Genomic DNA, 134,770 nt, shown 5'->3' with positions numbered 1-134,770 from the left:
CAAAATTAGCAGACCCAAAGTTGGTGAATTATTATTATTATTATTATTTTCAGAAAAATCCTGGGCTGCCTCAGAATTTCACAACCATTTGCAGTTTTAGGCCCAGCCTTCAGACCAGTACGGCTAGACCAGGAATCGGAGCGCCGTCCCAGTTTTTCTTCAGAGATAGCCTTGCCAATTTTTGATCTTTAATCAATCGATTCCATGGCTTGTACACACATTTGCAGGAAAGGATCAATCCTATTTGCAGAAGACAGCAGACAACAACTCTCCAATGAAATTGGCGATATTGGCAATTCTTGAACGAGGTTGCTCCGTTGGAATACCAGAACAGGGCGCATCTTTGAGTTAATTGGGATGTATTCAGAACTTGAATTGCGAACTTGAATCTTTCGAGTTTTGTTTTTTTATGCCTACAAGATTTCAGAACTTTAGTTTTTCTTTTGTATTTATATATATTTGTATATAATTTATAGTCCAAAGGTAGAACCTTTTTAATTTCTTTATATATTTGGTTTCTTGAAATTTTTTATGGGCATTCTTATAAATTTATTTTGAGGTGAAACTTTCTCGTTATTATAATATTAGCTAATAGATCACAAATAGGCGTTTCGACGACTAGATGAAAATCATCATATACCATACTCTGCTGTCTGCACTGATATTTTTCTTGTAATATTACGGCTAGGCTGATATTTATATCCTGCATTGTCATATTTTCTTTATTTTTCAGTTACTGGGAAAATGCTTTTCACTAACAAAAATAAATTCCAAATAAATTCACGTAATTCATGGAGTAAGTATCTAACTGCACCTACTGAAAAAAAAAGTATCTAAGAGCAGGTTGTCAACATTCCATTTATATGCGTATGCATATAATTAGCATGAATGTTATAATACGATACAACATGGTAAGGGTAATTTCAACATATACTAGACCCACAAGCCTTCCAACATAACCCAAAAAAGGATAATTTCAATATGATTTGAGTAATTTAAGATTCCATACTATTGGGGATATAATGCAGCAGCGCACGCTCTCACCTGGTGTCTAAGATGTCCCAGTTTGGATACTTAGATATGACTACTTGTGTTCATTTATTAAACATTTAGGATTTTCATTTTATTGTACTAGGTCCATTAGCCTCTTTGTAACCGAAAAGAAAAAAAATTCCATATTATTTTTGTAAATCCTGCCTTGAGCACACGCGGAATTGATAGGACTAATCCAACTATAAATAGGCGTTCCCTCTAAGTCGTATGTGGAACCACAATCGATAAAAATGCATTTTTCGATTATAAATAAAGTCTAGTACAATGAAAAAGAAATCTTAAATAACTAATATTCCACCGGAAAAAAAAATTAATAAAGGGCACGAATAGTCTTATTAGATATCGAACCTACGACCTCTAAATCAACAGATGAAGACGTGAGTTACTGCTCTACACCCTCATAAAAATGCATTTTTTGTATCATATCTTTCTGAAACGTGCGAAGTCACTTGTAAATTTCAACTATCGCTTACTGTGCTGGACCCGTCCACGAGGCCTAGCACCAATTATCTGGCTTTTTCACACATTTGTCTTTCTATTTTTTCCTTCTTTTCTCTAGCTACAGGAACATAAATTCTTTCCTCTATTTTCTTGCGCATGGCAAAAATAATTGAAGGGAGACTCAAATTCAAAATTGTTATCTTTTTATAGAATTCGTAAATTTGCAGGAAAAAAGGGACATAATAAATTTTTTAAAAAACATTTTTTTTCCTTCCACTGCCCTTTTGGAGAAACTAAGCTGGGCCTAAAAAAACAAATGGTTATGAAACTCTTAGGCAGTCCGGGAATTTTTCAGTAAGAATAATTCCCCAATTTTGGGTTCGCCAGTTTTAGGAAAAATTGGATGAACTGTTCTCTCTTATTCGAGCTATCACCATAGCAGTGACCACCACTCTTGGAATTGAGGCCGCCAGCAAATCCAGAAGTCGGCGGTGGTTGTCAGCGAGGCCTCCACCGTCAATGTCAGATGGAGATTGGATCCTCAATTTTCATGTGATTTTGATAGTGGTGGCCTTGCCGATGAACTTTTTTTTAGGGGTGGTAGCTGTCAGCGAGGTCAAGACTCCTAATATAGGACAGGTCGATCAACCAAAGAAGTCCAAAGTTACCCAAATGCTTATGCGGCGGATTTTCATAAAATGAACGGAGGCCTCCCATCAAATGATACCGTAGAGCCTACCTTGAATACTTATAATAGAATAGAATAGATAGATTAATGTAATTTAAAATTATTTTTTGGTTACATAATGCAATTTAAAACTTAGTTGAAATAATTATGGATTGTTCACCGCAATATTTTGAAACCCGGCATGGAACCAGCCTCTTAGCCTGTTTGTGGTTAACCAGCTCAACTATTTTTTTTATTAGTTATTTTCAATAAATCATAAAGAAATAAAAAAATAAATGAGAAGTGCAAATATTCCATAAGTATGCTAAAGTATAATACTCCCTAATTGTGTAAAGGTTACAAACAATATATTACAAGCAATAATAAGATTGAGAACCAATAACCTGAGATATTCCGGATTTTAATTTGAAAAAGTTACGATTAATAGACATGTGCAATTAACCTAAAATTTGAAAAAGAATCTTGTATATTTCCTAATTTGTATACCTAACATTTCTAATACAAAATATCTTCTAGCAAAAATTGAGGAAAGAAATTATATTTCTTGGAATAAACGATTTGTTTTGTAGTAAGAAATGGGTTTATCAGGCTAATGGGTCGACCAGATTTGCCGAACGGGCTTATGTCATCTCGAGTTTCTTCATCTGGTTAGCCATAACAACACAGATACTTCAAGAATGAATCTGTCCACCCTTATCAATTCTAACTTCATGCTTCAAGCACGGAAATTATCATAAAGAAAAATCTAAGAAATCTGCTTGTTTTGTACCCTAAAAAACCAAGGAAAAGGAGAACTATTACCCGTGCAAAGAGTACCTAAACTGAGCTTTGAAATAGATTCGGAAAACCCAATTGCTTCTATTGATCCAAGATTCAGTTACCTGAACAGAGGAACAAACTCCCAAGTTAATTAAGACTTACTGCAGGGAGAGGGGGGGTGGGGAACTAAAAAGGGTAGGATAGCCTCAGTCAGTTTAAGGTGGAAGCGGAATCGAATGAACCCAGTCTCAATCTCCTCTGCAGAAATCTTCGGACCTTTTCCCATGATCAACTCGAAAACATACGATGAATCACAACCGAAAATGTAGAGCACATAACAATCCTTCCACAGATGAAAAATTTCCTGATACACTGACGTGCTGAATTTTTGCAGCATTAGGAATGTAAGAAATGAAGCCTCAAAAGCTATTATGCGTGTTTCTTATACACATACTTAAAGGCAAATAATAGGAACAGGCTACGCATGTAGAAGCAATTTTGATAGAAAAATGATAAAAGACTGAATAAGAAGCTTGTAAGCTTACTTTGATTGATCACTAGTAACCGATACATATAGTGGAATGTCAAGAAAGAAAAATAGGAAAGACTGCTAAGATTTCTAATTGCCTATTATACATGAATCTAAATAGGCTAGCTACGATAATGTACAAAATGATTCCGCTAATCTTGGAGTATGACGATCCTATAATCATTCCCATAATCATTCCTGCAATAAATTTGGAACAAATCTGATGCAGAGAATAATCCACGTTTTCGGTTCTCCAGGAGAGTCGACTATCAGTTAGAGAGCAAGAAGAAGCTAGAAGAGTCACAGGGACAGGCAGAGGCGTGAAAGAGAGGATTGAAATTAGGAAATGTAAGTTAATTAATGCAATTTAGGACTCAGCTGAAGCTAAGGATTGATGTAGGAAATTTAAAAGGACAATCAACCAGGATCTAGGAAAATGCTTGAAATGCCTACAACGAAAGCTCTCGTGAAATGGACGGAGGCTTCCGTTGCATGAGGTTCAAGGACCTACTTTAAATACCTATATATAGATATAGATTTCTATTTTACTAAAATTGTCAACATAAAAAACAAAAAATAAATTTTATGTTAAATTATCACAGATAGTACGGTTAGTTTTCTAAAAGTAAAATTCTGCACATAGCACGAGTCCATCTTCTAGTGTGTGTATATATATATATGTTTTGCATGGATATAGGTTTCGTCTTCCATAATTTTATAATTAAAATGAAGAATAACATTTAATATTGCATAATTTAATAATTAGCAGGTCCAGGAACATGAAGAGGCCATACTAAATGGCAAGTGTAATTTGAATAATTTAAGATTCCATACCATTTTTGTCCATCCTGCGCTGAGCATGCGCGGAAGTGACAGAATCCGGCGGATTATAAATAGGCTTTCCCTCTGAGTCGTAAGTGCACCCGCAATCAAGAAAATGTTACTCAGATAATTTCTTTACGTTTGTGTGCCAAAGCTCTACTTAATTTCAACTATTGCTTCATCGTGTTCGATTCGTCCACAAGGCTCCCTGCCGGGCTTTTTTATTTCTTTTACATATTTGTCTTATTATTTTCTTCTTCTAACATAAATTCTTTCTTCTTTTTTCCTGGGTATAGCAAAAACAATTGAAGGGAGATTCATGTCTGAATTTTTTTAATCTTTTATTTAATTCAATTTTCCAAGGAATAACAAGAGAAAATAAAACACAGCATTTTTCCTTCCATTTCCCTCTAGGAGAAATTAAGCTTGGCCAAAAACTGCAAACGGTTGTGAAATTCTAAGGCAGCCTAGGATTTTTCAGAATAGAATAATTCGCCAATTTTGGGTTAGTCAATTTTGGGAAATATTGGGTGAAATGTTCTCTCTTGTTCGAGCTCTATCCGTTGCAGGCTGTAAACAGCTTTCCTTGTCCTTTGATTGATCGGTAACATTTTAGTAGTGATTTTTGCTCCATGAGATATGCGTGTCGCAGCCTGCTAGGAAGCTCACTTTATATTGCCCACTCTTGCCTCCTTTCATCTTATATAAATATATATTCTCATCTTCTCGTTCTCATATTTGACTAGGATTAAGGATCGTATTAGAATGACCATCTCAAAGACCACATTTTTTGGCGCACTAATCTTTTGGAATTTCTCACTACCGAAATTATATGCCAAGATTTATGGTCGGATATTGGCCCACCCTGCGGCTTGACATTCCAATGGGTTGCTCCTTATAGAACACTGGATTCGACACTCTACACGTCCCCAAGTTCTCATACAGCATCTTTATATTTTTCTAGACTCCATTTTCCACAATCATCGACTTGAATGATCTGATTCCATCCGCAATATAACTGCATAACACCTTTTACTTATGTACTGAGGAGCTGAACTGCAGTGCTTATAAGTACAAAGCGTTTCTGACTTATATTGAGGAGGAAATCAAATCATTCGAGTTGATCATTGTGGGAAATGGAGTCTGGAAAAAGATAGAGGTGCCGCATGAGAACTTGAGGAGGTGCAACGTCACGGATGCAATGTCTTAAAAAGGAGCAATTTCACTGGAAGGTCAAGCCGCAGAGTAGGCCCAATGATTGATCATGGATCTTGGCATATATTTTCAGCAATGAGAAATTATATATGACTTGTGTACCAAAAAAGATGGACTTCTAGATGGTCTTCCCGGGACAGTCCTTAGCCCTAGTAGAGCATGAGAACGAGAAAATGAAAATATGTAAGGTGAAAGGAGGCAAGATTGGGCAATTCAAGGTGGATTTCCTAGAGAGGGACGACATGCATGTTTTATGAAACAGATATCACAACAGTGACGTTATCGATCGATCAGGGGACAATGAAAGCTATTTGTTTCAAATAAATAGCGGGCTACTGCAAAGAGAGCTCGAGCAAGAGAGAACATTTGACCAATTTTTTTTCCAAAAATAGCAGACCCAAAGTTGGTGAATTATTATTATTATTATTTTCAGAAAAATCCTGGGCTGCCTCAGAATTTCACAACCATTTGCAGTTTTAGGCCCAGCCTTCAGACCAGTACGGCTAGACCAGGAATCGGAGCGCCATCCCAGTTTTTCTTCAGAGATAGCCTTGCCAATTTTTGATCTTTAATCAATCGATTCCATGGCTTGTACACACATTTGCAGGAAAGGATCAATCCTATTTGCAGAAGACAGCAGACAACAACTCTCCAATGGAATTGGCGATATTGGCAATTCTTGAACGAGGTTGCTCCGTTGGAATACCAGAACAGGGCGCATCTTTGAGTTAATTGGGATGTATTCAGAACTTGAATTGCGAACTTGAATCTTTCGAGTTTTGTTTTTTTATGCCTACAAGATTTCAGAACTTTAGTTTTTCTTTTGTATTTATATATATTTGTATATAATTTATAGTCCAAAGGTAGAACCTTTTTAATTTCTTTATATATTTGGTTTCTTGAAATTTTTTATGGGCATTCTTATAAATTTATTTTGAGGTGAAACTTTCTCGTTATTATAATATTAGCTAATAGATCACAAATAGGCGTTTCGACGACTAGATGAAAATCATCATATACCATACTCTGCTGTCTGCACTGATATTTTTCTTGTAATATTACGGCTAGGCTGATATTTATATCCTGCATTGTCATATTTTCTTTATTTTTCAGTTACTGGGAAAATGCTTTTCACTAACAAAAATAAATTCCAAATAAATTCACGTAATTCATGGAGTAAGTATCTAACTGCACCTACTGAAAAAAAAAGTATCTAAGAGCAGGTTGTCAACATTCCATTTATATGCGTATGCATATAATTAGCATGAATGTTATAATACGATACAACATGGTAAGGGTAATTTCAACATATACTAGACCCACAAGCCTTCCAACATAACCCAAAAAAGGATAATTTCAATATGATTTGAGTAATTTAAGATTCCATACTATTGGGGATATAATGCAGCAGCGCACGCTCTCACCTGGTGTCTAAGATGTCCCAGTTTGGATACTTAGATATGACTACTTGTGTTCATTTATTAAACATTTAGGATTTTCATTTTATTGTACTAGGTCCATTAGCCTCTTTGTAACCGAAAAGAAAAAAAATTCCATATTATTTTTGTAAATCCTGCCTTGAGCACACGCGGAATTGATAGGACTAATCCAACTATAAATAGGCGTTCCCTCTAAGTCGTATGTGGAACCACAATCGATAAAAATGCATTTTTCGATTATAAATAAAGTCTAGTACAATGAAAAAGAAATCTTAAATAACTAATATTCCACCGGAAAAAAAAATTAATAAAGGGCACGAATAGTCTTATTAGATATCGAACCTACGACCTCTAAATCAACAGATGAAGACGTGAGTTACTGCTCTACACCCTCATAAAAATGCATTTTTTGTATCATATCTTTCTGAAACGTGCGAAGTCACTTGTAAATTTCAACTATCGCTTACTGTGCTGGACCCGTCCACGAGGCCTAGCACCAATTATCTGGCTTTTTCACACATTTGTCTTTCTATTTTTTCCTTCTTTTCTCTAGCTACAGGAACATAAATTCTTTCCTCTATTTTCTTGCGCATGGCAAAAATAATTGAAGGGAGACTCAAATTCAAAATTGTTATCTTTTTATAGAATTCGTAAATTTGCAGGAAAAAAGGGACATAATAAATTTTTTAAAAAACATTTTTTTTCCTTCCACTGCCCTTTTGGAGAAACTAAGCTGGGCCTAAAAAAACAAATGGTTATGAAACTCTTAGGCAGTCCGGGAATTTTTCAGTAAGAATAATTCCCCAATTTTGGGTTCGCCAGTTTTAGGAAAAATTGGATGAACTGTTCTCTCTTATTCGAGCTATCACCATAGCAGTGACCACCACTCTTGGAATTGAGGCCGCCAGCAAATCCAGAAGTCGGCGGTGGTTGTCAGCGAGGCCTCCACCGTCAATGTCAGATGGAGATTGGATCCTCAATTTTCATGTGATTTTGATAGTGGTGGCCTTGCCGATGAACTTTTTTTTAGGGGTGGTAGCTGTCAGCGAGGTCAAGACTCCTAATATAGGACAGGTCGATCAACCAAAGAAGTCCAAAGTTACCCAAATGCTTATGCGGCGGATTTTCATAAAATGAACGGAGGCCTCCCATCAAATGATACCGTAGAGCCTACCTTGAATACTTATAATAGAATAGAATAGATAGATTAATGTAATTTAAAATTATTTTTTGGTTACATAATGCAATTTAAAACTTAGTTGAAATAATTATGGATTGTTCACCGCAATATTTTGAAACCCGGCATGGAACCAGCCTCTTAGCCTGTTTGTGGTTAACCAGCTCAACTATTTTTTTTATTAGTTATTTTCAATAAATCATAAAGAAATAAAAAAATAAATGAGAAGTGCAAATATTCCATAAGTATGCTAAAGTATAATACTCCCTAATTGTGTAAAGGTTACAAACAATATATTACAAGCAATAATAAGATTGAGAACCAATAACCTGAGATATTCCGGATTTTAATTTGAAAAAGTTACGATTAATAGACATGTGCAATTAACCTAAAATTTGAAAAAGAATCTTGTATATTTCCTAATTTGTATACCTAACATTTCTAATACAAAATATCTTCTAGCAAAAATTGAGGAAAGAAATTATATTTCTTGGAATAAACGATTTGTTTTGTAGTAAGAAATGGGTTTATCAGGCTAATGGGTCGACCAGATTTGCCGAACGGGCTTATGTCATCTCGAGTTTCTTCATCTGGTTAGCCATAACAACACAGATACTTCAAGAATGAATCTGTCCACCCTTATCAATTCTAACTTCATGCTTCAAGCACGGAAATTATCATAAAGAAAAATCTAAGAAATCTGCTTGTTTTGTACCCTAAAAAACCAAGGAAAAGGAGAACTATTACCCGTGCAAAGAGTACCTAAACTGAGCTTTGAAATAGATTCGGAAAACCCAATTGCTTCTATTGATCCAAGATTCAGTTACCTGAACAGAGGAACAAACTCCCAAGTTAATTAAGACTTACTGCAGGGAGAGGGGGGGTGGGGAACTAAAAAGGGTAGGATAGCCTCAGTCAGTTTAAGGTGGAAGCGGAATCGAATGAACCCAGTCTCAATCTCCTCTGCAGAAATCTTCGGACCTTTTCCCATGATCAACTCGAAAACCTACGATGAATCACAACCGAAAATGTAGAGCACATAACAATCCTTCCACAGATGAAAAATTTCCTGATACACTGACGTGCTGAATTTTTGCAGCATTAGGAATGTAAGAAATGAAGCCTCAAAAGCTATTATGCGTGTTTCTTATACACATACTTAAAGGCAAATAATAGGAACAGGCTACGCATGTAGAAGCAATTTTGATAGAAAAATGATAAAAGACTGAATAAGAAGCTTGTAAGCTTACTTTGATTGATCACTAGTAACCGATACATATAGTGGAATGTCAAGAAAGAAAAATAGGAAAGACTGCTAAGATTTCTAATTGCCTATTATACATGAATCTAAATAGGCTAGCTACGATAATGTACAAAATGATTCCGCTAATCTTGGAGTATGACGATCCTATAATCATTCCCATAATCATTCCTGCAATAAATTTGGAACAAATCTGATGCAGAGAATAATCCACGTTTTCGGTTCTCCAGGAGAGTCGACTATCAGTTAGAGAGCAAGAAGAAGCTAGAAGAGTCACAGGGACAGGCAGAGGCGTGAAAGAGAGGATTGAAATTAGGAAATGTAAGTTAATTAATGCAATTTAGGACTCAGCTGAAGCTAAGGATTGATGTAGGAAATTTAAAAGGACAATCAACCAGGATCTAGGAAAATGCTTGAAATGCCTACAACGAAAGCTCTCGTGAAATGGACGGAGGCTTCCGTTGCATGAGGTTCAAGGACCTACTTTAAATACCTATATATAGATATAGATTTCTATTTTACTAAAATTGTCAACATAAAAAACAAAAAATAAATTTTATGTTAAATTATCACAGATAGTACGGTTAGTTTTCTAAAAGTAAAATTCTGCACATAGCACGAGTCCATCTTCTAGTGTGTGTATATATATATATGTTTTGCATGGATATAGGTTTCGTCTTCCATAATTTTATAATTAAAATGAAGAATAACATTTAATATTGCATAATTTAATAATTAGCAGGTCCAGGAACATGAAGAGGCCATACTAAATGGCAAGTGTAATTTGAATAATTTAAGATTCCATACCATTTTTGTCCATCCTGCGCTGAGCATGCGCGGAAGTGACAGAATCCGGCGGATTATAAATAGGCTTTCCCTCTGAGTCGTAAGTGCACCCGCAATCAAGAAAATGTTACTCAGATAATTTCTTTACGTTTGTGTGCCAAAGCTCTACTTAATTTCAACTATTGCTTCATCGTGTTCGATTCGTCCACAAGGCTCCCTGCCGGGCTTTTTTATTTCTTTTACATATTTGTCTTATTATTTTCTTCTTCTAACATAAATTCTTTCTTCTTTTTTCCTGGGTATAGCAAAAACAATTGAAGGGAGATTCATGTCTGAATTTTTTTAATCTTTTATTTAATTCAATTTTCCAAGGAATAACAAGAGAAAATAAAACACAGCATTTTTCCTTCCATTTCCCTCTAGGAGAAATTAAGCTTGGCCAAAAACTGCAAACGGTTGTGAAATTCTAAGGCAGCCTAGGATTTTTCAGAATAGAATAATTCGCCAATTTTGGGTTAGTCAATTTTGGGAAATATTGGGTGAAATGTTCTCTCTTGTTCGAGCTCTATCCGTTGCAGGCTGTAAACAGCTTTCCTTGTCCTTTGATTGATCGGTAACATTTTAGTAGTGATTTTTGCTCCATGAGATATGCGTGTCGCAGCCTGCTAGGAAGCTCACTTTATATTGCCCACTCTTGCCTCCTTTCATCTTATATAAATATATATTCTCATCTTCTCGTTCTCATATTTGACTAGGATTAAGGATCGTATTAGAATGACCATCTCAAAGACCACATTTTTTGGCGCACTAATCTTTTGGAATTTCTCACTACCGAAATTATATGCCAAGATTTATGGTCGGATATTGGCCCACCCTGCGGCTTGACATTCCAATGGGTTGCTCCTTATAGAACACTGGATTCGACACTCTACACGTCCCCAAGTTCTCATACAGCATCTTTATATTTTTCTAGACTCCATTTTCCACAATCATCGACTTGAATGATCTGATTCCATCCGCAATATAACTGCATAACACCTTTTACTTATGTACTGAGGAGCTGAACTGCAGTGCTTATAAGTACAAAGCGTTTCTGACTTATATTGAGGAGGAAATCAAATCATTCGAGTTGATCATTGTGGGAAATGGAGTCTGGAAAAAGATAGAGGTGCCGCATGAGAACTTGAGGAGGTGCAACGTCACGGATGCAATGTCTTAAAAAGGAGCAATTTCACTGGAAGGTCAAGCCGCAGAGTAGGCCCAATGATTGATCATGGATCTTGGCATATATTTTCAGCAATGAGAAATTATATATGACTTGTGTACCAAAAAAGATGGACTTCTAGATGGTCTTCCCGGGACAGTCCTTAGCCCTAGTAGAGCATGAGAACGAGAAAATGAAAATATGTAAGGTGAAAGGAGGCAAGATTGGGCAATTCAAGGTGGATTTCCTAGAGAGGGACGACATGCATGTTTTATGAAACAGATATCACAACAGTGACGTTATCGATCGATCAGGGGACAATGAAAGCTATTTGTTTCAAATAAATAGCGGGCTACTGCAAAGAGAGCTCGAGCAAGAGAGACCATTTGACCAATTTTTTTCCAAAATTAGCAGACCCAAAGTTGGTGAATTATTATTATTATTATTATTTTCAGAAAAATCCTGGGCTGCCTCAGAATTTCACAACCATTTGCAGTTTTAGGCCCAGCCTTCAGACCAGTACGGCTAGACCAGGAATCGGAGCGCCGTCCCAGTTTTTCTTCAGAGATAGCCTTGCCAATTTTTGATCTTTAATCAATCGATTCCATGGCTTGTACACACATTTGCAGGAAAGGATCAATCCTATTTGCAGAAGACAGCAGACAACAACTCTCCAATGAAATTGGCGATATTGGCAATTCTTGAACGAGGTTGCTCCGTTGGAATACCAGAACAGGGCGCATCTTTGAGTTAATTGGGATGTATTCAGAACTTGAATTGCGAACTTGAATCTTTCGAGTTTTGTTTTTTTATGCCTACAAGATTTCAGAACTTTAGTTTTTCTTTTGTATTTATATATATTTGTATATAATTTATAGTCCAAAGGTAGAACCTTTTTAATTTCTTTATATATTTGGTTTCTTGAAATTTTTTATGGGCATTCTTATAAATTTATTTTGAGGTGAAACTTTCTCGTTATTATAATATTAGCTAATAGATCACAAATAGGCGTTTCGACGACTAGATGAAAATCATCATATACCATACTCTGCTGTCTGCACTGATATTTTTCTTGTAATATTACGGCTAGGCTGATATTTATATCCTGCATTGTCATATTTTCTTTATTTTTCAGTTACTGGGAAAATGCTTTTCACTAACAAAAATAAATTCCAAATAAATTCACGTAATTCATGGAGTAAGTATCTAACTGCACCTACTGAAAAAAAAAGTATCTAAGAGCAGGTTGTCAACATTCCATTTATATGCGTATGCATATAATTAGCATGAATGTTATAATACGATACAACATGGTAAGGGTAATTTCAACATATACTAGACCCACAAGCCTTCCAACATAACCCAAAAAAGGATAATTTCAATATGATTTGAGTAATTTAAGATTCCATACTATTGGGGATATAATGCAGCAGCGCACGCTCTCACCTGGTGTCTAAGATGTCCCAGTTTGGATACTTAGATATGACTACTTGTGTTCATTTATTAAACATTTAGGATTTTCATTTTATTGTACTAGGTCCATTAGCCTCTTTGTAACCGAAAAGAAAAAAAATTCCATATTATTTTTGTAAATCCTGCCTTGAGCACACGCGGAATTGATAGGACTAATCCAACTATAAATAGGCGTTCCCTCTAAGTCGTATGTGGAACCACAATCGATAAAAATGCATTTTTCGATTATAAATAAAGTCTAGTACAATGAAAAAGAAATCTTAAATAACTAATATTCCACCGGAAAAAAAAATTAATAAAGGGCACGAATAGTCTTATTAGATATCGAACCTACGACCTCTAAATCAACAGATGAAGACGTGAGTTACTGCTCTACACCCTCATAAAAATGCATTTTTTGTATCATTTCTTTCCGAAACGTGCGAAGTCACTTGTAAATTTCAACTATCGCTTACTGTGCTGGACCCGTCCACGAGGCTCAGCACCAATTATCTGGCTTTTTCACACATTTGTCTTTCTATTTTTTCCTTCTTTTCTCTAGCTACAGGAACATAAATTCTTTCCTCTATTCTCTTGCGCATGGCAAAAATAATTGAAGGGAGACTCAAATTCAAAATTTTTATCTTTTTATAGAATTCGTAAATTTGCAGGAAAAAAAGGGACATAATAAAATTTTTTTTAAAAAGCATTTTTTTTCCTTCCACTTGCCCTTTCGGAGATACTAAGCTGGGCCTAAAAAAACAAATGGTTATGAAACTCTTAGGCAGTCCGGGAATTTTTCAGTAAGAATAATTCCCCAATTTTGGGTTCGCCAGTTTTAGGAAAAATTGGATGAACTGTTCTCTCTTATTCGAGCTATCACCATAGCAGTGACCACCACTCTTGAGATTGAGGCCGCCAGCAAATCCAGAAGTCGGCAGTGGTTGTCAGCGAGGCCTCCACCGTCAAAGTCAGATGGAGATTGGATCCTCAATTTTCATGTGATTTTGATAGTGGTGGCCTTGCCGATGAACTTTTTTTTAGGGGTGGTAGTTGCCAGCGAGGTCACGACTCCTAATATAGGACAGGTCGATCAACCAAAGAAGTCCAAAGTTACCCAAATGCTTATGCAGCGGATTTTCATAAAATGAACGGAGGCCTCCCATCAAATGATACCGCAAAGCCTACCTTAAATACTTATAATAGAATAGAATAGATAGATTAATGTAAGTTAAAACTTTTTTTTCGGCTACATAATGCAATTTAAAACTTAGTTGAAATAATCATGGATTGTTCACCGCAATGTTTTGAAACCCGGTATGGAACCGGCCTCTTAGCCTGTTTGTGGTTAACCGGCTTATTAGTTATTTTCAATAAATCATAAAGAACTAAAAAAATAAATGAGAAGTGCAAATATTCCATAAGTATGCTAAAGTATAATACTCCCTAATTGTGTAAAGGTTACAAACAATATATTACAACAAATAATAAGATTGAGAACCAATAACCTGAGATATTCCGGATTTTAATTTGAAGAAGTTACGATTAATAGACATGCGCAATTAACCTAAAATTTGAAAAAGAATTTTGTATATTTCCTAATTTGTATACCTCATTTCTAATACAAAATATCTTCTAGCAAATATTGAGGAAAGAAATTATTTTTCTTGGAGTAAGCGATTTGTTTTGTAGTAAGAAATGGGTTTATCAGGCTAATGGGTCGACCAGATTTGCCGAACGGGCTATGTCATCTCGAGTTTCTTCATCTGGTTGGCCATAACAACACAGATACTCCAAGAATGAATCTGTCCACACTTATCAATTCTAACTTCATGCTTCAAGCATGGAAATTATCATAGAGAAAAATCTGAGAAATGTTAATTTGACTAATGTGCTTGTTTTCTACCCTAAAAAACCTAGGACACGGAGAACTATTACCCGTGCAAAGAGTACCTGCACAGAGGAACAAACTCCCAAGTTAATTAAGACTTACTGCAGGGAGAGGGGGGGTGGGGAACAAAAAAGGGTAGGATAGCCTCAGTCAGTTTAAGGCGGAAGCGGAGTCGAATGAACCCAGTCTCAATCTCCTCTGCAGAAATCTTCGGACCTTTTCCCATGATCAACTCGAAAACCTACGATGAATCACAACCGAAAATGTAGAGCACATAAGAATCCCTCCAAAGATGAAAATTTTCCAGATACACTGACGTGCTGAATTTTTGCAGCATTAGGAATGTAAGAAATGAAGCCTCAAAAGCTATTATGCGTGTTTCTTATACACATACTTAAAGGCAAATAATAGGAACAGGCTACGCATGTAGAAGCAATTTGGAACAAATCTGATGCAGAGAATAATCCACGTTTTCGGTTCTCCAGGAGAGTCGACTACCAGTTAGAGAGCAAGAAGAAGCTAGAAGAAGTCACAGGGACAGGCAGAGGCGTGAAAGAGAGGATTGAAATTAGGAAATATAAGTTAATTAATGCAATATAAGACTCAGCTGAAGCTAAGGATTGAGGTAGGAAATTTAAAGTACAATCAACCAGGATCTAGGAAAATGCTTGAAATGCCTACAAGGAGAGCTCTCGTGAAACGGAAAGCTCTCGTGAAACGGACGGAGGCTTCCGTTGCATGAGGTTCAAGGACCTACTTTAAATACCTATATATAGATATAGATTTCTATTTTACTAAAATTGTCAACATAAAAAATAAAAAATAAATTTTATGTTAAATTATCACAGATAGTACGGTTAGTTTTCTAAAAATAAAATTCTGCACATAGCACTAGTCCATCTTCTAGTGTGTGTATATATATATATGTTTTGCATGGATATAGGTTTCGTCTTCCATAATTTTATAATTAAAATGAAGAATAACATTTAATATTGCATAATTTAATAATTAGCAGGTCCAGGAACATGAAGAGGCCATACTAAATGGCAAGTGTAATTTGAATAATTTAAGATTCCATACCATTTTTGTCCATCCTGCGCTGAGCATGCGCGGAAGTGACAGAATCCGGCGGATTATAAATAGGCTTTCCCTCTGAGTCGTAAGTGCACCCGCAATCAAGAAAATGTTACTCAGATAATTTCTTTACGTTTGCGTGCCAAAGCTCTACTTAATTTCAACTATCGCTTCATCGTGTTCGATTCGTCCACAAGGCTCCCTGCCGGGCTTTTTTATTTCTTTTACATATTTGTCTTATTATTTTCTTCTTCTAACATAAATTCTTTCTTCTTTTTTCCTGGGTATAGCAAAAACAATTGACGGGAGATTCATGTCTGAATTTTTTTAATCTTTTATTTAATTCAATTTTCCAAGGAATAACAAGAGAAAATAAAACACAGCATTTTTCCTTCCATTTCCCTTTAGGAGAAATTAAGCTTGGCCAAAAACTGCTAGGAAGCTCATCTTATACTGCCCACTCTTGCCTCCTTTCATCTTATATATATATTCTCATCTTCTTGTTCTCATACTTGAGTAGGATTAAGGATCGTATTAGAATGACCATCTCAAAGACCACGTTTTTGGCGCACTAATCTTTTGGAATTTCTCACTACTGAAATTATATGCCAAGATTTATGGTCGGTTATTGGCCCACCCTGCGGCTTGACATTCCAATGGGTTGCTCCTTTATAGAACACTGGATTCGACACTCTACAAGTCCCCAAGTTCTCATACAGCATCTTTATATTTTTCTAGACTCTATTTTCCACAATCATCGACATGAATGATCTGATTCCGTCCGCAATATAACTGCATAACACCTTGTACTTATGTACTGAAGAGTTGAACTGCAGTGCTTATAAGTACAAAGTGTTTCTGACTTATATTGAGGAGGAACTCAAATCATTCGAGTCGATCATTGTGGGAAATGGAGTCTGGAAAAAGATAGAGGTGCCGCATGAGAACTTGAGGAGGTGCAATGTCACGGATGCAATGTTTTAAAAAGGAGCGATGCCACTGGAAGGTTGAGCCGCAGAGTAGGCCCAATGATCGACCATGGATCTTGGCATATATTTTCAGCAATGAGAAATTATATATGACTTGTGTACCAAAAAAGATGGACTTCTAGATGGTCTTCCCGGGACAGTCCTTAGCCCTAGTAGAGCATAAGAACGAGAAAATGAAAATATTGGGCAATTCGAGGTGAATTTCCAGGAGAGGGACGACAGACATGTTTTATGAAAGGGATATCGCAACAATGACGTTATTGATCGATCAGAGGACAAGGAAAGCTATTTGTTTCAAATAAATAACGGGCTACTGCAAAGAGAGCTCGAGCAAGAGAGAACATTTGACCAATTTTTTTCCAAAATTGGCAGACCCAAAGTTGGTGAATTATTATTATTTCTTTCAGAAAAATCCTGGGCTGCCTCAGAATTTCACAACCATTTGCAGTTTTAGGCCCAGCCTTCGGACCAGTACGGCTAGACCAGGAATCGGGGCGCCGTCCCAGTCTTTCTCCAGAGATAGCCTTGCGAATTTTTTATCTTTAAATAATCGATTCCATGGCTTGCACACACATTTGCAGGAAAGGATCAATCCTATTTGCAGAAGACAGCAGACAACAACTCTCTAGGGAAATTGGCGATGTTGGCAATTCTTGAACGAGGTTGCTCCGTTGGACAGGCACATCTTTGAGTTAATTGGGATGTATTGAGAACTTGAATCTTTCGAGTTTTAATTTTTTAAGCCTACAAGATTTCAGAACTTAAGTTTTTCTTATATATTTTGTCTCTTGAAATTTTTTGTGGGCGTTCTTATAAATTTATTTTGAGGTGAAACTTTCTCGTTATTATAATAGCAGATAATAGATCACAAATAGGCGTTTCGACGACTAGATGAAAATCATCATATACCATACTCTGCACTGATATTTTTCTTGTAATATTATGGCTACTCTGATATTTATATCCTGCATTGTCATATTTTCTTTATTTTTCAGTAATTGGGAAAATGCTTTTCACTATAAAAATGAAATTCCAAATAAAATTCACGTTATTCATGGAGTAACTATCTAACTGCACCTACTGAAAAAAAAAAAAGGTATCTAAGAGCAGGTTGTCAACATTCCATTTATATATGAATATAGTTAGTATGAATGTTAAAATGCGATACAACATGGTAAGCGTAATTTCAACATATATTAAACCCATGTGCCTCCCGATGTAACCCAAAAAAGGATAATTTCAACATGATTTGAGTAATTTAAGATTCCATACCATTAGGGGTATAATGCACTAGTGCACGCCCGCATCTAGTGCCCAAGAAGTCCCAATTTCAATACTAAGATAAGATTACTTGCGTTCTTTGTTAGACATTTAGGATTTTCATTTTATTGTACTAGGTCCATGAACCTTTTTTGTAACTGGAAAAAAATATATTACATACCATTTTTGTAAATCCTGCCTCGAGCATAAGCGGAATTGATAGGACTAATCCAACTATATGTAGGCGTTCCCTCTAAGTGATAAGTGGAATCACAATCTGTAAAAATGCATTTTTCGGTTATAAACATGGCTTAGTACAATGAAAAAAAATTAAATAACTAATGAAGGACATGAGCAGTATCACTAGATATCGAACGTGCGACCTCTAAATTAACAAGTGAGGGTGTGCGCCCCTATACTACGCCCTCATAAAAATACATGTTTTATATCATTTCTTTCTGAAACTGTGCGCCCCTATACTACGCCCTCATAAAAATACATGTTTTATATCATTTCTTTCTGAAACGTGCCTAAGTCTCTCGTAAATTTTAACTATAGCTTACTGTGTCCACGAGGCTCAGCGCCAATTATGTGGCTTTTTCACACATTTGTCTTTGTATCTTTTTCCTTCTTTTCTCTCGCTACAGGAACATAAATTCTTTCCTCGACTTTCTTGCGCGTGGCAAAAATAATTGAAGGGAGACTCAAATTCAAAATTTTTATCTTTTTATATAATTCATAAATTTGCCGGAAAAAAGGGACATAATAAAATTAGAAAAAAAAAATCTCCATAGCAGTGACCACCACTTTTGGGATTGAGGCCACCAGCAAATCCCGAAGTCGGCGGTGGCTGTCTGCGAGGCCTCCACCGTCAAAGTCAGACGGAGATTGGATCCTCAATTTTCATGCGATTTTGATCGTGGTGGCCTTGCCGATGAACTTTTTTCTTGGGGTGGTAGCTGCCAGCGAGGTCACAACTCCCAATAATGGGCGGAGATTGGGATCTCAATTCAGCCAATTATCTGGGGTGTGCATGTGAAGGTATGTGCATGACATGAAATCAAGATAGAAGGCCCGATTTCAATAACCAAACATTTTCAGACAAGCACTAGGAAGTCGAATTCATGCACGTCCATCCCTACTATCCTAGCCGGATGCAAAAGGCATATAGTTTATTTAGATATAATCAAATTTGAAGCTTATATATCAAGTATAATTATGAGAATTTATTATTTTACTTGAGATGTATTTCCTATTAAGGTTAATATTTCTGACGCAAATTATAGCCAAAATCCATATGATTGTCAATAACAAGATTTCATGCGTAATATGTATAAAGAATTCTATAAAGAACGTACATATATATACATGCATATAGGGATGGACTGAGGGGAGAGATGAAAGTGACAATCGCTCCCCTAAAATTATGATGTTATAAACTTATATAGTAAATTGTAAGTTTTTATCCATTGTTTTGTGTAATTACTTATATTTGGACCCTAATTTGACAATGTTATTCTTTCTTTTGCACCCTAAGGACTCACCCCCTCCCCTGGCGGGGGGATTTTGACAACCTTGGTTATATAGTAAATTGTAAGTTTTAGTCCATTTTTTGTGTAATTACTTATATTTGACCCCCTAATTCGGCAAAGTTATTTTCTCTTTTGCCCCCTGAGGACTCATCGCCCGGGGAACAAGATCCTTGGTCCATCCCTGCATACATAAGGGGAAAACAATGATATATACTGTTGGTTGTATGATTATAGTTAAAATCCTTGAAGAGCAACTCCGAAGGACTATACCGTTTCCCTTTGCCTATGACCTTCACGGGTCAAGGTCGCAACTCCAAAGACTTCATCTGGAAAGGTAGTTATTTGGACATGGGCACATTGGACTTTTGAATACCATAGTGTATATTAAAAAAATTCAATAAAAAAAAGAAAATCTTTATAACGCAAGAAAATATAAAAGATGAAATCCACTCCACACACAAACTCCCTTCTCACTTACCTCATATCTCGCCTTGCTTCCATTCTTCTCCATCTTTTTAAAAAAATTTCCCCAAGTAAAAAGGGGCTAATGCCCAAAAACAAAGAAAATAAACTGCAAAATCAGAAAAAAGAAAAAAGAAAAAAAAGTGGGTATAGTATAATGGCATACACTTTCATCTATCAATTAAGAGATCATAAATTCGATTCTCGTGGTGAAACTATCAGTGACCTTTTATTATTAAAAGAAAAACTACAAAAGTCATGGAAAATACATTGATTAGCGAGAACTTGACATATCAATCGGCAGATCAAATTTCCTTCGCGGTATATATGTGTGTGGGTGTGTATGTGTGTGACCTTGACAATCAAATCTTGATGAAGTAAAAGATGAACGTCTTTCACCCATGAAGCTACACATGGAGCACAAGGGCCATGATCAATAACAATAAGGTGTCAAGCTATTCCTATTCAACTTCCAAGATCACACGTCCATAACTAAGAGGTCCAAGATTTCATATTTTCTCTAAGCTCGTGATGACCCCCAACAGTTCGGCTACCATGGCCCCAGAAAACCCAATACTTTGAGCAATGCAGAAACCATTGTTGGAAAGTTCCAGCCTATTCGAAATCTCTTATCAGCTATATTTAGTTATTTGTCGTAGAATTTTAAGGTTGTTGTAGAAGTACGTTTATAAGTGAAATAACCAGCATGGTGGTCTAGTGGTTAAGTATCAAGCGCTTCACTTGAACATTACGAGTTCGAACCTCACTAAGAACGTAAAGCTCGCAACTATGTGGGTGTATTGTGGGATGGCGGCAACCGGCCCATAATACTTGATCCAGTTGGCCTTAGACTTAATTCACTAGTATGTTGGTGGGGTTGCGATAACCAAGTTGGGCTAAAGTCTTAGCGAGCTATGGTGAAAGGAACATTCCGTAACAGTTAGGTTCCCTTAGTTGTGGCAGTCACAACAGACTAATAATTTGACCTAACCTTTTTATTCATAAAAAAAAGTAGTAATTTATAAGAAAAGTCTTCATGACCTTGGACTTTAACCCACAGGTGAAAGGGGAGCCCTCGTTGGAAGGCGCCTCATCTCTTCGGCAACTCCTGAGTTTTGAGTCGGTTGAATTTTGAGGACAGACCAAAGATCTGATCTCACTCTTTTGACGACTCTGTTGTATGGTGATTCCATTCCATTTCCTTTTCGAATCTCCCAGGACTCTTTTTTTATTTTTTTTGATGAGTGATCTAAAAAATTTCATGCATTATGCCAAAAAAAAGTTGTAGTCATCTTTATATTATCGTTGCTGTAGCTAAACGACATGGGCTTAAGAAAATTTGCACTCGCAGCAAGGACAAATTTTCAATTTATCATGTTTGAGAAAAAAAAAATTGAACACAAAAGTCAGTCTAGAGTTTATCCCTTAGTTATGTCATCACAATCAGTGATCAATTTTAAATTAACGACTACAACTTTGAAAGGGAAAAACTGCATGAAGAATCAGTAGCAAAAACACAAATTGTTAGTAAAATTCACTTTTGATAAGAAATGGCACCAACTAAGATTTTAATCTGAATCCACAAACATATCAGAAACCGTTTTCGCATAATCTTGAAAAACTTCTATTTTCCATTTAAGGAGTTGTTTAAATAGAAAGAAATTAGAAATTTGCTATATGGGATGATGAAGAAGATTTGAAGACTCACCTACAAACTTCCTTTCTTCACAATGGCTCCATCTCCCCTTCAAAGAAATCTCCTTTTAAGAACATGCGTCACCTTATGCCTGTGATCTGGATATGTTACGTCTCCTTTTGTTAGAAACGGAAGCTCAAGGTAATAGGCGTCATCGGTTATATTACAATTGATACATGCTCAAACCTGAAATCCCTCTTTTGAAGACACGCGACACCATGCACTTGTTCTTCGGATAAGTTACGTACGTTTCTCTTTAACTGAATAAGAAATTTCAAGGAAGAAAAAGGCCTTGTCATGGTTCTTCATCACATGAAATCCCAAGGACGAAAATGATATTCAAAATCTCTTAATTCCAGTGAATATGCACTGCGACCCATTTCTCTATGAAGGTTGAGAGTTTAAGATACACATCGTACGTACTTTTTTCATACAAGGAGGTGCTATATGGGTCGTGGATTGGGTCTTTATTTGGATTGGGCTACTGGGATTACATATAAGCCTACATCAAAAGTTGGAATGGGCTGCTTCGAGATACTTGCACAAAGTACGGGGGATAAAAAAAAAAAAAAGGGAGGTATATTGAAACCAGTGTTATCAGAACCGGACCGGACATCGAACCGGCCGAGGCATGGGGTCATGGGTTCATGGGTTCAACCGGGGGTTCGATGGGTCGGACCGCTTGTTTATTTTTAAAATAAATAAATATATATTATTTTAAGAAAATAATAGAAAATACAAAAAATAAAAATAAAAATGGTAATATATATTAGATAATAATTAATATGTGTCCAAAAAATATAAAGATAAGTCATAGTTCACCATCACAAGTTGATACATCAAACCAAACAAGGACTAACTAATTAGTCAATATCATCAACATGTAATTGATCCATGAGTTAAGTCAACTTTCTTCAATACCATTAATTTATGAGTAAAATTAGAGAAGCTCCATCTTAATTTTTTTCTTGTTGGAATGGAACGGACGAATAATTAATCAAGGAGAGGAGCAATTATATATATATATATATATATATATAATATGAGATATATGCATATGTTAATTCATCAAGGCTTTCATCTTTTGGATATCGAAGAGATTTGTGAAGTAAAATTAATGGAGCACTGACATGCAAGCTATATTGGACTTTTGGCTCCGAACATGCAAGCAAAGGTAGTCGACATGAAAACTGGTTCCTTCTCGCCTCCAGGGATTAGTAGAGAGCTTTTATAGCGTGGACCAGCAATTATGAAAGGTAAACCTTGTTGAGTTTCTTCAATTATATTGCATGCTTCTATTTCAGGTTGTCTGTGAAGAAACAAGATCATAAGTTGCTGTGTGTTTTAGGCTACTTAAATAAGGCTGAAGCGACCGAGTTGACAATTGATAAAGATGGCTGGTTACATACTGGAGACATTGTGTATTTCAATCATTATGGGTTCATACATATACTCATCAAGTACAGGGGCTTTCAGGTATGGACAAGCTTCACATAGCGTACTTATCAGATAAATTTGGAACAATGAAAACTTAACTACAGTGCTGTTTTGGGTGGAAGGTTGCTTCTACTGGATTAATGGAGCACTGACGTTTAAATTGGGCAGCTCGAGAGTTTAAATTCAATCCATGTCAAGTGTAAATTAGCTATCTGACAAGACAGATAGAGGCCCCCTCCTCCCCTCTTCTCAACTACACAGAAACAACTCTCAGACAGGAAGGCATCTATGGAATTGGAAATGGAAGCCACAGCTCATCCCTACCCAACTTATCCACACCATAAAGAAAGAGTGACACAGAGAGAAATCAACCAACCAAAACCAATGCCTCAATTTGTCACCGCAACCACAAGTAAAGGAGAAGAGGGAGGGGAAGATCGAACCAAAATGGGTCGACTGACTCGACTATGCGGCTTGATGAGTTGATGAAGCCGAATCGGAAGAGCGACTGGTCGCAAAGTGGCTGAGCTGTCCGGATGAAGATCGAATGAGGATGAAGAAGAGCAGCAGAACAGAAGGAAGAGTCGACTCTGTGTCGATGAAGAAGATTCTGCTGAAGCCGATGAAGAAGACTAGCAAAAGGAGAAGTTAGGGTTTCCAATTTTTCCCAAATTTCAAGTCTGTGTGTGTGTCGTCGTTGTCTGACTGAAGTGAAGATTGAAGAATTTCTGATTTCTTCAATTCTCGGGTCGGGCTCAAAGAGTTCGGATCGGATTTCACTTTAAATTTCTGAACCCATGAACCGGCCGGTTCGAATGGGTTCGATGGAGTCATGTAAAAACCGGCCGGTTTTTTGGAGTCACCGGTTTTTTTAGGCATTTCCGGTTTTTTAACGAACCGGACCGGCCATATGTCCAGTTTCCGGTCCGACCGGTCGAACCGACCGGGCCAGTCCGGTTCTGATAACAATGATTGAAACTTAATTATCCCTATCTTCCCCAACACCCGAGAAATCTAACATGGTGGGTGCATGGATCGAAAACTAGACTTGACTAAACGCACTCCAAGGGGGCAAATCCATTGTCACCGGTGAGGACTGAAACGAGCCCAAAACAAAGACTTGACAATTAGTCGTAGCAGGTATAAGCAAGGCAAGCAAGTGGATCAGAACCGTACCACCGTAGAAATGTCCCTCGACGTGATTTTTACGGTTGCTGCTGTGCGCACCCGAATTTCGTCTCGTCGGGGCACGCAATGCGCGAAGCCTCATTGCAACGCGGCTTGGGAGTGTCCACCTTCCCGGGGACGCGCGACGAACGCACGTGAGAAGGAGTCGCCACTTACTGTTTACGACCCGTAGGTCGAGGGCCGTTGAGTCGCCCGGGTCTAGGGGTACGGGGTACACCTAAATGCTAAGGCAATGATCATGCGGAACCGAAAATTCCGAATTCGGGGGTTCTATTACGTGCGGGCCTACATCCCGCACGCCCTTTCGGTACTCTAGCTTGCTAGGCTTGCCGTTTTGTTTATTTACCGTGTGATTTAAGGTTGCACTTGACTCGCCCGTTTTGACACCGTAAATTCGTAAGCACTCTCAGGCCTTTTCTGCTTATCAATCGGGATCCTTACATTGACCGAATGAAAATACAGGTATGCTTGCATAAATGAAGATACAGACGCTTGTACTGTGTTTTGGACCCGGATGATTTGCATCAAGCCAAATATTCCTCTCGTGCATGCCGTGAGTCTTGAAGGACCGAAATAAAAAATAATGCAACGCGGGCTCATGGAGCCGGTGGTCGGGTTCGACCGGACCGACGGATAACTGAAGAATCGTTTGACTCTTGAGACAGCCGTGGGACAGGTCGAGCTCCCGGGTCATGTCCTGACCACGACTCATTCATCCTATCCGAGTTGTCTTTCCATTTAGACATCACTAAGATTGGGACGTTGAGTCGAGGCAAGACCCGATGCCGCACTCGGGTTGCGCGCTCTCAATGTGCATGGGCGTTGGACCCCGTGATATCGTTTCCTATGAGTTCAGGCTTGAACCGCGATGTATACAGCAAATAACAGAAAAGTACATGTTGCAAAGAGCACGTATTATCATGTTGCATACATATAATTATATAAACAAAATTATTTAAATGAGGCGTATGCGTTATCGGTGGGGAATCCAAGTAGGAAAAGCGATTGGATATCTTTGGAAAAATGTTCGCAGACGGATTTGGATAATTTTAAAGAACAGGGACGGATTTGAAAATTCGAAAAGTTCAGGGATTGGTTTGAAGATTCAGAAAAGAACAGTGACTGGTTTATAAATTCAGAAGAGTTCAGGGACTGATTTGCAAATTCAGAAAGGTTCAGGGACTGATCTGAAAATTCTAAAAGATGAGGACTGATTTGAAAATTCTAAAAATTGGGACTGTGTAAAAATTTACTGAAAATGTCCTAGGACTTATTTGAAATGAAATTGAAAATCAGGACTGATCTGAAAGATAAAAAAAGAGGCCCGAGGACTAAACTGAAACAACTCGGAAAGTTTCTTGGAATGCTAGAACAATTCTGGAAAATTCAAGGACTGATTGAAAAATGATAAAGTGACCGGGGCTTGATTGAAAATGATTTTGAAATTCGGGGCAAATCTTAAGAAAATAAAAATACTTCTTCTGGACTGAAATGTGACAAAACAGAAAGTTTGTAAAATCGAGTTCGGAGACAAAACGATCACCCACGCGACTCAAAAACATACACTGCACATTATATCCATCAAGAAAGCAATAATATTCAGGGAATGAGCCCTAATCAATGCCACTAAGTTGAGAATTTACCTAGTTCGGAAAGTTGAGGGGTGATTCTGTAAATAAAAAAACGTCAAAGATATGCTGGGCGAGTTTGACCGGGCCGGTCTGAACAGTATCGGGCCGGTCTGAGCTGGATTGGGCCGAACTCCGATGGAATGGACTGGGCCGAATGGAAGATTGGGCTTCGGAAGGATGGATGGGCCGAAGTTGGCGGACTGGGCCGGACCTGCAACAGAGAAATAATGGGCTAGTCCCGAGATGCGGGATAGGGCCTTCAAGAGTCGGGCTGGACCGTTGCCGAGTCGGGTTTGGGCTGTTTTGGCTTGCACAGACCCGAATGGTAGCAACAGACCCGACTGGAAGGGTGGACAGGCCCGACTGGCACAAGTCGGGTCGGACGTCGCCACGGAGGCTCCCGATGGAATTTTGAGGCAAAGTCGGCGGCATTGGACTCCTAACTGACTGAGGAGCACAGTGATAGATGGCCCGTAGCGAGATTCAACCCGAGCTGACCTGTGCGTCCCTTCAAAGTTCGGATCAGAAAAGACGACCAGAGGAACAGGCCCGACTGGCACAAGTCGGGTCGGACGTCGTCACGGAGGCTCCCGATGGAATTTTGAGGCAAGGTCGGCGGCATTGGAATCCTAACTGACTGAGGAGCACAGTGATAGGTGGCTCGTAGCGAGATTCAACCCGAACTGACCCGTGCGTCCCTTCAAAGTTCGGATCAGAAAAGACGACCAGAGGAACAGGCCCGACTGGCACAAGTCGGGTCGGACGTCGCCACGGAGGCTCCCGATGGAATTTTGAGGCAAGGTCGGCGGCATTGGAATCCTAACTGACTGAGGATCGTGCCTGCAGTGGTTTCATGAAGATTAGACATGTCTATTTGCCTGAGAGATGCAAAGAAAACCGGTAAAAACTGGAAAAATCTGTAAAAGGAGAAAAGAGAGAAATGGCGGTGGTGCGCGGTTGAGCGGCTCTCGGCACGTGACCACCTCGTCACGGGGGAGAGTGAGGGTCATGAGGAACCCTTAGGAAATGATGGCACGACTTGCCATAGTCGTGAGGTGGTGGAAATGTCGAGGAAGCCCGGGAAAACCGTGAATATGTCCTCTGGACAGGGCGATTTTGGCAAGCTGGAAGCTTCAAATCACAAAACTAACATCGGAAATGGACTCAGGAGGTCGAATGCATGTGGGATATGAAGTTTGGTCAAGTTTGGATCGGGTTGGGTGGCGGTCGCCGGAAAACGGGATTGGTTTGGCCTTGTTTGGCCTGGTTTCTGGGCTGAGGGGCTGAGAGATTTTTCGAAAAATCGTCGAGCTGTGGATTTCTCGGTCGTAGGCGAGCTGGAGGTTTCCGGGTCTTCTTTGTCTGTGAGCTCCGGGATCTTTTTTGTCTGTGAGCTCCCCCCCCCCCATTCCCCCGGACGAGCTGCGGGTTTTTGTCCGAAAAGAAAAACCGAGAGAGAGAGAGAGAGAGAGAGAGAGAGAGTGCGTTTGCGTGTTCGAGGAGTCGCGTGCGCATAGGGGTTGGCGTGCGGCAGGCAGGCTCGGGCGCAGCGGCAGCAGAGGTCCCGAGACCGGTCCGTCCCTGCCAGGAGGAAGAAGAAGAAGAAAAGAAAAGAAAAAGAAAAGAAGAAGAAGACAGGAAGAAGAAGAAACGATGAAGAAGAAGAACAGGAAAATGGGGGGAGGGGGGCCTGGTTAACGGTCAAAGTTGTCAGACTTTGACCGTTTGACCCTTTTTTTTTTTTTTGACGCGCGTATAAATTGAAAATTCCATCTTCTTGATCGGATGTCGAAAAAATAATTCGAGATTGCCATCGTGTTCAGAAAAATTCGCTGATCGATATTGTGCGATGAATTTATTTTCAATCTCGAATTTTGTCCCGAATTTTGAAAATTGACGTCGATGTACGCGAAATTCGAAAATGTCCCAAATAAAATTAGTGTTAAATTAGGCAAATTGCTATTTCCAAAAATGTCCTAAAAAGTCGTGAATACTCGAGTAATTAATCGGAAATATTTCCCTCACGAGTGGTAAAAACGGCGATTTTGCCCCTCTGGAGCCGGTGGACCAAAATTGGGTGCTGACAGCTTGCCCCTCTTTGGTTGCGTGCTCGGATAGAGGGTGCAGCCAAAGATTATGAGAAGCACCCGTTCGGTCTTGACGACCACCTGGCCATTCTCCCAGATGCGACAGACCTGTTTGTGGGAGGAAAAAGACAAAGGATTCATGGCAAGGAAATGATACGGTGTGAATTTGTAACTTGAAAAAGCAAATGCAAGGCTAAAGTTCGAAAAGCAATAAATGCGGACACGAAATCCGGGGATGCAGAGTCCCTAAAGCAGTAAATGCGGACACGGAGTCCCTAAAGCAGTAAATGCGAACACGGAGTCCGAGGACGCGGAGTCCCTAAAGCAGTAAAGATGGACACGGAGTCCTGGACGCGGAGTCCGGAAAGCAGTAAATGCGGACACGGAGTCCGGGGACGCGGAGTCCCTAAAGCAGTAAATGCGGACACGGAGTCCGGGGACGCGGAGTCCCTAAAGCTGTAAATGCGGACACGGAGTCCCTAAAGCAGTAAATGCGGACACGGAGTCCGGGGACGCGGAGTCCCTAAAGCAGTAAATGCGGACACGGAGTCCGGGGACGCGAAGTCCCTAAAGCAGTAAAGATGGACACGGAGTCCGGAAAGCAGTAAATGCGGACACGGAGTCCGGGGACGCGGAGTCCCTAAAGCAGTAAATGCGGACACGGAGTCTGGGGACGCGGAGTCCCTAAAGCAGTAAATGCGGACACGGAGTCCGGGGACGCGGAGTCCCTAAAGCAGTAAAGATGGACACGGAGTCCTAGACGCGGAGTCCGGAAAGCAGTAAATGCGGACAAGGAGTCCGGGGACGCGGAGTCCCTAAAACAGTAAATGCGGACACGGAGTCCGGGGACGCGGAGTCCCTAAAGCAGTAAAGATGGACACGGAGTCCTGGACGCGGAGTCCGGAAAGCAGTAAATGCGGACACGGAGTCCGGGGACGAAGAGTCCCTAAAGCAGTAAATGCGGACACGGAGTCCGGGGACGCGGAGTCCCTAAAGCAGTAAATGCGGACACGGAGTCCGGGGACGCGAAGTCCCTAAAGCAGTAAAGATGGACACGGAGTCCTGGACGCGGAGTCCGGAAAGCAGTAAATGCGGACACGGAGTCCGGGGACGCGGAGTCCCTAAAGCAGTAAATGCGGACACGGAGTCCGGGGACGCGGAGTCCCTAAAGCAGTAAAGATGGACACGGAGTCCTGGACGCGGAGTCCGGAAAGCAGTAAATGCGGACACGGAGTCCGGGGACGAAGAGTCCCTAAAGCAGTAAATGTGGACACGGAGTCCGGGGACGCGGAGTCCCTAAAGCTGTAAATGCGGACACGGAGTCCCTAAAGCAGTAAATGCGGACACGGAGTCCGGGGACGCGGAGTCCCTAAAGCAGTAAATGCGGACACGGAGTCCGGGGACGCGGAGTCCCTAAAGCAGTAAATGCGGACACGAAGTCGGGGGACGCGGAGTCCCTAAAGCAGTAAATGCGGACACGGAGTCCGGGGACGCGGAGTCCCTAAAGCAGTAAAGATGGACACGGAATCCTGGACGCGGAGTCCGAAAAGCAGTAAATGCGGACACGGAGTCCGGGGACGCGGAGTCCCTAAAGCAGTAAATGCGGACACGGAGTCCGGGGACGCGGAGTCCCTAAAGCAGTAAAGATGGACACGGAGTCCTGGACGCGGAGTCCGGAAAGCAGTAAATGCGGACACGGAGTCCGGGGACGCGGAGTCCCTAAAGCAGTAAATGCGGACACGGATTCCGGGGACGCGGAGTCCATAAAGCAGTAAAGATGGACACGGAGTCCTGGACGCGGAGTCCGGAAAGCAGTAAAGTGCGCGGAGTATAAGGGAAGGTAAGGGCGGGGATGGATGCTAGGCGGTATGTCGGGGACGTCGGCAGAGGCAGATTGTCCCATTCCAAGTCGATCTTGGTCGGGCGACGTAGGATGCCACTTGTTGCATCTTTGAGCCGTAGTCAAGTGGCCCCCCCCATAGGGCCCTCCACTCGGCTCGAGGTTGCGATCTGTTGCATGAGTCAATCGCATGTCCGTCAAGGAGGAGATGCCCCTTGGGGTTCCATGCGTATCTGCCACAATGAAGTTGCTTCGTCGGTACTCTGCCCCTGGGGTGGTGGTGTGTTTGATCTGTCGGAAGCCGGCTTTGCCGCTAGGGCGATGACTCGTTACTCTACCGGATGTCAGCTCTGTCGCAGTGGCGATTGTAGTTCGCTGGAGATGCCCTGGTCGTGCGATGAGGGACTCAAACTCTAGGGTAGAGTGCCTACGTATCCCGTGGAGTCGGGAATCAGAGTCTGCCGTAGTTCCCGCGTTTGTTGTACCTGTGATCTTGACATCATTAGTAAGTCATGAGATTACTAGCGATTTGTAAGCACAGGTAAAAGGAAGTGTTTGTGACGCATGCTCTTCGGTTTCGGGTCGCCTGGGCGACTCGTGAAGAGTTTTTGCTTTGGGGATGCAAATGGGGGTACAGCTTTCTGAGGCCCCGATGCGAGGCCTCCGGGGCTCCTGTTGGCCTTACATGGGCATATCGAGACGTTCTCAAAGGTGCCCAAGCGGCTCTATCGGTTGTTCGACGCGCCTGTGAACTTAGGACCCTTCTCGTCAAGATCTCGAAGGGCGGCTGCGCTTGTGACCCGCGTGGGGATTTTTTTGCCTAGATTTGATCAGGCTCGGTCTGACCATTTCCAGAATACTATGACTAGACCTCAGAAAGGAATGTCTGAGATTTCGGCTTTGTGGTAGCCTGTTGAAGGGTGGCTGTGACCCATTCTGGAGTAAAGCAAAGACAAACAGAAAAGAGAAAGCTTGGGGGGAACGCGTTGCCCCAGGCTAAAAGGATACACGAGTTCACGCTTGCCGTGAGATGTACCCCCTTCTCTTCCGTCCTTCGGTTAGTGTTGGCTGTCTTGAACTGTTTGGATTGCGTGCTTGGTCGCCCGCTTTGCTTGAAGAAGAATCCGCCTTGGATGGTTGAGTTCGGTAGGATAGCCGATCGGGGATCGTGTTGGAGTAGATAACCTGGCCATTTCCCTTGGGGAGCCCTGGTCCGCGCAGTGTGCGAAGGCCCAAGGTGACTATTTCGTTTATCTCTCGTTTTACTCTCCTTTTGCTACGGTCACCCACCTCGGGGCCGTACCTCTCAACCTAAAGGGGATGAACTCTCCTTTTGCCAAGACTGCCCGCCTCGGGATTTTCAGTCGTGCCTCTCTTTTGCCCTAACTTTTGCCTAGATCGCCCCGAGGGGTTTTCGACCTAGCAGGCTCGATTCTTTTTTCTCTCGAGTTTGCAAGGGCGAAGGGTTCGAATAATTCGACCTCCGAGTGCGTTGTGTTCTGTCTCCGTCGAGGAGTTTGCGTTTGCTGCTTCCCTTTTTGTCGGGGTTTGTTGATTCTTCTTTGAATTGGCGGTGCCGGAGTTTTATATCTCGACGGTACCTTGTTTTGTTCATTGACGGGTTTTTCCCGCGTCTTTTCTCTCTCTCTTCATTGGCGGGTTTTTCCCTCTTCTTTTCGCTCTGTGTCTTTTTCCCTTGCAGCTGGGTTTATTTTGTGCCCCGTGTATTTCTTGAAAACTCCTCGACTTTGCATTGCGTGGTTGCTTTAGTGTGCCTTGCCCCATTTTGTGAAGGTCGGCCTTTCATGGAGATTTGGCTTCAGGATATTCGGAAGCCGAACTTCGCGTTGCTCGTCCTTGCAAACTTTACAAATGATTTCCCCTATCGTCTAAGAAGAAGAATAAGATTTTCCCAGGGATGCAGGTGACCGAGGTTGCCCCGGCATGGGTGTTGAACGCGGATGCCGTTCCTGACCGTGGAGGATGCCCCTGGGAGGATAGGTGCTCTTGAAGTCGGCGTACGTGCTTTGCTTCGGGGCCATGCTTGCTATCGACTGAGATGGTTGGGTTGACAGCATGTGACTCACTTAGTCGTTTTTGTCTTAGGCTTCGTTAAAAGGGGGTACTTCCACATCAAGCCTCTTTCCTATCAAAGTATAGGGAGAGAGACCTGATAAGAGTTCTCGTGGAAGTGCGAACCCGTGTATCGCTCTTCGCCTGTAGCCGGCGTGCCCCTGTGAAGTATGACGAAGAAGATGATGTATTAGGTGATTATACGGTGAAGTATGTGGTAAGAAATGTAAGGTGGACCCATGGAAAGTTCCCTCATCCAGCGCGCGACCCATGGGGTGCCGCGCGTGGGGGACACTCAATTTCGAGATCTAGTCATCGCCACCCCAGAGTGGGCAGACCGTTGCTAGGGGCCACATAGGTGTACTTTCCCCAATTGCTGGTTGGCATGCGCAGCCGTCCTAGGGAAGGCTCGAGAAGCTGGATCCCATGAGGACAGACGAATCGAACAATTCCGACAGAACCAACAGGGCATCTTCAGGGCTATCCTAGTGCGCCCGTGAAGGGCTCGTTCATGTCGGGAGCTTGTTTGGGAATGCACATAAATGTAAAAGAGAGTTTAGGGAAGGGTGCATGTTGCCCCAGTGGCTAGTTGATGGCCATAGTGGATGGTGGGCAGGATTCATTCTCCGATCGGAGATGTGACCGTGCTAGTGACTTTCGCGGCGGGTGGGCAGGGCCATGCTCTGTTCGTCGGAGATGTTGCTTGTGATCTTTTGCGGTTGAAGGATTAGACTTGCTCCTCGGAGTATCGCTTGGATGAATTTGAATCCAAGTCGATTTTGGATTTCAGATGAGCCTGAAAACAGTAAACGCGAGGTGTCAAAACCTGAAAGTAGTAAATGCGGGGCCGGAACCCAAAAGCAGCAAATGCGGGACCGAGGCCCGACGAGGGCCGAAACCCAAAGTGGTGTCAAAGCCCAAAAGTGGGGCCGGAGCCTGATGAGGGCCGAAACCCAAAAGTAAATGCAAGGCTGGAGCCCGATGCAGGGCCAGAGCTCGATGCGGGGCCGAAGCCTAATGCAGTAAATGCGGGGCTGGAGCCCTTACATGGGCATATCGAGACGTTCTCAAAGGTGCCCAAGCGGCTCTATCGGTTGTTCGACGCGCCTGTGAACTTAGGACCCTTCTCGTCAAGATCTCGAAGGGCGGCTGCGCTTGTGACCCGCGTGGGGATTTTTTTGCCTAGATTTGATCAGGCTCGGTCTGACCATTTCCAGAATACTATGACTAGACCTCAGAAAGGAATGTCTGAGATTTCGGCTTTGTGGTAGCCTGTTGAAGGGTGGCTGTGACCCATTCTGGAGTAAAGCAAAGACAAACAGAAAAGAGAAAGCTTGGGGGGAACGCGTTGCCCCAGGCTAAAAGGATACACGAGTTCACGCTTGCCGTGAGATGTACCCCCTTCTCTTCCGTCCTTCGGTTAGTGTTGGCTGTCTTGAACTGTTTGGATTGCGTGCTTGGTCGCCCGCTTTGCTTGAAGAAGAATCCGCCTTGGATGGTTGAGTTCGGTAGGATAGCCGATCGGGGATCGTGTTGGAGTAGATAACCTGGCCATTTCCCTTGGGGAGCCCTGGTCCGCGCAGTGTGCGAAGGCCCAAGGTGACTATTTCGTTTATCTCTCGTTTTACTCTCCTTTTGCTACGGTCACCCACCTCGGGGCCGTACCTCTCAACCTAAAGGGGATGAACTCTCCTTTTGCCAAGACTGCCCGCCTCGGGATTTTCAGTCGTGCCTCTCTTTTGCCCTAACTTTTGCCTAGATCGCCCCGAGGGGTTTTCGACCTAGCAGGCTCGATTCTTTTTTCTCTCGAGTTTGCAAGGGCGAAGGGTTCGAATAATTCGACCTCCGAGTGCGTTGTGTTCTGTCTCCGTCGAGGAGTTTGCGTTTGCTGCTTCCCTTTTTGTCGGGGTTTGTTGATTCTTCTTTGAATTGGCGGTGCCGGAGTTTTATATCTCGACGGTACCTTGTTTTGTTCATTGACGGGTTTTTCCCGCGTCTTTTCTCTCTCTCTTCATTGGCGGGTTTTTCCCTCTTCTTTTCGCTCTGTGTCTTTTTCCCTTGCAGCTGGGTTTATTTTGTGCCCCGTGTATTTCTTGAAAACTCCTCGACTTTGCATTGCGTGGTTGCTTTAGTGTGCCTTGCCCCATTTTGTGAAGGTCGGCCTTTCATGGAGATTTGGCTTCAGGATATTCGGAAGCCGAACTTCGCGTTGCTCGTCCTTGCAAACTTTACAAATGATTTCCCCTATCGTCTAAGAAGAAGAATAAGATTTTCCCAGGGATGCAGGTGACCGAGGTTGCCCCGGCATGGGTGTTGAACGCGGATGCCGTTCCTGACCGTGGAGGATGCCCCTGGGAGGATAGGTGCTCTTGAAGTCGGCGTACGTGCTTTGCTTCGGGGCCATGCTTGCTATCGACTGAGATGGTTGGGTTGACAGCATGTGACTCACTTAGTCGTTTTTGTCTTAGGCTTCGTTAAAAGGGGGTACTTCCACATCAAGCCTCTTTCCTATCAAAGTATAGGGAGAGAGACCTGATAAGAGTTCTCGTGGAAGTGCGAACCCGTGTATCGCTCTTCGCCTGTAGCCGGCGTGCCCCTGTGAAGTATGACGAAGAAGATGATGTATTAGGTGATTATACGGTGAAGTATGTGGTAAGAAATGTAAGGTGGACCCATGGAAAGTTCCCTCATCCAGCGCGCGACCCATGGGGTGCCGCGCGTGGGGGACACTCAATTTCGAGATCTAGTCATCGCCACCCCAGAGTGGGCAGACCGTTGCTAGGGGCCACATAGGTGTACTTTCCCCAATTGCTGGTTGGCATGCGCAGCCGTCCTAGGGAAGGCTCGAGAAGCTGGATCCCATGAGGACAGACGAATCGAACAATTCCGACAGAACCAACAGGGCATCTTCAGGGCTATCCTAGTGCGCCCGTGAAGGGCTCGTTCATGTCGGGAGCTTGTTTGGGAATGCACATAAATGTAAAAGAGAGTTTAGGGAAGGGTGCATGTTGCCCCAGTGGCTAGTTGATGGCCATAGTGGATGGTGGGCAGGATTCATTCTCCGATCGGAGATGTGACCGTGCTAGTGACTTTCGCGGCGGGTGGGCAGGGCCATGCTCTGTTCGTCGGAGATGTTGCTTGTGATCTTTTGCGGTTGAAGGATTAGACTTGCTCCTCGGAGTATCGCTTGGATGAATTTGAATCCAAGTCGATTTTGGATTTCAGATGAGCCTGAAAACAGTAAACGCGAGGTGTCAAAACCTGAAAGTAGTAAATGCGGGGCCGGAACCCAAAAGCAGCAAATGCGGGACCGAGGCCCGACGAGGGCCGAAACCCAAAGTGGTGTCAAAGCCCAAAAGTGGGGCCGGAGCCTGATGAGGGCCGAAACCCAAAAGTAAATGCAAGGCTGGAGCCCGATGCAGGGCCAGAGCTCGATGCGGGGCCGAAGCCTAATGCAGTAAATGCGGGGCTGGAGCCCGATGCAGGCCCGGAACCCGATGCGATAAATGCGGGATTGATAGGAAAGTGCAAGAGATGCAAAAGTAAAGGTCAATGCTGAGGAACAGTGCAGGGCACTGCAAAGCGGTGACTCTGATTTTTCTTGCGGTCTTGCTTTGTGAAGCAAGGATGGGGACTTAGTGTTGAAATCCCAAGGAGCTGGATGAGAGACGTTTGTTGTCTCAATTGCGGTCGCCCAGTATTCAGGCTGTCTTCTTGTCGAGAATTTCCTGCAATGGGAAAAGAAAACAATGAAAGAGCATAAACTGTTCAAGATTTCAATGTATGAGTGTAGGGAAGCGAACTGGCCTGGTAGGTGACGCGCGAGCACACCAAGAGACATGCATTGATATGTTAAGCATGCGTGTATGAGTTGGTGTGAACGTGCTCGGACATGTGTGAGGCACGCTTAGTTGCTAGTAGATGCGCAAGGTCTTGCGGAGAGATGTGCACATGATCACGCGGTGATGCTCTTTGCGATGATTTGCACGACTTGTTGGTCATGCGAGATGAGTTGGACCCCTTCTTCGATTGGCAGCGTGATCGCGTTTAGAAGCTTCGTGGCGGGTGGGCTGGGACATGCCATGTTCGTTGGAGCTGTCGCTTGTGATCTTTCATGGAGGGAAGGTCGGTCTTGAGTGTTTGGAGTCCAAGGAGGTAGCAGAGAAGTGTTTCCAGTCTTGATTGTGGCCGTTTTGGATTCACGTTGCCTTCTTGTTGGTTATTTCCTGCAATGGGAAAAGAGGAACGATGAAAGAGCAAACTATGTTCGCAATTTTAACGCAAAAGCGTAGGGGATCGAACTAGCCTGGTAGGCGTCGTGCGAGCGTGTCGGGGTGTGTGCATGGGTAAGGTGGAGGCATGCTTGCACGACGCGGGAGGACGCACTCGGTTGTGCTTGTGGATGTGCTCAGTTGCGCGAAAAGACGTGTGCGCGATCACGCGATGACGCTTAGTTGTGTGAGATTAGTGAGAAGCTGGCTTTGCCAAGGAAGGTGCATTGGTCCTCAGGTCACGGCTTGCCTTGCCGTGAAAGTCGTGATTGGTCTACCTGCGAAGAAGGTCTTCACTCACTTGCATGGTGAGACGTTAGCTGTTATGCAAAACAGTAAATGAGTAGGATACATGCGATGCGTGAGTTTTTCAAAACTAATGCCGCCATTCACATTAACTCAAAACGATCGAAGTACAATGTAAATTTTATAAAATAAAGCCCTAAGCCAGTCTTCCACTACACTCGGAGTTTAAGCGAGCTCCTGATTGCATTTTTGTAGTTTGGCATGGGTCGGAGTAAGCTCCCATTGAGGTTATGGTTAGCCGACCAGTTCCACATCTTTCTCAGCAGCTTACTGACGAAGGTGATCGATCCTGTTGTTGGTGAGGTCGACTATTGTGGATGTGCCTGAAGTGGGGGGTGTCCTGACAGGTGTGCCGGTCTTGGTTTGTGGAGACTTGGTGGGAACCTGGTGCATTGACGGACTTTGTCGAGGCACGAACAAGAGACCGAGCAAGGCGTCTCTTACCAAGACGAAAGGAAGACTGCCTTAGGACTCATTCATATGAATGACACCCTAATTTTGTAAAACAGATGATGCGTGTGTGCGAAAAAAAATTAATGCCCACGGCTTAATACAAATTACAAGATACATCGCTCTTGAAATAGAAAAGATTCAAGTGGCACGCAGGCCGACTCAACGGACTGTTTGTCGAAACCGGGTTAGAGGATAGCATGGAGCTCCTGCAGAATGCATGGTTTTAGTGCTACAGGGACCGTGCTACGTAAGGATGGGGGCTCACGACTCAAGGGTGTCAATTCCTTGAAATCGAGCGGGGATCTTTGGGGGCCTAATCGACGGTCCAACCGTGCGACGTACCCTTACTCGGAACCCCTATTTAACCTATGCTCCTATTATCGGTCGTGGGACGCGACCCATAGGTACCTAGAAGCTAGTATGATATGCAATACATGTACGGGAAATAAAAGTGCGTTTAAGTAGATAAGCGGAAAATGCGGAAAACGATAAATAAACAAGCAAACAAAGCAAGCGGAAACGAGCCCGAACCCTCTAAGTGTCCCCAGTGGAGTCGCCAAGCTGTGCGCACCCGAATTTCGTCTCGTCGGGGCACGCAATGCGCGAAGCCTCATTGCAACGCGGCTTGGGAGTGTCCACCTTCCCGGGGACGCGCGACGAACGCACGTGAGAAGGAGTCGCCACTTACTGTTTACGACCCGTAGGTCGAGGGCCGTTGAGTCGCCCGGGTCTAGGGGTACGGGGTACACCTAAATGCTAAGGCAATGATCATGCGGAACCGAAAATTCCGAATTCGGGGGTTCTATTACGTGCGGGCCTACATCCCGCACGCCCTTTCGGTACTCTAGCTTGCTAGGCTTGCCGTTTTGTTTATTTACCGTGTGATTTAAGGTTGCACTTGACTCGCCCGTTTTGACACCGTAAATTCGTAAGCACTCTCAGGCCTTTTCTGCTTATCAATCGGGATCCTTACATTGACCGAATGAAAATACAGGTATGCTTGCATAAATGAAGATACAGACGCTTGTACTGTGTTTTGGACCCGGATGATTTGCATCAAGCCAAATATTCCTCTCGTGCATGCCGTGAGTCTTGAAGGACCGAAATAAAAAATAATGCAACGCGGGCTCATGGAGCCGGTGGTCGGGTTCGACCGGACCGACGGATAACTGAAGAATCGTTTGACTCTTGAGACAGCCGTGGGACAGGTCGAGCTCCCGGGTCATGTCCTGACCACGACTCATTCATCCTATCCGAGTTGTCTTTCCATTTAGACATCACTAAGATTGGGACGTTGAGTCGAGGCAAGACCCGATGCCGCACTCGGGTTGCGCGCTCTCAATGTGCATGGGCGTTGGACCCCGTGATATCGTTTCCTATGAGTTCAGGCTTGAACCGCGATGTATACAGCAAATAACAGAAAAGTACATGTTGCAAAGAGCACGTATTATCATGTTGCATACATATAATTATATAAACAAAATTATTTAAATGAGGCGTATGCGTTATCGGTGGGGAATCCAAGTAGGAAAAGCGATTGGATATCTTTGGAAAAATGTTCGCAGACGGATTTGGATAATTTTAAAGAACAGGGACGGATTTGAAAATTCGAAAAGTTCAGGGATTGGTTTGAAGATTCAGAAAAGAACAGTGACTGGTTTATAAATTCAGAAGAGTTCAGGGACTGATTTGCAAATTCAGAAAGGTTCAGGGACTGATCTGAAAATTCTAAAAGATGAGGACTGATTTGAAAATTCTAAAAATTGGGACTGTGTAAAAATTTACTGAAAATGTCCTAGGACTTATTTGAAATGAAATTGAAAATCAGGACTGATCTGAAAGATAAAAAAAGAGGCCCGAGGACTAAACTGAAACAACTCGGAAAGTTTCTTGGAATGCTAGAACAATTCTGGAAAATTCAAGGACTGATTGAAAAATGATAAAGTGACCGGGGCTTGATTGAAAATGATTTTGAAATTCGGGGCAAATCTTAAGAAAATAAAAATACTTCTTCTGGACTGAAATGTGACAAAACAGAAAGTTTGTAAAATCGAGTTCGGAGACAAAACGATCACCCACGCGACTCAAAAACATACACTGCACATTATATCCATCAAGAAAGCAATAATATTCAGGGAATGAGCCCTAATCAATGCCACTAAGTTGAGAATTTACCTAGTTCGGAAAGTTGAGGGGTGATTCTGTAAATAAAAAAAAGTCAAAGATATGCTGGGCGAGTTTGACCGGGCCGGTCTGAACAGTATCGGGCCGGTCTGAGCTGGATTGGGCCGAACTCCGATGGAATGGACTGGGCCGAATGGAAGATTGGGCTTCGGAAGGATGGATGGGCCGAAGTTGGCGGACTGGGCCGGACCTGCAACAGAGAAATAATGGGCTAGTCCCGAGATGCGGGATAGGGCCTTCAAGAGTCGGGCTGGACCGTTGCCGAGTCGGGTTTGGGCTGTTTTGGCTTGCACAGACCCGAATGGTAGCAACAGACCCGACTGGAAGGGTGGACAGGCCCGACTGGCACAAGTCGGGTCGGACGTCGCCACGGAGGCTCCCGATGGAATTTTGAGGCAAAGTCGGCGGCATTGGACTCCTAACTGACTGAGGAGCACAGTGATAGATGGCCCGTAGCGAGATTCAACCCGAGCTGACCTGTGCGTCCCTTCAAAGTTCGGATCAGAAAAGACGACCAGAGGAACAGGCCCGACTGGCACAAGTCGGGTCGGACGTCGTCACGGAGGCTCCCGATGGAATTTTGAGGCAAGGTCGGCGGCATTGGAATCCTAACTGACTGAGGAGCACAGTGATAGGTGGCTCGTAGCGAGATTCAACCCGAACTGACCCGTGCGTCCCTTCAAAGTTCGGATCAGAAAAGACGACCAGAGGAACAGGCCCGACTGGCACAAGTCGGGTCGGACGTCGCCACGGAGGCTCCCGATGGAATTTTGAGGCAAGGTCGGCGGCATTGGAATCCTAACTGACTGAGGATCGTGCCTGCAGTGGTTTCATGAAGATTAGACATGTCTATTTGCCTGAGAGATGCAAAGAAAACCGGTAAAAACTGGAAAAATCTGTAAAAGGAGAAAAGAGAGAAATGGCGGTGGTGCGCGGTTGAGCGGCTCTCGGCACGTGACCACCTCGTCACGGGGGAGAGTGAGGGTCATGAGGAACCCTTAGGAAATGATGGCACGACTTGCCATAGTCGTGAGGTGGTGGAAATGTCGAGGAAGCCCGGGAAAACCGTGAATATGTCCTCTGGACAGGGCGATTTTGGCAAGCTGGAAGCTTCAAATCACAAAACTAACATCGGAAATGGACTCAGGAGGTCGAATGCATGTGGGATATGAAGTTTGGTCAAGTTTGGATCGGGTTGGGTGGCGGTCGCCGGAAAACGGGATTGGTTTGGCCTTGTTTGGCCTGGTTTCTGGGCTGAGGGGCTGAGAGATTTTTCGAAAAATCGTCGAGCTGTGGATTTCTCGGTCGTAGGCGAGCTGGAGGTTTCCGGGTCTTCTTTGTCTGTGAGCTCCGGGATCTTTTTTGTCTGTGAGCTCCCCCCCCCATTCCCCCGGACGAGCTGCGGGTTTTTGTCCGAAAAGAAAAACCGAGAGAGAGAGAGAGAGAGAGAGAGAGAGAGAGTGCGTTTGCGTGTTCGAGGAGTCGCGTGCGCATAGGGGTTGGCGTGCGGCAGGCAGGCTCGGGCGCAACGGCAGCAGAGGTCCCGAGACCGGTCCGTCCCTGCCAGGAGGAAGAAGAAGAAGAAAAGAAAAGAAAAAGAAAAGAAGAAGAAGACAGGAAGAAGAAGAAACGATGAAGAAGAAGAACAGGAAAATGGGGGGAGGGGGGCCTGGTTAACGGTCAAAGTTGTCAGACTTTGACCGTTTGACCCTTTTTTTTTTTTTTGACGCGCGTATAAATTGAAAATTCCATCTTCTTGATCGGACGTCGAAAAAATAATTCGAGATTGCCATCGTGTTCAGAAAAATTCGCTGATCGATATTGTGCGATGAATTTATTTTCAATCTCGAATTTTGTCCCGAATTTTGAAAATTGACGTCGATGTACGCGAAATTCGAAAATGTCCCAAATAAAATTAGTGTTAAATTAGGCAAATTGCTATTTCCAAAAATGTCCTAAAAAGTCGTGAATACTCGAGTAATTAATCGGAAATATTTCCCTCACGAGTGGTAAAAACGGCGATTTTGCCCCTCTGGAGCCGGTGGACCAAAATTGGGTGCTGACAACTGCTAGCCTAGGCAAGACCACCGGAGGACCGATCCGTCCTCTCTTCGTCCTTTTTATTTATTTTATTTAAATTTTTTTATTAATTCTAGATTTTTTGTAATTGTTTTTTTATTTTTTAAAAATAACAATAGTAATTGTAAGATGCCCACTGGACCTATAAGTAATTGGATTCATCTCCAATTTAAAAGTTCGAGCTGACAGGTTGTAGTACTCAATCTCTTATAAAGTTATGGAATTCCCTCTTATATTTTCAATATAAGACTTAACTCATTCTTAACTCTCAACACCTACCCACAGGAGGTAACGCGTGGTTTTGCCGTTTCACCTAAATGTGTCACGTGTACTTGAACACCTACCCGCAAAAACTGACTACGAGCCGGGACTGGGCTTCCGTACTCGGGATTTAACCAGGAGGAGGACTTTTTCTTGCACCTAAGGTGAGAGGAGGGGGGTTAATTGATAATGAGGCCACAATTGGGCTGGACTAAGATGAGATGCAATTTGGCTGCTTCGAAACTAGACTTAGCGTGGTGTGAGCCCACATGAGCAGGCATAAGCATAACTCGCTCTGATACCATTACCCACTTAGACCTATACAGACTTGAGCCGATCTGTAATTCAAAAGCTTAAGTTGTTAAATTACTAGACCCAAACTTCATATAAGCTTGTGATTTTTTTCTTAATTTTTCCGTGAGAAAAGGTAACCCACTTTGATGTCACGTAAAATTCTCATATGGACCTATACGGACTTGAGTTCATTTGCAACCCAAAAACTTAAACTAATAGATTGTTAAGAGTTAAAAATGATTTAAGTCACACATCGAAAATATATGAGCTAATAGGTTACTGAACTCAAATCTCATATAACATACATCATCTTTAGTGCTCAAGCGATGGGGACTAACACGAAGCGCTCTTCTGGTTGCTCTCGAACATATTGAGCTTGGCGTGATCTTGGTGCGTATACGCGTGTGGGCACGCATATACGTAAACTGGACTCTAATATCATCTTGAATTTTCATTGGACTTATACAGGTTCGGACTCATTTTCACTTAAAAGCTCAAACTGATAAGTGATGATGCCCAAGTCTCATATAAATCAATAAATATACGTTCATCTTTTTCATGTCAATAATAATATTATGGGGGCATACACGGTGCTGCTGACTGCCCCGCCAGTATAAATACAATAAAAAAAGGGAGATGTCACGTCTTTTTACGAAATTATAGTGGATGTGTGTGAAATTTACATCGTATTATGTAAACGAGTGGAGAAAATACGGAATTAATGAAGTAAGACAATTTGTGACTTTGTGCAGTGACAAAAATAGTCGACTTGAAATCGGGAGATCGTGTTCGATCAGACTTTGGTGCCTAGAAAAGAAAATACAGTATTCACTAAAAAAAAAAAATACAGTCAACGAAACGACGACGCGGAGTCCAGGTCCCCTCTTACAAAGTCGTTTTCTATTTGTTTGCTTCCTGGAAAACTGTTTCTCGCTATCCTTCTCGTCCTCCTCCCTTCCCTCCTTCAGAGCGAAGGGACGCAAAGCGTCAAGCGATTGTGTAGATTCTTCTGCAAGTTCTGAATCACTCGATCGACGCTGCTCAGTTTCAGCTTGTTCCGGAGGGCCGATTCTCTCCGAAAGTCCTGATCTTTCATCGCCGACCCAGTAGCTTCTGTTGATCAATCGCCGCCCTCTGCCGCGGAAGGGTGCAAATTAGGGCAGAACCGCAGCGATGGCGTCCTCATCAGTGATTACGCCGGAGGATGTGTTAGAGTCCCTCATGAACGACGGCACGATGGACGCCCTCCGTTCGAAGATCATCAATCAGCTCAAAGCCAATGTAAGCTCCCTCGGAAAAACTTTGATTTGCCGAATGTTCAACGCTAGGGTTTATCTGATTATTCATTCTTTTTTTCATGATCCTCGGTGGTAGTTTGCTTGGAATCATGATTTTGATGTAGATACTGATTTGTGGTGACGTTGTAGGAGGAGCTGAAGAGCACCGCCATTGGAATGGCTGAAGAGAGCAAAGTCCTGAAGGCTCCGGGGGCTGAGAAGCAGAGCAAGAGGGAGTTATTTGACGCCCTGCGGCAGGAACTCGAGTAAGTCTCGAAGCTTTTGATGCAGCATTTCTCTGTGCTGGCCATTTATCATGGAATCAGATCACCTAGTTAATATATTCCCGACTTAACATCGCATTCCCGTTGCCTCATTATGATTCGCAAGAGTTAATAAGTGTATTTATTCCTGATTCCCGGCAATACTCTCAGCTAATATTCCCATAAGGGCCTTAACTGCTGAAGTAGAACATGAACACGCAAACTGAGTCGAGAGTATTATGATTGAATCGCGTGTTTAATCATAATGATGTGCTGCAGGGCCCCTGTGCTTGAGAAAGCCTCTAAATCGGTGTGGGACATAATTCTGGACAATGACGGGCTGGGGAAGGAAATAAATGAGACGGTTGAGAGGGTATTCTGTCGGTTAAGCGGAAGAGAGCCACCACTCCAGCCTTCTGATTTTGAAGGTCTTCAGGATAAGGCGATTGAGAATGACAAGGGCAAAGGGAAAGAAAAGGATAGAAGTAGGGATCATGGAAAAAAGGACATGCTCTTGGCACCTAAGAAGAGGAGCTATGTCGAGATGAGTTCTGATGGAGTAACTGAAGCAGTAAAGGAAGGATATCAGACATCGGTACCGGAAAGTTCTACGATCACCACTACATAGATCAAGGACATAGTCCAGGGAGCCAACAGTGGCATTTGGTTGGCTGAGGTCGGTATGTTGTGAATTTAGTCTGGGTTCTTGTTATTCATCTTTGATTGATGAGCAGACTGGTAGTAAACATGATGGGTACTCCCAAAAATACAGGATTTTGCCACCTGAACTAGGTTGATGCAAATGACTTAGGTGTGTTGCAATGTTCTTCAAGATGTTAGGTTTAATGGCTATTTTGAGACTTCCCATGGGGCTGATTTTTGATAGCCTTTTATCATGTTGTGCTGGTAACTGGGTTTTCATATGAACTTGCTTGCACTTGTTGCCCGAAATGTAAACCAGAGATCTCCTGTTTCCGGGTTTGCCCTAGTAGGATCAGTCTGTGAATAGCTTTTCCTGTCATCTCATTTTCCTACTCGATCTGGGTGTGTGTTTCCATGTTAAGGTGGAATACTCTCTTTGCAGTTTGATTCCCTAGAATCCCGGACTAGTTGCATTTGAAATGAGACAATGATTTTTCGGACTTTCATATGTTTGAATGTAATGCCACCATTATATGGAAGTCTTAGCCTCGTGCATGGGGATCATCCCCAAATACGATGATCTCACTTGCCCACAGTGCTGCCACCGCCAGTGCCGCTGCTAGTGCAAGTTGCTTCGAACTAACTTTTCCACGAAACAATGGGTCAAGGCAGGAAGGATCCCCACAAGTTGCTCCAATATGTTCAGTCATTGAAAAACCCCATAGCCTCAGCCTCTCCCGGCATAAAATAGCGGGAGACAACTTGCACGAAACAAAGATCAAATGCCAGAAAATCAGAAACCAGAACTCATTGGAAGACTCGTGCCAATAAATGTCGGCTTGAAAAATTTTCTTATTGCTTGATGTAAGTAATCAATTGTACATTAACTACAAACCAAGCAAATGGTTATGATCGATGGTCACTGCTGGCATTTTGTCCAGAGTGACCAGGTAAAGAACAATCACATTGTACAAAACTTGCCCTTGTCCCAGGATGTGTAGTTTTCTCTGCTAAAAACAGCCAGAATTCAATAAATCATATTGGTTTGGAAGCCCAAAAGGGAAAGAAAACCTAGTCTTCTCGCTTTGGGTCTTCACCAAGCGCGATATTAAATATCTGATTGTAATCGTCAACGAAGTGCACATCAAGGCCTTCCTTCACATTGGGAGCGAGCTCGTCGAAATCTCTCCTGTTAGCTGAAGGGAATATTATAGTTTTCACTTCGCTCCTCCTTGCAGCTATAGTTTTCTCTTTTACCTGACTCAATCAATCAGACAAAGCAAGGATTACAATCAGCACTTCAAGATGCAATATTATCATCGAAAAGCTTTGAAAATAATTGGAACACATGAAAAATGGGTCAATTCAAGCATCTTCTGGCTTAGCAAAATATTGATAAGAACTATACCGGAACTTGTTGAAAGTACAAGTCTCAATACATACCCCTCCAATTGGAAGAATTTTGCCCGTGAGTGTTAATTCACCTGTCATCGCAAGATCCTTCTTGACAGACCTCTTCATTGCCAGTGACAGCATTGAAGTAATCATAGTACAACCCGCACTGGGCCCGTCTTTTGGGGTGGCCCCAGCCGGAACATGGAGATGAAGTTTGGAATTGGCGAAGAATTGATTATCAGGTTCCTTCTCTAGCAATATGGTTCTAGCAACAGTGTGCGCGATCTGGGCACTCTCCTTCATAACATCCCCGAGCTGTCCAGTAACATGCAGGGCTCCCTTCCCTTCCCCTTGTTCAACCAGAATGGTCTCTATGTACAGAGTGGACCCACCCATAGCAGTCCAAGCAAGGCCCATCACCACCCCAACAGGTGTTTGCTCGTAAATTCGTTCTGCATGGAAGACGGGCTTGCCAACATAGTCTGCCAAGTTCGAGGTGTCCACTGTAATCTTCTCTAGTGTCTTAGTTGCTTCAGTTCCTTGTTTTTCCTCGAAGTCAGTCGGGTCCTGCCAAGAAACAATTACAGCGTCAAAATTTTCGATTTGGTGAGCTGTTTTTAAAACCTGGCTGATCAAGCTGGGCACTCAGATGCTTGTGATGTGCGGCTTATGAAACAACGATTAAGGTTGACAGACGTGGAGAAAGTTCCAGATTTTGCTGTCAATATAAACAAGAGTCGCAGCATTTTTACAAATTGATCAGTCTTGAACCTGCCTTCAATTCTGTAGATTGATCTGAGGGCTGCTGGACTTGTTCAACTTCCAGAGAGGCCACACTGGTTTCATCAACGCTGCTGCTGGTCTCAACTTTATCAGCTATGTTTTGGGAATCACCTTCACTTCTGCGTGGACTCGAGTCCTCGTCTGGTTCTACTTTGGCTTCTGTGAGCCCTACTCCCTCCCCTTCAGCATTTGCAGGGACTGTTTTTTGCTCACCTTGCCTTACAAGTTGAAGAGCAATCTGCACGGGAAGACATAAAATAAATCGTAGAATCAAGAAACTAATAATGGTAGCAACGGAATGCAATAAAACATTTGTAAAGCTTTCTGAAATTGTGGGAGCAAAATAAACAGACTTTTCAATTTGCAAGTTATTGAAAAACATAGGAGCTAAACAGACAGAACCTTCCGGTATATCTTTTCAATTTGCTTCTGAAGATTCCTGACCCCTGCTTCTCTGCAGTAGTTTTCTATCAGGGCAAGAAGAGCTGCATCGGTTACTTCAACCTGAAAGAAATATGAGGTTTACGTGTGAGCCTTCTTTTCTGGGTCAAGGTATACCAAATCAATGAAAAAGCTTTGGTTCTATGCGACCATTTCACTAGATAAAGGGAGGGAACACCATAGTATGATCTTCAACATTTTTCTGATACAGTAACCAAACCAGAAAAAATCTATTAATATTATTTTGAGAAAATGGCGGAAACACATAGTGGACCTGACCTGTTCAGGCTTGATGCCACAAGCTTCTTGCGTAGACTTCTCCAAATAATCTCGGGCGATATGAACCTTCTCATCAGTGATATACCCAGCAATGGCAATTACTTCCATCCTGTCCAAGAGAGGATTCGGTATCGTTTCCACCACATTTGCTGTACATACGAATAGCACCTGCAAAGATGCACAAATTTTGGAGGTGACAAATACGTAAGTTAAGGCAACAGAAGGCAAATCACTATTTCCGGATCTAGAAAACCACAGCGTGTCTGATGGTTATATGATTATCCTACCATTGAAAAAATCAAGCGATATCAAGAACTATGTTGAACACATCAACTTACCTTTGATAGGTCAATGGGAACATCAAGATAATGGTCAAGGAAGTTAGCGTTCTGCTCAGGGTCAAGAAGCTCCAATAGAGCACTGGCTGGATCACCAGCATGCCCTCTCCCTAGCTGCAGAAAAATGAAAACCGCTTGAGCCATTCAAGTAATACAAACATGAAGTACTCAGCAATATAGCAAATTGGAAATCATGCTATCTACCTTGTCAATCTCATCGATCAGCACAAGAGGATTGGCTGTTCCCACATTTTTGAGACACTGCACCATCTTTCCGGGCATGGCACCAATGTACGTTCTACGATGGCCCTAAAAGTTTTGGAAAATAATTCTCAAAGAATGTGAAAAATAACATCTTGCAGAAATATTTATGAACTATACTAACATAAACTATTAGAATCACCTTAATTTCTGCAACATCAGCTAATCCACCAACAGAAAAGCGGAAGAACTTCCGGTTCAGGGCACGTGCAATTGACCGACCTATGCTAGTTTTCCCCACTCCAGGTGGGCCAGAAAGACAAATGATTTTACCTGAACAAGAGTATGTGCAATAATTTAGTGGAGCACTATGCAGATATTTAAATCTTTGAAGACTGAAAAGGCAAATAAAGCCAAACACAATCATCACAAGAAAGATATCATACAAAGAGACCTTATCAATCCTCCCAGGGTAAAATTTCTTTTGAAGGCGTATTTTAATAATATTCACTTAAAACAGAACTCAAAGAAACAAAATTGACCAACAGAAACACGATAGGCGAGATAATACATCTTGACTGGCAAGTGGCACGAGCAATTCAATGGAGACCAGAATGGATGCAGAAGCACATCACATGATAATACATAAGATGGCAGTGGAGAGAAAATTTGCAGTGGGAATATCTTCTGGAATATAACTATATAGAGAGAATTCTTGTCAATGACCAACCTTGTGAGGTTCCTCTTAGTTTACCAACAGCAATAAATTCCAAAATTCGTTCTTTGACATCACTCAATCCATAGTGGTCCTCATCAAGTATCGTTTGTGCCCGAAGCACATCAAAGTTCTCATCACTGAAATCGGATTAGATAGAAGAAGAGATTATGCAACGCACACGGAAATCATTAATACACAACAGCGAATACAAAATGTGGAATCGGAAAGAAGATTATCTTAACCAAAAATGTGGAAGCAGTAACGAACCTATAGTTTCCCCAAGGAAGCGCAGTCAACCAATCCAAATAGTTTCGAGTCACATTAAATTCACTTGAACTGGCCTCTAGCAGCTGCAGTTTTGTAAGTTCTTCTTCAATAACTTGCATAACATGAGCAGGAATCTTCTCCTTGTTTGATTCAATTCTTTCCCGAAATTTAGCTGCAGCAAGGAAACAAAAAGATATATGTCATGAAACATATGCTTTGAGTTGCCCATTTATGTTAGTTTATGGACTCAAATAAAGCCAGTAGGACAAAAATGTCAAGCAAAAGCCTTCCATATAAATATAATAAACACAAATTAGTATACATATATTTTCCTAGCATATCTAGCTATATCCATTTTGTTACTAAGACAAATCCCACTGTGCACAGAATTTGGGTAAGTGAATTTTAGCATGGAAACTTATCATAGAAAATAAGATCACAATGTTACAAAACAAGTAAGAACTGTAAGAAAGGAGCACATTCATAAGAAACTAAGAAACATTCTCCAAGGACTTGAACTGCTATTTCCATAACTATAAACAATTCTTACATTAAGAGCATAAGAATTTCCACGTTATAGAAATAGCAAGCAAACTAATCAAATATCAATTAATTGGGAGAATGCCAATCAAATTGTCAATGTATTAAATACGTACGTTCAAGAAGTTCCTCAGACAAAGTTCAACTATGCATATTTTAGAACCATAGCATGACTTTCAGAACCGATGATTCAACACCAAAATTTTCAGTATCAATGAAACTAACTAGATAATCTGTTGGATTGTAGACCATAACTCTTAAAGATAATGCAGAACAAACTAACCAGAAAGAGCTGTTTTGTCATCTGTCTCCACTCCAAGTTCCTGCATGCATGTCATATTAGCAGTCAATTAACAAAGTTTACACTAAGATCTGAAAGACAGGTCCACTGTATCAAGCATATGATTCATGCACATAATAATGATACTTATTTGAAAGTTATGAAAAGTTGATGGTCAAGATGGCACCACCTTTTTTATGGCTTTAAGCTGCTCATTTAACAAGTATCGCCGTTGCTCACCACTTATCTTTTCTTCGATTGCTTTTGCAATTGACTCCTATAGGAATGAATACAAAAGGACAAGCTTAAGGCAAGCAATAATTACTGCACTGACAAATATTTGTCACAGAGATAGGGTATACCTGAATTCTACTTATTTGACTCCTATAGGAATGAATACAAAAGGACAAGCTTAAGGCAAGCAATAATTACTGTCCAGACAAATATTTGTCACAGAGAGAGGGGGATACCTGAATTCTACTTATTTCCATTTCTTTCTTCACGAGTTCCAGGGTAAGTTTCAAGCGTTTATATACCTGAGACAGAAAAGAGTTTCAAGATTAAAAATACAGCACAATGAGGTAGGAGTGTGAAAACAAGCATGGCTCACATTATATGAGTTCCTTCATGATAATTTGCCTTTTTGAGCTAATAGCTCCTTTCCACGTCTAATTACATCAAATTAGAAATCAATCAATTGAAAAAAAAAATGAATAACAACACATACATCAAGCTCCTCAAGTACTGCCTGGCACTGCAGTTTGTTCGCACCAGATATTGCTGCTCCAAAGTCAGCTAACCTTGCATAATTGAAGTCACCTATATGCTGAGATATTTAAAGAAACAGTCAATATCGGTCCAATTTAATAATGTAATGCCAGCTGACCCCATTTGTAAGGTGAAAATCTTCACCTTGAGACCTGAAATATCAGGCAGAAAAGGAGGAACCAACTTCCTCAACAACGAATAGGAACAAAGAAAAGAAAGTACCTGGGTGTATGTTTGCACATGATCTCTCCATAAGGAACTCGTTTTGAGAACATCTCTTAGAGTTGATATAACCTCAAAGGACGTTGCCTTTATCGTATCATCATCCTTATCATATGGCAATTCCTACAATAAAAAAAAATAAAACAAGGAGGAGACAACTGCTGTCATGTCAATTATCATCCCTTTCTATTTCAAGTTACTGGGTAATATCCCCCATGCATTTGTTAATGGCAAATAGAGGAAAAAAGCCAATTGAACCCAAGATCCGAGCTTAGGTTGACACGATTAGCAATATCAATGTCTCTTCTTGAAAGATTAATCAGGCAGAAAACCAACAGATAGAGTACCTTGAGGTGATCTACTTTGACAGTGAGGGGATCCTCGCTCGCCTACAAATAAGTTATAATCAGTCAGTTCAGCCAGGATCATGGCAACAAAATTGTAAATAGAAAGATGCAAAGAGAAAGTATCTACTGAAAGGCACTCACCATCTCCGTAATTCGAAGTCGTCTATGCCCAACAAGAACTACCTGATCTCCTTGGATGCTTGATATCTGACCGCCGCAGAAAAATCATATCATGAATTCAAATATCATGGTTCCAGCTCTATCATATAAAATGAAACCAAAGTGACAAAAATAGCAAACATAGCAATACAAATTACCTGTGCAAGTGTACCAACTTCATGAAGACGATCAAATAGTTCCTTCCCTTTAACATCATGTATGCTTTTGTCTGATTCTGATCCAGCACCCACACTAGGATCGGCCCCTGGGTCATCTTTTAGGAGGAAAGCACCAGCATATGGGGCTTGCCGTTTTCTGCTTTCCTGTAAAGCTGCCAATAGTTTGGGATCCTGCATGGAAGAAATGAATTTGTTCACTAAAATATACTCAATGTGAAATCTTTCCATAGACCCAAATAGCATAATCCACAGATAACAAGCTGTAGACACCTTAAGGGAGATGACTTCTTGCGCTAACACACATATCTAATATCTCGCAGCAAGGAAAGATGGCAATAAGAAAACTCATATAAATTCAGAATCGGCCTCACCTTCACGTATATTGGCATGTAAAACCCTGGAAATAGTGGTCTGTGAGGCAATGGCAGTGCCAGCACCTGCCAAGTGACATGACAACATATCTCAACATAAGTTATTCAGATCAAGAAAGTGACAAACAAATAAGAAATCAAAGGTTCTCTTCCAAGCATTGAAAATTCGATGGCATTGCCAGTTCCAACTGAATTACTTCTTCAAATCTCACATTTTGTCGTCACCCCAATTCTAGCCCAAGCGACTCGTCAAAAGGTTGCATTTTGACAGCAACAAGGATTTGGGCACTCGAAAAATTGCTCAAAAGTTTCAATTTTCTCCCATTTTCCTCACTTCAAGCAACCAAAACCAGACAAAAACTAAAAAAAATCCCCATTTAAAACCCACCGTCAGGTAATCTTCGGGCCTGGGGTATGTCGGAACGATTGCAGAAGACGCCTTCTCGCTCGCGTCGGACTCGGCTTCTGCCACCTTGCCTTCTGCCACTGCCGCCGGATCACCCCCATCGCCACTGGAGTCTGAACAGAAGAACGCTCTCTGGCATGAACTCGGACTGCTCCGGCTCAGCCCTCGGAGCGAATTCAAGGCCCCGAGCAGGAGGCTGTTCGCCGGCCGGAGGCAGCTCAGGGAGGGGGACTGGGTCAGGGCGTGCTGAGCTCGGCTCCGCAGGCACGCCGAGGAGGACAGAAGCTTCAACATTGGCGAGGATCTGGGTGGTAGGATGACCGTAGAAACTGAGCTTTGGGGGATTCCAAGCCCTAATTTTGGCGGTGAAGGGGCGCCATTGAAGCAATTCGGTTGCAGAATCGGAGGGGAGAGGAGGGTTTTTGGCGCTGCAGCAAAGCCCTGCATAAACCCTTGTTGGCTCTGCTTCAGATTTCGGATGACGAAAATGCCCCTCTCTTTGGGCTTCAGCTTGATTAATTAGTTTTATCGGTGTAATTTAATAAGATATTTTTAAATTAAGTATATAAATATAAGATATATACATCTAAGAAATTTCCTAAATTTTTACCCCCAAAAAATTCTTCCTATAATTATTGGATTAGGTCTCGCATTGACAATTTCTTTTTATTAAAAGAATTAGAGAGAACAAAAAAAAAGTGTTGATTGACCGTTAAATAACCCCTTTCCAACAAAAAAATAAGAGTGATAAGTAATATCGTAAGAAAGAGAGTACAAGTTCAAGTCTCGAGAAACACACTTGTTGGGAATGAGAATAGCCTTTAATATTCGATCTTTCGAAATTACGAGAGTAATGTTTTTCATAATTTTTATTAATAAAAAAAAATTAGAGAGGAAAATGATATAATACAATCGCGAACATCATTACCTAGAAACTAGCCATCCAGAAATTCTAAATTCATTTATTAGTTATTAGATACTTATTTAAAAAATAAGATCAATTATAATATATTTCATTGTAATAGATTTATAAATATTCTTTATAATAATCGCTTTGATAGAGACTCGTAGAATATCATCAATGCTTTGGCATCTACTCTACATGATTCGAGCTGGAATATGAAGTTGAATCCAATGTTCATCCTCTAAAGAGGTGATTTTCCACCCCGTGATCAATTTTTGATGAATCACCACGTGATCAATTGACAATAACATTATTCATTTCCTCCGCCACCGACATGTTTTATCTATTCACTTTAAACTAAAAGAACTTCGATAGGGCAAGATTAATAAGTTGTACAATGGCATTACCGCGTAAGTCATGAAATCATGAGTCCATAATAATAGACACATAAAAAAGTTCACATGCTCCTCCATGAGGCATGCAATTGTTATAGATGATAATCCCATTTATTAATACAACTATCGATTTCTTATTTCAGTTAATAATCAATTAGGTACATACTTCTCAATTTTCATCGAAAGAAAGCTTTAATAAATCGAATGGACATACTGTTCTATATCGACCTGTAATTAATTGTTCCCGTGCATCTTTCCATCAATGTATTGGACCTGCTGTTCATGAATTTACTTAGATTTGCACACACCTTGTGGTAGAGCCTAGTCTTGCCATCCGAAAAGAAGAGGGCAATGACGTAATTTGATGTCGAACACTACTTTGTTTTTACTATTTTCGGAAAATACAATGAATACCGCTTTGAACAAACTCACTTCTCCTCTCTTTTCACGGAAGCACAGAATCGAAGGCTGTAGACCATACTGACGACAATTGCAGCTGTCTAGGGACTTCTAATACTATATGTTAATAACATTATCTATCTATCTATTTATTATTTAAATTAGGCCATAACTCGTGGGTTGAATGATAATGCACGGATAAATTTTTATTATTCCGGTTACATAAATATTTAATTAATTTAAATAGCAGGCAATATTCGAATAGTTATAATTCCTAAAGGCCATAATATCCGATATTAACATATATTACCAGAGAATATATATAAGAATATTGTATATACATCAGAATATGGAAAGACCTCCCTCTATATGTATAATACTTTTGGTGAAAATTGATAATATAACTGACACCAAATACTTTATCATACTATATTTACAAATTATCGAAATATTCTATGTACAATTGTCCTGGGTACAATAATAGACTGCGTCCACAATTATAAATTATGAAACAACTATTCATTAAATAGATTATATTTAAGGCTAGGTTCTACAGCCACGTGTTACTGCTGGTCAAAATGAGCCATTTGACTATTAATTAGGATTACAATTTTAACTTTATTATTTAGATCCAAGAATATATTAATATTGTTTGTAAATTTTACACAATTAATAGATTTGAACTCTAGAATATGATTCAGGAGATCTATCGACTATGTCTAATGGTCTAATATTAAATTAGTATATATTAAAAGTATATTTAATAAATTATATATTATGAAAAAAAAATCTTTTGAAACAAATCAGATTATAAATCAATCTTAAGCTATTTTTCGTTTCCATCAATTAAAGGATATACTAATTGAAGGAGGATTAATATGAAAAAGATGAATTCAAGGAGTTTCTTTCACCCAAAAAGAAAATCAAAGAAGTTTTGCATTTTCTAAGATATAGAATAGCAAAATATCTATATTTATGTGTATATAAACAAAATTTGGGTATTCCCAATTGTATATGTGAATGAGAAAATTCTATGATGCTACATTAGAATTATTTAATTAGTAACAATATTTGATGATAAAGGGAGGAGGATGGTGATTTTTTGAGATGATAAACATCTTACATTCTCTCTTCGGAAGGAAAATAGAAGGCTTGATTTTAATAAGGAGAGAGGTTAAAAAAAAGAAAAAGGAATAGGAGTTGAACATTTTTGCAAAAGAAAATAAAAACGAAGAACGAAAAGCAGGAGGAGAGGAAAGAAATGCTCTAATCCGGGCCCTGAAGAATTGGGAGGTGGAGCATTCCATTGCACCATCATCAACAGATACCCCTAATTTACTGTCTAAATTTCTCAAATAGGACAACACACGTGCTATTTCAATTTCACTACTATAAAGAGATGAAAAGAGTAACCGATAAGCTGTTAGTTGAAGTGTTAAGTAATCTCAATCCTTAAGAAGGAGAGTACGAGTTCGAGTCTCAAGATACGTATTTGTTAAGAGGGGGAGTAACTTTTAATGCTCCATATCGGAAATTACCAGAGCAATATCTTCCACAATTTTCTCTACTAAAAAGAGATGAAAAGAGTAAATCTAGAATTCATGTTAATTTATTTAATGTTTATGATTTCCTCAATAAGAGTTCATCCTTTTAATTAAAACTAAAAACTAGGTTAATTATTTATTTACTTTCGTTTCATAATATATAGCATAGATATGTTAGGGATTTCGTTTCTCACTTAATTTCTTGAAATATAAATGCGCATATTCATAATTTATAATTTTATAATGCAACATTTGGTAGGCACTAATGAAAAAGAATTATTTTAACCATGCAAGTGACAAAAAGAACCATACTAACGAGCAAATTATTATTATGCATCAGGAATCCATCCTCTAAATAAAGCACTTCTAACATTTATAGGATCTTATTATTTTGATCCAAACTAGTTTGAGAAAACTGTCTTAGTTATGTACCCTAGCAGAAGGGGGAGGATAGGGAGGTCAGTTCTTTGTGCACGTCGGTTTGTCCTTGAAGCACCCAATGGAAAGGTCTCACTACCTTCACGTTACTTCTTGTTGGGGGCTCTACCAATGTGCTTTGAGCTGATAGTCAGTATACCGTGATGCAGCGGCTATTAAAATTAAAAATTTATATTCAATGAAAATCTCTATATTAAAATTACAAAAACAAATATATATATGTTATTTTAATTTGTCGCTCTCTCTCTTTTACTCCCCTTCGAATCCTAGAATTTTGCTTTTTTAATCAATTATTTCTTAAGAAAAAGTACAAAAAAAAAGAGGAGAAATTGAAAAAAGACAATGGAAAATGCGGGGCCAAGTCAGGAACAGATTAATGTTTTTGTGTTCTTTTTTTTTTTCTTTTCAATCCGACCAATGAAAGGTTAGACGATTTATTTTTCCGTTGTGAATCATGATATGTGGAAGTTCAATTGGATCCCGACTAATTCAGGCAAATCGAGTCGGTCTACCAAGGGGTAAATGCCTTCCAGCATAAATTTTCTGCATTTATAATGAGTCGAATTCGAGACCATGCTTAAGCAAAACATGTATTGAATCGTTTAAATTAACGTAAAGGTTAGACTATACCAAAGATTCATTAAATGAGAGAGAAATAAGAATCTTTAAACCTTCACTAACATTGGATGACAGCAAAGAGAACAATTGCAACGACAACACATGATGACTTGGACATTTGTGCTGCCACATCGTACCTGTAAGACTTAAAAGTGCAAAAAAAAAAAAGAACAAAAAAAGAAAGAAAATAAAATTGTAGAGGTGAGGATGATGAAAATATCATCTCCTTCCTCTTTAATCCCATTGAACATGCATCCTAGAATTGACGATAGATCTATCGGAAAAGTTAATCTGCAGCTCCATATTATAATAATAATAATACAGATAATAAAATTTTCAAAACAAACTTATAAATACAAAGCGATTCCTAGATGGTCAATGATGCAAATCCATACATAAACCGATTAAAAAGCATCAGGAAATGTATGGGAAACTCACCTAGAAGTGCCTGATCAGATATGCTTCCTTAGTATGTGGTCTCCTACAAATCACAGACTACGTTGCGTGTGTGTGTATATATATATATATATAATTCGTTAATGTCTCAATATCATTACAAAATCTCTATGTAAACCCCATTTTATATGTAGTCGAACTAATTCAGCTTTGGCAGTCCCATACTCGCATCATCATTTACGGCAATAAAATCAGTAGTCTAGAGAAATTATGGACCAAAAAAAAAACCACGATAATACTATTCACTTGCAGTCAAACAGATTTCTTGCCATCTATTATCCAGTGCAATAAAAATACTTGCCCATTATTAGATTTGGGTTACAGCGTGAATAAAGATCACATAATTGACTACATATGCGTGTCACGGGGTGACGATTTGGATTGTGGAAGGCGCGAGTCATTCTTATCGGCCCTGTCATGAGAAGCCATCACATAAATTGCGAGTGCATCTATGAATACAGCTGCCACTCGCTCGCTACTAAGGACGGGCCTATTTTAATCATATCTAATATCATGCAAAAGGATATCGCAAATTAATAATGGGAGTTTCTATTTTATTGATAGGAAACTATATAAAAATTTCCTTAATCTAAATGATAATGATGTGGCAATGTGAGGAGTTCCATTTAAAATGTTTAAAAAATCATATCCCTCCCTATTTCGCCAAAATAAATGTCCAAACTTGAGTTAAATAATCACATTCCTCGCCACCCTCCTAATTCCTCTCAATCCCCTATCCAAACATAGCCTTAGACTAAGTGGTTAAAATGTGAAAGGTCATTTTAGTTTGAGGATTTCAAATTCCTTATGGGACAACCGCCAGCGACACCAATAAAGACGACCGGGTAATCATCCTTACATTAGCTATTGTTTTTAAATATTGTACTATGGATCATTGCACGACCATTCATTAAGATTTGATGATCGTCGAATCAATACTTGATGGTGTGGGCTCCAAATTAATACAACGGCTATCAAAGGCTTATGAACCATCAATACATTTGAACGGTGGAAATTCCCAAATGACTTTTCTACATTTTTAGAAAAATAAATTAAACCCAGCCTCTCCCTCCATACATCGATTCAACCTATTCATATATAGCGTCCTCGTTTCTCTGTGCACCATCAAAATTTTGCATTTTTCGGAGAAATTAGAAAAGGTTAGAAAAAGGAAGAAATTCCAAGCACTATCTGCTTGTCTTTTTTTTTTTTTGTTTAATTACTACTATTCCCGTTTGATCCATATCCCTTCTTCTTCTTCTATTCCCGTTTGATCCATGTCCATTGCTTTGTTTTTCATGGTCAATTGCCAACGAGATAAGGCCCTGAGAGTGCTCACGAAGAAAATTCCAGGAATCATGGACTGCCAAAAATTCTTGGTGATAATATTAGTGATGGCACTATTGGCTCCTTCAACGATGATTTCGGGTTGTGCGGCGACAAAGAAGTGGAGCTTCGATTTGTGCTTGAAGGAGTGCATGCCCATATGCATACAGATCCGCAACGCAAAGATGGAGGCCTGCAACAAGGGCTGCAACCTCGGGTGTCAGCAGTTGGAGGGGAAAGGTGGGAACCTCGGGGTCTATATGGAATGATTTGTTAACTAACGAATATCGATCTTCCATCGAGAAGGTTGCCTGCTTAATTAATTAGTTGCGCTTAGAATAGCTTTGCACTCGAGGAACACTGTGTGAATCGTGATAAAGCGTTAGGATGTTGTTGTTGCCCCATGATACCGTCCTCTCAAAGATTCGTATCAGGTTGAAACTTTTCCAGTAGGAAGATAGGGCCGAGGCCTATAGCAAATAAAACCTTTGCCCTCGAGTTATCGCGAACTACTATCATGAAGGATCACGAAATATATGTTCCAAATTCAGCACTTCTTAAAAGAGCTCTCGACAAAAGAAAGAATTGTACCTAGAGAAATTAAAACAGATTGCCTTGGAGCATATAAACCATTTTATGTGTCTATCATTTATTCAAGATTTCATAACTCAGGACGTAATTTCGTTGTGCAACTTATGAATCCTGTCTTGTTGAAAGTATGATTTATTTTGCGTAGTGTGAATTGCGAATATATCCTGTCTCGTGTATGTTTTGCAATACCATCTGTGAACATTCGACCTGCATGAAAAGTTTTTAATGTTAGTTAAGTTTGTAGTTCTCCACCAGCTTAATTCGTACAGTTTTTTTTTTTTAATCATGATATCCGAAAGTCTAATTGAGTCTCAATTAGTCAATTGAGCCGAATTGATCTATTAAGGGGTAAAACTATCAGAGTCTGAATTTTCTTCATCCACACTAAAGGTTAAAGTTATGTACTGGATCGTACACACTTTTAGAGTACCTTTAACGTAATGATAAATAGTCAATTTGGTAAGAACTCATTGTCAATCTCTTTCAGAGCTCTAATTTTGCAATTTTATCCACAGAACAAAATTTTTAATGTTAGATCTAATCTCTTTGCTTGTTCCTTTTCTCGATATGCACTATGATATTCGAGAGCTCAATTAGTAATGACTAACAATTTGTGTCGATCGACCCGCTAAAAGGTTTCTCCTAATTATAGATTTTCTTCATTTACAATACTTGAATCTTAAACCTAATGTCTTAATTATAGGAAGTAAGAAATTTTTTGCCAAAATAATCAAAAGAGCGTGTAATACGGTGACACGTCTTTGTTTGGTAACTAAAAGGTTTCATGTTCGATACTTGGTGGGTACTTATATCCCTTTATTAATTATTAAAATTTTTATTTCATTGTATTAGGTTGATACGCCTCCATTGTAACTGGAAAAAAAACAAAACTTCTAATTTTTAATTTTTAATTTTATCTCTTCTCTTATTAATAAATTGATAAAATACTTAACAAAAAAATCTTATTAGATTAAATTAAATAAAACTAATTAACAAGCCGAAGTGAAGCCCAAAGAGGGGAACGGTAACAGAGCCACCAAAGGGTTTATGCAAGGCTTCACTGCAGCCTGCAGGGTAAAAAAACCTTACCTCCCCTCCGTTTCTGCTACCGAATTGCTTCAATGGCGCCCCTTCACCGTCAAATTTAGGGCTCGGAATCCCCCCTTATCTCAATTTTCACGGTCTGTCCCCCACTCAATCCTCGCCGATGTTGAAGCTTCTGTCCTTCTCGACATGCCTGCATAGCCGGGCTCAGCACGCCCTGACCCAGTCCCCCTCTCCGAGCTGCCACCGGCTGGGGGCACTGAATTCGCTCCCTGAGCGGAGCTGGAGGAGCCTGAGTACCTGCCAGAGAGCGTTCTTCTGTTCCGACTCCAGCGGTGATGGCATTGATCCGGCAGTGGTGGCCAAAGGCAAGGTGGCGGAAGCCGAGTCCGATGAGAGCCAGAAGCCGTCCTCCTCAACCGTTCCGACGAGCTCTAGGCCCGAAGATTACCTGACGGTGGGTTTTTAATGTAGATGTTTGCAGTTTTCGGCTGGTTTGGGTTGCTTGAAATTTGGAAAATGGGAGAAAAGTTGAAACTTCGAGAAGTTTTTCAAGTGCCTAAATCCTTGCTAATGTCAAAATGCAACCTTTTGTCCTGTCATTTGGGCTAGAATTGGGTTGGTGATGAAATGTGAGAGTTGAAGAAGTAATTCAGAGGATGCTGACATTGCCACTAAATTATCAACGCTTGGAACCTTTGATTTCCTATTTGTTTGTTTAGCTGCTAAAATTTTTCAATATGATTACTGTGTTTTTATTTGCATTCCATTTGTATAATAAATTCTTCTAATTCTAAGATTTGTAGATCTATTGTTGCAGATTGCGCTTCAACTTGTAAGGAAAGGTGAGCAGAAAATAATCGCTGCAAATGCTGAAGGGGAGGGAGTAGGGCCCAAAGAGGCCAAAATGAAACCATATGAGGATTCGAGCCCACACAGAAGTAGAGGTGATTCCCAAATTACATCTGATAAAGTTGAGATCAGCAGCAGGTACACCAAATGGTCCTGGAAGGTGTTCAGATTGTCCCACTCTTTGGAACTCATGTTCGGATTTTTGCATTCACTCATCTGTTCCAAGATGTACCCGAAAGTCAGGTCCTTCTTGGATGATTTCGTGCGAAATGGCGACCATCATTCGGTGTCTTCGGTGTTTCACGCGATTTCGACTTGTTGTGATAGCTTATGCAACAAATCGATAGTCGCTGATATGCTGGTGTTGTCATATGTGAAGAACATGAAAACCCGGCAAGGTCTCGAGGCATTCAAGCGGGCTGGTGATTACGGGTTTAAACTATCAGTTCTTTCGTGTAATCCTTTGTTGAGTAATTTGGTGAAAGAGAGGTCCATTGGTGATGTGGAATGTGTGTACAAGGAACTGGTTAGGAGGAGGTTTGATTTCAATGTCATAACTTTTAACACTGTGATAAGTGGGTTGTGCAAAGTTGGGAGATTGAATAAGGCTTTCGATGTTATGGAGGAGATGAAGGCTTGGGGGCTTTTACCGAATGTGACTACTTACAATACTCTTATTGATGGCTACTGTAAAATGGGCGGGCCGGGCAAAATGTACAAGGTGGATGGGATTGTTAAAGAGATGACGAGGAATGGGGTTTCCCCCAATGTGGTGACCTATAATACTATGATTCATGGGTACTTTGAGGATGAGAATTTGAAGGCAGCAATCAAGCTGTTTGGTGAAATGCAGAAGCAGGGTGTATATCCTAGTGTCATCACCTATAATTTGATGATGAATGGACTCTGTAACAACGGAGAGCTTGACAAGGCTCTCAGTTTACGAGATGAAATGTTGAACTCGGGTTTGAAGCCAAATATTGTCACCTATAATGTGCTCATCGGTGGCCTGTGTAAGAATAAGATGTTGAAGGAAGCTCAGGCGATGCTCGATGATGCAGAGAAAGAAGGGCTGGTTCTGAGTGGTATTACATTGAACACATTGATCAATGCTTACTGTAAGGATGGGAGTACAGAGGAAGCTTTCTCGATGTACAGGCTAATGTTGGACAAAGGAGTGATGCCTGATGTGTCAACATATAACTGTTTGATTGGAGGTTTGTGTGGAGAAGGTAGGACTGCTTATGTTCGGGATTTGTTGCGTGAAATGAAGGAAAAGGGTCTGAAAGCTGATGTTATTACCTATAATATAATGATAGATTCATTATGCAAGCAAGGGATGTCAAGGAGGGCAATGAAACTCCTAGATGATATGTTAAATGTCGGTCTGAGCCCTAATCACATTACGTACAATGTCCTGATGGACGGTTATTGCAAGGAAGGAAACCTCCGGGCAGCACTGAAAGTCAGGGAACTGATGGAAAAGAGAGGGAAGAGGGCGAACACTGTGACATTTAATGTGCTTATTAAGGGTTTTTGCAAGCAGGGGAAAATGGAAGATGCGAATAGCCTTCTAAATGAGATGTTAGAGAAAGGTTTAGTCCTGAACAAGACTACCTTTGAGATAGTCAGGGAAGAAATGGTAGAGAAGGGTTTTGTCCCTGACATAGAAGGACATCTGTATAATGCTTCATGATGTTTCATATATATTAACTTGGAATATCAATTTTTTGAGGGGACAGAGATCAAGGATAGAACTGAAAGGGCACTCCGAGCAAATATGGAGGCTGTGAATTTTAAGTGAAAATAAACCACTAATGAGACTCAGAATGTCATCTTTAGGAGAAGTACTTTGCTTATTCAGAAAGGATGTGCCTGTGTCATGAAGAGAAGAAGTTAGTTTGTGGCATTCATCTTATCTATAATTGAGGTGCATGGGACCGTTTAACCTTGATGGTGTTAGAGGGGAGTAAAACAGTAATTGGGTGAGATGGGAGGAGAGAACTTAAGGGATTGACACAAGTGCTCACAGAGCAAGCATTTTCTCAAGGGATGTTGGAAGCAGCAAAGAATATCACCCAACCAAAGTCAGCATACCTGTTTGAGGTTACATGGTAAGATTCTCTGGGGATCAATCTCTACTGGCTTAATATTTAAAGGTTCACTCTTTTGTATTAAACATCTGGTTGACAAATTTTAGTTTAGATCCGTTGACAGCTTACTAAATCAGTGCTTTTTTACTTAATTGCTATCGCCCAATGGATGTTGGCTAAGCCAGCACCATATGTAGCAGTCATAGACTAAATCAGTGCTTTTTACTTCAGTAGTTGGCGTCCTTTTCACAGAAAAATGAATCTTTGTTCTCATACTATTCAACCATAGAATTTGCAGCTGATGCATTTTAGCTTCTTTTCTGTTGCCCTTTATCCTTTAGGTACTGGGAAATTACTTCTCCAAGCTGTTTTCTGCGGACACTGGAGAATGCAATATTTGCTCCCCATCTTACTGTGTGACATTTTTGAAGTGTATCGCTACCTCTTTTCCAGTAAGTCTGCATAAATTTTTGTCTCTTTTTAGTTAGTTTTCTATTTCCAGAATCCAGTTTAGCGGGCTTATATCTAGTCATTTTCTTACTGAGATTTCTTCATCTTTTGGCTGTGTATATGTGGAATTAGCTGCTGTCGACTTAAACAAGGCCATTAGAGTTGATATGTTTATCATGTGCCTTTTATCTGCAGAACAATTTGGTCTGCTTCTTAACATTCTAGTCTTCATTTACATATTTGTGGCACTCGGATGACCGTTGTTTCCACCTTCTACCATCAACAAGTGTTTTTTGGTGTTTGAGGGGGATGGGGAAGTGGACAGAGTGATTAGCCTGATTAGTAAATAATCAGCGATTTTTGTTCTGTACTTTAGAGCAAGAAATTTGACCTGAACTAATATTTTGTGACCAGAGCACATGACAATATGGGATGAGGTGTTTTCTGACAAGGGTACCCAAATTGAGCCTGTGAAGATGCTCAATATCATTCATTTGAAATAAAGCCTTCGTTGATGATAGATGAGTGTTTGAAACTATTGAGGTTTGGTTTTCCAAGCTTCATCACCATCTATGATGTCTCACTCATTTTGGTTCATTGCATTCATTACCTGCTGATGGAAACCAGAACAGAGTTTGGTCCCTTTTCCAGTTTTCAGGATATGTTGGTGAGTAGTTTTCCTGTATTATACATAATATGGATTTATATATTATATCGTATAGATGAGGCAATGAAGGCTCTGAGCATTGGATAATCGTAGTATTGCTTGATGATAAATAATTGATAGTTGAAGATATGGTCGAGATTTGGTTACCTTCTGTTGAGAAATACTGAACACACTAGAATAAATAATTGATTTGGTACTTGAATACCCAAGCGAGGTATACTAGTAGATGAACTTGGTATAAGCAACCTGGGTTGAGGTGACACAATTGAGTCGGCGTCTTCTGCCTATTCCAAAGACCTCAGTCAACCATTTGACAAAACGGGGTGATTGTTGATGGTGGTTGTCGGAGAGGCATGATAGGCATGCTGTGATTGGGCTGCAATTTGTTTTCTTTTTGTTTCAATATGTTCAATTAAAAAACTTGAGAGATCAATGATGCGGGCTTGGCTTGTCCAGAATTACCATTGACTTCAGTCTCAATGTTTTTTTCAGGATGCTGAGGAGCTGGGGCATGTCGGTGAAAGCAATCAAATGGTAGGATCAGAATCCTGCCTATGAACGTACTTTCCTTTGATCTGTTTTGGTAGTAGTATGACCCTGCTTGTTGATTTAGACTTTTACCAAGAGGAAAATCACCAGGCCGGTGCTCTGGCTCAATATTGATCCTGGTCTACTGGGTCGGGCCGCCGGTTTCTTAAAGGACCATGCCCAAATTCTTCCCAGTTTTACGGTATCATTGACCGCGAAATGAGAACCATTGATTATAATGTGCATCAGAAGGCCTAAAAGTTGAGCCAAATTATAGTGTCATTAGATTGAATTTTTTTCTCTTCCATCATTCGGCATCACAAGGAAAACCAAATTTGGATGTAGTGATTTGGAGGTTAAAGGGGTCAAATGAAATGATTTGGATTGACATTATTATTCCTCCAACTCTATCCATGAAAATGAAAGAAAGAAATTCCGAATCATAAAAAAGCATTTGCGTTATCTTCTGTTTCACCTCAATAAATTCTCGGTTCGAATGAAGAGATTTAGACCATTAAATATTCTTTCTCCATTTCCTTTCCCTACGAATGCTTTCATCCAAACATTCTGTGACATGAGTTACTAGACACGCATTGAGATGCTTTCAGTGGTTGATGCTTTCAATATGGTCGAGTCGAGACATGACATGAGTTAGTAGTCATCTAAACTAAACTAACCTTGTTAAACAACAATCAAAGGGCAGCGTCAAATGAGATGGTAATTTGAGAATAATTGGCCATACTTGTGTTCCCCTCCCATGGAGATAGGTTGAAAAGGATGAACATACCCAACACCTCATTCCCCTCTTCTAATGTAAAATTGAAAAAATCACATACCACTAATTTATTTAGGTCGTCATTTAATTTTATTAGAAAAATATGTGATTTTGGTTTATCATTTATTACTTACGTAAGATCCCACATTATGTACGGGTAGAAGCGCTCATAAGAGTTCGATACTCGGAACTGATTACTTAAGTTTACTACGTGATCGAACTTGTACTACGTGAGTTTTTGATATGACTGCAACCGCCAGTCGTAAAATCAATTACAACAGTTGTGGTAGTCATAGATTTCATGTTAATTGAACTGGGATGTACACAAATTCATCTGTTTTTCCCACCCCCACCAAATATCTGTAATAAGAATAGAATAAGAATAAAAAGATATCTGATATACAATAAGATGTAGAAAGGGAGGAAGGAACGAGAGGACAGCATGAAATGTCAATGAGCAGAGGGAAAAGCAAAGGGGCGGACGGTGGGGCTGTCGTGTGATACAAGGTAGCGTGTGGTAGGCACACATCTTAGACCACTGATGTGCACAGCTGATTTGACCTTATTACACATTCAGCCAAACAAATTGAAATTAGAAAATGCGGAAGAATAAATTCGGAAAGTGAAAGAATTGACTCCAACCTTGGCCAACGAACATGCCTCCCATAAAATTCGAAGCGACCTGCACATTATGTGGAAACTTGTCCTTTTTCAATCACAATATCGGACCCGAAAACTTTTGGTTGATCCCATTTCGTCTTGCAGGGTGGGAGGGTATCAACTGCTTGCAATAAACGGATGGAGGAGTGTTAAACCGGTTGAGTAGTTTTCATAGATTGTCATAAATTGTAGTCATGATCTTTTTTACTCTTTCTATCACGCTATCACGGGGTGGAATTATTTAAGATTATTAATTTTTTTCTTCAAATTGACGGCTCTGTGCATCACTAGAAGAAATCCGCGATTACTTGATCTACATATATATAATTAAGGTTGAAAGTTTGTCAATTATGTGTTCGCGAAAACTTGGTTTTGAGGGATAGCTGGAGCTGCTGATATTTTCAATGAGGTGCGAAGTTTGGAATCTGAAGACGTGAAGTAAGCAAAATAAAATGAGCCATAATGAGAAAAAGAAATTTTCATAAAATGGTTAATTGTCTATACAAGAAGAAAATGGAGAGCCCTAATCGAGCAAAAGAAACTGCATGGCATAAAAGGAAAGAGCAATAAAAATGAACCATGCATAATGAAATAATTTTTTTTGAAGTGTAGAATAAATTGTTTTTTTTTTCCCTAAAACAATGTGTAACATAGTGACGTACGGTCTCGTCTGGCACCCAAAAGGTTTCAGGTTCGATATTCAGTGGGATTACTCGTACTCTTTTATTAGTTATTAGGATTTCTATTTTATTATATTAGACTTATGAGCCTCCCTTGTAAAAAAAAGAAAATAAAATTCAAGGACCATATTAAAGGAAAATATTTTCTATGTAAAATAAAGTTTTAAATTACGAACATATGAAAGAGCGATGGGAAAAGAATATGATAAAAAGGCGGATTTGAAAATCAGTACTACAATCATCATAATTACTTGAAAATATACAGAGACGTGAAGAAAGAAATTTCCCATTTAAGATATATCATGACTATATTGTATTAAGATAATTTATATAAGAATTTTTTTATAAGGATATTTTCTTAATATGAATAAACGACATTTTGATGAGATACTGATGTAAGAAGGCTATACAGCTTTGACGATGTGGCACCATGAAAAGATTTGGTATAGTTTTTATGACATGATTCCATAAGCCAGCTAGGGAGTCTATTGTCATATATAATAATTAATAACAAATTGAGATGTGAAGGGAATCGAATTGGAAATAAGATGACGTCATACTACACAATTCTAAAGTAATGTCCACATAATGAATCGTTTGGCGTAGCAAGTAATTAATCGGTACAAGTTCGCCAAGGAGAATATATATGTTGTCTTTCCCTATTGTATGCATTTATATTTTTAGATGCTAATAACAAAAATAGTCTAAGACAATGTCGTTTGGCAAGTGGAAAAGGGGACTGATCAATTCTATTCTAACCGGGTAAAGGAGGGGCCTCAAATTCAACGTCGAGTAGTCGCATTAATCTTTTTGTTGGTAGGGAAAGTGGCCAAATTGGCATTTGAAAAAGGCAAAGAAAAAAGAAAAAACAAACACTATTCCCAAAGTGGCCTTTTTCATGCGTTTTTTTTTGTGCGTATAAAATCTAATTGGACCTTAACTAATCCAGTCAAGACAGGTCTGTCTCTTAAGGGATAAAACTTTCTCAGCGTGGACTTTCGACATTCACAGAAACTCGAACCCAAGACTTTACTTAAACAGAATAAGTATTGAATCGCTTGAACTAATTCATGTTGATTTTTTCATGCGTCTCTATAGTGACATATAGTAACTTATATTAAAAGGAATAAAAATATCTAAGAAAATGACATATCATTGAAGTGATGAAAAATGTAATTCTACAAAAAGTGAGGGACAAAATTTCTTTTGGTGGGGTTTGGTTTATTAGGATTTTCCCATTTATCTAGTTACTCGGATAAACGAGATTTCTCGTATAAAATTAATTTATAACCAAAAAAATTAAATACTAAAAAATTATGGAATAACTCGTACTGCGTATTTCCAGATGCCTTATATATATGATCAATGTTTTTTTATTCCGAAAAAATTATGGAATATCTCCTACTATATATATAAAAATCAATATTTTTTTTTATTATAAGAGAGGTATATGATCCTAATATAATAAAATAGAAACTCTAAATAACTAATAAGGGTCATGAGTAGTCCCACAATAAGTATAGAACTTGAAATCATGATGTTGAATTAAATTGATGGTTGCAAATATATTTTTTTCGAGCAGGTTGATAGATAATTGTGAAAATCACTTCTGGTAGAACAAGCTTTAAATCATTCGTCCATTATCTAAATTAATTTCAGTGGGTTTTAAATTAATGTTTCCCACATGCTTAACTCTAATTTTTTTTTTTGATAATTCCACATGCTTCACTTCTTGTCACACTAAACATTTATTTACCGGTAATCGTGTTTTAGTACCTTTTTTTAAAAAAAAATTCAGTTGGCATCAACGCTTCAAAATCATGCCAAAAGAAAAAAAAAATCAATGGATGAGAACATCTAGGCGATAATAACCAACCAGTATAAACACCGGAAATCCGATCGAGAAATAGCAATTTCATATATTTTCACTTTTTTTTATTTGTTTCTGAAAAAAAATATATGAGGAGACATGGAAAAGAAAAAAAGGGGGGAAAAAAAGGGCATGTCAAACTATAGAAGACCTCTAATGAAAAAGGCAAAAGAATCGCACTGATGAGCATAGCACTATCATAAAGAGACTGATCAATCTCTTATTTGAACCATTGAAACTGATCGAAAAAGATAACGACAATAATGGTTTGAATGATAGAATTAGACCAACCATACTACCCCATATATATGTATATGCACGCACACACATATATATCTTATCTTTTAGAATATTGTATTGTATGATTAATTTAATTTACTGTGCGCGATAGAAAGTTTTCAAATGACAACGAAATGTGGCCATCCGGTGTACATAAAGTCATCTGCTCTAATTTGGCATATTCAGCAGACAAAATTTGCCAAAACATCGATCGGGATAATTTTGACATGGCCCCACATTTTACAAAAGTCCAAATATGAAATGGGTTTCAATCATCAAACAAAAAATAAAAAATTTCACCAAAAAAAAAGGAACGTCAAACTAAGAGAGGAAGTTACTTTGTTACACTGGAAATGTTAAAAAAAAACCAGTGTATATATATGTATTTATATTTTAGTGTTCTAACCTCGCCTATATTAAATCTTCACTGAACTTATGACAAGTAAAAGGATGCCACGTCTAACAAAATGCATGTATATATGTGTGTATAGCTCAATTAAATAAGTGCTTCAAGTTAATTAGTTGAATGTGCTCAGGGCGAAATTTTCATGTACTTAATGATTTTTCACTCAGTGATTGTTATATCTTGAAAAAAAATTGATTATTATTTAGACCCTATAGGTATAGTGAAATGGAATGGAATGGGTTTAACTGAATGAAACGTAATAATATTGAGAAAAAATGGTAACTTGTAGACATAGAAAACTTGATGGGATATTACTAAAACCTTACATGCATTTAACCAAATGATAACTTTTTTTTTGAACGTTAACATAATGATATTAAAAAGCAAAAATTCATCTTTTTATTTATTTTAAATTTATAAAATTGGAGGGATGAACATTCTTTAATTTTTATAAGAGAATGTTCATTCTATCAAATTGAAATATATATATATATATATATATATATATATCATTACAATGGAATGAGTATTCCTACTTCTACAAATGCAACCAAATAAGGATATGAGGTAGAAAGTTGGGGATTCTTGTATACCAAAAGTGACCCGTCGTCTTCCATGATCCATTTCCTCCTCTCATTACCTAACGTGATTTTCAGAAATTATCATTGCCAAGTGATTGAAACTATCTTGTTTCTTTAGATTTTTGGGTTTTTACAGAAATTAATTACATTTGGCGGCATTCCTAATATTGCTACGGAATGTTGCAAAACTCATACGGAATAAAATATTATCAATGTTTACATCAAGTTGTGTACTTTTCCTCCACGTGAAGAACTAATACAATAAATGAATGCAGTGCACTAGCGCAATGATACTAACACATAATTCATATAAAAAGAGATTTTAGATTTGATTTGTATTAAGAACTTTCATACCCTTTTATTTTCTTTAATTTTCAAATCCCTACTAAGTCCATACAAGCACAGATCTAAAGGAGTGCACGAGGATGCGGTCCTTAGACGCGGGAAAATCTAAAAATTTTCTATTATATTGTATTGATTTTTTTATTTTTTATGCAATTATCCTATTTCACCTCCATTGTATTTACAATTTTACTATTCCTTTTGTCTCCTCTTGAATTCTGTTCCCTTAACTAGATTTCTAAATTCGTCCCCAGGATCATGAATAAACAATCACATCAATCAAATTATCAAGAAAAAAAAAAATCAACGAGATATTGATTGAGATGTAATTATCATTTGCCGGTAGTAATATCAAGTGCTCTACCTCTCCAAATTACTGTAATAATATTTTTTCACAATTTTTTCTATCGGAAAAATTTCATAAATGAAAATAAAAAAAAGAAGAAAAGACAGTAAAGTGTTCAACTGTGCAAAAAGAGGAGGAAAAGAAAGAACAGAGAGACTTTGAAGTTGAAGGTATCCATGACAAATTTTGTTTCGCTAGAAAATGTCGTTCAGTATTGCTGATCTTAAATATTATTGATAAACTAGATGATGTGCCCGCGCATATGTTCGAGCTCGAATTACTGGGCCCAACGATTTTCCTTCTTTTAATATTATTTAAATATGTAAATTTGAAAGATTACCGATTAACATCGTGAATGGATAAATACTTCTAAATGATATGTGTATATGCTGACTTGAAATATTAAGAGAAAAGGAGAAATATTTTTATTATTTAATTTATTATGATTTTATTTAAAGAGCTAGTACTATACAAAAAAGCAGCTCTTTTACATAAAACCCAATAAGATTTCGATTTCAATGTAATATAATAGTGAAAAATTTATACAAACTCAAGTTTGAAATTAAAATTATAGTGCTATTCCGATATACAAAATGGCTTCTACTGTCAACTTGACAAAATTTTAAAAAACGTTATAATATATATATGAAGCAAACGAGAAGGAAGTGGCTCCAGTTTTTGATAAGCACCTGAAGCAAAATGTTATAAGCAGGTGACTCCAGTTTTCAAGAAATACCTCAAGTAAAATGTAACAAAGCGTCCTATAAATCGGCAAATTCCTTTATAGCAAAACAACAACATTTCTCATATTGTTATTAGTGACCACATGAAGGGTCATACAAGGAAGATTCTCCCATCCTACGTGGTACTTCTCCGCACATCATTCCAACTTTTTAGTATTATATATAGATATATAGATATAGATTACTATCTAAAACATTATTGTGTTTGTGGGGAACTTTTCGGTTTCTCAAGAGCCAAGAACAATAAGAATTTATTATTTTATAATTACAAAAAATATATGTTGAATCTTATTTACGTCATCATTTTTGAGAGAGACTGTCATTCAAATGTCGAACCCTCTCTTATAAATTCTATGCTATCTTGGAAACTACCGCGCTAACTATGCTCTCCCTTATTGACGTTATCGTTGGATTGCCCTGAAAATGAGACAGATAGAAAGGGTTTGACCGGTCCAACGGTGAGGGGACACTAGTGCCCACTAGTGATGCCGACGTATCATATTAGCCTAAACAACGTGCACCATATATGTACTATCAGAAAATTAAGATCGATTATGTGTGAAATTCTGATGCTTATTAAGGTCTTAACCTTCTGAATTATGCACGACTATGTACGAATAAGTTTTCCTTATAAGATATCGACTATATACAAATAAGTTTTGCTTATGAGATATGCCCTCAAGGCACAAGGTAAAGATCTAATAAATGAAGTATATATTTTCCAAGGGTTTTTCTATTCTATGCCCTAAGGGCATAGAATGACCCAACAAATATTACCAATTTAAACTAATATCTCATTAATGCAATTATTTCAATCTTTTAGTGCTTAATATGCCCTTGGACATTTCTTACCACATAAATCCCACGACCCATAAATGTCTCCTACCAAATAAATACTCACCATCTTAATTAGAAGATCTCAAGGATTTCCTTGTAAGGATTTGGTCGATTCATTAGTTACGATTTTTTTTAATCCAGGATAAATTCAAACCTTATCATTAATATGTGCATTAATTTATAAATAAGTAAACGCATGTATTAAACTGGTTACGATTTGGCTAATCTTGTTATTATTTTAGAGAATTTAGTTTTAGTTTATTATATTTTATTATGGGCCTTTAGGGCACAGCCTTGACAAAACCATTAAATCTAGGTAGCCTTTTTGTTAATCAGAAAATATAAATATATTATTCACCAATAAAGATATATATATATATATATATATATATATATATGCATTTATTTCATTTACAAATTGACGTATATTCATGGAAAATTTTTCAATAAATATAATCTGGTTTGATATTTTCTCTAAAGGTCGAAAAAAAAATTTCTATCTCATTTTCACTTTGAAAATATATTTTTAGTAAATAAACTTAATCAATAACAACAGCTAAATTAAAACTATAATTAAAATTTGCTTAAACAACTCCAATTTCTCCTATTTTCTTTCATTCACTCACCCTCTCTCAGACCCTTTTCCTCTTTCTATCTTTCCATCTCCTTGGTTTCCTTTTTTTTTTTAAATTTTTTTCCTTTTAAACTATTTAATTGGAAAATTAATATCACCAAATGACCTCTCTAGTTGAAAAGTCAAATTCGAATTTTAACTATAATTTTAATAGACTATATTTCCTATCAGTTTAATTTACAATTTAGTTAATTAATTGGATTTAATCGTTCGCGAGACTATGTATACTATATTTTCAGTCTTTTTATATTTGTCACCGTGCTTAACACGGGTACATTGCTCTAGTATCTTATAATGGCAGCGGAATCTAGGAGTTTACACTTTGTAGGTTAACCCTGCTAGCATATTTTCGAAAAAATGAATATATTATTACTGATGACAACTTTCATTTGTGCCTAATAGGGAGGGGACCAGCTGATGGTCATTTTTTTTTCTATAAATAGATTTCTTTTTTAAGTTTGGCCAACATAGGGAGATTTTATTTTGAAACGGTAGCATACATGCGGTTCTTTTTATCATTAGAAAAATTTTGGGACATCTCTTAGAAATTCAATTGACAAAAAATTCTCTTCTCGATTCTTCAGCCACATGCTACATAAAAGATCATCGAACCGCGAAGGACCTTTGTGGGATAATTGACTAAATAATCGATATCAAATTAATTTAGTTATGTCTTACTTTGTAAACTGTGGTTTTGATTCGGTAGCTTGATAAAGCATTCTTTCTTTGCAATAGATATTGTTTCTTGACTTTACCATTTTGTCCAATTAATCTATTAAGAAATTAAAGTAAACCATTAATGGTTAATATTATATATTAAGTTCCACCGCAAAATATTATATATTAAGTTCAGTGACAAATATATGTGTATATATACATTTATCGGAGCCACTAACATGACTCGGTGTCAGGTGACACCGGGATCATGGCCGTCCACTCGGCGGGAGGCCTGCGGATGGACGGCCATGATGACCGTGTATCACTTGACACGTGGTCATGTTAGAAAAACCCATACATTTATATACATGTATCATATATTCCAGAAATATCCTTCCAAGTGGTCAAAATCCTAAATTACCTGTCAATTAGATATCTAGTTATCGGCATGCCTAGCTAGTAAATTGATGTATGCATGTTGTTAAGAGTGTGTGAGTGTATATACATATATATATATATATGCCCCAGCTTAGTGTGAACTGAATCTATATATATATACGACAACAGATTGATTTTCTCATGAAAATAAATTTTGGGGCATGCATCTGATATGTTGTTCGATCGTTCTAATATATATATTCTTGGACATGTATGCGTGCGTGTATTTGTTGATATGTTTATATTCTTTGATAAATGTTAGAAATAGAATGAATTATTTTAACTTGTGGCTGTGCGCCACTTGTTAATTATTAATTACTCTGTAGATCATAGTGTGAAACCATGAAGGGGAAGAATCAGAAGGTTTTTGCGTGTGTGAAACCAAAATATAGGGGAATATTCTTAAATTTTCAATGCTAATTAATCGAGTTGGTGTACATTGCCACGTTCAATAGGTTGACTGATCATAAGTATAACCTATGCATCAAGAGATCGCGCATTAAAAGCTATTAGGGTCGATGATTTGACAAATAAGTTCAGTTAATCACACTACCTAAAAAGACTATTATAAAATCCGATAATCATGACGAGGCACAATATATCACGCCTCGAAAGTTTAAAACTGATAAGTATTATAGTAACACCTGTAATTTTTTTTTGGGTTACAAGGAGGCTCATGGCCTATTACGATGAAATATAAATTTTAATTGCTAATAAATAGCCACGGGTAGCCCCAATAAATATCGAACTTGGAACTTCTTGATTACCAGATGAGAGCGTGCACCACTGTACTACACCCTCTTTTGATAGATAATATAATATCACCGGTAAAATTTAAAAGAGTCGTAATTAATAGTTGCTTACCCTCTAGTAGACTAATAGTAAAAGAATTTTCAGGATAACTATCAACATCGAATCAAGTGTACATATATATACAAAAACTTACCAAAGGACAACCTAATAAGTTTGACTATAGATCTCAACCCTACTTGAATTTGTAGACAAAGTTGCCTTGCACAAAAGTTTCATCTCTCAATCGACCATCCGAGAAAGTCAATTAGGCCTTATATAACTTAATCACCCGGAACTCGGTCGTTTTTGAAGCTTTGAATGACAAACTCGATATGCCACATACTTTTGGCTATGCTTGCAAGCAATTCTCTCTCTCTCTTTTTGGTTGGCTTTTCGGGAGAGGTGGGTCGTTTGAATAAGTTACTCAATTAAACTTTCGTACTTTATTTTAATAAAATTAGAAATTTGTATCCACCGAAAAAAATTAGAATTTTGTAGCTTTTAACTCCAATATAGATTTTTTTCCCTTTTTGCTAGGTAAAATGGTGGGCAGCAATAATGACGACCTTGTCGCCCCCCGCTACGCAACGTCAAGACTCTCGTATTCAATCGCAAACATGTCAGACGAACTGAACAACCAGCGTAAATACTTGCCCCATTAGTATAGTACCACCAAAGGTCTAGTATAGTTTACATAAGCCGATATTTCCCAAGCCCAAGTCAAAATGCACACAACTAGCGATTGTTTTTGATAATGCACTAGAGGGGATATGAACTTAGGACATTGGAGTTACCAAACCACATGAGAGTAAATTTGTTAACCACTAGATGACTACTGTTGGTGGTTCAATATAGATCGTTATATATTTCAGTTCTTTGCATCTGTTTCATTAATCATAAAGCAAACTAAGCAAGACAAGAAGGTTTAGGGTACAATCATTCTAAAGTACATTGCAATCAAAGAGGGTGTAACGCAGTGGTGCACGCCATCGCCTGTTGATTTAAATGTCATATGTTGATTTATGCCCATTTATTAGTTAGTTAGGATTTTTTTTCATTGTACTAGGTCTTTAGCCTTCCTAATAACCAGAAAAAGTACGTTGCACAATGTAAAAGAGATAAATTACGTATAATATTGAGTAGCTTAAATTTTGAATAAAATAGTACTAATTTTTTAATAAATTACTTGCATTTTGAATTTTGTCATGCGAACTCTGAATATATTATTAATTCAATCAAATCATAATGTTCTCATTTTTAATGATTGTTACCCCAAATAATTATGGCTATGTTAGGGTTTCAAGCATCTCTCTATCAATATACATTATGTAAAACTAACTTAAAATCAATAAATGCTTCTCGATAGTTCATCAAATGCTTTTCAAAAAAACGCAACAACTATTCTAAGATTTATTAAGACAATAATTAAATATGAAAATTGATTAAAACATTATTTTCATTCTATTCAAAGTAATAAATTGAACATATATAAATAAATTATTACAAGTCACTAATTATAATTTATAGTCATATTTAGAAATAAAAGTTCAACGTTGAACAATATCAACATCGAAGAATACTACTTTAAGGAAAAGTTCAAAACAATTAGTATTAACTAAACTAAATATATGCAGTAATTAAATGATCAATGGATACTAAATTAAAAAAATAGTTGCAAAATTGTCGCTAATTAATATAATTTTATTTTAAAATAATTAAGTCAACTTTCATGCTAGATTTCTAAAAGAATCATTTGCAAACACTAACTCTAAGAACTTATGTTCACAGAAAAAAAAAATCAGCTGAAAAAGGAAAAAAAATGACTTCGAAAGTAAGAATATCATTAAATGTTATTTTAAAAATTTGTCATTGCATCATTTAGATTTTGCCTATTATATTAGAACTTATTGTTTGAAATTCGAATTAATAGTTCTAAATTCTTATTGTTCTTAAGAATTAAAATATTAAAATAATGATTCAAAACCCTTGCACGTACTAGATTGAACACTAGTATACAGTAAAATAAACTACATTTAGATTGAATAAGGTTATATTTAGGGAAAAAGACAAAAACCTCCTTGTGGTTTAGGGTATGGACAAATCGCACCATGTTCTTTTGTTTGGGACAATTAGCCCTCCTGTGATTTGCTCCGTTAGACTCGAAGTCCTCGGTTGATTTGGGGTTGGGGCTGCCAATCGGCGACCCCGACCCCTCCATCAAGGTCGTCGGCGTCCTCTGTGGGTACCGGCGACCTCGGTGGAGGGGTCGGGATCGGGGTCGCTGATTGGCAGCCCCGACCCCCCCTTCCCTTTTGATTTTCTTTATAGGACTAAAATGAAATAAAATGAAAAGTTGAAAATATGAATGATAAAAGAAAAAGATTTAGAACCAAAATGATTAAAAAGTTAAAGATTGAGGACTGAAAATGAAAAAAATTAACGCCGTAACCCCCTATGTTTAACGGAGCAAACCACATAGAACTAATTGTCCCAAATAAAAAAATATGGTGCGATTTGTCCCGACCCTAAACCAAAATTGGGGTTTTTGTCTTTTTCACTTATATTTAATATGGCTGAAATAATCAATCCATATATTAAAACTAACTATACATATATTTCATGCCCCTAATAAATACTATCATTTTTAAAAAAAATAAACTAACTACACATATAATTAATGACCTTAATAAATGTTATTATTATTATGGAAAAACTATACTTTCAGTTGTCAACTTTTCTATTTTCATTCTTTTTTCATTTTTTTTTCTATTTTCATCGTGTATCTTCCGTTGCTATTCGTCCTTCCGTTATTTATTCCTTTAAGTATACTGAGTTGGATCCTTGTGGGTGCAGTATAAATGATAGGTCAGCAATTTATTATCCAAAAAAGAAACAGCAATAGAGGGATGAAATGAAACCGATAAAAAATTCAATCGATTATAAAAGTATACTTCATCTTTCACTACAATCGGATTTATCTCAAAAGAAGGAAAAATAAAGATAATCAAAGAACATACAAGCAGTAGAAGAAGAAGAAGACGAACATGAATCCAACAGGAAGGCCAAGTAGTAAAGTTGGATTCCTCATTTCAGTGCTGCTTCTATTTTATGCTTTGCTCCCAATTTAGTATATATACTTCGCATTTCTCTTCTTTGTTGAGTCTTCTCGTTCAATGAAAGAAAAAGTTCATTGTTGATTTTGAGATCTAACAAAAAATGTTCGAAAATTTACTTTGAAACTCCAAAGAGAAAGACTCAAATTGATCAAAGCCAACAACAAATCTTCAAATTAAGTAATGGCAATGAAAGGAGAGTATCGAAGCAAAATTTGGGATTCGCTTGATTGCGTTAGGGTTTTTGTTAGCTTAGAAATTTTAAAAGTTGGTTTTAATTTGATTTCCCTTGGATTTGAAAATTTGATTTTACTCATGCTTTACTTGGACTCCGCGAAGAAAAGGAACAAGCGAAGTCCCTCCTTGCTGCCGCTTGTTCATCTTCTTCTTTCTTTTTTCATATTTTTTCTTTTTTTCTTTTTTCTTCTTTTTAATAATTTGAACTAGATTTAAAGTAGAGATGAATTGAATTAAATGTGTAAGTTGACGGGTAGCAGCCGATGGAGAATAGCTGATGTGTCATTGATGGAGCACTCATACGAAGCTAACTCATCAAAGTTAAGGAAGAGTTAACAGAATGACAAAAACAGAAAAGTAATGTAAGGTATATGATTAAAAGAGAAAATATAATAGAAAAAGGATAAAACAGAAAAATGGGTAAAAGTACGAAACTAAATGTGTAGTTTTCCCTATTATTATTTGAAAAAACGCACTGCACATATAATTAATGCCCCTAATAAATATTATAATTATTTTAAAAATAATCTACATATCATAATTGATCACATATAGTCACTAATGGTAGTCTATTCACTAGCTAGTAATCTCTTATGAGATGTTTGAGATGCATTAATAAAAAAAAAAAAAGAATCCGATTGGTTCATCAAGTGATCTGTTTTTGTTTCTCTTACGTAATGTTTTGAGTTCGAGTTTTGTAAATGAAAAATATTTTCGTTGTGAGAATTTTATCTCTTAATGGATTAACTGGATTCAAACTGAATTAGTTAGAGCCAATTGAACTTTCGGATATTATGACACAAAAAAAGAAAAGAAAAAAGAATTGAATGAAATGAACCATGCATACAGAATGTCGTCTATATGGTTCATGCCCTTGCATTCATTTCCCTTCACGCCTATCAAACATACAATTAAAAATGTGAAAAGAAAATCATCGAGACTAATGAGTACGTCATATGCCGTAAGTTAAAAAAACCACAATTTACATATGTTTCTTTTAGGAGAATTTACCTAAAATGACTTATGATTTACCCGTTTTGTCAAATCTATCGTATGTTTTTTTTAATCAAATCTATCTCATGGTTTATTTTTTGTATCAAATCTATCCCGGCGTTATTTTTTCCGTTGACATCTAACGGCCATGCTGACGTGACGCCCACATGGCAAGTGTGGCCCACTATCTCTTCACAAAGCCATGTTAGCACGACCGTTAGATGTCGACGGAAAAGATAACGCCGGGATGAATTTGATACAAAAAGTAAATCATGTGACAAATTTGATAATAAAAAACATAAAATAGATATGACAAAACAGATAAATCATGAGCCATTTTAGGTAAAAATTATTTTCTTTTATAATAAAACCAAGCTATAGCTAGGGATACTTTGGGACATTGATTTTAATACAAAAATAAAAAGGAGTAACAAGCATTGCATTGCCACTAAATGGACCCCACAAGGAGCCCATAAATAATCGGCCATCGAAGGGCAGGATGACAACATCCTAAGCATCTCTTCCAAAGCCAATCCCTCCATTTTCTAAACACACAATCAATCTTCGTGAAAGGCTGTCGACGACAAAAATAACCTCACGGTGTCGACATGGTTTGCCAAGAAGACCCTCTCATCAGAACCATCTGCGAACTGCACGCCAAGATCTCTTCCCTCGAGACCCTATCCCCATGCAAAGATGTCAACAACCTCTTCACTCAGCTGGTCCTCACGTGCATCCCCCCGCACCCCATCGAGGTCGACAGCCTTTGCTCTAAGGTCCAGGAGATCCGGTCCGACCTCATCCGCTTATGTGGCGAGGCCGAGGGCCTCCTTGAGAGCCACTTCTCGTCCCTCCTCGCCTCCTTCGACCACCCCCTCGACCACCTCCACCTCTTCCCTTACTACAACAACTACCTCAAGCTCGCCCGCCTCGAGTTCGACCTCCTCTCCCAACACTTGACCTGTGGGGCCCCGGCCCGCGTCGCTTTCGTGGGCTCTGGCCCGCTCCCGTTGACCACCCTTGTCCTTGCTGCCAATCATCTCAATGATACCGTCTTCCACAACTACGACATCGACCCGTCCGCCAATTCCAAGGCTCTTCGCCTCGTCCTACCCGACCCGGACTTGTCCAAGCGGGTCCTATTCCATACCGATGACATAATGAATGTCACGACCGCACTAGGGGACTACGACGTCGTGTTCCTGGCGGCCCTCGTGGGGATGGCTGAGGAGGAGAAGGTTAGGGTTATTGCTCACCTGGCCAACCACATGGCTCCTGGCGCAATCTTGGTGGTCCGGAGTGCACATGGGGCTAGGGCTTTCCTCTACCCAGTCATTGACCCCTCCGATCTCCGAGGCTTCGAGTTCCTTTCAGTGTTTCATCCCACCGATGACGTTATAAATTCAGTCATCATCGCAAGGAAGTACATGAACTTGAATGACTCGATTCCCATCGTCCACGACATAGTCACTACCATGAAGAAGAAGCTGCCTCTTGCCACCAAGAAGTGCTGCGAGATTCAACCGTTCCTCGATCCTCTGAACCCTTGTGGGAACATAGCTGAGGACCTTGCCATTGAGGAGAAGTCCTCCTGAAGTGACCTTCAACCGCGTCGCGATCAAATCGATCCTCCTCCACACTCAAGATCGATTTTATTAGCTTTCTCATGTCGTGCTAGAGAGGACTTGTCTCTGTCCATCCATCTTCCTTTCAAAATCAACTCTTGTGATATCTTGACTTTTGTTTTTGAGTGTGCTTTACTTCCCGATTTGAAATCATCCATGCCGAGATGTGCTTGTTGGACATTGAAAACACAACGACACAACCTGAAGACAACATGGGAGATGAAGGATCGATTCATCGTGCTTGCTTCAAGTGATTTACTTACATATACATGTCTTGATGAACCTTAATTTCCAATAGCTCTAAGTATGCATTTCTTTGACTAGTGCTACATCTACATATATAGTCGTCTTGTCATTGCGTGTCATTACGTTACATTCTATTGTGTTTCGAGAGATCTATCTTTTGTTATGTTGCATTTCAAATCTCTCCAGCTCAATGACCAGAATGTAACTCATTACAGTAAGTATTAAAAGCAGTTAATTACATATATGGATTTACATTTTGAAATATTCTCTCTACTCTTTTCATCACACCTCTTCTTGCCTATTACCCAAAATGTTACAGGTTCGATTTTCGCTATAGGACTATTCTTGCCCCTTTATTAGATAACTAGGATTTTCATTTCATTGTAATGAGTTCATGAGCTTCCCTTATGACAGGAAAAAAAAACCCTAAATACACGCATATAGTTGTGATATAATATATGTGTACGTGTTACATGGTTCCAAAGTTAGCGCGGTCATTGGATCTTCGACATTAGCAAAGTGAAGAGAGAGCGCTTCTTACATGGTCTCATGATGTAACAGGCAAAAGTATAAAAATCATATGATTGATTTCTTGACGGGTTATAGGATTCAATAAACTCCCTTTAATTTGTGATTTTGTTTCATGATTTGGATCATTCACTTCTGGGGAAAAAAAATCGCAACCATTTGCATTTTGATGTACCTCTAAATCTTCAATTGAGAAGATATAAAACTAATGGATCAAATCCAAGTCTTCATCTAGCACAGTAACCCCGGCTTTTCGCGAACCAGAGGAGAGGATCGTTTGCACCCCGAGCATATCGACCTTTCTCAATCAATTCTTTTTCAATCAATCAACTTAGACATTGAAGGTTGTGTTTGGTTTTATTAGGGCATGATCGACCTTGGAGACTTATCAGGATATTGAAGAAAACAAGAGATGGATGTGGCAGTGAGTGGAGGTGAGGTGAGGGGAAAGAAGAGAAAACAAGGAGAGTGTGGGTTTGCTAGAACTGCTAATTTGTTGGGTTGTGCAGTTATTTTGTCTTCCTCCATGCAAACACAGGGAAAACATCATTTCTCTAAGCACTGTTGAGTTCGTTCATTCGATTCGGTACCTTTTCTTCTTAACAAAAATATCAAATCTGAATCTTTTGAATAGAGAAAAAAATATCTATAATTTGAAGATTTTTTACTCTTATTGAATTAGTTTGACCCGTTGAATTTTCTAATATCAAGTAATATATGTACATTAAAAAAAAAAAAGAGTGCTACCTTCCAATCATTTGATTGACATCTGGTTTTTAACCATATTTCTTGTCTTCTCTCTCTTTAAAACATCACTCATTTACGCAGGTCCAACCTCTCAGAATTAGGACTTGTCAGACTGTCTTAAATTTTACGGGACGACCTCGATTATATAACCAGGGTTGATTAATTTCTTTTTTTATTTATAAAAAAAGTATGAGTCTTGTATAAATAAATGAAAAATCTAATAAAAAGACACATATTTCATCACAAGAATCGAATAGAAAAACCTCTAAATTATCCGATGAAGGCATCTATCACAGCACTATGCCCTCTGTTGTTTGAACCCATCAAATTTTATTAAGTTGTTAGTGAATTATATATATATATATATTTGTAAATATGATTTATTTCGGCTATTTAGGATTACGTTAATACATATTTATATATTCCACACGCATAATTAACTATTGAATGAGTAAATATTGTTTGAACCTCCTTTATCCATGAACATAAAGATCACACAGCATTGTTGCAAACCACGTAAATCCCGGGTGTGGTTCTTTTGTTTCTCTTTTTAATCTTCGTGTCTGAGAATTTCTCCTCAAATAAGAGTCCAAAAAGTTGAAGATTTTGGGCAACCCAAGTGGGCGATTGATTTGGGACCCATAACAGTATCAACTGGCAAATGCAGTCACCAATAATTAATAATTTTGGATTGCTCCCCTCAATAGTTTCTGTCTATGCCTAATGTAGATATTCGCACAATTTTTGTTGGCACAATAATTGAACACAGCTTCATTATCAAAGGGACAGTTCGTTTTGCAGCTTCTTTCTATAGTTAATTTCCTGAGAATACCACGGCTAATGTTCGAAAAAGTAAAAGAGAGGCAATGCAATATGTATCGATGGTAAGCATATGTTAATAAGATAACACAATTCGAAAGCTTTCTATGTTAAATTCATATTGATAAACTCTAGAAATGATTTCAAATATTTTGTTTTTAAATTTAACTAGTTTATTGACGATGATTTATTGAAAATAGTAACCAAAGGTATCATTAATCATTAAAAAAAAAAAAGAAATTGTAACCAAGTTCTACCATTTCAAGGAAATATGAAAAATATAAATTCCATTCGACTAAATTTTTAACCACTAGAAAATCTCACGATTTAGGGGGGAAAATGTGAATACGATAGCTGTCCACTTGGCATTCGTACTAACTTCTTTTATAAAAATTTTCACATTTATATCTATGAAAAAAAATACCTTTACAACTTTTTAAATACTTTTATCCAAATTTTGGTTTATATACTGATACTTAATGGTTTTATTTTATCTAAAAGTGTATTTTGTTTTAAATATTGGTATATATCATTTATTGCACCCGCACGATGCCAAGGATCAGAGAAAAAAATTCATGAATTTTTTGATTTGTTATAGTAGTCTGCGTAATAACTAATATGTAGTAGAATTAAAATTATGATACAACTATTTATGTGTAAAAATTATGAACACTCATTTGATTAGTAAATGATCCATATTTTTTAAAATATTGTACTAATTAATATTTTATAAAAGCTAACACTTTCTTTCCGATAATCTTGATCTGAATTTTCAACATTTCTAATTAAAGTATCATGACGCAATATAATAGGCTTTAAGTGATCCGCTAATTTTAGGTGGACGAGCTTCCTCGCAATAGGTTAAAATTTATTAAAAGGATATTTCTAATGCCTCAAATTAAAAAAGCTACTTAAATTAGTGACGAATTTAAATAGCTTTATATTAACATGAGTTGATTTTAGATGAGTCGGCGCTTATAATCCTATGGTAAGACCTCGGGAGTGAGTCTTGTGACTAGAAAAAAAAATCATGCTTGGGAGAAGATATATCCCTTAGTGGGTCAACCTCGCCCAAGCTCATATTAATCGAACCATTGGACTTTCGAGTATCAAGTGGTACTCAATGTAAAAAATCACTAATAAAAAGAGACAATTTAAATTGCTAACGAATAGGAATAGACTTTTTATCATCGCGAGTTAAGTAAATTGGCATTTGGTATCCTTAATTGAGCATGAGTCTTGTGACTAGAAAATTCATGATTGGAAGAGTTTTAACCTTAAATGGTTCGATCTCACTTGAATCTAGATTAGTCTAATCTAGTAGACTTCCGAATATCAAGTGGTATACATCGAGAAAAGAGATTTATATATTTAAATTCAATAAAATTAAGAATATTAAAATTTTCTTTAATGTGTTGCTGACGGGGGAAAATCCACCCTACCCGCCAACACTAGATTTAATATTTGAATTGCAGCTATGCTAGTTGATACAACTCCTGTTGTATCATATTTTTTGTTGTTCATTTGAATAGTTTCGGTTCCCTTATTAGAGTTGTTGGTTTAAACTGATCGAAGGAACTCTAGCTGCTTAGCTGCACTAGCTCCGTAGGTTTGGCTGTCTTGGGATTGGGGCTGTTTGGAGTTATGTTGATTAAGCTTGACTGACGGCCGCTGGTTTGAAGTGATCTAGGTGCTCTAGTGCTTAGCTGCTCTAGCTCCATAGGTTTGACTATCTATAAATTGTGATCTGTGATGAGATCTTGCATTCAGATACCAGCCCAAAACACCTTGTTTGTTACACTTTTTTTCGTGAAAGTGAAATTTCGCCATAAATTATGGACAAGGCTGAGGATCCCTATCCCGTGAAATACTACAAACGTCGTGATCAGGATTTACTGTTTCAAGATGACAACCTTCAATTGTAATTGTGTTTATTTTGACGTGATCTTCTCACAATATTTTTCCTTTGTAGATTGCCTTGCGAATAAACTATTATATTCCACTCTTGTAATATTCGATTGGGCATTTTTCTTACATTTATTTTTGCAATTGATATATGAAGGATCCTCATGACCGTTTCGATAAAAAAAAATGTTGATCCAACTCTACGGAGTTTGACCTAGTGGTTAAAAATGAGTTCACATATCTACCTGATTCAGGGTTCGACACTCTTTGAAGCCACCAGAACACATTTAGCGTGATTACCCACTCCGTGTGTCGTCGGGAGTTCACGAAGCCTCGAGAATTAGTCCGACGAACCCCAGATTCCCCGAATAATAAAGAAAAGAAAAATTATACCCCTGCATAAATTTGTCGATTTTTATATGACCGAAATTAGATAATATTTAACGCACATGACGTACAAATGCATATAAATATACAAAAAAAGTATGATAAAAAGATAAGTGGACATAATAAATACTGAAAATTATAAAAAAATTATATATTATTATGGCAAACAAATACATAATTAAGTCATATGAAATGCAAATAACATATGCATAGAAAATCAATAATCCTATAGTATGATTCTAATAGGATTAACCTTTAATAAAAAAATAAAAAAGGTTGAAATTGCATCGGTGCAACAAAAAACGGGTGATATTGTTCATGAGTTGGGATGTAGAAAAGATTATATCAGTAAAAGATTATTGAAGAAAATGAATTTTTGTCTAAATGCAAGAAATTTGGTACACTGAACTTGAAAAATGAAACATATCTCGAGGAGTTATTTTAAATTATCAAGAAAACTTTAATTTTTTCTTAAAAGTTAATTTTATATTATTACATACAAATAATATAGACAAATAACTTAGATATGTCAAACATAGTACAAATAAAATGCAGTAAAAATTTAATGAATGAAATCAAAATGTCAATTCAATGTGGAGCTACGGGTTTCGAAATGAAATATAAGATCACTTAACATTAAGCTAAGAGTTTGTTAACTGAGCTTAGATAAACCTATCCATTTCGTGTGCTTTAGCTTTTATATATTATATTAGATATGTATAGGTAATCATATAAAATGGGAGCTTGCAAAGAGATCTTGTTTTTATCAATATGACCTCTCCCACACTCACGAAACGCGTGGAAGTTACTCTCACATCTTTATGGTTGTGTTTTACTCGGCTTTTTGAACTTTTTTAGAATTTGCTTACTTTGAAAAAATGCACAGTACATGAGATGACGAAGAAGAATTTTGAGGAAATTGAAAAACTTTTAATATTACTTTTTTAAAATAGGAGATAATTGTAACAGTTAGAATTGACTTATTCCGTTAAGTTGCAGAGTATTCATGTGAATCGTGAGATTGATCAAGTAAAATCCAAAACCCCTCGTTATGGAAAAAAAGTAACATCAGAAAGATTGATAATGGGTTACAAAATAAAAGTTTTATGATACAATAATTATTTTTTGAATTTTATTCTTTAGTGAAGGCCTTTGAGCCTTACTCCACCATCATTTATTTACCATATTTCAATATTCCAGTTAAGTTCAGACATGTCTATACATAATATATAATTGCTGGCACCATTGTACATCATTTATCCTAAAATTCAAAATGGGACCACCTTACTCACCAGCTCTTTATTTGCCTAATGTTTTCATAATTTCCCCTAAAATGATTATTATTTGCATTATTATTAATATTTTTAAGCCAAATGGGGTATATATAATTATTGTTGAGCCAAATAGGATAATTGCTGGGGAGATTTGTTGTTATTGTTTTTATTACTACTACTATCAAATCTAAATGTCTATACATAATTATTATTAAGTAAATATATATATATAATATATAATTGTTGGGACCATTATATGCCATTTATTCAAAAATTCGAGAGCCTTCCTGTTCACCGACTACTCGTATGCCTAATGTTTCCATAGATTTCACTAAAATTATTATTATATATTGAATAGTCTTAAAACATACAAATAGTCGGTGAATGGAAAGCCCCTCAAATTTTTGGACAAATGGCATATAATGGTGAACGCCTAGCAATTATCTATTATATATATATATTTGCTTAATAATAATTATGTATAGATATTATTATTATTATTATTATTATTATTATTATTAAAGAGTCAAATGGGATGTATATAATTATTGTTGAGCCAAATCTATATATAATATATAATTGTTGGGACGTTCACAATTGAATGTTATTTGTCCAAAAATTCGAAATGAGGACTTCTCATTCACCGACTCTTCGTTCGCCTAATTTTCCATAACTTCTACTAAAATGGTTTTTATTTGTATTATTATTAATACTACTACTACTACTACTACTATTACTATTACCACTATCAAATCTATATATATTATTATTAAGCAAAATGGAATGATTGTTGGAAAATTATTAATTTTAATTTACGCTTTAGTTAAAAATTATTAACAAAATAAGAATAAATAAGTATTATAATGAGTTATCAATTGAACATTTTCTTGATAATGACGAAAGACAAATCCCATACAACTCCCAGGCCTATCGGCTGGTTCGTCTGTATTTTTATTTTATTTATTATGTCCACTTTTTCCGACATGGTCAACCTCTATAACTCACCTAAGATATGAGGTTTTATGCCCTGAAGTTCTCAGACTATTTTGCATCCTCAAATATCTTTAACATATTCAAAATGAGCGTTTATACTCGCGATGCCTGCACAATTCCAGGGCTAGTACTTTAGTTCTACTAGATCTCTAACCAATTCAGGGCACCGGTGCAAAGCGAAGCGAATGACAAACCACAGGGACCAGGATACGATGACATTTTAACTTTTGTGTGCGGAAGCGGGACAGACCAACTATAACATTTGAGGGTTCAAATCATAATTTCCCAAATTTCTGTTATCCCCCTAGAGTTTCCTGATCATTATATTGGTGGAGAAGGATGGGTTCCCCGAAAGAGCTGGAGAAAACATGAGTGAAGATAATAATTCGCCCCTATACAAAAATGTATGAGCCAGCCACCGTCATCATGCTCTTTCCACAAACCGAAAAAGAGGATAAGCTTTCCATATTCGACATGAAATGGTTACAAATGTACACGAGACGAAGAGCTGAGAGGAGAGCATAAATATCGATATCTGAAATTTGACGTCCTCAAATGTTTGCTTACCTCAGCGTTTGACGCCGTACTTCAAACTTAGGCTATCGAGGATCTCCGCGTACTCGATCGGAGTAGCCTCTCCACAAAACACCTCATCCCAAGTCTTTGTGAGTTCTGCTTAGAAGAACGTAGCTCTTGTCAGATTCCTCATCTCACTCATTATAAATCACGTAGCAAATGCTATTACAAGCATTTCAGTTGTGGATATCGCATAAATTCACTCAACTGGAGAAGAGTGCATACCAGATTTTTCGGCAGATGAAAGACACATGACGAGCATATCAAATCTAGGAACCTTGGTTAGATTATCTAAATAGCCGACAGCTAGTTCCACATCCTCACTGTCATAAGATACAGACACTTTGGTGAAGAACAATGAAACATAAAGATGCATGCTAAGACCACATAAGAATCCACAAGATGAATACAAAGAATTGGGACTCACCTGAAAAAGGTAGCAACACATTTGATGATGTCACTAAGAAGGGGAGTGGACAATGCATTCTTGAATATCTGGGGCAGGGAGCCGGGAGAAGTAACCTGAGGTTCCGCAGAAATGAGGGACATAAGAAAAGAAGGGAATAGATATCAAATTGTATTGTCTGAATGAGCAGTCACATATATCAATGAAAAACATCTTTTTTCTAGATGATCCATAGATATAGAGGTGGTCAGCAGGTTCCTAACAATCATGCACCAGCTGCCCTTCAATGAAACTGGAACTTAGTTGAACTTGAAGCAAATTTTAAGAAAACTGAGAAGAAAGAATCTAACTGTAATGCATGTCAAATTAAATATTTGAGAAGTAGAATAGCACCTTTAACAGTTGAGCCTGTAGAGAACGGTTTCCAGAGAATCCTTTCCATGCAACTTCAAACTGATATGCCGACTTTGGCTGGGTAATATTCTTTGCAGCTTCCAGCACTGCAAGAGAAGATGCTCGATTTGCAAGTTCTTGCACAGATGCCCTCAGTTTTTGCTTCCCATTTCTGGCATTCCTCTGTAAAAGTTTACTCACCGAGTCAGTATAGAAAAACACACTGATATGGTCAGAAACAAGTTTCAAAAGGATCACCAAGACCTTTAAATCCTCTGATGCTGAAATTGGAGTATCATTTTTAAGAGAATAGTCCTTCGGCTCTGTTTTACGATCAGTGACCGTCCTTTTGGTCTTTACTTCCTCTATAATTGCAGCAGGCTTTAAAGCTAGTGATCCATTGCTCTTCTGCAAAAGGCATCCAAAAGAATAGAAAAACAAGTTATGATTACATAATTCTTCAGATCCTAAAGGTCCAACTTTAGAGGGTACAAGCTAAAAATTCAGAGTTTTCACAATGAAAACCATTTTAACTAAAATAAAGAGGATCCATTTGGGATAACTGATAAGGATAGGCTGCAGCAGCACACATGATCACCTCTTAGGAAATGATGCAGAAATCCTACTAGCATGGAACTGCAACTGAAGATGCCAACAGTAATACCTCGCTATGATCTTGAATTTTACTCGCTCCCGTCTTCTGACCACTGCTTGAGGTTGAAGTAACATGCTGCCCATCCTCTGCCTTCCCTCCTTTCTGCATACGCTCCACAGATCTCTGCAATGCTCCAGACGCTTTCTTAAGAATCTCCTACACAAACAATCATAAAAGAAAACTTAAGGGCTGACCTGGAGGCACCATCAAATCAACTTACTATGCATGGACTAAATGTTGTAGACAAGTACAGAGGAACATCCAATCGCATCTTCATTTTGCATGGGATGGGGACTCTCAGGCCATATTTCCAATCAATAGAATATATCAATTACCTCTACTGAGTTCCTAGTCATCAGATCTATGTTAATTGGCAGTTATTTGAAAATATTCACTCTCCCACAACGTGAGAAGGCATACCTTTTCCTTAGCATAATTACATCTCAATCATAATTTCCAGAAAATTTAATGGCCAAACGGCATAAGCTAGAACACTAACTTGCAGGATCATCACATTACCTTTTCATACATAGCTTTAGCCTCAGCATACTGTTTCTTGATTTCCTGATTGTCCGGCTCCAGACGAAGGGCAAATTCAGTATCTGCGGTCGGTTAATATTTAGAAGCATTGTTCTATGACAACAATTCAACTTGCCCACAGAAAATGTATGGCCTGCATACCTTCAAAAGATTCCTTAAATTTCCCGAGTTCTTTTCTAGCTGTTGCTCGGCGTGAGTATGCTTTAATGTAGCGATCATCCAAGTTTAGGGCCTCTGTACAATCCTCCTCAGCCTCTCGGAATCTAAATTCCAGGAAAAAAAAGGGGGGGGATCATCATAAGAGTCGGATATGCCTCATTCCTAGATTTTCATTCTTCAGCATAGCCACAACATAGATATAATCCGGAAGAACATATCATCTAGCAACAAAACCATCATACCTTCTCAAAAGAATGAGTTATTCACTGGCAAAATTTTGATGGCTCAAGAGTGTGCAAAATAATGATTAGATGGGTTGTACCTTTTGATCTTAAGATAGGCCATTCCCCTATTTGCATAGGCTACAGCTGTTGGTGAAAAGGCAATGCTTCTTGAATAACAATCTATAGCTTCATTATATTTCTTCTGCTTGAAGAACTCATTACCCTGACAACGGATGGGCATCCTCATCATCAGTCTTATCCCATCAGAATATGATGTGCTATTCATACATATAAAAAAACAATTCATACCAGTTCTTTCTCTGAAGTTGCATCAGGAACAGACTCATCAGTTGAGAAAGTACTCGATAGACTACTTGACAACTTATAATTACTTGAAGAATTATGCCATCCTGTGTTGCTACCGCCACCAACTTTAGAATTTACTCCAGCTGTTCTTTTCTCCTCACCAACTGCTGCAGTTCTCGACGAAGACGACGCCTGTAGAATGACCCATCAGGATGTGTCACAACAGTTATGCTCTCCACTATCCATACATACGAGCAAGGTCCACATACATGTACTATGAGTAAAAGGTTTCATTTATGAAGTCCCAAACACCAGCTTTCGTACTCTACCTTGTTGGAGACTTGGGATTTCATTTTCTTGTCTTTGTCCTTGAGTGACAGTTCCCAATCCTGCAAATCATTCAAAAATCCCTGGAAATCCTGGGGAAATTGGCAGCAAAAATGGTAACTCAAATGCACAAAGATGACACATTCAGACCTACTCAACTCGAAGAAGATCGAAAAACCTTAACATTGCCATCTCTATCACATCTAGTGCTAAAACACCCAAGAAACCCCTCAAAAGCCTGGAGCTTCAACTCCAAAAGTATTAACAAGTGAACCGCTGAAATATGTACTTATGCAGCAGAACATGAAAATTTGAACTTTCCCTTAGTTTCCATAGCTGCTGCTTCATTTTCTTGCATAAGAATGGAGCATCGAATTGCGACCCAAAAAAAAAAAGGAATCCAATCTTCCAATTGCTCAGAGACCAGCTAAAATCAGAGTCCAACTGAGTGCTATTAGGGATCACAAGCAAGCAAAGGGCATATAGACAAACATTCAGTGTGAGCAAAAGGTGATCATGCGACTGCGGTGTAGACAACTAGGAAGGAAGAGTTTGATGGAGAAGGGAACGAACCAAAGCTTGGTCCCGGCCGTGCTTCGTCGGAGACGGAGCCATAGACTGGACCTTCGACCGAGGAGCGGGAGGAGGACTGAACCGAAGGGGGAAGGGGGGGGGGGGGGGGACTGGGAGTGGGGAGAAAGAGGGAGAGCGTGTGATCTACACAGCCCCTGAAGGCGCGTGGGTCTTATCAGATGGTTCTGGAAAATGATGTCAAAATGATTGAAGGGAGACGCACATGTCCATGAGGCCGGCGTATCGTGTACAGAGAGGTCTCCAGGGTCTTCCTTTATGGAGTCTACATGCACCCGGTTCAGGGTAGTGTTTCAGCTGATGGGCTTACAACTTGGGCCTTGTACCTCTATCAAGTCTCATCAAGCGGGCCGCTAAAATAAACTTGGGCCCTGGGTATTTCTCTGAGTTTACACCATTTTCCTCAATGATATATTTAAAAATATATTTATTTACGGAAAACATGTATAATATTTTTATATGTACATTATCCATTTCTTGAGATGCTCTTTTCAACTTTTAATGGTAAAAATAGAATCTGGTTCTAATAATATTGAGTTTGAGATGCGTGACGTAAAGGTCTCATCAAAATGCATTATCCATTTTGAAGTCTAATTTGTGCTATAGAGACATTAATTGGGAGAGAGCATATTTCATGTGCATATGTACCGAGATGAATGCTAGTTATCGTAGTAACGCCATACAATAACTTGACGAGTTGAATATGGCATTCCGCCAGTAACATTGATACGATGGCAGGTCAAATCGCCATTGAAATATGTTCGTTTTGATTGTGATGAACTCTTTAAAAAAGGCGTATCTTGAAAGAAAAAAATAAATATAAACAGTGACCGAGTCAAGATCAGATCTGAATTTAGGAGGGATGAGAGCGTTCGTCGACACCTTCATCCATCCCCGAGCACAAGTCAGGGCAGGCGTTTGTTCTTTTCTGGGAGTAGCATCGAAGCAAGTGAACAAATTGATACCACGAGGGTGTCACAACCTAAACCGTCATATTTTCTCCAAATCTCTCCAAATTGACAAAATTGCCCCTCAATTTTTTTCATAGATACGATTCTGCCATTTTGAGTGGTAGGGCTGCTCTCTTTCTTTAAAGAAACATATTAAGTTTCATCAACTGCCACAGTTTCTGAATAGATCTCGTGGATACTGTGAAAGCGAAAATGTTCCGCATTCGTAGCTATAAAAATTGGTATGAGGTTAAAACAATGGGAGGATCTTCTAACACTACAAGCCTGTGCCTACATATACAAACTTTACAAGCCATTAAAACTGTGGGTCGAACGAGAAGAGTTCTCTTTGTTCGTCTGTCGGATTCAACAACCACCGGCAGAACATCCATGCTGCCCCGACCACTGACAGGAGAGACAACATCGCCAGAAACCCAAAGTTCGAGACATCATTTGCAATGATCGCGACCCCTAACATTATGGACTCTGCCACGCTCGCCACAGATACTTCTGTGGTCCCGATGAGATTGGCCTTGGACGAAGGGATCCCCGTTTGAAGGATCTGGGCGCCTATCACATCGTAGGACATGTGCCCGAGCCTCGATAGTACCTAAAGCAAGTGAGATCCAAGGCAGTCGATGACATGAAAAGGTGTATGCAATTGTATCATGGAGCCAGAAGAAAATGTGTTTGCCCAAACATTCTAGTGAAAAGAGATGGTAGAGCACAATCACCGAAGTTCTAACAGGGGCCAGATCTAAAAGGATCTTCTACACTGAGTCGATCAAAGCCGGATAATTATGTGAATTTGCAGGAAATGGAGGACGAGAGAAGAAGGTGATCCGTTACTTACGATTAAAGACAGGAAGAAGAGGAGAGGCGACTGCTGGGAGAGAGATCCACTCCAATAGACGGCAACGGCAACGGTGAGAAGTGATGCCTGGAATATCAAGCCAGCAGCCCCAGCCTGTCAAAATAGAACAGATTAGTATCACAAAAATATATAGTGTTTCTTTGTTCACTTTATAAAGCCAAAAGTGTTTATATAAGATTTCGAGAACTAAAAGTTCTTTAAACCTTTAATATTCCAAGACGCTTGACTAAGTTTGCAGATACAAATGTTGCTGCAACACCCATGAAAGCACATAATCCACTGAATCCTCCAACAACGGAGGGGTTCAAACCTGTTACACAGAAGAGGTTGATAATGAAATGCAGAATTAAAATGGGATAAACGGAAGGAAGCAAGGAAATTCTAAGGATTATTGAATAAAGTACCACGCTGGGTTAAAAATGCTGTCATCAAGCTGCTAGGAGTGAGAACAACATTGAAGTAGAGAAGTACATAGGCGAGGCTAGCAGGGAGAACAGGCTGTTGAATGTATTCTTTCCACCCGAGCTTGATAGCTTCCAATCCTACATTTGACACTCCAATGTAAGCCCAACTTCTCCATATTCTTTCCAGTTTTCTGTCTTCTTATGTGTGCATTTGCATTACTTAGTTCAATTATTCTTACATATTTCCATCAGGGAAGAAAAAAAGCATCTCTGCAAACAATAATTTAAGGAAAACATAGAAGTAGGACAGTTTTCTGCAATAATCATGATGAGAAGCTAGATTGGCCCAAAAGGATCATCATCATAACTGAAAAACTCTGTACCTATAATATCAATATCAGTATCAGGGGGAGGCCCGTTAGCGCATTGTGGGCACTTGGGGCGATCAAGAACCCCACTAGAAAGCTTGTTAGTTAACCACGTAAGAACAACCTGAGAGAGACATAAAGGAGTTATTCAGAAACCAGTAAAAATGAATTCGTATCAAAAGCATTCCAATAACAAAGATAACAGTCTCTTACAGTCACAGGTAATGAGCATATCATTAAACCAGCAGCAAACTTTAAGCACTTCACAGGATCGTATTTGGACAGTAGGATGCCGAACAATGATGCTCCAGCAATCTGTCATTCAATAATCCAGTATAAACAACACTCTTTTGAAAACTAACATTGATTTAAAATAGGAGCACAGATTAGCGTTACAAGTACCTCACATAGAAGATCGATTCGGTTGAGGATAGCATTCGCTTGCGCTAGTGCAATTGGCCGGTTTAATCCTGCTAACTGCATAGAAAAGACTTCTATGTAAGAGAGCCTATAACCTTTCAGGACAGAATTAAAAGGGGAAAAATAAATCATCTTTGATTTCACAACAACAAGAAGAGGAATCCTCTGCCACAAGGAGCCAGAATATCATGGGGTCAGTTGAGAATATAATCCCATCATTAACAGCTCCTCTACAGTAACAGGGCAGTGACCCTGCCACATTTGATATAAGGAACAAAAATATTTTCGTCTGGAAATGTCCCATAACGTGGGCCTTTCTGGAAGGAGATTACGTTCTATCTGTCTCTCTTTTCTTTATACCAAACACTAACTAGAGAGGCGTTTGTTAAGAATAATTTAAACCAGAAACAGCTGGAATCAGCAGATGAACCATCCGGCTTTGTATGGAAATTCAATTCCATTCCCCTTGCATTGATTTGTAGCATAAGTGGCTGAGAATTAAGTACATAAGATATAAATGAAAGTTCAGAATGGCAATACCAGAACGACCCAATCCCTATCCATGGCGACACCCAGTGCTATGCCCGACAACCTTTCGACAGAACCGGCTAATACAAGAGCAATGAACCAAGGTTTAAGAAGAACGGATGAAGGTGATGCAGAAACAGAAGGCATAGAATGAGCGTGAATTATCATTGCTGCCGATATCAATTGAGCTACCGCCTGAACGAAGCAGAAGAGTCAGCAAACAAATTTCTATATAGCTGAACTGTTTCTTTACTGGTCAATGGCATAATATTTACCTGGACTGTGTTCAAAAAATTGTATGCAGGCAATCTTGGAAAACTGTCCATTAGCTTTCCAACTAAAGGGCCTCCAGCAATTATCGCTAGCTATTCAATAAGAAGAAACATTAGGAAATACATTGGAAAAATAGCCTGAAAAATCAATTACTTTCACGATATTCCTCGAACTACCAATTTTTAAAATTTTGGCATGAAAAATCACAACGTTTACCTTCATTTTCCTGATCTAACAATCCGTTAATTGGGCCATCAAAACTGTTGACGTGGCCGTTAACAGTGCTAATGTGGCAAACAATTGCATAAGTGGATGGCACGCCACAAACTTTTTAATCTAAAAAATCACATAGTTTATTTTTTTTTCCTCCTTATCTACCAAAATACCAATAATTTTTCTCTCATCTACCAAAACACATAATTTTATAGATGTTGGTGTGCACGAGTTCTGTTGGAATAGCTATTTTGGCATGATTATTGTCTTTGCAGTATAATATGTCTAAATTCCTATATTACTTAATGTGATAACAGATATGGATATTCTTTTAATTTGCAAATGACAACTTGTAACTGTTCTAATACTTCTTTTCTATCAAAAATTCTTTCAACATTCAAATCAACATAAATATGTATAAGTCCCTAATTCAAACTTATAATCATTCAAAGAAGTCATATTTTAGTAGATTTGATTTTTGAAAGAAGCCACATTTTGGTAGATGAGGGAACATAAGCAGACTATGTGATTTTTTTAGAATTATTGATATTTTGGTAGATGGAAAATTTATTGATATTTTGATAGATGAGGAGGAAAAGAAGCAAATATGTGATCTTTTAGGTTAAAAAGCTTATGGCATGCCATCCACGCAGGCCATCTCCGGTATCAGCGACATTAATGGCCATGTTAGTAATTTCGACGGCCCAATTAACAGATCAGTAGATCAGGGAAACAGAGACAAACATTGTGATTTTTCAAGCCAAAATTTAAAAAATTGGTAGATCAAGGAATTTCATACAAGTAATTGATTTTTCAGGCTATTTCTCTTCTTAAGGAGCAAAAATGTTTACAGCATTTCAGTGATTAATACCTTCGCAAAGAATCCCATGATGGCGACTGGTAGAAGGCTCGGGTGGAGCAATGCTATAGCAGAGGGCCAAGCAAAATTCCAAAGTTGTTCCACCAAATTCCCAGCCACACAACTCGCATACAACGCTGGGGCAAAAGGAGAAGAAAAAGAAATGGTTACGGTGGGCATCTCTTGTCAAACACAAACAATTACCCGATAAATTATTACTCTAACTTATTCAAAACTATCCTAAAGTGACAACGAGACTCCTGAAAATCCTGGCATGTTTAATAATTTTAGAAACTTGAACTTTATAAGACCTTTCAGCTCCCATCACCTTAAATCGGGGCACTATCTCAATATCACTGTTTATGAAATGGTACAGATATCCTGACTATAAGAAAATTGAAAAAATAAAATTGCCACCATGGAATATGAAATTTTTTACACAGGAAATCAGCTTATGGACATAAAATGCTAAAAATTTCTATTCTTTTTCTTACAGTACAATCCCGCAGGATGAGCTGGAGTTGCAGCAAGGGCATTTTGCTGTTCCTCCGACAGAACCTACAAGTACCAGGAGAATGAGCCCATCAAAACAAGTTCAAATTGCCAAAAATACATTAGTGGTTCAGAGGATATAGGAGTAGAAACCCAAGAACAGCTGAGCATATCAAGATAACGCACAGGAAGTACTGTCAAAAGACTATCCACATAAGTGCCTTCAGTCAATAAAGCCGAGGAGTCTGCCTCCAGGATATCGGACTTGAGGTGAACAATAGGAACCGAGCATTCAGTCTCCAGCGCTGCATCGCCCTGGACCTGATTTTCGGTAGCAACGTGATTGCATTGCACATCGGTGTTAGTAATGGAACACCTCGAACTCAATTTCTGAAACCTGCAACCTCCCGAAAGAGAGAGAAAGGACGTCATGTTCAGAAAATACCTGATTGATCTTCTCATCCGTAAGGTATCTATGAACATCTTTGAAAGTAGCCAACGAAGAATGTCACTCTCTCTCAATATACTGACAGGAATCAAGGGTCCAAATCCTTTGCCCAAATCTTCAGTTTAAACCAAACCTATAATAATACCCAACAACAAAAATTTTCATCCTCCTCGAATATCAGACAATTCCCAGACTCCAGCAGCAACCCATCTGACATCCTAAATCGAACAGTAGAAATAAACACCGGACCCGAGGAGGGCATTTTCATTACCTTTTGGAAGGGAAAGGCGGAGGATTGAGGGTCAGCCATCGGCGAGAAGAGAAGCGAGGGCGAACTCGAGCCGGATGCTGCGAAAAACGACAAACTTCGCGAACCGAGACTGGGTTTCGCACTGCGGAGGAGACGATAAGCATGGCGGTGGCAGTAGCAGCTTCAAGTTCCTGCCCTTGAAGAACAATAAGGACCCGCTGAATCCTTCCCCACAACTCATGCAGCCTCCACCGAAGTCAAGGTACCCTTTTTCTGGTTGCCAGCCCTGCTTGGGACTAAGCTCATCGGAAGATGAAAATGGAGCCTCCAATTCAAAAATTGAGTCAAGAATTGCGGTGCCCTGCAAGGGATTGAAGGTGGGGGGTATGTGGGTCTGCTCCTTCTATGGGGGAATCAGGCCTTCATGGAGGGAGGGGTTGGAGCAGAATGTTTTTGCCTTATCTGGTAGTGGCGTGAGAAGATTTCAGAGCTTTGTCTCAGTTTCTGAACAGTCCGTGCGGTGGCGGAGAGTTCAGCGGTTGGGACGGAGGGGGGAAGTCAAGCGACTTGTTCGTGTGGCCCAAACCCTCTTTTCCCTCAGTGGCCTTTTTCTTTCTTTTTTTTTTTTTCACTCGCTGTGTGTGAGATTCGACCCTCTAATTCACCGGACTCCGTGAACTTTCGTCGACACACGAAAATGGTAATCATGTCAAAAGCGCTCCAGTAGTTTCAAGAGATTTCGAACTTGGGATCACAGGATACATGAGCTCCTCCTTAACCATTAAATCAAATCCTTTAATATTCGATGTAGGCTTTCAAAACTTCATTTTCTCGCTTTTTTAAATTCAATATTAATATTAATATTAATATTCTTTTTTTGGCAAAAAAAAAAGAAAGAGGGAGAAGTTTTCCTTATAAGATTAATTATATTGTTTAAGTATATGTGGATTGTTATTCATAATCATAAATATAATGAGACACACTAGAGATTGTACAGACATTTTAAGCGATTGTCACATGTAATGGCAGCTCAATGTGATCATTATTACAACTTAAGTCATTAGAATTTAAAAGCTATCATTCATTCAAAACAATTTGCTTTCTAGACAATCCCTCTATTGAATCGAGTCAACGCTTTAACCGACTAATGGCTGCTCAGGGCTATGTTGATACTTATTACAGTTTATAATTCTCATAGAGGGCCTTAAATCAATTCTTTGAGCAAGCTACTTAATTACGTGAATTGTACTATTCGAACCACCCCTTATGTTGCTTCGAAATGGCCTCAGTATGATCATTCAATGAAAAAAAAAGGTTAGTATACATTTTTTTTCGGCCTGCAGATTATCTACATTGATTATATTAGTCTTGGGTAGTTCACCAAAAAAAAAATATTGGTTAGTGTTGAGGAGTAAAATGGGATAAATTCCACATCGGAAAAGAAAAGAAAAATCCATGGGTTAATATATGGCTTGGGTACCACCACTTATCAGCTTGAGCTTTTAAGTGAATATGGACCCGAGCCCGTATAAGCCCAATGGAAATTTAATATGGTATCAGAGCGGGTTATGCTTCCGCATGCCTTCGCAAGTATGCGCATGGACTCGCACCACGCCAAGCCCAGTATGTCCGAGTGTAGCCAGGAGTGCGCCTCGTGTTAGTGTTCCCCCTCACCCGAGCACGGAAGATGAGCCCGGCTCGAGGTCAATTGTTGAGGGCGGGTATTTAAGGGCACGTGATAACGTGTAGGCAGAAATAGACCACACCTTGCACGTGAAGGCGGGTGTTGAGGAGTAAAATGGGATAAATCCAACATCGGAAAAGAAGAGAAAAATCCATGGATTAATATATGGCTTGGGTACCACCACTTATCAGCTTGAGCTTTTAAGTGGATATGGGCCCGAGCCCGTATAAGACCAGTGGAAATTTAATAGTTAGAAAACCCTATAAGACCTGCGCGAGAATTTTATTATATATTTGTGTATAATTTGAATTATATAAAAAAATATTGCCATTCGTAAAAGTGCATGGCAGTATAAATTTTAAAAGTTTGAAAATCTTATTGTAAGTGAATTTGTTGTTGAAAAGTTATAATTATTTTTAAATTTAATATGATTAAATGTGAGACAAAATTAAATATATCATAATATATAATTTCTTCTTTATTATAATATCTACGTAAAAACTATATGCATATATTTAATTGGCTGCAATATTAATAAGAAACAGAAGCCCAAAAACAATACCTATATAAATATTTTAGAGCTTGAGCTTATATTAAAAAGTTATCTATAATTTCAGGGAAAATAATTTCCAAAATTTTTATATGAATTATTTCTTAAAGAACAAAAATTTAAGTTCGTTAAATTTTTCCACCAAATAAAATTAATTATTTATATATATTGACATATTTCATGCATAATAAATACGTCAAATTCTCTAATTATGTATATCATAGAATATAAATGTATTTTGAGTCTAATTGCTTTTGGAAAGTTCAACAAAAACTTTGTTACAATTCACGGCCACTAACAATTCACAATTATATCAAAGAAAAATCAAGTTAACATTGGGGTCATATATATAAATATATTTTCAAGGAAAATATGCAAGCTCCAGAATTACATGAAAAGTTTCTGAGCTAATTTCTTCCACCCTATCTCTAATGATTCTTGTACTCCTTTTATAGATAAAATGATGTGCAGTGCTATATTATTTTGAATATTCTAAGTTAATATAACTTTACTAATAAAATAACTGTTAAAAATCTTATTCTAGATTTTCAATACTCTTTAGGTTATATATACGACATTAACTCGTGCAATAAACACCACTATACATATATATATTAGGTTAATAATAATAATAATAATAATAATAATAATAATAATATGTATAAAAAAGAGACCAAACAGTTGGCCATGGAATATTTTATTTCGGTTTGAACACTTGCATGTTCTGCCACTCGCCATGTTGCACAATAAAAGCCTCAGAAGAAGACGCAACCCAACAGGAAGTCGTCCGATGGGCCTTGTAAAGCTTTTGGAAGTCACACACTGTGATGCGACAGAAAATCTGACAAGTCGATACCTGAAAAAAGTTGAGTTCTGACGATCATATTTTGAAGGAAATAGCATCCGAAGCAAAACTTTCTTGGTTGTGATTTTTCGATATTTAAAGCAAATTCCATCGTTTAGAGTCTCAAACAGGCAATTTATGTTAATTAGGATGTTTTTGTAATTTTAGGAAAATTTAGTTCTTTTTATACAATTTAGATTTTCTTAAACCCTATTTAAGTTTTGCGTAAGCCCTAGGGTTGAAGGAGTCGTCTTTGGGATTATCAATAAAATTTAGAGCTTTCGTGTTTTGTCTAATCTTGGATCGATTTGAGTTTGATGTCTATTTCCTGGTATTCGTAGAATTAACAGGTATAGAAGGTCGTAGTTCTGGTATTCGTGTGCGAATTAACGGGTCTGTGACAGTTATTCGCGTTGTATGCTGCGTCACATTGGTAGGTAGGTAGAACCATAGAACTATCCGGAGAGATATAACACAATAATCAGTTTTTTTTTAATTCCTTGCTAAAAGTTAATTTTGCATTCACTCCATCAGGATGAAACAGAGATTTTCACTTCTTTTTTCTTATTTTGACCGATTACTCCGCGTCACCATTGTATTTTTTTTTTATCGATTGCAGAAGAAGTCTAAGGATCAAGAAGGGGGATAATTAGGGAAGAAAAAATTAATAAAGGGCTCCAGAAATTCCATTAATGAGAACAAATCTTAGGGTTGATAGCTATTTATAACCTAATTAAGAATTCCGAAGCAAAAGGGCGCAATCTGTTATTAGAATAATAATGAAATCAAGAATTCTAAAACGAAAGGGCATAAATGGTAACCATAAGCGTGAAAACACTACGGTGAGCTTCAGATTAATTTTTTTATTATAGGATGTTAATTTGTTTGGTGCGTTTATTATTTGCTTAGAACTATTATATTTACATGAAAATTTTTCTATATTATTTATATTTAATATGTACCTTAATAGATTTTGAGATAGTATAATGATTTATCATATACTAAAAGAATTGGGATCGAAAGAAGTAACGAAATCATCAAAAATTTGATATGATTTTCTTTGATAAAGAGGTATATTTTTTTTTAAGGCAACTCTGGGGCTCTGGGGCATCCAATTCCTCTTCTTTTGCTGCTGATACGTATTTGACTAAGTATATTATTTTGGTACTAAAAAATAAATTATTACTTTTTTTATAATGAAATTAGGATTCATTGATACATGTAAGTATAAGAAAGTCTCAAATTGATTTGTTTGGGGCCTTATTTTGAGAATAAACTTATACACAATTAATAATTTCAAGATAGTCACATTCTCATCGAAGTATCATGCAGTTAATGTTGAAGTAAAGATATCGTTTTTGCTTAGTTGATGTGAATAATTTTTGATAATTTATTGATATTATTAATATAATTCATCCGATTTTAATAACATATTATTTATACATCACATCACGCGTAAATTATTTGGATTAGTTGTAACAAAAATTTATGTAATCGTACCCGCGCTTTGCACAGGATATCAACTAGTATGATACAATTAGACAATCTCATTGAGGAAAGGCATATAGCTTTAGAGTTCTGCTACGTTGACGTAGGGTGAGGGTGACACAGCATGACAACTGTGTATGGCGCGTGGGCCCCGCATATCCTACGGCAACGCCCACCTCGAGTGATGCTAGAAAATTCCATAGGTTTAATAATTGTCTGAACAAAAACATATAGCTTCAAAATGGTAGAAGAAGTCCATAACAAACTTCACTCCATCTACTTTTATAACAAGTAATTTGGGTAAGTTTCTCCATTGGTACAAAACTTTTTAGCGACTTGCACGGCTGATACAAAAGCTTTTCTCTTTGTAATACTTGGATATAAAACATACCAAAATATTGTAATCAATCATATTCCGTTAATTCTATACTGATGCGCTCATTTTATCCTGACGTGGCAGAAGTGCATCTTACATGGCAAAAGCCTTTAGCCTACGGGTCTCGAGGTGAGAAAAGCGGTGTTGGCATAATGGAAAAAAGATATAAAAAGGGCAAGAAGTCCAAAGTACTCCCCATAAAATTGCGAAACTCAAATCAAAAGCTTCCATCAGGGGTTAGGGTTTCATGGAACCTCCAAAATTGCTCCCAGTCTGCTAGTGCGAAGATGTATGTTGTTGGCACGATAACATCGTGGACAAAAAGAAAACCCAGTTATGTACTCTCTAGTGGCAGATCCCCGGTGCATATGTGGCTATTTTCCAGTGATACTCTCCACCTGTTGAGGCGAGATCGAGATCCAGGGCGGTGATCCACCTGTTGCTTGCAACAAATTTTTGAAGTTGATCAACATTTAGGGTGCGTTTGGAAACAGAGTTTGATTTTGATTTTGATTTTGATTCCGGAAAAGGACAAATGAGATTGTATTATAAATTTGACTTGGGAAACGTGTATTTTTGTTGTGTAGTGGGTAGAGTTAAAATCAAAATCACGATTCTAAAATTAAACTCCGTTCCCAAACGGAGCCTTAATAGTCGTCTTTTATTTTACTTTCATCAACAACAAAGAACATGAAAGTTTGTTAATTTAGTCGGCACCCATTGGATTTCTGAATACCAAGTAAACACGGAAAAAAGAGAACCTAACACAGCCTGAGAATTTGGTTATATGTATTAGTGCATCTTCTTCGAACAGTAAGACAAGATGCGTATTGGTCTAGTCCGAGACCACATTAGATCAGGCCCAAAAAAGTACCGTCTTATTCGGGTAATTAGTACGAAAAGTTGTTTGAAAATATGATGTTGCGCAATAAATCGCATATACAACCTAGCGTGGGAACAGGAAAATTTCACCAATGTCGAACATTTCATCTTTATTATTGGAGCGGATGCCCGATTATCTGATTCAACGGCTGCTGGTTAAGCCAGCCATCTTGGTTGATGAATGTAGATACACCAAATTGTTCTTCGACCTGCGATCGGTCGAGGTTCTTTGCCCACGGCACCCTCTTTGATTTGTTCGATCCCCTTCCTATGCAGTCCACCTCACTGTACGTGAAATTGCTCCTGTATTCATTTTTGCAAAAGAAATTGTCAGCAAATATTGAGCAGATATTAAAGAGAGAGTATGATAGTAAAATCTGAAGGAGCCCATTCTAATACTATTTTACACTTAAACTTCGGAGTTCTTATGGAAATAAAATAAAACACAATCTACTTAAAAAAAATCGTAAGGAACCCTAAAAGGAAAATCACGTACGAAATGAAAATCCATTTATATAAGTGTAAATTAACAATTTGGTTCCCGAGTTACTGGGTTTACATCACTTGGGTCTCTAGATTATTTTTTTCATCACTTGGATCCCTTAGTTATGATATTTGCATCAGTTGAGTCCTTTTTACATCACTTAGATCCTTTTGCTACATTAAGTCAATTATTTGCTACATCAGATAGGTCCTTTGTTACACCAAATAGGTCATTTGCTACATCAATTAAGTCCCTGAAGTCCCTGACACATCAGTTCAATCCTTTTGTTTCTTTAATTAAGTTCTTTTGCTTCATCAGTTAGTTCCTTCTGTTAAATTAAGTGGCCGACGATGTTAAATGAGATTAAATGCCACATCAATTAGGCCCCTATGTCCACCTTTTGCACTTTCGTTAAATCCCGTGATGATGTGGCAACCATATGACATTAAAGACATATTGTTTTAATTATATCCGACTAAAACAACATCATTTTGGTGTTTTTCTTGGAAAATAAAAATCCCCCTTTTTGTCGTGGGAAGACCAACTGGGGAAACAAAAGCTGCATCGGCCATCGTGAGCCCCTCACCTTCAGTCACCAGAGCCACACGCCTTTATCTCAAGCGGTACATCGTCGGCGAGCCACCATCTCCAACAATTCATTTGTAGCCAGCTCTGCCAAAACACATCTTCTTCCTTCTCTGCCCCCTCTCAGTGCTGCCGTGACTTTCATTGGCTTTCTGCCGAAGATCTGAGGCTCCTCCCTTAGTCAAATGAAAGTTTCTCGATTTATCCAAAATATACTTGGCTTAGGTGAGTTAGAAGTTGATCCTTAGTCATATCGCTTGACGCATTGAGCTTCAACAAGGGCGTCAACCTCTCATCAGAACGGCAAGCATCAATAACTTGCAAACAAGAGATCTTCATAGCCATCCTTCACTAGAGCCTCGGTCAATCGTGCCACCAATATTTACCACTGTTGGCCATGATAAAGCCCTATAAACAAGCTCGGATTTCGCCAATCAGGGATGATACCTTCCAATTGAGGTCGAGAAAAGAGACCTCGTATCAGGTTCTCTAATCGGAAGGGGCCAAACCGTGGGGAGGGGCACAAGCCATGGCCCTCTCGAGCGAGGTCTCCGGAGTCCAATGGCCTTGCCTAAGGAGGCGATGGCTAGTGGGAGAGCCCTCATCCGGTCTGTTTCCTCGGCCTTGGACAGAGAGGGAGGGGAAGAGTTTAAATGTCAGTTTTTCAGTGAAAAATGAAAAAAAATGGATGACAAAAGTAATTTTTGAAAAAAAAAAATCAGAACGGCGTTGTTTTGGTAAAATATAATTAAAATAATATATTTTTAACGTCGTTAAGTTGCCACGTCACATTTTCGTTATGGGCTTTGACGAATGACTTTGGACATTGCAATTCCGTTAGGAAAGATGGGGTTGCAATTACGTTACATCATTTAAGTCCCTAACGTCCATTAGTCAGGGACCCAATTGATATAAAATCAATATGTTAGGGACCTAACTGATGTAAAATCGATCTCTCAGGGACCAAAGTGATGTATGTCGCTCAGTTAGGGACTTAATTGATGAACACATGGACCTAATTGATATGACCAAGGACCTACTTGATGTAAAATTGATAACTCAGATATTCAAGTGATGGAAAAAACAACTAAAGGACCCAGGTGATGTAAACTCGATAACCCAAGTACTAAATTGTTAGTTTACTTTTTATATAATTGATCATGTCGTATACGCATTTACATATAATTAAAAATCGACAAAGAAAGTTGGAAGTTTTTTGGCGCATTGTTTCCGAATGTGACAAACTTTTTCATCACCAAAGGACTTGAAAAGTATGGCGACGGATGATATTGTTTCAATCCATCACCAAAAACTTTTTGTGGCCGATGTTGTTGTTTTTGGTGACAAAAATGTCCGTCACAACTGCATTTTTTACCTCGACTGAAGGTTACATTTCTTGACAGCAAAAATCGACGCATGTTATAGGCATCAATTTCGACATCATCAAGCACAAAATGCCGACGCCGTAAAAGCTTCGAAAAGATTTTGCTCTGTGATTTTTCAATCTATTTCCCCAAGTTACGAGTCAATTATTTGACCTCATTGTCTGGAAGATGGAAATGATTCTCAATACTACTAATGCAGTTTAGCGGCATCGCGTGAACTTCGATGTTTAATTATCCAGGGACAGATATGAGCAACAAGCAATAATACGTAAAGAAAGCTAGAGAAAACTTACTCCTTCCCTTGGAACCTCCAAGCATCCCACCCGAGTGAGGAAATTGAGGCCTCGAAATGAGTTCCAATGAATATGACTCGGGAGTATGGTCCGTACGCCCTCCCCAGATACACCTCCCCGGTTCCATACAGCACTCCGCCATCAAAGATGAAGCCACCCGGATCACTCGCCGATTGCCGTCCCTGTGCAGTCACATATCCCCGCGCTAGATAGTATGGCGGCATCCCCAGCGTGGCATTCATCACACAATCCTATGTATCCACATATTAATTCGTTAGAGGTGCAATAGCTCTATCAGTTCTTATAACGTCCTGTGACATGAGAGTGGTGAATCGGTGATCAAGATCGATATAATATAACCTTGAAGTAGGATTGGCTGTTTCCGAATATGAAATCGATGGCACCTTCGATGTAGCAGGATTGGTAATAGTGACGACCTTTGACGTCCCACAACGTGTCTTGCACGCCCAAAAAGCCACATTCGTAGAAGAGTGACTTATCACCGTAAATTCTAGCTGCCACTGCCTGCGTAACTCCGAATCCTTCTTGAAGAGTCCAGTATCGATTATACGAGTTCTGCAACCAAAGAAGAACCGCGAAAAATAGCAGGGATCTGAATTCAATTAATTGATGTTTATTCTTCTTGCTATTTTTTGTTTCGGCAGTAACTGATAAGTGGATTCCATAAACCTAGTATGAAATAAAGCTATTTAAGGGGTATATAAGTCCAATTGCCGAGGATCAAATCCGTGACCTTTTGATTTTGAGTCAACGCATTTCTTCTTGCTAATCAATGAATGTACATGATTTCATGACGTATTATCATGTTAGAATCATATATACAATATTATTTTTTGTTAAACTTTAGGATCGATAGACTTTGTTGTATTCTCTTAATAATCCTCCTAATCACTGGAACTGACATGGAATTCTTCTGCGATTATCTTTTTGTTGAGAACCTACACGTTGGAAAAAGACCATGTACCTTAAAAGTAATGCCCCGAACGACCACATTGTCTGGGAATGAAGTGAACGTCGCGCTTGTGTCTGTCTGATTGTGTCCATCATATGTGATTGTCGTGATATTCTTCCCCATCCCGTCGAGGAAAATGCACGGCTTGTCGCTTGGGATTTCAACCATCTCCCTGTATTAATATATCGGACATACGTAAAGTATACTTCAGTACAAATTGGTAACTTCCTAGGTCTAAATACTGGACAAGAAACGATGTTATACTTGTATGTTCCGGGATTGATTGAGATCCTGATCCACTGGCTGTTATTCGATGGAACCGAGTCGATAGCATCCTGGACCGTCTTGAAATCGCCTCCGCCATTTCGGTCCACGACGATGTTCCATGCAATCTTCACTGATGAGCTGCCGCTGCTTCCGGCACAATCTGCCGCCGCCGAGACTCCGATTGACAAGAGAAATAGTCCGTTTATGATCAGTAGACAGAATCGAAGAAGCTGCATTTGGATCCTATTAGGAGGGGACACTCTTCTCTTGCAATAGCCGATCCACTGATGATTAGATTCATAGAAATATGATCAGTAACTCTGGAAAAAATTATGTTCAATATACATAGTAATTGAAATTAATCGGGCAAATGCCAGACATCCTCGTTGCAAAACAAAAGTAATTGAAATATTCCATGGCAAATTAACATAGAAAGTTTCTATCCGGATTAAGTACACTTTACGCCACATACTTTTTTCTCCAGAAATAAATTGAATCCGTTTCTTTCACCTATGGAAAGAAAGGGCGAATTTCCTTTTGTTATGTTTTCATATTCCCATATTTAAATTATTTTGTAAGAGAGAATGTTTAATATTTGTATTTTCGGGAAGCTGAAAATCATAAGAACACAAGAAATAATCCTGAATTACTAATTATATAATATGACTTGCGACTTTCTTCTCATGGCAACTCCAGAACAGTGAACAAGTCAATATTCAGTGCCCAATGGTTTGGAAAACAAATACGATCATCCTTCCTTTTGCTTGACCTAATGAACCCTGCCACATAAAAAGCTCCCTAGATTCAAATCGAAATTACAATATAACAACTGGAGGAAAATTACATTATTTAATGTGGGGCAAAATAACATTGAGATGGAAAATGGCGTTTCCGAGAATGTAGTATATGTTGTCATTTGTAGAGCTACCCAGTATATTATTGCCCTATATTTATTTATAGAAAATTTACTCGTAAGAGTAAAGTGAATACTATTTTTTTCTACCAAAAAGAGAGTAAATACCATTTTTAAGTTTATAAAAAATGATACAGTTTGAAAATAATAATAATAATATTATTATTATTATATGATTGTAGTCAAAAGAAAGTGACAGTGCACAGTTACAAAAATGAAAATTTTAAATGGTTTTTTTTAACAAGATAGGATAATGCTTGGGTTTTCAGTCACGGTCAAAATATAAAACACTCACTCTTGTTGTACATGTGTTTTGAGTACGGAAACTTTTTGTACAGCTAGTCAAGTACAAAACACTTGCTCTTGTTATACATGTATTTTGAGTTTTGTACAACAAGAGTTTTGATTTTATACTTAGCTAGTAATAGACTGGACCAAAGAATTTCCCTTGAAGATAACACAAAACATAAAAAAAGATTATATTTGAAACTTTCAATTTTATTAGAAGGAAAACTATACGTATAGTCCTCTAGACTTGGTTGCTTTTTTGTTTTAGTCATTTTCTTTTTCTTTTATCATTTACATCCTATACTTTTGTATACCTTTTTGTTTTAATCCTTTTCCTTTCTCTTGGTTCGATTTCGTCTAATAGCTTTGACTGCTTTTCTATTTAGATCCTTTTATCAAAATAATTATTAAAAAATTGATTTTGGTCCTCAATCCTTTTTTGCTATTGTTTTTGTCCTAATATTTTTTGGGTTTAATATTGCCTCAACATTAAACTTCCTACTGACATGACATTTCTTGAAATAATTTTTTAAAATTAGTAAAAATCAATAATAATTAAAATAATAATGTGAAGCTTATGAATCTATTTGAAGTTTGAGACATAAGTAATCTCAACTTGGGTGGTACTAATTGTTAAAAGGAGGATGATAACTAGAGAAGGAGAGAGGCAACAGAAGGGGACAACGCAGAGCATTACTGCTATGAGAGGTCACCTTAAGGCTATGCCTACAGATCTGTCAACGTCCCTCTTCGCAATCACAAACCATTATTGGACTTTATGACGTCATTTCTTGCATCACAAGCATGATTGATGGCTATCGAGCCATAATTGCCTCTATTTTAATTTCTAATTTTTTTTTTCATTTCTTTGCTTGCAAATTCGGGTATTGATGCTCTCAATGCAAATTCTCACTACCCTGCCAAGATTGCTTATAGCCTAAAAACTTGCTTCCTCTCGTTAACTCGAATTGGTTTACAATTTTCAATTTATTATTTAATTTTTTATCTTTGAAATTTAAAAAAATTATTTTATTCTAAAATGCCATGTGGGTATTTTTATGAAAAATTGAGCAGTAGAGTTATAAGAAACAAAATGTTTAGTATGAAGAAAACAAAGAACAAAGAAAAAAGAATTATAATGAAAAAAGTAGTTACAAAAGATTGAGGACCAAAATTAAAATTCTCCATCAAAATATTCGATGTAAGGACTAAAACAAAATCGAAAAAAACTGAAACAGAAAAACATTCCAAACTATATGATATATACTATAAAAAAATGAAAATGACTACAATGGAAAAGTAACCAAGAGGACGAAATGCATAATCGTCCCTTATTGGAATGACATTTATATATTTTATATGCAATTCTAATGATCGGTTAGAATATTGAATATCGAGTAAATTATAATATATAAGTGCAAGTGATTTTATATATTTGCATTTACATTATAAACAAATATCTTCAATACAAATAAGTAAACAAATTACATAGCCTCGTCCAATCATAGATAGTAGGCTAGCTGGTTATATGCATATATAATTCTGTTGGGTTGACTGAGAGTGTGGTAATTTAGCATTATTATGCGGTCTCCCTTCTTGATCTCCATTTAAAAGTTAAAAAGCTCTTTAAGCCACTCTGCATTATAAACAAATAAATACAATACAAATAAGTAAACAAATTAAATAGGCTCGTCCAATCATATATAGTAGGCTAGCTGGTTATATGCATATATAATTATGTTGGTTGACTGAGCGAGTGGTAATTTAGCATTATTATGTGGTCTCCTTTCTTTATCTCCATTTGAAAGTTAAAAGGCTCTCCCGTTCTGATTGTATTTTTTTTCGATTACAAGGGAGATTCATGATTTTTATATAAGTAAAAGAAATATAAAAATTTTAAGAGTACATAAACCTTACTGAAGAGAATTGAATCCAAAATCTTTTGATTCCATTGTTGGCTTGTGCTACTGCATAAGAATTTAAGACCCCCCGCTTAAAAAAAATGTCGGGTCCTGATGCATGCATGCCATGTGTGGAAATTTTTCCCTCAAGTCACAGGAGGTCAGCTAGGGTCTTCCTCCCATTGGATCTCTCAAAAAATGGAGGAAGAAGACCCAATAGTGAAATTCAACGGTTAAGAGGCGTGACTTGACACCTCCTGATTTGACCGAAATATTTCTCACGATATGCATATAGTTTTTAGGTTCTATTTGTGGTTTGTTTCTTGTTACTTTTTCTTCTAACATCTCATACTATTATTTAAACGAAAACCTAATTTTATAAGGGTAAATTACAAAAAAAAAATCTAAATTTTGTAAAATGTCTCAGTTTTGCCTTAAATTTTGTTTTGTAACAGAAAAAATCATAAGTTTTCTAAAATGTCTCAAAAATAACCTCCGTTATAACTTCCGTTAATTTTTGCCTACGTGTGACCTACGTGGACTGTTAAAGGGACCCACCATCAGCAGTAAAAATTGAGATATTTTAGAAAACTTATGGTTTTTTTGTTAGAAAACAAAATTTAAGACAAAACTGAGATTTTTTACAAAACTTGAATTTTTTTTTGTAATTTGCCCATTTTATAATCACAACTTTATTTATAGGATATAGGATATAGTTGAAAAGTAAAAAGTATTTCATATTCTTAGTTTAAATATGATACAATTTATACCTATATATGAAAATAAAATTACAAGCTGAATTCTCATGTCGCCACATCATTAATAATATAAAACGGATCTCTCTCATATGCCACATCATCATCATCTACACTAAGAAAATTTTTATATTCTTTTATCAATAAAATATTCTCATATAATTGTCCTTTATATTCATAATATTTCTTATTTATTATAAAGGAAAGTGAATGTATAGTGAAATATATAATATATTATACTAATTATGTAAATTTCGTTTTGTTGTATGTGTATATTTAGATATTATAGTAGAGCATTTTAATAAAAAGGAAAGGAATATTTTTTTATTAACTAGTGGAGAAGGCACGTACGTTGCACATACTATCTCATTTTAAAAGTATTCATTACCCATATCGACAGTATCAAAATAACTTATAGCGACATATATCTCCTCTTATTTAACAGCGTAAAAGAGAACACATATATTTTGCTATTTGATTTTATAATTCTCAACGAGCATCATGATATTTTCTCCATTATTAACTTTGTATAGGGTAAATTGTTCATGTCCTTTAAAAGAAATAATAAGGCTGAAACCACATGACTATAGTAGAGAGTGATATTAGCTTTTAGATGCATGCTTTATATCTAGGCATCCTCCACAATCCATCCCGGAATAATATGCTCGCATCTTCTTATAAATGTAGCTTCGAAGATTGGCCAAAGTATTTTATGTCTTTTCCCCCAATGTTAGCACTATATGGATTTATTTTTTGCAGCAGAAAAGAATGGAGATGCATTTCACCTCGACACAGAGTTCATATACTCTCATAAGCTGGTGACAAGCCATCACAGTAACGGCTGGTCTAACACCATCAAGTGGACAGTTAGAGGATTAAGATTTCGAGGGAAAGGGTCCATTCTTCCAACATGCAATGGTGATAATCTATCTATATCTATATTAGGCCTTGACACTCTACTCCAACGTGTCAGCTATAGAATTAAAAGAATATATATATTTTAATTTATTTGAAGAAAATGGAAGTCTTCTACATATATATTAATTAAAAAAAAAGATTAGGTGGTGAGGAATTTAATAATTTAATATATCAAAAAGTAATCTAATTTAGTGTCTACTCGTTTATTTTTAAATAAATTACTTTTTTAATAATGTCATTTTAAGTTTTTATACAGAGTTTTATATTGAACAATAAATTATTAACATTTAATTTCTCTGAGATTTAACCACGTTAATTTGTGTATAAGCTTCAAAATCCAAACCTTCTAGAGTATATCTAAATAAAAAATTCATGCTAAATTACACTGAAAATTATGAACTTTTTCATTCGTCTTAGACTTACAGGATAACTATTATTTTTCGTATAAAATCACGAACTTTCATTTAGATTTTAGATCTATCACATTGTCAAATTTTAATAGCTGATGTGTATGTAAAGTTTAACTCAGATCTATTACATCGTTAATTTTCTATTTAATAGCAGAGGCGTTCGTGAAATTTCACTCTCAATGCTACTGTGGCAATCACACATCATCAGAATTACAAGAAAAAAAAATCAAGGAAGTTCCAAAATAATATGTTAAAAATTTTAAATCAATTTTAAAAAAGAAAAAAAAAAGTTGTCGAGGAGGAAGCTTGCCGAGGGTGGGGGGTTCACAGCTTGTCCCAACCCCTAGGATGAGATTGTCTGCACCACCGAGTTTGCCAACAACCTCATTCTAGGGGGTAGGGACCACTTATTGATGTCAATCCTCGGGTGAAATTTTCATGGATGAGATCATCGGCGACAGCTAATAGCGTCACGGCCTCATCTTGGGGGGTCTTGGGGGCACCGTCTAGGCCACCGTTCTTGGCAAGCACATAGCCCATTAACAGGCTGCTTTTCTGTGTTTTGTTTTTAATTTTATGTCCTAAAAACTTTTTCCCTGAATCTCTTTTTGTAAATTATGCTGACATGTCATTGCCATGTCCATAATGAGACCACAAAATTATTATTCGCATCGGCTATTAGAATAAGAAATTAGAGATATGATATATAAATGAAAGTTCGTAGTTTTATAAGAAAAACAAAAAGTTCATGGTAGAATCTGTTACGAGATTACGAATGTAAAAGTTGTAATTTTGTCCTTAGTGCTAAAATATTCAACTAAGATTGCTGTTTAGAACTTGAGCTCATCAATAACATCTCATAAACTTTAGACAATTACAAGGATCCAACCCTCCAAATAGTAGAAAAATACTCATAGATGCACAATTTCTCCAAAACTTGTACATCACATTATTAATATACCGACACTTTGACAACAATAAAATAGCAATCATCATAATGGAAGAATAGAATGACCGAAAAGAAAGTGGTCCACCATCATAATCATTTACATGTCTTGTGACCATGATGGCAACATGGCTGGGTTAGGGGGATAGAAATGTTCTATCACATTTCTCCATTCAACATCTAAGATGTCTAGGATGGATGGCCTCATGAGCTCCTGCTTGAGAGAAACAAACATTATTCTTCGGGCATATATGTAATGTGTAACTGAGAATTGAAGAAAATGAAGACACCAAAGAAGAGTATCAATAAAATCGTACATATGTGAGTATATATGGTTCCTCACATGTGAAGATCTCCCGCAACATTGTAACAAAGGAAAACACATCAATCCGAATACACAAATCAATAATCATATCTTAGAGAGTTCGTACAATTTCATATCTAGAGAAACAAATGCAAATGCATTGTGATTGGGTGCTGAGTGGATAAAGTCTGAAAAAAAAAATGATTGCCACTGCGAAATGGTATGAGAAATCTTTACAATTGAATATGGCAGCACATCCAATAGAAATGAGGGGTAAGACTGCAACCTTTGTAAGACTTATCATTGTTCCTATTTAGCAATACTCGAACCATTCAAGGAAGAGTTGCCTCACACAACCTGAAATCTGTTTTTTTTTTTGAAAGGTCTGCTTTGTTTGGTTTTATAATGTGATTTTAAAATCACATTTGAACTTAATTCTATTCATAATAAAACAAAATAACTCATACAAAGTCAAATGGTTGGTCTCATTTATACTATTTTTTTCCACAATAAAACAAAATAACTCATACAAAGTCAAAGGGTGAATCCCATACATAACCATTTATTTAACTCCTTTTCAAAATTAAAATCTGATTTTAAAATGTTACTTACGAACCAAACGCAACACAAAATTCTCAACCTATACAGAGGAATAGAATGGGCTAATCTAGCACCGATGTCAACATTAAGCATAACGATGGTAAATCTTGATAACCACATTAGTTCTTTCAGATCTTCTTCCTTAATGACATATCAACACCTTAAGTGGACAATCTAATATAAAAAAAAATTAGTTGTAAATTTTATACTAAGCTAAAAAATAACCTGAAATCCAAGCGCCCATAATTATTAAAAATCTCAATAAGACATATAACAACAATAAAAGAGAAAGTGTCTCTAAATTATGAAAGTCGAAAGGCAAGAGTCTATCAAATCACTAACATACGAGAGGGAAGCGAATCACATTAAATCTGGAATGAAAGGACAAAATAATTCAGAAAAATGTATAACAAGCTGCAGACCAGGAGACACTCTATCAATATCAACCCAACAAAATAGTGTGGAATCACCTGCTCACCAGGACGATGTCAGTGGCAACTCACATAGAAGTTCGTCCATCTTTGAGGCACACAGAAGTAGTAAGAACCAATTAAGCCATACACGTAAAGGCTTAATAAGAAGAGAACAAGGAATCGATTAGTTAGTAAAGTGGAAGGAGCCATTTAGCGCATGTCAAACTAAAGCGAGGATCCAAATCCAACAAAAGGAAAATGGAGTGAGGATGAATGGAAGCGGAAACACAAAAGCGGGAGAACTCGATTCCGGGAAGAGAGGGAGTGATGCAACGATTAGACTTTTGAAGGGGTAGCTTGACTCCGGAAAGGTATAATCAGAGCTGTAAGACGAGAGAATGCGAGCATATGGGGTGGGGGCACCGTACGAGAATCAATCAACTAATGAAAAATCGGAAAATCAGAAGGGTTACATTACTGCAATAGCAATTTATTTAACACAATCTTAGATTACCAACTTAGAGCACCAGTTCATCAGTGCAATGAGGAAACCAAAAGGCATGCATCTAATTAAGCAAAACTTAGAATATGAACTTGCTATTTGAATTAATTGAGCAAAAATTAGAATATGAAATTTACGCCTGACAAAACACAAATTTATCTCCCTACATTGCTGGCATGAACAAGCACAAGGCTCAAACATCCTCTACACCTCCTATATCAGCAAGAAATTCAAACATGGTGTTAAGTTAAATGATCGAAAAACGGAATGAACATGTCATGGGATTACATCAAACAAAACAATCCCCAAGAATAGTTGGATTCAGAAAACAGCCGACAAAGAACAAGGTATTGAATGAAATTCAATTCATTCGACAGAGGAAGCAAAAGGCCGGTTAGGTTTCACTAACCTCAGCTGATCGACCGCTCAAAGGACGCTTGCCATGTTGAGAGCGGAGGGTGAGGGCTGAAAGCAGAGAGCTCACATGATCACCGAAGACGCAGGTCATATGGCGATTGGAGGGCGAGGCTGCTGGCAAGGCCAGGGATGAGGGAGGCGATGACATCGGTAGCACGGGCAGAAAGCAAAGTGGTTGATCGGTTAAGAACTCGAAAGGAAAAAACAGGAGCGATTGTAATGGAGAAAGGGTGCAGCAGCATTACGATCGGAAAGTGAGCCTGGTGATGAGGGCAGCAGCGAGGGAGGCGGAAAACAAAGTGGCGAGTGCGGAAGGCAGAACGATCAAAGGGAGCCTGTTTTTATAATAGCGAAAGGGCGCGGCTGTTTAAAAGGCAGAAAGCAACGATTGGTAAACGGAGATAGGGATTAGATCAGAGTGTTGGTGTCTATTGCTACATAAATTTTCTCTTTCAAAAGGCACTAATATAATTATTTATAACGGCTAGGAATATTTTGGGAATAACAAAAATTGAGAAACAGAAATATGAGCTTCAGACTTTTATAAGGGTTATGGATTATTTAAAAAATAATTTGCATTATCTTATCTCGAAAATAATAAATTATAAGAAAATATTGAAATATGCATGATATAGTATTATTTAAGAATGAAATAATTCATATTTAGTATTTCGTATTACGCTTTCTTAACTCATAGTATAAAATCCTATTAAAAGTGATATGTCATTACAAATTTCGTGTTCTGTTCTGCTTCCAAGCTCTCTCCCTTTAAGTTCTTCTTCGCTTCACATTCTATTATTTCACGTAATTTGTAGTTTTATTTTGATGACTAATTGCATATTTACATGAAAAATAGTTGAACAATTTTAACTTTTTTTTAATCGAAATTCATGTGGAATGGTTGTATTATTTGAGGAACAATTTAAGGTTCGAAGAGTCAATATTAGAGATAAGCCATATGACTATTTTATTAGTATATTTTTTTTTCATTATAACTCTTCTGTTGATTGTATTAGGTGAATTAATATATATCATGATTTTAATTTAAATATAATGAGATAATTTATTCAATATTTATTATTATTATTATTATTATTATTATTATTATTGTCTTTGTTTAAGATTATTTTCTTTACCTAATTCAAATATATATATATATATTTAGATATATACCAGATTATTATTATTTTTTTAATCCTGCACATCGCGCTGGTCATCGTCTAGTTTAAAATAAAAGAGTTTAGTTGAAGGACGATATTGTCTCTCTATTATCCTACATGTTAATGTCTCATTATTTTACTCTGTCTTCTCAACCTCCTCATTCTTCTTTCTATCACATTATTTGTATTTCTTGTTCAATTTCTATTTTTTGTTCTTACTTTTTGTTTTTTCTACCCTTAATTTTTTTCGTCCTTGTTCAAATTAATCCATCCATTAGTGTATTAAAAACATCATTATAGTTGAAGCACAATACATACGGATTAGGTCATGTTGTGCACGTGCACACTTCGAGTATATATATGTATATATATATATAATATGTATAAACTATTAACTATTCCTAAATACACCATGGAATTTCTACACATACTCCATGTGCAGCACACATGGCCTCATACTAATATATTCTTTAAATAATTGGTAAATAAGACTAAGAAATCATGAGCGTTCGGTTATCTCTTATATCTAATATCACGAACTCTGATTTTGATCTAGCATCTGTCAAATCATTAAAAATTTTGTTAGCGTTGACGTGATGCTGTAAATTGCTAATGTGGCAATAAGCCAAACTTTAAATAATTATGGGGGAAAAAGAAAAAAAACAAAAATCATAATACCTAATTTTAGGCTAAAACTTTTGGATCTTAAGTCGGTGGCCGCAAATAAAGTATGAATCAAATTAGATGACACAATTGAGTTTCCCCACTCAAGACAAACCATGGATAGCCGTGAGAAAAGGATCAAGAAAAACCTAATGCCACAGCAAGTGAGCGAGCCGCCATGGCCGATGGACGATCTCTTCGAGAGCTTGCCGGAGCATATACTCCACCATATACTTTCACTGCTCCCACTCAAGGAAGCGGCAAGGACGACCCTTGTCTCGAGATCATTGCAGAGAGCGTGGTATTCGCATCCGGAGTTCATCTTCGATCTCAAGGACTTCCTCCCCGTCGGTTGGAAATTCTCCTTCATCCCTTACTGCGGTTACCCTAACAGCCTGCATGGAATCAACGACCGCTTCCTCTGCTTTGTTGACAGCGCTACATCCAAGCTCCTCGAGCAAAGGATTGCGCTTCGCAGGTTGAAAATCTGGGCAACACTTGTCGAGACTGACAGGTCACCGGCTCTGTTCGACAAATGCATAGGCGCGGCTTTGGAAAACGGCGTTCAGGAGCTGGACCTCAAGATTTACATCAAGAATCATGATTGGTCGTATTCAGTTCCGGCTAGGGTTTTCTCTTCAGGGTTTATCAAAACCCTAACCCTAATCGGGGAGCGACTTATTGCTCCTTTGGCTAGTATTAGGACTTTGTATCTGAATTCTCTGCAATCGCTTAAGTTGTGTGGCACCCCGATCAATGATCAGATGTTGCAGAAACTCCTCCGAGGCTGCCCGGTGCTCGAGAATCTCTCACTCCACCGCTGTAGATCACTGACGCAAATCATAATATCCGGCCTCATCAAGCTCAGGACGTTAGACCTTAGTCATAATCACCGCGGAGTTAATCGGGTCGAAATTAAAGCTCCGGGTCTCGAAACCTTTGAATACTCTGCCTATTGTCTCGATGAAGGAGTCGCGGGTACTATCCTTGTACTAGATCGCAGTCCAAAACTCAAGCACTTGAAATTTATGGATTATCAGATGACCCATGAGCGGTTCCAGGAGTTACTCTCCAAGTTCCTGTTACTGGAGAGCTTGATAATCGAACACAGCAAGAGGTTAAATAGAATCAAGATTTCAAATCCTCTGCTCCAGGAGATTCTTATAAGGGATTGCACGGGCTTAGAGGATATCGAAATTGATGCCCCTAAGCTGTGGTCTTTCCGCTACAAATCTTGGGAGGGGCTGTTGCCGTTTATAAGGATGAAGAATTCCTGTTTTCTCTCCGTCTGCGAAGCCGAGATCAGGTGTCAGTCACATACAGAGCTCGTTGCTAATTGGTTCATTGAGCTAAAGGAGTTTTTCACGCGCTCTTGCACGTTTAGGTCTCTGAGTTTGGCTGTGAATTCTATGGTAAGACAGCTGTAACCTCTATATATCACGTAATTTTCATTCTTTCATGCAAGTTTTTCGGATTATATATATATATATATAGTGATGATCACATCAATCACGTAATTTGTTATCTGTCCTTTGGCTTTTCCTGGAATGTTCTTGAAGCAGCAAGGAGACGTGCAACATACAGATGATCCTTTGCCTTCATTGCCATGTGATATAGACCAATTAAACCTAGATATCGAGGTTCCTCCATCAAGGCATGCAGCCATCTTGGACGGGCTGCTTTCGGCTTGCCGTCCGACTACTCTACGGGCCAAGGCTGGTTACTCTGAAAACAGCTTCTTGAAGGTGCATATATAAGCCTAAGCAAACTCTATATGAATTGCTTTACCTTAACTCGGATCAAAGCATGATTCAGGCTTTGTGTCCCCTGGTTTAATGATTATTTGCCGGTGCGTGTTATTGCAGCTGCTATGCGAGAATCTTGCAAAAAGAGATGATGATATTCGGTGTTGCTGTTCAGAACATATTAAGTGCTGGTTGCACGAACTAAAAGGTGTGGAGATCGAAGGGATTACGCGGAGCAATCATAAAGGGCCTCTGAACTGGTGCACCTTATTCGATCTGTTGCCAACTCTCACCATGAGCAATTCTATCTGTTTTAGGTTGCAGTGGTGAACTAACTACTGGGCTGCTCAATAAATTGCGGGGATTATGCAACATGTATCTTGAATCTTCTTTACTTACAGCCCCAAGACTCCGACTTTTATAGTGCGTTTGGTTTTAGAGTTGAGTTGAGTTAAATTTTGATTCTAATTGGATTGTAATGATGGTATTGTTAAATTATGAGAAAAAGTGTAAAAAAAATAATGAATAATCTAGAGAATTTAGTATTAAAAATTGAATTGAGTATAATGGAGTTGTACGTGGGTTTATGTATGGGGCTCACATTTTTTACTTTGAAGAGTTAATTTTTGTTGTGTAGTGAGTAGAGTTAAAGTTAGAGTTAAAATCAGATTTTGATTTTGAAAAAGAGTGGTATAAATAGGACCCACCCTTTGACTTTATATGAGTTATGTTGTTTTGTTGTGGAAAAAAATGGTATAAATGGGGCTACTCTTTGATTTTGTATGAGTTATTTTGTTTTGTAGTGGGTAGAGTTAAATTAAAATTGTGATTTTAAAATCTAATTGCGAAACCAAACGGGGTAAACTTAAGGGACTACTCTTTCGTATATATATGTATTTTGCTTTTGATGATTATGTGAAGTTATCCAGGACGCCATAAGATACCGTACGTAAGATATCTTTAATTTTTACTTGATGCAATTCGTTTTATTACTAGAAACAGCACAAGAATGGTTTGAACACATTTGTGATGATTGTCTCCTAGTATAATTCGGATGATAATTATATGCCACTTAAGAACTGACGAGATTTCGTGCCTTATGTCTTCACTTCATAAAGCCATAATTATAAGATCTGACCCCATGTCGCAATTCGCCCAACTCATTAACTGAGTATTGGTGTCATTTTGGTGATCATTAATTAGACAATTTGTCCGTTGAATTTGTGCCGCCATATTAAGAACGTTTACCATCAACTAATAACCGTTGCTGCATTTCCAGTGGAGCTAAAATATCGCCATGCCAATTTATTAACCACCGAAAAGAACATGACAATAGTTACGCTACTTGAATGTCTAATTTAGCTAGACGTGACTTGGCCACTGCCACATCAAAAGATCAATCGTAGTTGAGCAACGTGGTATATCTCACCGCCCTCTGAAACAAATAATAAATGATGATCTCCAATACGTGCATTCTAAAATAAAATATGGATTTTTTGTTGAATCAAATTTTGCAGGCGTTCAAAATTTTGAGATGAATCAGATCTAAGAGAATATAGGAATATATAGTTGGTCAGATATATTTATTTATTTACTTTTTTTTGGTGACTAGGCAGATCATATTATGAAGCCAAGTACATAGAGTAGAGTGATATTCTTGTCCCTCGGATAGTTTTTAGTACGATAGTCCCTTTAATAATCAATAAGTTCGAAATTAACAAACAGGAGCACAAAGGATCGATTCGACGAAAAATGAAATATTACTTGGCGTAATTGACTCAATGCAATTTGTTTTTCGTTTACTTGGAAGGGAGCTCCAAGAGCCTGATTGGGGGGACGTGGTACTCCCGCTAATGAGAATTATAAGTAAAACCCGAACTTTTGGTTTCAGGTGAAAACGAGCGCGATTGCACTGAATCAGCTTTTTCTTAATGCGAACCCGAAATATGCTGTTCCACTTTCTGTTTTTTCAATGAATTCGTACACAACTCACAAATCACGAGTAATATGGTTGATAAATAACATATTGTGATGAGTATCACCGAATTTGAATATAATCGGAAGGTTTGATCGACGATACCTCGTTTTAAGATTAACATATACCGTATAGTATTTTTCAACACTATAACATATAGCATATACCTTTGAAATATAACTTACTACGTTACTACGTTAAATGTCATATTATAAAATAAACATAGTATTACCCAAGACTACTTTGCTCATACAAAACATATTCCATTCCAAATGCCGAGCTTTAATTCTGTCCTTTTCCTTGGCCATACAATTCTTGGGCATTTGCATGAGCTCAGCAGCCCATCACCGGCTCGGCACGACTCCTCCACCAGTTCCGACACTGCCACCATCTCGCTACCCAATTGATGGCCACTTTGCCACTGCTTCCTCCATATATCAGTGATGTCAATCGAAACTGGCAGTACTGCAGCCTATGCCCGATCTCTCCCTACAAACTTGCCTCAGCCCACCATGCCGATGCTGCCAAAAGTGTAGCCGTCTTTGCCTAAGACGACCTTTCCAGGAAGAAGGCAAGGATTTGATGTATTCTAAGGTTGCGTTTGGTTTCATAGTAGGATTTTAAAATCAGATTTTGATTTTGATTTTGAGTGGTATAAATGGGGCTCACATTTGACTTTGTATGTGTTATGTTGTTTTGTTGTGGAAAAAAAGTGGTATAAATGGGGCCCACTCTTTAACTTTGTATGAGTTATTTTATTTTGTAGTGGGTAGAGTTAAAGTTAGAATTGTGATTCTAAAATACCATCTTGAAACCAAACAGGCCCTTAAAGCTTCTAACGACCATTTTCCGGTCGTTATTCTTTCATTGCCCAAAATATAGGTGCCGGATTTGTATAAAGTATTCGTGCCGCGGAATGATCGGTATTCCGTATGATACATTAATCTTCTCAAAAACACAAAAGATTCGAGAAATCGAATTCTTAGGACAGTTTCCCCAGTCAAATGAGGACACCGTTCTGCCCGTCTTCTGTCTTCTCCCTCGATATGACAGCCACCTTGAAGAACTCATCCAGGGCGATCAGGGATGACTCCCCACAGCCACCCTCAACCTTCCTGGTATTGAATTTTCATTAGGCTTATATCAATTCGGGTCCATTTTCACTTAAAAACTCAAGCTAATAAGTGGTGGTATCCAAGTCATATATTAACTCATGAATTTTCTTTTTCTTTTCCGATGTGGAATTTTTATCTCATTTTACTCCTCAACACCCGCCCTCACGTGCAACGTGTGGTCATTTGTCTACACGTTGTCACGTATCACCCGCCCTCAACAATTGATCTCGAGCCGAGCTCCTCTTCCGTGCTCGGGCAGTGAGGGGTTAACAAGAGGCGCTCTTTTGGCTGCACTCGGATATACTGGGCCTGGCGTGATGTGAGTGCATGCGCATACGCGCGTGGGGGCGCAAAAGCGTAACCCGCTCTGATATCATATTTAATTTTCATTGGACTTATACGGGCTCGGGCCTATTTCCACTTAAAAGCTCAAGTTGATAAGTTGTAGTACCCAAACCATATATTAACCCATGAATTTTTTTTTACCGATGTGAGATTTTTATCCCATTTTACTCCTCAACACCTGCCCTCAATTGCAATGTGTGGTCATTTGCTTACACGTTGTCACGTGTCCTTAATCGCCCGTCCTCAGCAATTGACCTCGAGTCGGACTCCTGTTCCGTGCTCGGACAGTGGGGGGTTAACACGATGCGCCCTTTTGACTGCACTTGGACATATTGGGCCTGACATGGTGTGAGTATATGCGCATACGCACGTGGGCACGCGGAAGCATAATCCGCTCTGATACCATATTGAATTTACATTGGGCTTATACGGGCTCGTGCTCATTTCCACTTAAAAGCTCAAGCTAATAAGTGTTGTACCCAAACCTCATATAAACTCATGGTTATTCTTTCATTTTTTCCATGTGAGATTATAATTCCCAACACATGGTGCTATCAATCATCGCCCTCACCTCCGAGACCCTCCTCCTCATCTCCTGCCCCTTCTCGGTCTCCTCCATTACCGCCTCGATCTTATCTCTCACGTCCTCCCACCCGATCCCTCGTGGACTATGCCATTGACATAGTCTATAGAACCTTTGTCGTTATTCCAGTGGTCCGAGGACGTCTGCTGCGACAGTTGGATATTCTCAGGCTCTCAGCAACAAAGGTAGTATAAACAATTGCACCATTATCTCATTCATCATCCTCCCGAAATGCCAGGTTTTCCCAGTGGTAGAAATCGAGCAATAGAGATGGCACTGAGTCGGGTTTTCCCGGGTTGTTCTGTCTCTGTGGTGTTAAGTCTGTTGGCATCAGAAACATTGGTGATGGTGGCGTACTATCCTCCTTCCCCACCCATTGCCAAGCCCAACTGCACGGACAAGTACGGGGACATCACCATCCTGGTCCCCTTCGGGGTCGGGCCATCCAGTTGCTTCCTGAATAGCACGTATGAGGTAATCTGTGATAATGGGACTATCCTGGTATTAAAAACCACCGGTAGGGAGGTGCTTAAAATCACGATGCCGGAGTATTTTCCAGCAGGTGAGACGAACCCGTTCAGTGAGTATAGGGGGGTCTTTATCGGCATGATCCGTATGAGGCTACCAATTGTCCACTCAAACTGCACCGGCAAAGGGAACTGGAACAGCGAGGCCTCTGGTTTGCAGGGCACATCCTTGTACTTCTCCCAGACTGAGAACATTTTGGGGCGGTTGGGTGCTACAACCTGGCGGTCATGGACATAATACTCTCTAATTGCAGATCCTTGGTTCACGTGCCGATTTTCCAATGATACCATCCACCTGTTGAGGCGAGCTCGAGATCCAGGCCGGTGATCAACCTGTTCCTTTCAACTAATTTTCGAAGTTGATCATCAGCATTTGATAGTTGTCTGTTATTTAGCTTTCGGCAACAGCAAAGAACATTAAAGTCTGTTAATCGGGAAAGGGGATAAACGCTTTCATCCTATACATTTCCTCAATTTTTTACCAAGAAGTTTCGCATTAATAATTATCAATGGTCCATTTTCTTATCCTTTTTTCTAGGCAACGGGCTTTCCTCTATAATTAAAAAAGACTACTTCTTAATGAGCCGATTCGAATCGACTACTTGAACCCATTAGATTTTTGAAAATTATGATACGCACTGAAAAAAAAAAGAAAAAAGAAGAAGAAGAAGAAGGGGAGAGAGAGAGAGAGAGAGAACCTGACAAAGCCTGAAATTTTGGTTAATGTATAAGTGCATCTTCTATTAATCTAGTCCAAACCACATGGGACTAGGGCCGGCAATATTTGATACGACACGATTACACGACACGGAGTTAAACGGGTTTGAGTTGGGTATTTTTGATATTCGGGTTAAACGGGTCCAACCCGTTTAGACACGATTAATAAACGTGTCTTAGCGAGTTGAACCCGTGTAACCCGATTATACACGATTAAACCTGTTTATTTAACCGTGTTTAATCGTATTACTATAATCGTGTAACCCATTAACCCGTTTATCTAACTGAATTTACGAAAATATCCTTAGGTTAACCCTAATTTCGAAATTTCCAAAAGCAGTAGCCGCAGTACCCGATTTCAACTTTCAGTCTTTCGCACGCCCCCCTTCATCCTTCATCTTCACAATCACAAGTCGAAGTCGATTTCCCTCCTTCTTGCAGATCCAGCCTCCACCTGAGTCAAGAACGACTTCGATCGTCTTCACAGTCCAGTCAAAGATCTCTCGTCTTCGTTGCCTTTTGGCCGGAGGAGAACCTCACTGGAAGTATCCTTCCCCTTCCGTCGCCGGAGCTTCGATTGGATCTCGATCGGACACAGTTTCCGCTCTAATCCTCTCCGTCACGTTCCTCATCATCAACATACTCCTCAACAGCTTCGCCTCAGACACACCGATGGTGTGATTCAGTTTCCTCCGCCGCCGATCCATCCTTTTTCAACCGCCCCAACCCGTGAGTACGCACATCCATTGGATTTTCTCTCTCATTCTCTCTCTCTCTCTCTCTCTCTCTCTCTCTGTGTCTATTGTGGTGAAGGGTTTCATCCCTTAGATTCTTTCCTTCTTGATTGGACAATCTCCGATTCTTCTCATTTAGAGATCCTTCTGCTGAGTAGAAGCTTGGACCGGGGAAATGAAGGGACCGATTAAAGGTTTTCACGATCAGATGCTGAAAATTTCCCACCTCGTGGTTTTCCTTTCTGATAATTAGGGAAGCGTTTAAGGGTTCCTGAAGGTCTGCGAGGATCTGTCGTATTTCTTTGTGTGAGCATCTTTGTATGTATATGATTCTCTGGGAGGCTCTGGCGGATTCCGATTTCGTGAGGCCTGGCGGCTTTGGCGGTGTACATGTTTTGTCAATCACTGCCGCTACGATCGCTCGACTACGTTTCTGTTAATTCTATCTGGGTCTTTGACGTTGTCTTCATGATTCTGTTTCTTTCAATGGAATTGCAAGATCTGTACTTTTTCTTGCTGGACTGTTCTTCCTAAATATCTTTAATCTGCAGGTGCTGGAATAATTTCATTTGAGCTATTGAGAGATAAGGATTGAACTCCGAGGCTATAGACTTGGCAGATCTTGAGCCATGACTATGGTGGAGGACAAAGAGGTGCTTACCATCTTCGAATATATAACCTTGAGATTACATTATTTCCAGAATTTAACATTCTTGTTTATCTGTTGTTCTTTTAGCAGACCAGGGTCAGATCACCGGGCTCACTGTCTACTGATTATGCTACCATAGTTCCCATCAAGAAACGGAGGTTCCCAATTGTTCGGCCTCCATCGCCTCCACCGGATGAGTCATGTCCAACACTGGAGTCTGATGAAAAACGAAAGGAGAACACCTCTGCATCTCAGGGATCTGCTGTCTTGAACTCCTTAATGATTAAGTTGCCAGTGGAATTGTCAATGAACATGTCGTGTTTGCATAATTCCGGAACTAATTGTATTGGTAAGATCTTAATTGTATTGTTTGAAATTTTGTTGAGCTGCAGTGCAACTGTGCAATGCATGGAGGAAATAAACGGATAAACGGGTCGTATAACGTGTCCGGGAACCGGATTGAACGGGTAAATGGGTCGTGTAAACGTGTCCGGGTAAATGGATTTATCGGATAAACGGGTCGTATAAACGTATACGGGTAATCGGTTTATCGGATAAATGGGTCGTGTAAACTTGTCCGGGTACCGGTTATAATCGTGTCGTGTATTCGTGTACCTATTATGACACGTTTCGATAAACGGGTTTAAACGTGTTGTGTACGGGTTGACACGAATATAACCGTGTCGTGTACGGGTTTCCAAAACCTGACCCGTTTAATAATCGTGTTGTGTACGGGTTATGACTTTGATAACACGAACCCGTTTAGACACGACACGATACGAATTGCCGGCCCTACATGGACCAGGCCCAAAAAAGTACCAAGTGCTATTTGGATAATTAGTCCGAAAAGTTGTTTGAAAATCATATATACACCCTAGCTAGACGCAAAAGTATGTACTGAATCAAAACTAATAATGGAACTTCGATCTGGCCGGTCTTATGTGGCCTAGATTCAAATGGACTTTACAACACTTGTTGCTTTGTTGTATTGGTTTATTTATCGAGGCCCAATATATGAAATTTTTCGCCAAGTAATGTTGCTGCCTTTACCAAGCATAAACAGGGCGGGGCGCGGATGGTTGTGGGGTGTTGTTGCTCTGGACCACAGCTCGGCTTTGTCGAACACAAAATAAGGATTGATGATGACCCGACGACAAGTTTGGTTAAAGAAACTCATTTCCCAAATCCATCCCAAACCCGATACTGTTTGAACTTATAGGCATTAAATAGAATGACGAAAACAATAGACAATTAAGCGGAGATCAGTTCAGTAGAAACCATTATGATTCAGGCATAAATCAAGCCCAAGAACAGGGACTTATGAAAAAAAAGAAACAAGCACAAGAACAGGTAAAATTCGCCAATATCGAACACTTCCATCTTTATTATGATGCAAGCAGACGCCCGATGTTATCCGATTCGACGGCAGCTGGTTTAGCCAGCCATCTTGGTTGATGAATGCAGATAAAGAGAACTGTTCTTCGACCTGCAATCGGTCGAGGTTCTTCTCCCATGGTACCCTCTTTGATTTGTCTGATCCACTTCCTGTGCAGTCCACCTCACTGTATGTGAAATTGCTCCTACTTATTTTTGCAAAAGAAACTGTGAGCCGATGTCAAGCAGATAATGATGAGAGATTTTAATAGTAAAATCCGAAACTTCAGAATTCTTATAGGACCAATATTAAAAAAAAAAAAGAATCCTAAGGAATCCGAAAAAAACAAATCACGTAGAGACTGAAAATCCGTTAATATAAATGACCATGTCAAGTACATGATTAAACATCAACAAATAAAGTTGGAAATTTTGTGGCGAATTGTTTCCGAATCAAAAACAAGTCTGACAAACTTTTTCATCACCAAAGGACTTTTTTAACGTATTGTGACGGATGATATCTTTTCAATCCATCACCAAATTAAAACTCTGTGGCAGATGCTATCGTTTTTTGCGACAAAAACGTCCGTCACAACAGCCCTTTTTACCTTGTTCTGAAGGTTACATTTCAACCGGCACATGTTATATGCATCAAATTCGACATCACCAAGCACAAAATGTCGGCAAAAGGTTTGAAAAGATCTTGCTATGTGATTTCTAAATCTATTTTCACAAGTTAAGAGCCAATTATTTGACTTCATTGTTTGGAAGATGGAAGGAGTTCTAATTACTAAAACAGTTCATCGGCCTCATATGAACTTTGATATTTAATTATCCAGCGACAAATATGAGCAACAAGCAATTTACGTAAAGAAAGCTGGTATAGAAAGCTTACTCCTTCCCATGAAGCCTCCAAGCATCCCACCCACGTGAGCAAATCGAGGCCTCAAGACAAGTTCCGATGAATATGACTCGGGAATATGGTCCGTAAGCCCTCCCTAGACACACCCCCCCGTTTCCGTACAGCACTCCACCATCAAAGATGAACCCACCCGGATCACTCGCCGACTGCCGTCCCTGTGCGGTCACGTATCCCCTCCTTAGATAGTATGGCGGCATCCCCACCGTAGCATTCATCGAACAATCCTATGTATCCACATATTAATGCGTTAGAGGTGCAATAGCTATTTCAGTTCTTATAAAGTCCCGGGACATAGGAGTGGTGAATCGCTGATCTAGATCTATATAATATACCTTAAAGTAGGATTGGCCGTTTCCAAAAATGAAATCGACGGCACCTTCGATGTAGCAGGATTTGTAATAGTGACGGCCTTTGACGTCCCACAACGTATCTTCCACGCCCAAAAAGCCACATCCGTAGAAGAGTGATTTATCGCCGTAAATTCTTGCCGCCACTGCCTGCGTTACTCGGAATTCTTCCTGAAGAGTCCAGTATCGATTATACGAGTTCTGCAACCAAAGAAGAACCGCGAAGAATTGTAGGGGTCGAATTCAATTAATTGATATTTCATTCTTCTTGCTACTTTTTTTTTTTTGGGTAATAACTGATAAGAGGATTCTACAAACCTAATATAATACCGGAATAGAAAATAAAGCTAAATAAAAAAGTACATATGACCAACTGATAAAGACCGAATTCGGAACCTCTTGATTCCAAGTCAGCGTCTTGTGTCACTATACCAAAAACATTCCTTTTCTTCTTGATAATTAATGAATGTACAAGATTTCATGACGTATTACCCCGTTAGAATCATATGATATTTTTCGTTACACTTTACTATGGATGGGCTTTGCTGTATTCTCTTAATCACTGGAATTGACATGGAATTCTTCTGCATCATCATAATTTTTTAGTACCGAAACATTGAAAAAAGACCATGTACCTTAAAAGTGATGCCCCGAACGACCACATTGTCTGGCCATGAAGTGAACGTCGCGCTTATGTCTGTCCGATTGTGTCCATCATATGTGATCGTTGTGATATCCTTACCCATGCCATCGAGGAAAATACACGGCTTGTCACGCGGGATTTCAACCATCTCCCTGTATTAATATATCGCACGTATACTTCAGAACAAATTGGTAATTGCCTAGGTCTAAACAGCGGACAACTAACAATGTTACATGTATGTTCCAGGATTGATCGAGATCTTGATCCACTGGTTGTTGTTCGATGGAACCGAGTCGATAGCATCCTGGACCGTCTTGAAATCACCTCCGCCATTTTGGTCCACGTTGATGTTCCATGCAATATATTTTGATGAGCAGCTGCTGCTTTCAGTACAATCTGCTGCCACTGAGACCCTGATTGTGAGGAGAAGTAGCCCGTTTATGATCAGTAGACAGAGTCTAACAAGCTGCATTTTGATCCAATTAGGACTGGGATGCTCTTCTCTTGCAATAGCCGATCGACTGATGATCGATAGATTCATGGAAATATGATCAGTAACATAGGAAAAATTAATGTTCAATATTTATATACGGTAATTGAAATTAGTTGGGAGAATGAGAGACATCCTCGTTGTAAAACAAAAGAAAAGTAACTGAAATATTCCATGGCAATTTAACATGGAAAGTTAGTATCCGGATGAGGAACACTTGACGCCACATGCTTTGTTTGTCCTGAAATAAATTGAATCCGTATCCTTCACGAAGCAAACAAAAATAAAAAAAAGGGAGAATTGCCTTTGTTAAGCTTTCATATTCCCATATTTAAATTATTTTGTACGAGAGAATTTTTAGTATTTCCTTTTTTATGAAGCTAAAAGTCATAATTAGAACACAAAAATTTTTCCTCAATTCCTAGTATTATATGACTTGCTACTTTCTTCTCATGGCAACTCCTCAACAGTGAATAAGTCAATATTCAGTGTGCCTAACGATTTGAAAAGCAAATCTGATCATCCGTCCTTTTGTCTGAACTAATGAATCCTGCCACATAAAGTGGCATATTCTCCGAGTCAAAATTATATTACAACAACCGGAGGAAAATTACATTACTTAATGTGGGGCAAGATAATATTGAGATGGGAAAATGGCACATTCTCCATTCTATATATATTATTTCCCTATATAGTTATATAAAGAAAATTTACCCGTAATAGTTAAGTAAATACAATTTTTAGGAGGAAAGAGTAAGTACCACTTTTAAAATTATAAGAAATAATATAATTTGAAAATAACAAAATAATAATGTAATAATGTTATATGCATATAATCAAAAGATGATGTAGTATAGTGGTGCACGCCTTGTCTGATGACCTAGAGGTCACATGTTCAATACCCGGTGTGACCTCCACAGAGGTTGGATTGGTCAGATGTGATCCATCTTGACTATTTAAATATCTTAATTAGATAGATCGGGTCAAGAAAAAAAAATGTGAAACTTCAATTTTAAGATATTTTGAAACCAATAGATCTTTTTCGTGACAATTTGAACACTGAAATAGATTTTAAATTTGTTGAAAACGTTCAAACTTTTCTTGAAATATCTGTACTTTGAGCGGGAAGAAGAATGTTATTGGTTGAGCATACTACATACAGGAAATGAGGTTACTTTGTCACATTTAAGGTCACTTAAATAAAATGGGTAAAAGTGAATCCACTGCAGATTAATCTATGTACATATTCCCGAGATGTGCGTAATGCAATTGGGATAAGAGACATGCAATGAAAGAGTTCGAATATCACTGAGAGATCTTTTTCAGAATAAATTTACGCCCTAACGTAAATTAATCAGTCTTAATTAATAGATGAAATATCTCATGATCTTTAAAAAAAAAAAATCAATGCTATGTGATTGTAAGACGACTTTTGGATTCCATTGGGAACTGGCAATAGGAGAAGTGCGTGCTCATGTAGCCATCCTCGTTAATTGATTAAGAGCGCAGCTAACCTCGAATTTGCTCCGTGGTTGACCATCCACGGGATACTAAACAGTCACGGAGCTAATCTAAATGTGTTGAATATCGAGATACTAAATAAATTGTATAATTACCGATGTAGGTTGGTTCAATGGTTTCGACATTTATGTTTCAAGATTTTGAATTCGAGTCTCGTGACTAAAAAAATTCACGCTTAGAAAAACTTTATCCCTTAGTGAGCCAATATGACTCGAACTGAATTAATGGAGACCCCTTAGACTTCGGAATATTAAGGTGCACAGCAAAAAGATTAATTACATAATCAATCTATACATCATCCTTTGCTAAAAATCTCTTCGGTGACTGCGTAATCGGTTGTGCCATCTTAATTAACTGCATCTTCATCCCTATATATACAGAACATGGCTTTGTGGCTGTACACTTCCATCTTACTTGAGACTGACATTCCATATTTCTGCGTGTTCAATAAAAAATGTTGGGATCTAGCAGGACTGTGACGTTCGACCCGGCCACCTCGAAGTACTCGGTTGTGTTCGCAGGGAAAACGATCGAAACGGTTGTGACCGACAAGGCTTCTGTGATTGATTCATGGGTTATGGAGATACAATCCATTTATGCAGGAAAACCCATGGTGGTCGGTTTAGATGTCGAGTGGAGGCCTCACATCATCCGATCTATGAGCAACAAATCCGCAACCCTCCAGCTCTGTATCGACTGCAAGTGCCTTATTGTCCAGCTCTTCTACGTGGATTACATCCCCGTTTCGCTCAAGAACTTCTTGATGGATCCGAACTTTACTTTCGTGGGCGTTGAGGTCTCTATTTGTTCATGTGTATGCGTGGATGCCACGTTAGAAACTTCTTTAATGAATACTGATATTGCTCATTGATGTAAGGTTGGCGATGATATTGCAAAGCTGAGGAACGAGTACGGCCTCATTTGTAGAAAGCATGCAGATGTTCGGGAGGCGGCGAAGAATAAGTGGCCCGGAAGGTTTAGGAGGCCCGGGCTGAAGGATCTAGCGGTAGAAGTGGCGGGCTTGCACATGAAGAAGCCCAGGCACGTCGTCATGAGTAACTGGGAGGCTCGGAATCTGAGCGAGAGTCAAGTCGAGTATGCTTGTGTCGATGCCTATGCCTCTTACAAGATCGGCCATAAGCTCCTCATAGAGAACTAATTATGATAAGTTCCCGATATGTTATGCGCGATGCTATGAAGTGCTATGCTATTCGATAATACCGATGATATGAATTCTGATCTATTAAAAAATCTGCTACTGTTGATTTAATTTCTTCAAGTCCCTGTATTTATAAATAATAAAATAATTATATATCGATAATATTAGTATCCAGCAAAAAAGAAAAGAAAATAATGCTTATTTATTAGAACTAATAGAATTTAAAAATATGGACATTAAGTAACTACGGGCCAGGCCCAGAACTCAGCATCGGTTAGAAAGGCCCAGCCCATTTAGAGATATAGCTGATTTCAGTGGATCGGAGCACGATGAACCCAGCGAGACCCCCGCCCACTGGCCCTGATCCGGCGCTGTCCCCCATTTCCTTGGGCTCACTGTACACCCGGAGTATGTAGAATTTCGCTCAGACTCTGACGGAGGACATTTGGATTCAGAGTTAAAGTTACTTTGATTTTAATTTTGATTTTGATTGTGGAAAAGGATAAATGAGATGTGATTATAAATTTGACTTGGGAAACGTGTGTTTTTGTTGTGTAGTGTGTTAAATTAAAGTTAAAGTTAAAATTTTTGAATTGGAAAATGTATATTTTTGTTGTGTAGTGTGTTGAGTTAAAGTTAAAAAGTTAAAGTTAAAAGTTAAAATCAGTTATCTCAATCCAAATGGAGCCTGAGACATAAACCCTGACCCAGTTCCAGGCAAAACAGGTGAAAACTGAGCTTATCCTCCCTGCAATAAACTGATATTCGATTACCAGTACGTTCAATTGTTCGAAGAATCCGAGGATTTTGGTTGTTTCGCGTCACAGTCGGCGAAAACTAACATTTTAATGTGGCGGAGGATTTCAGGGGCAAACTTTCTTGAGAGAATTTCATGCAAAAAGGTCACACTTAATTTGCTTAAGATTGTACGCTTGAATCTCCGGTTATGTTGACTCTTGATTGATGAAAGAGTGTTGGTGAGCTTAGACGATGGCAGTTGATTCTGAGCTGAATGAATTTCTCATCGTTAGCAATTGTCGTAAATGCTTGGAGTTCTTGTGGGATCCATGTTTCATTGATTTTGATGAAAGTCGGGGACTATGCAAGATTATCCAGTGCGAAGCTCATGTGAAAAAGAAGAGTAATAATGCAAGGCAAAGTGAAAGATTTCTTTTCATGTGATTATGGGATCTCTTTTATCTTCGTTCATCCATTTGCAAAGTAGGAAAAGTGAAATATGTCGGTTGTCTTGACTTTTCTTTTCTCGGTGTATAAGTAGAGGAGTGTTGTAACTTGTAAGAGAAGGTATCAACCAAATTCCCCAATAACCAAATCTTCATATTTAAACAAAATGTTTTTCAAGAGAAAACAAAAACAAGATCATTTGTTTACTTGTTGATTATTCGTTAAGCATGGCTTTTTTTTATTTACTTATTGATTATTGTTGCAAGTGAAGAGTTCGTCTTTTTTCAAATAATAGATTTACACAGTTGTGCTAATATAATTATACTTTTTAATTTACTTAAAATTTAGTTAGATAACCTTTTAAATTGTGAAAATATCAATTAAGTAATATTCATGAATTGGTGTGTTTGGTTTTAAAATTAAATGAAGTTGAGTCTTTGATTTTAATTGGGTTGTAATGATTGTGTTGTTGAATTATGAAAAAAAAAAGTGTGAAAAGGTAATGAATAGTTGAAAAAAAGTAATAATTGTGCTGTTAAATTGTGAAAAAAGTAATGAATAGTTGAGAAAATTTAATATTAAAAATTGAATTGAATGATTAAAAAATTGAAGAAAAATGAAAAGTAATAATTGTGTTATTGATTTTTGTTGTGTAATGAGTAGAGTTAAAGTTAGAGTTAAAATATTAAAAACATGATTCTAAAACCAAACAGAGCGTTTAAATTCTAATAATATGTTGGCATTAAATTAACTATATTACATGAAAATTAATATTATATATCATGCTGATAAAGAAAACAACCAAAGTAAGATAAAAAAAAAAAGCATCCAGTACGTACATTGTCTTCTGATAATTCATTTGGAAATTTTTCTACTTGAATATTTGGTCAAGGAGCAAGAACACCATTTCAAAAGAAGTATAAATTTTCTTAAATATTTATTTTTTGGTAGTTTTTGAGTAAAGAAATTGCTTGTGTAAATATATATATATATATATGGTTATATTTTTATTTTTTGTGCATCAAGATTTTCAACCAAGTAATTGGATACTATGCTAAAAAAATATTTAGGACTTACTGGTATAAAATTGTTTACTTATCAATAGTTTATAGGAAATGTGAAATTTTATTTAAGTAATATTATAGGTAAGTGGATATGTAATTTACTTATCAAAGAGTGATTTGTGGGGTTTATCCATATCTAATTAGGTTATAAATGTGTTGTTGAGTGTATTTTGGTACCATTTTTTTGTTGAATATAAAAGCTAGATTGGATTATTAGCCCACTGTGACTGCTCTAATTAAGATAATCTAACTGCCATGGAATGTTCATTTCACCATAGCTCGTTAGGACTTTAGCTCAACTTGATCACCACAGCCATACCAACACACTAGTGAATTAAGTTCAAGGCCCACTGAATCAAGTATTATGGGCCGGCCACCGCCATCTCATAATACAATCACATAGTGGCAAGCTCTATGTCCTCAGTGGGGTTTGAACTCGTAATGTTCAAGTGGAGCACTTAGAGCTTAATCATTAGACCACCGTGTTGGTGGTGAG

At 38.5% G+C, this 134,770-nt stretch overlaps 10 protein-coding genes across 15 annotated transcripts; 5 read left to right on the top strand and 5 right to left on the bottom strand.

The window, feature by feature from the left end:
• Window positions 1-42,747: 42,747 nt before the first annotated feature.
• On the top strand, window positions 42,748-44,516 carry LOC116213804. Its single transcript, XM_031548881.1, has 3 exons — window positions 42,748-43,115; window positions 43,262-43,377; window positions 43,654-44,516. Exons 1-3 carry the CDS (start codon window positions 43,008-43,010, stop codon window positions 44,000-44,002), a joined length of 573 nt encoding a protein of 190 aa, XP_031404741.1. The 5' UTR covers window positions 42,748-43,007; the 3' UTR covers window positions 44,003-44,516.
• A 322-nt stretch (window positions 44,517-44,838) lies between these two features.
• On the bottom strand, window positions 44,839-52,203 carry LOC116213803 (lon protease homolog 1, mitochondrial-like). 2 transcript variants are annotated; one of them, XM_031548880.1, is made up of 21 exons: window positions 51,693-52,203; window positions 51,305-51,370; window positions 50,913-51,104; window positions 50,737-50,802; window positions 50,596-50,637; window positions 50,249-50,371; window positions 49,986-50,084; window positions 49,744-49,794; window positions 49,621-49,635; window positions 49,449-49,535; window positions 49,262-49,301; window positions 48,439-48,610; window positions 48,184-48,308; window positions 47,656-47,786; window positions 47,457-47,561; window positions 47,253-47,366; window positions 46,915-47,082; window positions 46,597-46,698; window positions 46,187-46,432; window positions 45,460-45,978; window positions 44,839-45,273 (listed from the first exon to the last, which is right to left on the bottom strand). In XM_031548880.1, the coding sequence occupies exons 1-21, from the start codon at window positions 52,155-52,157 to the stop codon at window positions 45,088-45,090; spliced, it is 3,114 nt and encodes a 1,037-aa protein (XP_031404740.1). In that variant the 5' UTR covers window positions 52,158-52,203; the 3' UTR covers window positions 44,839-45,087. The 2 variants fall into 2 exon arrangements, with proteins under 2 accessions (XP_031404740.1, XP_031404739.1); XM_031548879.1 differs by lacking the exon at window positions 49,621-49,635 and having other exon boundaries at window positions 49,729-49,794.
• A 7,212-nt stretch (window positions 52,204-59,415) lies between these two features.
• On the top strand, window positions 59,416-64,477 carry LOC116214295 (pentatricopeptide repeat-containing protein At1g09820). Of its 3 annotated transcripts, XM_031549697.1 has the most exons (5): window positions 59,416-59,882; window positions 60,246-62,391; window positions 62,712-62,822; window positions 63,235-63,487; window positions 63,980-64,477. In XM_031549697.1, the coding sequence occupies exons 1-2, from the start codon at window positions 59,589-59,591 to the stop codon at window positions 61,971-61,973; spliced, it is 2,022 nt and encodes a 673-aa protein (XP_031405557.1). In that variant the 5' UTR covers window positions 59,416-59,588; the 3' UTR covers window positions 61,974-62,391; window positions 62,712-62,822; window positions 63,235-63,487; window positions 63,980-64,477. The 3 variants fall into 3 exon arrangements, with proteins under 3 accessions (XP_031405557.1, XP_031405556.1, XP_031405558.1); XM_031549696.1 differs by lacking the exon at window positions 63,235-63,487; XM_031549698.1 differs by lacking the exon at window positions 63,235-63,487 and having other exon boundaries at window positions 59,617-59,882; window positions 60,232-62,391.
• A 14,409-nt stretch (window positions 64,478-78,886) lies between these two features.
• LOC116213732 (nicotianamine synthase-like) lies at window positions 78,887-80,439 on the top strand. The gene has a single exon (XM_031548776.1). It carries the CDS (start codon window positions 79,007-79,009, stop codon window positions 79,991-79,993), a length of 987 nt encoding a protein of 328 aa, XP_031404636.1. The 5' UTR covers window positions 78,887-79,006; the 3' UTR covers window positions 79,994-80,439.
• On the bottom strand, window positions 80,155-91,224 carry LOC116213731 (RNA polymerase II-associated protein 3). Of its 3 annotated transcripts, XM_031548774.1 has the most exons (13): window positions 91,082-91,224; window positions 90,511-90,600; window positions 90,185-90,373; window positions 89,974-90,098; window positions 89,634-89,755; window positions 89,472-89,554; window positions 88,962-89,108; window positions 88,562-88,705; window positions 88,298-88,480; window positions 87,926-88,020; window positions 87,724-87,821; window positions 87,490-87,594; window positions 80,155-84,663 (listed from the first exon to the last, which is right to left on the bottom strand). In XM_031548774.1, exons 1-12 carry the CDS (start codon window positions 91,121-91,123, stop codon window positions 87,491-87,493), a joined length of 1,422 nt encoding a protein of 473 aa, XP_031404634.1. In that variant the 5' UTR covers window positions 91,124-91,224; the 3' UTR covers window positions 80,155-84,663; window position 87,490. The 3 variants fall into 3 exon arrangements, with proteins under 3 accessions (XP_031404634.1, XP_031404633.1, XP_031404635.1); XM_031548773.1 differs by lacking the exon at window positions 80,155-84,663 and having other exon boundaries at window positions 87,219-87,594; XM_031548775.1 differs by lacking the exon at window positions 80,155-84,663 and having other exon boundaries at window positions 87,219-87,594; window positions 90,511-90,570; window positions 91,082-91,215.
• A 1,001-nt stretch (window positions 91,225-92,225) lies between these two features.
• Window positions 92,226-97,755, bottom strand: LOC116214779 (solute carrier family 40 member 3, chloroplastic). Its single transcript, XM_031550239.1, has 13 exons — window positions 97,200-97,755; window positions 96,667-96,877; window positions 96,483-96,546; window positions 96,001-96,125; window positions 94,919-95,008; window positions 94,656-94,838; window positions 94,098-94,172; window positions 93,909-94,010; window positions 93,711-93,819; window positions 93,328-93,465; window positions 93,127-93,233; window positions 92,903-93,016; window positions 92,226-92,659 (listed from the first exon to the last, which is right to left on the bottom strand). Exons 1-13 carry the CDS (start codon window positions 97,340-97,342, stop codon window positions 92,366-92,368), a joined length of 1,755 nt encoding a protein of 584 aa, XP_031406099.1. The 5' UTR covers window positions 97,343-97,755; the 3' UTR covers window positions 92,226-92,365.
• Window positions 97,756-103,115: 5,360 nt separating this feature from the next.
• LOC116214354 (putative pectinesterase 52) lies at window positions 103,116-107,225 on the bottom strand. The gene is made up of 5 exons (XM_031549774.1): window positions 106,987-107,225; window positions 106,735-106,894; window positions 106,110-106,325; window positions 105,750-106,000; window positions 103,116-103,305 (listed from the first exon to the last, which is right to left on the bottom strand). The coding sequence occupies exons 1-5, from the start codon at window positions 107,223-107,225 to the stop codon at window positions 103,116-103,118; spliced, it is 1,056 nt and encodes a 351-aa protein (XP_031405634.1).
• Window positions 107,226-117,062: 9,837 nt separating this feature from the next.
• Window positions 117,063-119,412, top strand: LOC116213262. The gene is made up of 3 exons (XM_031548135.1): window positions 117,063-118,591; window positions 118,742-118,924; window positions 119,045-119,412. Exons 1-3 carry the CDS (start codon window positions 117,296-117,298, stop codon window positions 119,252-119,254), a joined length of 1,689 nt encoding a protein of 562 aa, XP_031403995.1. The 5' UTR covers window positions 117,063-117,295; the 3' UTR covers window positions 119,255-119,412.
• Window positions 119,413-126,856: 7,444 nt separating this feature from the next.
• LOC116214353 (putative pectinesterase 52) lies at window positions 126,857-129,327 on the bottom strand. The gene is made up of 6 exons (XM_031549773.1): window positions 129,089-129,327; window positions 128,848-129,007; window positions 128,198-128,413; window positions 127,839-128,089; window positions 126,972-127,149; window positions 126,857-126,886 (listed from the first exon to the last, which is right to left on the bottom strand). Exons 1-6 carry the CDS (start codon window positions 129,325-129,327, stop codon window positions 126,857-126,859), a joined length of 1,074 nt encoding a protein of 357 aa, XP_031405633.1.
• Window positions 129,328-131,285: 1,958 nt separating this feature from the next.
• On the top strand, window positions 131,286-132,139 carry LOC116213230 (Werner Syndrome-like exonuclease). Its single transcript, XM_031548096.1, has 2 exons — window positions 131,286-131,662; window positions 131,744-132,139. The coding sequence occupies exons 1-2, from the start codon at window positions 131,321-131,323 to the stop codon at window positions 132,023-132,025; spliced, it is 624 nt and encodes a 207-aa protein (XP_031403956.1). The 5' UTR covers window positions 131,286-131,320; the 3' UTR covers window positions 132,026-132,139.
• Window positions 132,140-134,770: the final 2,631 nt, after the last annotated feature.

This window comes from Punica granatum, chromosome 7 (assembly GCF_007655135.1).
Source record: "Punica granatum isolate Tunisia-2019 chromosome 7, ASM765513v2, whole genome shotgun sequence".
Taxonomy (NCBI): Eukaryota; Viridiplantae; Streptophyta; class Magnoliopsida; order Myrtales; family Lythraceae; genus Punica; species Punica granatum.
Note: the sequence above shows the minus strand (reverse complement) of the source record. Positions and strands in the feature narration are given on the sequence as shown.

What these genes read in the sequence shown, in the direction of transcription:
- LOC116214295 (XM_031549696.1), top strand. Translation starts at nt 59,589, where the DNA reads ATGTTGAAGCTTCTGTCCTTCTCGACATGCCTGCATAGCCGGGCTCAG. An exon ending in GGCCCGAAGATTACCTGACG is followed by an intron (nt 59,883 to 60,245) that starts GTGGGTTTTTAA and finishes CTATTGTTGCAG; the next exon opens with ATTGCGCTTCAACTTGTAAG.
- LOC116214353 (XM_031549773.1), bottom strand. Translation starts at nt 129,327, where the DNA reads ATGCAGCTTGTTAGACTCTGTCTACTGATCATAAACGGGCTACTTCTC. An exon ending in ACGGCCAATCCTACTTTAAG is followed by an intron (nt 128,090 to 128,197) that starts GTATATTATATA and finishes GTGGATACATAG; the next exon opens with GATTGTTCGATGAATGCTAC. An exon ending in TGGAGGCTTCATGGGAAGGA is followed by an intron (nt 127,150 to 127,838) that starts GTAAGCTTTCTA and finishes AAAAATAAGTAG; the next exon opens with GAGCAATTTCACATACAGTG.
- LOC116213262 (XM_031548135.1), top strand. Translation starts at nt 117,296, where the DNA reads ATGGATAGCCGTGAGAAAAGGATCAAGAAAAACCTAATGCCACAGCAA. An exon ending in GTTTGGCTGTGAATTCTATG is followed by an intron (nt 118,592 to 118,741) that starts GTAAGACAGCTG and finishes TTCTTGAAGCAG; the next exon opens with CAAGGAGACGTGCAACATAC. An exon ending in CTGAAAACAGCTTCTTGAAG is followed by an intron (nt 118,925 to 119,044) that starts GTGCATATATAA and finishes GTGTTATTGCAG; the next exon opens with CTGCTATGCGAGAATCTTGC.
- LOC116213804 (XM_031548881.1), top strand. Translation starts at nt 43,008, where the DNA reads ATGGCGTCCTCATCAGTGATTACGCCGGAGGATGTGTTAGAGTCCCTC. An exon ending in TCAATCAGCTCAAAGCCAAT is followed by an intron (nt 43,116 to 43,261) that starts GTAAGCTCCCTC and finishes GTGACGTTGTAG; the next exon opens with GAGGAGCTGAAGAGCACCGC. An exon ending in GCCCTGCGGCAGGAACTCGA is followed by an intron (nt 43,378 to 43,653) that starts GTAAGTCTCGAA and finishes GATGTGCTGCAG; the next exon opens with GGCCCCTGTGCTTGAGAAAG.
- LOC116213230 (XM_031548096.1), top strand. Translation starts at nt 131,321, where the DNA reads ATGTTGGGATCTAGCAGGACTGTGACGTTCGACCCGGCCACCTCGAAG. An exon ending in TTACTTTCGTGGGCGTTGAG is followed by an intron (nt 131,663 to 131,743) that starts GTCTCTATTTGT and finishes CATTGATGTAAG; the next exon opens with GTTGGCGATGATATTGCAAA.
- LOC116214354 (XM_031549774.1), bottom strand. Translation starts at nt 107,225, where the DNA reads ATGCAGCTTCTTCGATTCTGTCTACTGATCATAAACGGACTATTTCTC. An exon ending in ATCAATCCCGGAACATACAA is followed by an intron (nt 106,895 to 106,986) that starts GTATAACATCGT and finishes ATATTAATACAG; the next exon opens with GGAGATGGTTGAAATCCCAA. An exon ending in ACAGCCAATCCTACTTCAAG is followed by an intron (nt 106,001 to 106,109) that starts GTTATATTATAT and finishes GTGGATACATAG; the next exon opens with GATTGTGTGATGAATGCCAC.
- LOC116213732 (XM_031548776.1), top strand. Translation starts at nt 79,007, where the DNA reads ATGGTTTGCCAAGAAGACCCTCTCATCAGAACCATCTGCGAACTGCAC.
- LOC116214779 (XM_031550239.1), bottom strand. Translation starts at nt 97,342, where the DNA reads ATGCTTATCGTCTCCTCCGCAGTGCGAAACCCAGTCTCGGTTCGCGAA. An exon ending in GTCTTTTGACAGTACTTCCT is followed by an intron (nt 96,547 to 96,666) that starts GTGCGTTATCTT and finishes TGGTACTTGTAG; the next exon opens with GTTCTGTCGGAGGAACAGCA. An exon ending in TACTGATATTGATATTATAG is followed by an intron (nt 93,466 to 93,710) that starts GTACAGAGTTTT and finishes TGTCAAATGTAG; the next exon opens with GATTGGAAGCTATCAAGCTC.
- LOC116213731 (XM_031548774.1), bottom strand. Translation starts at nt 91,123, where the DNA reads ATGGCTCCGTCTCCGACGAAGCACGGCCGGGACCAAGCTTTG. An exon ending in CTAAAGCTATGTATGAAAAG is followed by an intron (nt 89,109 to 89,471) that starts GTAATGTGATGA and finishes TTGTTTGTGTAG; the next exon opens with GAGATTCTTAAGAAAGCGTC. An exon ending in TTCATCTGCCGAAAAATCTG is followed by an intron (nt 87,595 to 87,723) that starts GTATGCACTCTT and finishes TCTTCTAAGCAG; the next exon opens with AACTCACAAAGACTTGGGAT.
- LOC116213803 (XM_031548879.1), bottom strand. Translation starts at nt 52,157, where the DNA reads ATGCAGGGCTTTGCTGCAGCGCCAAAAACCCTCCTCTCCCCTCCGATT. An exon ending in ACATGCCAATATACGTGAAG is followed by an intron (nt 51,105 to 51,304) that starts GTGAGGCCGATT and finishes TCTTCCATGCAG; the next exon opens with GATCCCAAACTATTGGCAGC. An exon ending in TTGAAAAGATATACCGGAAG is followed by an intron (nt 46,433 to 46,596) that starts GTTCTGTCTGTT and finishes CTTCCCGTGCAG; the next exon opens with ATTGCTCTTCAACTTGTAAG.